General features: G+C 35.3%; 6 protein-coding genes across 10 annotated transcripts; 3 read left to right on the top strand and 3 right to left on the bottom strand.

Moving 5' to 3' along the window:
• Positions 1–5630: 5630 nt before the first annotated feature.
• LOC140956459 (THO complex subunit 1) lies at positions 5631–16418 on the bottom strand. Of its 2 annotated transcripts, none has more exons than XM_073413187.1 (21): positions 16277–16418; positions 16103–16186; positions 15642–15716; positions 15224–15317; positions 14479–14624; positions 14312–14383; positions 13022–13094; positions 12791–12856; positions 12632–12678; positions 11427–11498; positions 11209–11334; positions 11040–11105; positions 10688–10729; positions 10373–10489; positions 10156–10238; positions 9499–9565; positions 8757–8828; positions 8585–8635; positions 6824–6883; positions 6588–6737; positions 5631–6183 (listed from the first exon to the last, which is right to left on the bottom strand). In XM_073413187.1, exons 1-21 carry the CDS (start codon positions 16292–16294, stop codon positions 5920–5922), a joined length of 1845 nt encoding a protein of 614 aa, XP_073269288.1. In that variant the 5' UTR covers positions 16295–16418; the 3' UTR covers positions 5631–5919. The 2 variants fall into 2 exon arrangements, with proteins under 2 accessions (XP_073269288.1, XP_073269289.1); XM_073413188.1 differs by lacking the exon at positions 5631–6183 and adding an exon at positions 6220–6476 and having other exon boundaries at positions 6519–6737.
• Positions 16419–34505: 18087 nt separating this feature from the next.
• Positions 34506–37698, top strand: LOC140957562 (uncharacterized). Its single transcript, XM_073414874.1, has 6 exons — positions 34506–34542; positions 34683–34773; positions 34857–34888; positions 35317–35558; positions 37110–37346; positions 37435–37698. Exons 2-6 carry the CDS (start codon positions 34721–34723, stop codon positions 37441–37443), a joined length of 573 nt encoding a protein of 190 aa, XP_073270975.1. The 5' UTR covers positions 34506–34542; positions 34683–34720; the 3' UTR covers positions 37444–37698.
• Positions 37699–38361: 663 nt separating this feature from the next.
• LOC140956492 (uncharacterized) lies at positions 38362–46645 on the bottom strand. Its single transcript, XM_073413248.1, has 9 exons — positions 46460–46645; positions 44395–46047; positions 43999–44225; positions 43584–43916; positions 41042–41288; positions 39899–40027; positions 39588–39803; positions 39148–39271; positions 38362–38961 (listed from the first exon to the last, which is right to left on the bottom strand). The coding sequence occupies exons 2-9, from the start codon at positions 45943–45945 to the stop codon at positions 38729–38731; spliced, it is 3060 nt and encodes a 1019-aa protein (XP_073269349.1). The 5' UTR covers positions 45946–46047; positions 46460–46645; the 3' UTR covers positions 38362–38728.
• Positions 46646–57174: 10529 nt separating this feature from the next.
• On the top strand, positions 57175–99107 carry LOC140956639 (protein unc-13 homolog). 4 transcript variants are annotated; one of them, XM_073413471.1, is made up of 26 exons: positions 57176–57504; positions 57901–58076; positions 58201–58260; positions 58546–58869; positions 59203–59269; positions 59341–59494; positions 61449–61616; positions 61916–62026; positions 65562–65771; positions 66055–66156; positions 67938–68168; positions 71864–71938; positions 72355–72435; positions 73145–73330; positions 73405–73560; positions 74518–74610; positions 83187–83258; positions 90211–90328; positions 94345–94523; positions 95259–95337; positions 96796–96897; positions 96985–97091; positions 97996–98073; positions 98152–98247; positions 98488–98583; positions 98697–99107. In XM_073413471.1, the coding sequence occupies exons 1-26, from the start codon at positions 57497–57499 to the stop codon at positions 98868–98870; spliced, it is 3303 nt and encodes a 1100-aa protein (XP_073269572.1). In that variant the 5' UTR covers positions 57176–57496; the 3' UTR covers positions 98871–99107. The 4 variants fall into 4 exon arrangements, with proteins under 4 accessions (XP_073269575.1, XP_073269572.1, XP_073269574.1 ...); XM_073413473.1 differs by having other exon boundaries at positions 58536–58869; XM_073413470.1 differs by having other exon boundaries at positions 57177–57504; positions 58201–58265; positions 58536–58869.
• Positions 99108–100271: 1164 nt separating this feature from the next.
• Positions 100272–106920, bottom strand: LOC140957700 (peptidyl-prolyl cis-trans isomerase CYP22). The gene is made up of 7 exons (XM_073415050.1): positions 106679–106920; positions 105169–105192; positions 104534–104621; positions 103929–104021; positions 101761–101793; positions 101435–101491; positions 100272–101022 (listed from the first exon to the last, which is right to left on the bottom strand). The coding sequence occupies exons 1-7, from the start codon at positions 106849–106851 to the stop codon at positions 100912–100914; spliced, it is 579 nt and encodes a 192-aa protein (XP_073271151.1). The 5' UTR covers positions 106852–106920; the 3' UTR covers positions 100272–100911.
• Positions 106921–125459: 18539 nt separating this feature from the next.
• LOC140956605 (NADH dehydrogenase [ubiquinone] 1 alpha subcomplex subunit 6) lies at positions 125460–128595 on the top strand. Its single transcript, XM_073413416.1, has 2 exons — positions 125460–125724; positions 128233–128595. Exons 1-2 carry the CDS (start codon positions 125512–125514, stop codon positions 128413–128415), a joined length of 396 nt encoding a protein of 131 aa, XP_073269517.1. The 5' UTR covers positions 125460–125511; the 3' UTR covers positions 128416–128595.
• The last annotated feature ends 10796 nt before the right edge of the window (positions 128596–139391 follow it).

The raw sequence follows: 139391 nt of genomic DNA, 5'->3' as shown, positions 1-139391 counted from the left end.
TATAGATCGTTGTATAAGATACTTACTCAATGAACAATGTTAAGGCTTATTAATTGGGAAATTGATTTGAGGATGATTTGAAGGTGCAAATATTAAAATAAAAACGGTTTTAAAACTTAGATTTGCAACAATCTCCCACAGCCTAAAACTTCAAAATTATAGAGTCAAAATAAATCCATCAAATTCAACTTTAAATCAATTAATTAAATGTAAATCCAAAAAATATTAGTAGTAATTCAAGCCATAAAAACTTATCAAAACATGGTAAATGAAATAATAAAATTCATGTATTTCTTTGTGAAATTAAATTGACTGTTAATACTAATAGTAGATACAATTAAGTTTCAATAATTAATTTATCGATGGAATGTCTTAAACTTATATTTTCATTAATTATGTTTAACATTTTCAGTTGCTCAAATTTATTTCTTGATTTTGATATTTTGAGTTTCTTCTGTTATTTCAATATAGTTTCTAATTGCAAATTGTTTAAACAAATCAGTTATAATCATATTTTTCTTATTAGTATAAGTAAATATAATATATATTTATACATCTTTATCCTTTAATTAATTCAATAATATATATAAATATAAATCAAATCTAAATCTATATAATTATACATATAAATATAAATTCATGTCATTCTTTTCATTAAATTGAATAATAAAATAATATCATTTTGTTTTGTTTTGTTTGTATTTTTTTATTAATTAATTAATTAATTTTAATTATTCTCCATTAATTAATAGATTTTGATTATTAATTCAAGAATATAGAATTATAAATATAACTATAAATATAACTATAAATATAAATCTAATTTAAATCTAAATTTATATAAATATATCTATTATATATATAAAAGAGTTAATTGTTGGGTGTAATAATTGTCCCTGCTTAGTAGAAGATCGAACCGTGGTGCTTGAGCTACTATATGGTTTAAAAGATTTGAGTTGCACCATTACAACCAGCTATAGATTTTGGTAAAGCGACAACCGCTCAGTCCTACAATTGGTATCAGAGACAAGGTCACGGGTTCGATTCCCATTGATTGCAAGGAATGCAATTATTAAGAGGGAGATTGTTGGGTGCAATAATTATCCTTGCTTAGTAGAGCGATCGAACCGTGGTGCTTGAGCTGCTATGCGGTTTAAAGATTTGAGTTGCACCATTATCACAAGCTATAGTTCTTGGTAAAGCGACAAGCGCTCGGTCTTACATTAATGTTGGATAATTATGCATTATATTTTATGTCCTTCATTAATTAATGGATTTTAGTTAATTATTAATATTAATTCAAGAAGATATAATCTATTTATTTCTATTACTTATATATTAATGGATTTTAATTAATTCAATGATATATAAATATAAATATAATCTATATCTATATATCTTTATCTTTTAATTAATTCAATAATATATATTTATTTAGTTTGTATTTTTTCATTAATTAATAGACTTTAATTAATTCAAAAATATATAAATATAAATCAAATCTAAATCTATATAATTATACATATAAATATAAATTCATGTGATTCTTTTCATTAAATTAAATAATTAAATAATATCATTTTGTTTTGCTAAGTTTGTATTTTCTTTATTAATTAATTAATAGCTTTTAATTTATATGTATATCAGTATATGTATTATATGGAGTGGAGTAAACGACTGGTGATTAGTGATGTAAATGACAGTTAAGAGTCAATCAAATAATATTTAGTTCAGGTCATCGAATAAGAATATAATAGAATAATAAATTGTCTGTTCAAGTATTAGCTTTGGATGCTATTTGAATTAAATATGTTTTTCATTTTTTTCCTTCTAATTTCAGCTTATGGTTAGATTGTTCTCACCTCACTATTTTACACATGTATCCTAATGAGATATTTCTTTAAAAATATGAGTTGATTTATGTATTGTCAGAATTTTCCTTCCATCTATTAATTGTGTATTAGTTTTTCTAACTCTAATAACGCCTTGTGTATTGTTTTCTAACTAATATATTATATTATATATTATAGTAAATTTTACTTTATTGCATTCAATATTTTAATCATTACTTCATATAAGTTTTGCAAATAAATTTAAGAAAAATACATTCCAAACAATTGTATGCATGATTATTTTCTGAAATAATTTAATCAGTCATTTTAAATAATCAATTTAATAGCATTATTATTTTAAAAAATAACGACAAAAAAATTTGAATGAAGAAATCATTTTTATCTCCATGATTACACCAAGTGCTTTAATTTGCCACATATAAATATCTCTAATACTAAATAGATTATATAAAGATTTCACTATATCCAAATATTTATAAACAAATCAAATCTATTCAATTATCATCAGTTTTGTAACGATAATTAATTAAAAAAAACTATTAAATATTTAATATAAATAACATAGTTAGTCTGAGGAAGATAATAATTGGGGTAGATGAAGAGAAAGACAGCTAATATTAATGAAGTAAATGGAAATACCTTCAAAGCCAATAGTTAATGTCATTTATCATTATGGTTATTAACAATTATAAATCAGATTCAATCATACACGTCAGACCATACACCCACTTCACTAGCCAAAGAAAAGTTTTGCATCTCCGTAGTAAAGACATACTGACAATGGCAAACCTTGATGTGATGCTGCTTGATACGTTCTAACATAATCAAAAAAATGTAATGGTCAAAGTATTTATTATTCGACAATGATATCAAATTTCAACAAGACATGACTCAACAACTATTAGAAAGTTAACTTCATGGATGCACATGTGACTACTTTTCAAATGCTATATTTATTTAAGAACAAACAATAGCATGTTTTTCAGGCCATCAATTATTTACTAATAATATGAATGTGACATTGCAAGGAACTAGTGCATGACTTGATTTTTGCCAATGTTATTCAACAATTTGAGCAGTTTTTAAAGTAACATAAATTATCTTATATGAAATTCAATCGTAAAGTAAATAAATTTCAGTTATCCAAATGTAAACCTGAGTGTTGAGTTGATCATGGAAAAAGAAACTTTAGTCACTGAGTTGCAAGAAGCGCCAAATTTATGCAGACTTAACTTTCGCTTCAGATAATTTGATCATTTAACAAGTAATCCAAATGACACTAATAAATAAGTTTTCATTTTATTTATTGTGATATTTACATATATTTTTTAATCAAATAATATTATTATCCACATAAATCATTGGCATAATCAAGAAAGTTTGACCATTAAATAATTTCCAAAAACAAGATGACATCGTTGTTCACCGGAGGGAAATAGTTTTGTTCAATAGTTTGTAAGTTTATAAAAATAGTTATTATATATACATGTCATTTTGAAAATATATACTTCACTCGTGGATATTTGATACAGTTTGGAGATCATTACAATCCATTTATAAGATGATATAGCATTGAATGAAGGTCAACCACTTCAACATATTCAAGAACAAAAATCAGTTATTGTTTTTTACAATTTAAAAATTAATAAGTATCAATGTAATATTTTCAAATACACATGAATCATCTAATTTGGCAATAAATGTCTAATTGTGCCTCTTTTTTGTATTAATATTCAGGACTACAACTGAAGTCTACATCTAAGACAACGATATTGGTCAATGCACCATGTCATGGGACTGAAATATAAACTCATAGTACAAATATGACGTATATATATATATATTGTCTTTCCAAATTGAATTCTACAATCATTCATGTGCAACAACTTTGGTATGCAATTATCTATATAACCCATGACTTTGAATGTCATCACCTATCTTTGGTATAACTCTTCTTTGCGGTTTTATTATGTCTCATAATTGAAAATTTGAGTTTATTTTCCCAAAAAGTGTTGCTTAGTTTTCTTATTTGAATGTGAAATTTGTGTCATCTTATATGTATTCCTATTCTATGTCTTTTTTTTATTATCTCTTAGAGTTATGCTATTTTTTTTATTAACTTATTCTTCTATCCACTACCAACTTTTACAAGTTGAAGAGATCAAAGCAACTCAGCATACGACATTTGATGGCTGAAAAGAAAATTTGGGAGAGGTAACGGTGATGTCATGTTTCATGAATTATTGTTTTGAACCAAAGTATTTATCATTAAAGTTAACTATATTATATATTCTTTTATAGCTTTGAGATGACATAAGATGATATAACCGAAATTAAATTTGTTCACACTTATAATATTACATGTAGAACAAGTACTGCTACATTAAAGCAATCATTAAGAAAATTGAAAATAAATCAACCCTGTGGTACAAGGCATGTTGTCACTGTATCAAATCTATTGCCAAAACTACCAATGAGTTTGATTGTATCAATTGTGTGAAGCTGAATATCGAGATCATCTCAAGGTATTGCAACTATAATTAACTTTACTTACTTAAAAACATTTAATAATTGTGTATATTTTATCACAATTAATTTTTCAGATACCAGATAAAAATGCTGGTCCAAGATGAAAATGAAATGGCTAGGATGACGTTGTTCAAAGAGGTTGTTGAGACGTTTATTGGTTGCTCCATCAAAAAATAATTGACATGCATACTAATGTGAATTAAAAACATATATTTGAATAATATTATAATAATATAATACATATTGTCAATAATACAAAATTTATATTGGAAAAATTGGTGATGTGGAGCATGTAACAATACTTGATCAACTAAGCAAAGAATATCACAAATTTCTTTTTAAGTTAGACAAGTATGTCTCAACAAAAAATGGAATAAAATCAATAATTATGGATGGATTGGAGAAAACACAATAACTCAAGAGAAATGCTGATAAGAGAAGAAATAATCGAAATATCAAAAAAATACAAAGTGAAGACGAGAAAAGAACGAACGCAAATGACGCAAAGGAAATGGCAAAGCAAGTACAACATGCAGAAAATAAAACAAGCATTAAGGAAATGACAAAATCACAGAAAAAGAAACAAAGTTCATCATATTCCAATGAAGAAATCATACACATTCAAGATAATGAGAAATTGTTGATTTCAGTAAAAAGACGAGGAAACTTAAATAAAACCGTCACACAAAGATGACCCAAAAATTGAAAATTAAACAAGAAGAGATTTGATAATGCTTTTTTATATTATGAATTTTCAATAGACAATGAATCTTTCGATTTCACTCAATATAAGTGTTTTATGCTCACTTACTCCTTGAAAATTATGTTGTGCAACGTTTTTTCACCACGCGCAACACACGTGATATATAAAGATGTGTTTTAAATAATATATCATATGTAAAACATAACATCATATCATTTGATTAGTTTTTATAATTTATATAATATTTAATGAACATCGCACACTTTCGATGACATTTCCCATTATTTATATATTCCTATTAAAGATGTGTTTTTAAATGATAATCTATATGTTGAACATTACATCGTATCATTTGATCAGTTCTTATAAATTATATGATATTTTATAAGCATCCACGTGCATACAAGACACGTGTTTCTTACTAGTTTTATAAAATACAGGAAAGTAATCAACTTTTTTTCACTAGGATACTTGTCACATTCATAACAAATGTGGGTGAAAATCAGTTCACGCCATGTTTGTCTAGAAGAAAAAACCATAAGTCAGATATTCAATTTAATTTCGATCATACAATATGATTTGACAATAATTATTCCAGACTGGGAAATGTGATGTGTGGTATAAATGTATCTAGAAGTACAGAGAGTACTACTTGTGTTCTTAAACTATAAAACTTATAAAGAAGGAAGAAAATAATCAGCCTCCGTTCCAAATTAATTGTCCCTCCAAGTGTAACATATCACTCGGGAGGCGTGTGCACGCTCACTTCAATGTCCATGACTTCAGTATTAACCAGTCATGAGAAGAAACAGATGTGACTACACACATGGCTTGTCATGCCGTGACGTCTAAATCAACCTCAGCATCCATGTCACCATCAACCATTCCTGGCTCAACTTCGGTATCTGCTTCAATCTGGCCTAGTTCCTGACCACCATCAGTATCCCAGTTCTGCTTAGACATTTCGTCTGGCGTTGGAGTCCCACCCTGCGAAAGGTTCCCCGATGCTATGGTGGCATCTGCATCCACTAGGGTTACCGAGGCTTCAGGATCGTCTCTGGTTCCCTCAACATCAGTCTCGCTTGTGTGTGTTTCAATCTACAACAAATGGAGCCGATTCAGATTTTAAAAAAAAAATGTAACCACACAAGGAAAAAAGAAAGAAGAGATTGATGTAAAGAAAATAATGAATTGTTGATGTCTAAGCAGGAAAACAGAAACATTAAACATTGTGGTAAAAAGCTGAGACGAAACAATAGCTCAAAACAAGCAGAGTTCTGACAACCGCACCAAACTTTCTCCGCCATATTTTTGCACTGCACATGATAATATGCACGGGACAAATATTAAACCATCGAATTGAGTAGAGTGAACACGGTACTCTTAACGATCTAAAAGTAATTTAAACTTGTTTAAATCACCCAGGTATGCACAAGGAAATATATGTGTAGCATAAGATCCAGAATGATGGGATATTGAGTTTTGAGAATGTTTTCATGAACCTGAGTGCTCTCTGTTTGCTGCAAGGAGTTTTTTGCTTCTTCCTTCTTGGCTCGCTTGGATCGATCACCTGGTTTAGCTTGATATTTGGACCGCACCTCTGGCGTCAGAAGTTCCAAAGGCACAACACCCTCCACGCCATGTTCTGTGAACTGCAGAGAAAATAATTTTAGCAAGTTCCAGATGCTGCTTCTATGCAGTTATAGAAACCAGTAACTTAGTCGTAAAAAGGTCATACTTTAGAAAATCCCTCCAAATCTTGCCGAGCCGAAAACCTTAAACCTTTCCAGCAATAGACCTGAACCAGGAAATGTAACAGTTAGCATTGGTGCACCACTCACAGCTACAGCCAGGTGAAGCTTGGAAGTTAGATTAGTCAGTTAATATTTTGTTGAGAGAGTCTTAACAATTGCATTTTGGTATAAAAGGAAATGTACAGAGCTTAAAGACACTAATGAATACAGATCATATTTTTGACATTCAATAAAATATCTTCTTCTCCTTTTCTTCGAAGGTGAATCCGAGTTCATTCATGGCTGCCAGCCTGCCACTTTAATCTTCGATCCTTATGGATTCTTAACAGTAACAGTGGAAAGAAGATAGAATGGAAGCGTTAAATGCATGAGCAAGAGAAATAAATCGAATCAGAAACTTAAAAAACAGTCTGTTGGAGATGTGATAATTATTTTAAATCTCGAGTTCAAATCAAAAATAAAATCTGGAGTTTTTTATCATATACACTACACGATAATGTATTTAGTTCGAATAACAATGCTTAAAAATAGGGATCCTATATTATTAGGTTATAGCTTTTCTTCTATATATATCCAGATAATTGAATACAAAAAAAACAATATATCTCATTTCCTGTAGGACCGAACGCTTGCTGTTTTAACAGAAGTTATAGCTTGTGATAACGGTGCAACTCAGATCTTTTAACAACAGCTTAAACACCACGTTTCGATTGCTCTACACAGCAGAGACAATTATTGCACCCCGACAATCACTCTCAATAATTGCACTTCTTGTAACCAATAGAAATCGGATTCGTGAGCTTGACTCTAATACCAATTGTAGGACCGAGCATTCGTCGCTTTACCAAAAGCTATAGTTAGTGATAACGACACAACTCAAATTTTTTAACCGTACAACAGATCAAGCACAACGTTTCGATTGCTCTATCCAACAGAGACAAATATTGCGCCCAACACTTACCTTGTTCAAACTCTATCACAATCAAATTCAGTAATATTTCACTAAACTTCTTCCTCATGGCAGTACGCAGAAAACAAAATCAATTCATCAAATACCCATTGTTGAAGTTTTTTGATATTCTCACTTCTTTGACATCTCCCGCTTTTCACATGTTTGGGATATAAATGAAATTAATTACGATAGAATTAAACATCAATAGCTTGGTCTATCTCACTTGGGAAGAACATTTGGAATTATCTGATCGTATTTTATTTTTTTACTTTCAAAAATTATTAGAAATTATTAAATTATTATATGATTCTTTTTTGCACTAGTCCACCAATCACAAGCACATTATTATGTTCTAGCCATCAATGTAATAGCGCCAAACATTGAAAATGAATCATATTGCAGAAATAAAAGGAATGGAAAATTTGAGAGGAAAATATTATTTCCTTCATTCCAGTTTATCGAATAACGATAAAGGATATACAACTTAAATAGGCAGATACATAAAAATCAGATCACGGTAAATCTGGAAAAAAATCAAGACTTACCAATTTTAATCCTAATCAAATCAAATAATCGAATCCTAATTAGATAAAAAAAATCAAAGCCTGTCAAATCTTATCAACACATATAGTTTTCTCAAAGTGTCATCCTTATCTATCATTTTTCGTTTAAGCTCAAATCAAGGAAGCCATTTTTTTGGGGTGGGCAATAAGCATGAGCACCAAAATATAATATATAAGAATCAAAATCAAGAAAGAATCCAGTGAAAAGAAAAGTAAAAAGTAAAACTGACTCGATTATTTTTGTGATGATATTCTGCTTCAATCCCCGCAGCATCATCCATCTGTCATTTCAAAAACAACAAAATTTTCTTTAGATAGCTAATTTCAACTATTAGATCTGTTATTGGCATATATAATAGTCAAGCCGATACAAAATCAAATAAAAAGGCTGCACAAGCTCACATCATCAGCCAACCCTTTCCAGTAATCCATGATGTCAGGAGTCCGAACTCGTAGAGGATCTGTCAAAGCATTCTGAAGAAACAAACAATGGGATTGTAACAGTAACCAATATCCTGATTCTAAAACATCAACTTCTACCTAAAAAAAAAATATTGAAGATAAAATAGGAATCTTCTATCAATAAATATAAAATTTTCATCCAATTACAGGTGGGAGAATTTTCCCGTCCTTTACTTTTGGATATGAAACACATTATCATATACTTAAGGTGTAAGAGAGATTTAAATGGAGCATCTGCAGTAACATAATAAATCTCCAAGTAATCATAGCACAGATCTCTTTAACCACAGCACTAGAAAAAACAATGTTTGCCCAAATAGTCCAGCGAATGTACAAGAATGTGATGAAAGAATATCAAAAAACATAAGTAACGGAGATCAAGAATTTAGATAGCAAATCAGTTAAGCTAAAAACAGATAATTGTCAACCATACTCTCAAGGAAACACATTTTTGTTAAAGTTAACGCAAAGACGATCTATGGTACTTTAAAATGAAGATTCATTAACGAACATCAGAGATGTAGTGTACAAGAAACTCAAACATCGTTCCAAACTGACTGGAACAACTACAATGTCCAAAATCTCAATCAACATAATAACATACTGCTTGGCTAACAAAGAAAAACAACTAAGAGAAACAGCAACTTTTCAAGAACTCAAATAGTAAGTATGAGAAACATACCGGATTTTGATCTGCCCATTTCCACAATTGAGAGAGTTCCTTATTTCCCAGTCTCCACCGAGGCCGACTGAGGATTAGAAAAAGAGGAGAGAAAACGGGTAAAAGGGAGCTCATAATTGGAAAGAGCAATTAATTTCCTTGTATTGACACAACAAACTGAATTTCATCATTTCAGCATCTGAAATTGCAAAAAGGTTGGTTTCTTTAATGCTTCAAGGCACAAAATCAGAAAAAGAAAAGTTTGCCACCAGAAGAATCTCATAAGAAAACATTAATCTGCAGCCTCATCACGGCCACTTGCATGGAGTTTAAAATTCTCTTTTGTAACTCATCTGAGACTCATCCATAACCTGATCATATAAATCCGTCGCTTTTCTACAAAAATTTTTCAGGATTCAAAATTTAGTTAATGAAAATCAAAAAGATTTGAAATAATCATGAAGGCAATGTCAATTGTAAAGCTCGCTGAGTACAATTCCTACGACACTGAAGCTCAAATAAATTGGTACCACAATACCTAACATAGATCATTTAAGTTTCAAAAAAAATGTATTGAAAGATCTCTTTGTCCTCAAATGATGATACTCCTAGTCTCCAACCAAAATGCATCCTTATGATTTCATTGCAACATAACAAAATAAGGCATTAATTAATCACCGCTTCTTGCCTCCATCTTGAGCTAGCTTTTTTTCTATCGGTTGTTTTTCAAACGGAGGGCAGCCATCACGCTTCCACCAGACCTATAAAGGCGAATAACTCAACATGAATACAATCAAGGATGTAAACTAAGAAATAAAAAGGAAGTAACGGAGACTGCAAGTGAATAAGCAACTTGCATCCCACGCAAAAGAGCAGATTCAACTTTAATGCTCACCCAATTTTTTTCACGTTCAAGAATATGCTCAATGCTATGAAGGAACTCTTTTCCTCTAGGAGGTGTCATTTCTAGAAGCTTCTTGACCCGCTCTTCACAAGTTTTCATCTCTTCCTTCTATATTAACATTGGGTAAGAAATATTTTAACTTCGTAGATCTAAACAGAAAATTTTATAATAAAGTTTGAAATTAAAAATTATAAAGGCTATAATGATTTGTCTAACGCATTGCTATTAAGAGAAAAGTTGAACACAATTAGCAAGATCATCGAACAAGTGGAATGGTTAAAAAGAAAATTGCAACAGAAAACTAACCATTGCATCAGATGGTAAGTCTTTGTCATTTTTCCCAGGAGCCTAAAAGTTACAAATATTTGTCAACATTTCATGCAAATCAGTAGTTACACCTAATGAGACAGGGGGTTCATGTTGAAACCCAGATTAAAGAATCACAAACTAATGAAGTAGATATTAATAACTCTAGCACACATTAAAACCATTAGAAATTCTTTCCAATTTTGGAATTAAATACCAACAGCTTATCCACAGAAAGAAGAAGACCTCCATCATTCCAATGTTCGTCAAAAGCTTTGTTAGCAAATCTATAGTAGTTCCCCATGCCATAGAACAACCCGCCCAAAGGAGAAAATACAAAACAGAAACATACCTTGAGGTAATCAAACAAAATAAGGCATTGAACCAGGATATGTCTACGAAAACTTGGGTCCTTCAACTGTAAGAAATAGTACAAGGTATGCAACATACTTAGAGTCGAAACTAAATCAAATATGTTGCTATACTGGAGAGAACTTCATACTTTCTATGTAGGAACATACCTCGAGGCCCATTAGCTTACTGCTAGTAAGATATTTTATACTGAAATTTGATGCCCCCTCATCAAGGTCAATAGAATTATCCTCTTCATCATTCAAAGGTTGAGCCTCAAATGTGTTCAGCACAACCTAAATATCCAAGTTGAAAGGAAAATGATAATAATGACACCAATCTGTAGTAGTGGAAGTTGGCATAATAACCAAATAAACAAAAAATTTACCGTCAAACTAGAAGCAAATTTATGCCACTTTGTAATAACAGGAGTAAGAGAAGCAGGATTGGAAAAGAAGTCCTGAACATCAAATAAAAAATGAGATCATTTGTAACACGGCAAAGATTACCTAGTAATTTTGATAAAATTGTTTTTACATTTTACTTAACCTTTATTAATAAAAAAATATTACTGCGTGACATAATTAAGTGGGAGAAAATAAGTTTGGAGTCAATAATTTATACAAAATAGAAATTCAAATAATATTAAAAAATTGAGATAACATTGGTAGAAGTCTTTTAACCATAGGCTTGGACTTCGTTATTTATTCCCCGCTTGATTATTTTTTTCATGCGTTAAATTTCTATAAACCTCCAACCCTTTCATACTTTGATTTTTTGGGTCTTGAACCATTAATTATATTTCTGTAATCCTTGTGACGATGTAAACATATGATCATTTTAATCAGTCAATCATTGAACAGGTTAATTGTTTCAAATGCACAACCTCCTTTCACCTCATGTTGGATTTGATTTCCGTTACTGGTTTTAGAACAGCACTTTCCAGTTCGTAAATCTGTATTCAGTTTCCTTTTGTATTTAGTTTTGAAAGATGACACCTGGTTACATATTGTGTCTCGTCTATATTCTGTTTAGCTACAGTAGTTCTGCGTTTAGCTTTGTCTCATTTCCTTTTTAAGTTACGCAGAAAATGTTTGCTACACGGTTTTGGTGGTGAATGAGAAATTCAGGTTTTGCCATCTCTTTCCACGACATAAGATAAGCAACCTGACAGCCATAGCTGATCATGGCTGGTGGGCTGCCACCTCAGTTCACAATTTCTGTGGGAGGAGCATCATGACACATGGGAAAAATTTTATGGTCTAAGATGAATAGTACACAACACTCTGTAGAACTCATCCTACCAAAATCTATATGATAATAGACATTGTAGGAAAGATGGACAGCAACTAGCCAAGGAAAATAGTCGCTTTAACTTGTTTAGGTTATAGTTTTTCATTTCTTATCGTTGAATACAAAGGAAGTGATTAGAGCTCAAAGATATTAAATTCATTAGCAAGAGGCACTATATGAATTTGCTTGTGAAATTTCTCTTCTATGTACTAACGTAAATAAAGTGGCAAAGCACACGTGTTCACAATTCCTGAAAATTAAATTGAGATGTAGGGCAAGGACTCAGCTCCTAGAACTGACCTGTAAACTCCAAAAGGTTTTGTAAAAGTTGAAATCGATAGAACTACCTGATAGCAAAGAAATTTGTAAACAAGGCTGAACAGAGACATTGATGGATCTAGGAACAGTGATGAAGAGTGAGGATGAAAAGAAAATGAAAATCAGACATAGTACAATCACCATCTGGAGCTTCTTTCTCATATTTTGTCTCATTTGATGTATTGAAAACTCCTTTAATATTGACAGCTGAAGAAGGTAGAGAAGTAGTTAATGTCCAGTAAAAACTAGAGAAGTAGTTAATATTGAAAACTTCTTTAGTATTGACAGCTGAAGAAGGTAGAGAAGTAGTTAATGCCCAGTAAAAACTAGAGATACAAACATGGCAGCACTTTATTGGAAGAACATAATTACCAGATCGTTCCGATAAAGGGAAAAAATGGGCAAGAAACATTATAATTCGTCCACAGAAGACAACATCATTTGCCTGCAATAAAAGATCGTTCGGTTGAGTATGTCAAGAATTTGATGGTTTTCCAATCAAAAATCTATTTCCTAGATAATATTTGACACACCAAATAAAACAACCAGGTAATACAGAGCCTCTACAAACAGTCGAAAAGAAAACAACACAGAGAGTAAAAGCTAACAAATATTAAGCAAGAAGAATTTATTCCTTCATAACTTAGACCCACGTTCCAGGTATGAATATTCAGCTTAAATTCGGCAGAGAAGAACCGGGAAGATCCTGGAGATGATGTTAATTTTCCACGATAAATTATGAGAAAGCTAAGGGTCTTGAGGAAAGAGAAGATACAAAAGTGCAGTAGCTCCAATAAAAGTTGACATGAAGAAAGACAAATTCAAGTGTCCTAGTGTTTCTGAACAAAAAGGAACAGAATTACCTCAGTAGAAAAGAATTCAGAACAAGAAAGTATCAAAGCTTTCATATTATTTGGTAATCTTATCACTCTGGCATGCTACAATGGGGAAAAAAAAAAAGAAGAGTCGATCTTCAAAAATTTTTATCCCCCTACCCCGAGAACAATTCATTTTTGTGTGGTCAAACACGAACTCAGACTTTAGTAGCAGCTACGCAACACAACTTGTGTAGCAGGCAATATTGTTTATCTTTCCCACATTCAGCCCGGAATTGTTTTCCTTCTTACTTCGTCGAGACTGCAAAGCACAATCCCCCTAAATGCTCCAATTACCTTATCATATCTATAGAACAGGGGCCTGGATGAAGAGATGAATATCTTCCCTATCAGCATCCACTACATCAATAGAGACTCCAATAGAGAAAAAAGAGTGTCTTATATGTGACTGATGAATATATCATAACTTTGAAATAAATAACCAGGAAAGATGTGAAATTAATTATCGTACTTCCTTGTCCCTGATTAACAAAATATTGGAAACAACGAGTGCATATCTATTCTTTGTCTTTTGAAGTGATAGTGGTTGTTCATGTCCTTTTACCATGGAGTAATAAACCATAAATTCTAGCAAGCCTTCAGAAGATTTTGAGCATGTTTCAGAGACAATGCTATGGAGGCTCACTATCATCTAGCACTTCAAGGAATATCGCATTCGGAGAACTATGAAGATTTTAGATACATGAGAATCCAATCGAGAGTACATAAGCATGATTTCCATAGCAAACAAAATAACCAGTCCAAACAGCATTCTGGAGAGTCAAACCTTCGATAATCGACGAAGGAGTTGATTGCACGTTCTCAGCATTACAAGCTTCCCTCTTGCAAAAAGCTCTGGCTACATACAACAAGAAATGGCCTAAACATTTCCCCATAAACAAATCCAAGGCAGAGATGCATTCCAATTCATGCATGCATTTTCATAGCACACACCTTCCCAAGAATGTCTTGTTTACTCTCTATATACCCAAATGTATCTTTACAGTTTCTCATTGTAGACATTTCTGTCAAATCTTCTAGGAGCTGAAATATCATGCCACCTTCGACGTGGTCTTTCTCACAAAGATACAAAACGATATCTGCAGAAAACATAGATAATTGCATGAGAGAGAGCGAGAAGCATCTGGCTGTGCTTTCCACTTAAAAGCCCAATAAATGCTTGTATTCTACCCATTTTCAGATTCTACATTCATCCATTTCCAAAATTACTTTTTCTGACTTTTACTGCATGATTTCGAAATAAATAACCACTCCACAACAAATTTTCAAATATCAAACATTGTAGGAAATTGGTTTGAATTTGACTGAATTTTGACCAATTATTCAAGTGGATTCCATTTAATGAACTTCGAAACCAATTCACTAAACAAAATCATGTCATGAGCAGAAAAGTTTAAAATATTTATTCCCTCGAAACTAATCTCTGGTGAATAAAAATGTAATTGATAAACTAAGACAATTAGAAACCCAGTTTGAAAAGTGAAAGATTGGTTATCCCAATTCAGCTATTACACTTGGATAGTGACCTCCATTTTATTGTCATTGTTGTTCACACAAAATATTTTCCTCTTGGGGTTATGGCAGAAATCAATAAGTGATAACGTAAGAACTCGATTCTATCCCAAAACACACTCCAAAAGGAAAATAAAAGGAAGCAAAATATATATGGAACACTAACCAAGAAGGCGGGGAATTTGACCCTGATTGCTATCCTCACAATCAATCAATTTTCCATATTGCATGATTTCCTCGCCTGACTGAACGGCGGCTGACTGCAACAAGATAAATCGTCACATGAAGATCAAATTTAACATGTGAAATGAAAGATCGCGATAGGCATATCTTAAATAGATGAAGGAAAACACTAGAGAGCTGAACGAAATAAAAAAAGTTTGTTTTAATTCATTGTAACATATCCACAATACAAGTCTTCCATGTTAAAAATTTCTCCTAAACAAAACAAGTAGAACAGAAGAATATACTTGAGAAAGTAGCATTGCATTACCACCAGCTCCTGAAGCGAAGACCGGAGGATATTTTCCAAAACAAAACAAGTATAACAGAATAATATACTTGAGAAAGAAGCATGGCATTACCACCAGCTCCTGAAGCAAAGACCGGAGGATATTTTCCAAAAGCTGATTTTCATCCTGAACCAGTTTCATTTGCTTCTGCAAAGACAGAAAAAAAAATAGATATATTAAAGAAAGCAGAGAGCCAACCCAACAAAGACCACCGTCTCAGAAAACGTGGTCTTTCAATAATTGCAGGTTCCTGAAGCCATCGACGCACAACCAAAGAACAGTAGTTAAATTTCCCAACAATATATCCAAAAAGCTGTGGAAGCTTAAAACTGGACGTAATCATATCACACAAACATCGGGAAAACAGAGGTTCCCATATCCGTAAATTCTTGATCAAATAACCACCCAGAAACGTAATTGACAAAAGTTCTAACTTTTATCACGCGATACCGCCAGAATTTATGAATCCTAAAGCCATACGCTCAGAATAATAATTGTGTATTTGCACAGATAGTAAAATATAACAACAAAACCTGGGGTTTTATAGCTTGTTGCACTGTCTGAAGAGCGAAATCCCGAGGCGGAGCCGGATTCAGTATTGCTTTCCTGAATAAATCCTGACGAAGAACACAAATGACCAAATTAAGCGAAGAATTTTTGCCACAAATTCCTTTAAACAAAAACCCATGATTAAAAATAAATATTACCGATGCAAACTTCTCCATTGTGAAATATAAGTGTGAGAATTACGAAGTATCGCACGCTGTTCTTCTTCCACACAAAACCTAGACTATCATTTTGGTTCATGAACCAGCTAAAGTTTGGCACACGCATCACCCAAAGGATAAAAATTTGTCATATAATATAATAATATTATGAAAATTTTGTGTAATTTATTAATAAATAAACGAAACCTTTCAATTTGAAAAAATTTAAAAATTGTGGACATGAGAAGTTACATTTAAATAAAAATTAAATATGTTTAGAAATAGATAAAATATCGGACAATAACATTATGCTAGTTTTTATATGACACTCAAGTTTAATTAAATAATAATAAAATAACAAATAAAAATAATTTGGTCTCCTTACTGGTGTCTAAAATCATGGAAAATGAGATAATTTAACAAATTATCATAGGTTATGTTCATCATATCCATATCTTCTCGACGAATTTGTTGCACTTGGACTCTAGCCCACCCCAAAAAAATTTATATATATTTAAATTTTTACTTAGCACACCCAAAACTCACCCCTTCGAGCCCAACTCACATCCTTAATTATCGTACCATCTGCCGGTCTTTTCTCGTTTTCCTTCATTCTTTTCCTTTTCAACAATTCAGCACGACTAGTAGAGAGAAAGGGACACACACAACGCACCAAACCGCAAAGGCGATTTGAAGTAGAGACCTCAAAGCATAAAGGTTATCTTTCTCTTCTCTGCTTTCTCTTAGATATTAATTTCACGAGACGTTGAAATTTTATTACTTTTCTTTTTTTTATTATTATTCGATATCTTTTAGATTTAAACAAATATAGGGGTGAACAAAACAGATTGAAGCTTGAAACATTTATTGTATTTATTACTGTTTTAGTTTTTGGATTTTGCTATATATATCTAATCAAAAATCGAAAAAAGAAAAAGTTAAACTTTTATGTGTGTTATTTGTGATTTTATCACAGACGATGTTGAAACATTTTATTTTTGGTGATTGGAACCAAACTGAATTCTAGAGGTAAACTGAAACTCGAAAATCTAATTAGTTAATAACCTAGCTGATAAATCCGTAAAAAAGATTTTGTGAGCCAAACTGATTATCGGTCGACTGATTTGGATCCATCGAATATCTATCAATAAGGATAAAATCTTTTTCAAATTTCTAGTAAATCAGTTCGATCATTTTTAAAAAATCAGAGTCAAATGTTTAAACTTTTCGTCTTTCACCGATCAATGATAAAGGTTCAGAGCTGCACCCAAAATTCTGAACATATCAAAAAAGACGACGACCTAGCTACAAGGATATCCACAGTCATAAACAGATATATTTGGACAGGTTACCATTGTCCATTGAATGTATAAATAGATCAGTTGACTTGTATCGAGACAAGATTTTTCGATACCTGGATATAAAAAACAAACTGATAATCTCTACAAAAGATACTAAAAACCCCAACTGAAAGTCAGCACACCCAGATAATTCATTATCATATCAGTTCAATGATCACATTGGTGCTTAGAAGTTTTCAGTACATTTTGCAATTGAAAGTAAGAAGTCTTACTTCTCAAAATTCTTTAAATCAGAGTTTTTACTGAGAGTTTCAGTCAAGCAGTATTTAAGTCCTGTTAAAGTGGGTGATTTCAAACTACTTGTCATTAACAAAATCTTTTAGTACAAGTCTTCCTTGAGGAAGAAGGGATGACGTAGGAATATTGAATTTTTCGAACATCTAGAAACAATTTTGCATTCAGTTTACTCCTGTTTGTTACTCAACTATCATCACTCTGTGTCATTAAGTCATTTGTTCAACTATTTTCAGTGTTGCTAACCTAGCTGAAATATTTTTGGCTAAATTTATTTACCACCCCTCTAAATCTTAGCTTCAATCCTAACAAGTTGTATAAGAGCGATTCATTTTTGACCCTGAACAAAATATTTCTATGTCGTCATTCAATAAGATTCCAATGTTCTCTAAAGAAGATTTTAATGCTTGGAAGATCAGGATGCAAGCTCATTTAGTTGTTCAAGACGATGATATGTGGTCTGTCATTGAAATGGACCAATGAAGTTACTGAAAGCAAATACAACTATAGTCATCACTAAAGATGATCCTCAAATTCTGGAAAAACCAAGGAGCGAATGGACGAATGACGATAAGAAGAAAGTAAATCTTAAAAACGTGGCTAAAGATATTTTGTACAAAACTCTTGACAAAAACACATTCAGCAAAATAAAAATGTGCAAAACTGCAAAAGAAATCTGAGAAAAGTTGTTTCAGCTGGCCATACAAAAGTTTGATAATATCAAGATGAAGCATGGAGAATCAATGTTTGATTTTGATGAACGAGTTAGTGGAATCGTAATAGAACTCGATGCACTTAGAAAAGTATACAGCAATCGAGAAGTGATTCTGAATGTGATGAGATGACTTCCAAAAGAATGGGACGTCAATATTATAATAATGCGTGAATCTAAAGATTGGAGCAAAATGGAGCTCTATGACTTACTTGCAGACTTAAAAGCTTATGAATTTTGAATTGCAAATAAGCGAAGATGTGCAGTCTACCTCTCAACTGACTAAGGCCCCTAACTACTGTGAAACTGAAACCATCAAATTCGAATAAAAAAATCAGCTGAAAAAATGAGAGCAATGAGAGAGTACATGACTGGGAACTGTCTAGTGAATTGTCAAGTCTGAAAGCAGAGATTGCTAAGTTGAAAATCGAGTTTGTTGTGTTGGGGATCGATATAGAGTTTAGAGGGGGGGTGAATAAACTCTTTCCTTTGTTGGACTTTTTGCAAAGGGTGCTAGAATCCTGTTAGAGATTATAACTATTCTTGTTTGAATGATTATCCAGCAAATCACAAAATAAGTGCGGAAACATTCTGATGGTATGGGGTGAAAACAATAAAAACAGTAGGCAGTAGACGATGGTTGTTTCTGGAAGTTCGAAGATAAATTCTTCTACGTCTCCCCTTCTTCTGTTTCCAGAAAGTATCACTAAAAGACTTTGGCTTTTACAGTACAACTCTTGTACACACCCACTTCAGCTGGACTTATCCTTTGCCTACTGAAACGCTTAGTTTCACAACACAACACAAGTAATACAGTAAAGTTTTGGAAAAGACTATTTTCCAAATTACAGACTCTTCTCAGTAAAGTATATTAAATTGAATAGCTTTGAAGAGAATAAGAAACAACAACACAAGTTGATCTCAGAAGATCAGATATATGATATGAAGCGTGTGCTGATTTTCTGTATGTTGAGCCTCTTGATAGATAGTAGTTGAGATAGTTCAAAAGACGTTTGGACAGATAGTGTATTCTCAATAATGATTCGTGTTTTGTTTCTATAAAGATTGATCCTTATGTAGAAACCTTGAATCCAACGTCTATAAGCAAAACGGCTTCTTTTGACTTCTGAGTAGAATCAACTTTATCACCTAAAAAGGGTCCTGCAGAAAGGCTTCGGAATTATCAGTCTTTGTTTCATACCACAAAATGTAAGGAGCGTTAAATGTATTTGTACAACATTAATGGTGCAATTAATACTAGTACTAGGTACAGTAACGGTTACATTTAAGATAGTAACGATCAAACAAAGACGTTAAGTTTTGCTTCTGTTTAAGCTAAGTTCTGCTTCTGCTTTATAAGCTGATAAGTACTCATAAATTACTGCTTCTGTTTTAAGCGATACGAAAGCTTCGGCTATATGTATTGTCTGCTGTTTTAGCTTAATACAGTCTACTTGTTTTGACTCTCATCACCACAATTAAATTAAATCTAACAATTTCTCCTTTTGCGGTGATGCCAAAACCTAGAAGTTAGTAAAAATGAATAACAGCAGTTATAAAAAAGATAACAATTATAACAAGATAATTGCAAAGTAAATAGACAGAAAGGGTCAAAAGAAAATTAATCGCCAGTTCCAATGTCCTTAAACATTGTTTTCTCATCCTGAGGATCTTGAATTTTGAAGGAAGATTCTGCATGATGTCCTTCAGTTCTGTCTTCTTCTGTCCTGCCTTCTGTTTCCCCCTTTTTGGCATCTTGAAAGCGAGTAAGTAGATCATCCATCCGACCAGAAAGGGTATGAATCCCTTCATTCAGCAACTCCAAGATAGGCGCTTGATTCGAAACTCTTTCAGTAAGATCAGCAAGAGATTGAGATTGAGACTCAATCTTAGTATCAATGAGTTCTAGTTTCGAGTCCATAGCCTCAACTTTGTTGGAAACTGAGCGAATGGTTGTATCATGATCAGATACAAGTTTAGAGACTTCAGCTTGATTAAGCAGGATATTACTCTGATTAGTGAAAACAGACTTTCTGAAAATGCTGGTTTCAACAAGGAGCTTAGCCAAAGATTCTGTCGTTTGGGTGACCTCTTTTGAGATGCGTTCATGGAAGAACTTGGTGGTACTGACTTCACCAGCATGCTCACGAGATAACTGTTTCACTACCTCCGAAAAATTATTCAGATCCCTTTTCAGAGTGTCTATCTCAAATTCAATATCAAAATGGTCTCCAGGGGATGGAGTCCTTTCAATCATTCGTTGTCTGATCTCGGCACGATGAGCTATATGAGCAGGAGAATCAGCAAGAGGGACAATTAAAGCAGTAGTCATGACATTTTCTGGTGGAGCATCAGATGGAACAAGGGACAGTTCTGCAGAAGTTCCTTCAGCAGCAGTAGTAGTAAGCTCAGGTGCTGCACTCTCTTCTGGTTGAGCAGCTTCAGTGGTTTCCATTGGCTCATCAGCTGGAATAGATTCATACTGAGTTTTCAAAAGAGCTTCCATTTATGCTTGGTGTTCAGCAAAAAAAATATCTCCAGATTTGGCAGTGATTGGATTTGAGCAGTATCTGATTCTTCAATTGGTTGATCTGCTGTTTGAGCTTCTGGTTGTACCACATCATCAGTTTGATCTGCTTCTGGTGCAGTAGAAGCAGCAAGAACGATGGATTGAATTACCTTATCAACTGAAGCCAATTCTCGGACAGAAATAAGAGATGATGATTGAGTAGGCAGCGTCGGTGATGCAGGAGTACTGTCCTTTCCTCAACTGGCTTAATTTGAAGAAAGTCTGGGACAAGGCCTACCTGGTACTGTAATGGCTCCGCAAAGGCTTGTTCTTGAGCAAGAAGTTGCTCATCCATTATTCTCAATCGATCGGACAAAATTTGAATTACATTCTTATCCTGGAAAGCAGTAGGATTCACTGGATCAAAATCCGTCTTTAAAGTCTTCAAGACCGAATCCAGCTTTGGACGCTTGAGATGATCAAGAATGTAATTCCTCCTGTTCATAGCCTCAATCGCATTTTTTGTCTTAGCAGATGCAAAGACCTGCTTTTAATTCTTCACCATTTTAACATAAGCACCTGGTGTTCTCAGATATGTGATTGGGTGGAAAACTCGAACCTTAAGCCAGTCATCAAAAAAGATAATGTCTTCACTTGCAGATTTGTCAATTTCATCCATATGAAGATCAATTGCAGTATGAACGAATGACTTGGCGCCATGAGTTTTTGGTTCTTCGACTAGTTTTCCTTTTCCTTTGCCTGATGAAGTCGGTAGTACAAATCTGAATGCAGAAGACCCTGCGATTGGTTCTCTAAAAGCAACTCCAGATGTGGGTCTGAGAGTTGGAGCAGAAGTTGACGTGGTTGCAGTAGAGGTGGCTGCTGGAATTGAAGAGGGGACAGATTCTGGTCTTGATGAGACAGCTTCTGGAAATACTTGTCTCAGTGGGACCGTATCAAGGTCCGTGATGGCTGCTGTTTTCTTGATGCGAATGGTGGTCTTTGGTTTCTTCTTGCTTGGAGTGGCTGGGAGAGAGGCCTTAGTTGGGGCAGCAGACTCTTCAGAAATGGTCTTATCTGAATCAGTCAAAGCGACCATTCTTTTTCTCTTTTCTTTCTTTCGAGGAGCCTGAGCCTCAGTTTGAGCATCCCCTATCTCTTTTTTCTGAGCAACAAATTCAGCCACGGATGGCTTTGGCCTTAAAGCAAGTACATTATCAGCATCGGCCATAGTCACAGAAGATCCGTCCTATTCAGAAGTTAAAGAAAAACCAGCATCCTTTAATATTGTGCTGATCTGAACAGCAAATCCAGTGCCCTTCCTCAAAATCATATCCTTCATGATTTTGAATAGAAAACTGCTCCAGTCCACTTTGATTCCAGAAGTGATGGCAAAAATCACTTGAACCTTTTCTTTGGTCAGCTTATCAAACGTACCAGCTTTGACCAAGAGTGCCTTTGCTACAATGTCTGTGAGTACCTAGTACTCCATTTTGAGAAGCTTCTTGAAGCAAGAAGGAGAGAGTTCCTCTCCAGAAACTGAAAAAGTAGTGAGGGCAGCAGACATTTCCTCTTTAGAAACAGCAGAGCATTCAAAGGCACCCGAGCAAGGAAGAAAGAAAGTTGACCTCAGAAGGACAGCATCAATGGCTATGGATGCATCTCCTTGTGAGTAAATGATCTTNAGTACTCCATTTTGAGAAGCTTCTTGAAGCAAGAAGGAGAGAGTTCCTCTCCAGAAACTGAAAAAGTAGTGAGGGCAGCAGACATTTCCTCTTTAGAAACAGCAGAGCATTCAAAGGTACCCGAGCAAGGAAGAAAGAAAGTTGACCTCAGAAGGACAGCACCAATGGCTATAGATGCATCTCCTTGTGAGTAAATGATCTTCCCATCCTTAACTGTCACTTTGGCGTAGAAGTCCAAGAGGGTGGTCTTGTAAATGATATCTGGTGCTTCCAGAAATCTTCTGAGACCATATATTTCAATAGCTTTGAACATTTTGACAAGGTTCTCATCTTTGATAGTGAGATCTGATGTGAAGTTAACCTGGTAAGCATTAAGAGTATAAGCTCCAGCCATTTCTGCAAATAAGATGAATTCGAGGTAGATACTGTAGAGTAGAAATGCGAGAGAAAGCAGTAGCTAGTATGCAGTAGTTCTGAAAGCGTAAATGTGAAATGAGAGATAAGAGGCAGTTAATATTCAAAATGTACAGCCGTCAGTGAAAACATAAGGACACGTGTCAATATGTTTACGGTTGAGTTTTGAAAGATGAACAGAGAGTGTCAGTGACACAATGATTTTAAAATTTTGAAAATCAATGAAAGGCAGGTTGTCCAAGACGGTTACTAAAAGAAATCAGAAGAGAACGTGTCATTTTATGATACTATCTATTGGAAGTGGTAAGGTACTGAAACGTATCCAGTACTTTTGACAAAATCCAGTAGACACATTGTTATATCGAAAAGACACTTTCTCCTTCTGTTTTATGACATGAAACGAAAGAAGCAGTCACAATTAAATCAAATTCCCCCTAAATTAATGCAAGTAAATAGTAAATGCGAAGATTAAGGGTCAGAGGAGATAATAAATGACTCATATATTTTTCTGATAGGGACACATGTACGGTAAATATTCAAGCGACTCTTCAGCTTCCCCAGTTGATAAATATAAGAACCTGTAAACACACAAGTTAGATCATTTTAGTCTTTCAACAAATGGAAAGTGCAAGTGTGCTATCAGAGTCTTCTCCGGAGTTGGAAGCAGCAGGGGAGTTCCCAAGGCAATTTCCGGCGTCTCGTAAGAGGATGTTTGAAGACATCGTTCTCCATAGAATGAATCCTTGGACCAAAATCCTGGATCTGTAACTTGAATAATCAGTTAGATTATTCTATATTACGGGAAAAGCTTGCGGAATCATCCCCCCCGTTCACAAACCACGATCATGCAAAGAGAGTAGTGGTGATTCCAGCAGTTCTTAGTTAGGTTATCTAGTTTGGGTTTCTTTCTAATGTAATCTCAGTACTGCTGATATCAACAAATGTAATAGATTAGCTATTATAACGCATCTGATTTTATGAATGAAATGTTCCAGTTTGACAAATTTTCTTGTTATCTACTGCTTTTTACTAAATGCACGAGTAAAATAATCAAAAGATAATAAACAGTAGTTATGATAAATCAATTAAACCGAGAACATTACGGAAATAAGAAAACTTATTCTCAGGCAGAGGTTTAGTAAAGATGTCTGCTGCTTGTTGATCAGTAGGAACATATTCCAGACGAATGTCCTTCTTGTGCACATGATCTCTAATAAAGTGATGTCTGATGTTAATGTGATTTGTTCTGGAATGAAGTACTAGATTGTGAGTAATAGCTATAGAATTGGTATTGTCACAGAATATAGGTGATTCAGAGGCTTGAACTCCATAGTCTTTAAGTTGTTGTTGCATCCAAAGCAATTGAGAGCAGCATCTTCCAGCAGCAAGATATTCTGTTTCTGCAGTAGACGTGGCTATGGAAGTCTGCTTTTTACTGAATCAGGAGATCAACCTATCACCAAGAAATTGACAGAAACCACTAGTGCTTTTTCTATCAAGTTTGCAACCTGCATAGTCAGCATCTGAATATCCAATAAGATTGAAAGAAGAATCATTGGGATACCATAGACCGACATTTTGAGTACCATTCAAATATTTCAGAATTCGTTTAGCAGCAATATATTGCGATTGCTTAGGGTTAGACTGAAATATTGCACAAATACAAACAACAAACATAATATCATGTCTACTGGCAGTAAGATATAACAAAGAACCAATAAGACCACGATACTGAGTTACCTCTACTGAAATTTCATCTTCATCTTTATCAAGTTTAGTAGATGAGCTCATTGGAGTGGAAGCAGCAGAGCATGTTTCCATTCCAAACTTTTTCAGTAGTTCTTTAATGTACTTAGCCTGATTATGAAGATTCCTGTATTGAGTTGCTTGATCTGCAGTCGTAGGAAGAATGTCAATTCTCTCATCATGCTCATTTCGAATTGTTCCTACATAATCTTAGCAAACTTTTCACACAATTTAGGGTTAGTTGACCCAAAGATAATGTCATCAACATAAATCTGGACTAATAGAATGTGCTTATTCTTAACTAAAGTAAAAAAGGTCTTGTCTACTGTGCCGATTGTAAAATCATGATCGACAAGAAAATGTGAGAGAGTGTCATACCAGGCTCTAGATGCCTGTTTCAGACCATACAAGACTTTGTGTAATTTAAATACATGATGCGACAAGAAATGATCAATAAAACCCGGAGGTTGTTCAACGTAAACTTCCTCTTACGGTAGACCATTTAGGAAAGCACTCTTCACATCCATCTGATAAACTTTGGAGTTCTTAAAAGTAGCAAAGGCTAAGAATATTCTGATAGCTTCAAGCCTTGCTACTGGTGCATAGGTTTCATCATAATCTATTCAATCTTCTTGTCTGAAACCTTAAGCCACCAGTCTTGCTTTATTTCTAACAACAGTGCCTTCTTCATTTAGCTTGTTTCTAAATACCCACCGAGTTCCAATAACTGCTTGATGAGTTGGTCTAGGTACAAGAAACCACAATTCATTTCTTTTAAATTGATTCAACTCTTCTTGCATAGCTTCAATCCAGCTGGGATCCAGAAGAGCTTTTTCAATCTTCTTAGGTTCATCCTAAGAAATAAAAGCAGCATGCATATATTCATTTAGCATTTGTATTCTGGTTCTCAGTGGAGCTGCAGGATTTCCAATAACTAAAGATGGAGGATGTGATTTTCTCCAAATAAAAGGGTTTAGAGGGAATTCTTCTTGATTTATTGGATTTGGATCAAGTTCTGGTAAAGCAGTAGTAGGTTCTGGAATGTCAGCTACTGGTTCTAGTACATCCTGCGTCTGAGCAATTGGTTCTACCAGAGGAATGTCTGGTTCTGGATTTTGTGCATCTTTAACACTTGGTTCAGCATCATCTTCACTATCCAGTTACAGGTGAATCATGTCTAATTTGTTACTCAAATTTGACATGTTAGAAACTTCAGGGGTACTGCTATCTTCATCAAAAACCACATGAACAGATTCTTCAACGTTAATTTTGAATCAAATGCAGACAGATAATTTTTACCATTATTATGCACGAAGCATTTGCAACCAAACACATGAAATTATGAAACTTTAGGCTTACTCCCTTTCCATATTTCATATGGAGTCTGATTATGCTTTTTGTTGATCATGGTTCTATTTTGTGTATAGCATGCTGTGTTGATTGATTCTGCCCAGAAGCGCTGAGAAATGTCTGCATCTGCAAGCATTGTTCTAGCAGCTTCTTTAAGAGTTCTGTTTCTTCTCTCAGCTCCTCCATTTTGTTGAGGCATTCTGGCAGCTGAATATTCTTGATGAATGCCATGTTCATCCAAATATAACTCAAGAATTTTGTTCGTAAACTCAGTGCCCCGATCACTTCTGATTTTAATGACAGAAACTGATTTTTCATTTTGAATCTTTTTCAGAAGCTTGATCAGGAGGCTACTGGTTTGATCTTTTCCAGTAAGAAATATTACCCAAGTAAATCTAAAAAAGTCATCAACAACAACAAGAGTGTATTTCATTCTCCCTAAGCTCGTGATAGGGATTGGACCAAACAAGTCCATATGCAATAATTCCAAACACCTTGAAGTTGATTTACTACCTTTATTCTTGAAGCTAGATCTTACATTTTTATCAAGTTGACATGCAGAACAAACATGATTCTTAACAAAACTTATATCAGGTAAGCCATCAACTAAATTCTGCTTCTTGAGATTATTGATCGACTTGAAGTTAAGGTGATTCAATCTCTCGTGCCATAGCCAATGTTTATCACTAAGGAAGGTAACTAAACATGTAGGAACATTAACATGATCTTTGTTCCATGATACTTTGTAAGTGTTGCCTTCTCTCATTCCGGTTAAGACTATAGTCTCATTGGCATCTTTAACTATGCAAGTGTGCTTCTGAAAAGCTACTGAGTAACCATTATCACATAGTTGACTGATACTGATCAAATTGTAGCAGAGATTTTCAACTAAGAGCACATCATTTATAGAGATATTACCATGGATAATCTTACTCTTACCCACAGTTTTACCTTTTGAGGTGTCCCCAAAAGTTATCTTTGATCCAGTACAAATCACAACTTCTGATAGTAGACCTTTTGTCTGGTCATATGTATGGAACATCCACTGTCCAGATACCATGTAGAGCTGCTTATCTTGGCTTTTCTCTTCTGTTCCTCTCCAGATGTCGAGGCTGATTCGGTGTTTGCCATGAGACATTTGACTTCATCTGCATCACTGTCACTGGAATTGTCACGCCCCGAGACCGAGGTTAGTCGACACCGGCGTTGCTCAACAATCACATAATCGTCAAACAACAAGCCTCGTAGTATAGTATATACCAAAACCAGTTTATTTCTCATAATCAACAAAAGAATCGTCTTTACAACTTAAATACCAAAATAAACTGATTAAAATGTTTTAATAGTGCGGAAGCGATAAACATAAACTAATCTTTAAAACTTCTAGAATAACTCGAGATCTTCTATCATCCCCAAAATTGCTCTTGCTCATCTTCATCCATTTGCTCGTCACTCTTATCTGGGTGGGGAGGAAGTAAGGGGTGAGTATTTTGGGAAATACTCATTAAATGGGGGCTGATCGTGCATAACAAATATCAAGGATATACATACGAATAAATTATCGAAATCTCAATATTAAGCATGTTGAATCAAATACTAACACAAATACGAATATAGCACTGAAAATCATCTCATTTTCTATGGTTTTACTGATCAGTCCCCTATATGTTACTCCTCCAAGGGGCGAGGCCAAAGGAACGGTTATTATAACCCACCGCATCAGGGCCTAAACAAAGCATATCAAAGTTCGGAATTTCCTTTACCATTTCTAAATCGAATCATTACAGTGAATTTCAAATAATTCAACATGCTTTCAAATATTATAACTGATATCGAACAACGAATAATTCAGGGGATTTCATACCAAATGGAAACGAATATATCATGCCGATCCAATTTTCAAAGTCACATTTAATTTATTTTCGAAATATATCATGCTCACTTAAAAAGAAAATAAGTGTGCCAAATATTTTATATAATAATACATATATTCAAAAGTCCACTTTAAAAATAATTAAATAAGTAAACCATATTTATTAAAAGAATATACATATCAAGAGCCACTTAAAATAAACATAAGTGCGCAATTTTATATAATAATATCAAAAACCCACTTACATGATTACATTTGGATTAAAACGCTAGAAAGACGTGCTAAAAGAACTCCGTTCGAACAAGGTCGCGGCAAAGCTTCGAACTCGGCTGCTGTAATGCTTCGAATTTGGCCTGTTTTCCAGCAGCTATATTTCGAATTTCTGTAGCTACGGGGAGGGATTTTGCAGTATGTGAGGTGGTATTACTATCACCTAGGTTCTTCTTATATAGGCTTGGATAGTCAGCTACAATGTAAGCTTTTATCACTCCTTTAATGTTGCTAATGGCTTAGTCAAAGGGATCATTACACTCTTCTCTCCCAAATGAACGTGCCCTATTCTTGATTCGAGATACACATCCGAGATTCACGCTATAATGGTGAGTGATTTTGGCTTCTTTAAGTGCAAATGGAGAGTGATTTTGGGCTGCATGAATCTCCTCCAAGATTGGTGCACTTCCATATTGCACGGTCTTCACATTCTCCCCTCCTTATTGTGAGTTTCGTCCTCGAAACTTGGGTTAACTCAATGTAGATATGAAATGATTGATAAATTCAAAGTTTAAATCCATGGTTCAAGTTCAATTGATTCGAGGAAAAATTTAAACTTGACTCCTATAATACGAATACGGTAGATTTCAGAACACAAGTAGTGAGATGTAAAAACAAAACAAAAAAAAATTATGGACGAGGATATCCTTATTTCAAAAGAAGCATGAGAGCTTAATCTAATCAGTAATGTTTCCGTCTCCTAACTCCTCGTTAGTCTCTTCTCCTTGTGCATTTTGTAGTTGTTGCATATGCTCGAGTGCAATTTGTTGGTTGGCGATTTCTGCACTCAAGTTTTGGTTGTTGAGCTCAAGTTGTTGCACATAATTTCCCATTTCATGACAATATGCATTGAACTCTTGTTGAAGTTGGTCACAAAACCATTTTGTGGCGTGATAGTGGTTGTACCAAGCTTCCGAGGTGGCAAACGTTTGTTGACCATACTTTTGTGACTCTTCCAACTCTTCTTTGTAATCTTTGATTTGCTTTTCCGCAAATTTCTTGTCGAAAGTGAGTTGTCTCACTTCTACTTGAAGGTGATCCCTAGCATCCTTCAACTCTTCTTTGTCACGAAGTAAACTCGTAATGGTACCCTTGAGTTGTTTTATTTCGAGCTCGAGTTCCTTAAAGGTCTTGGCTTGCGTCGTCATTTGCGAACACGAAATTGAGAATATTTTGGTTTGCTCGAGACTTGTTTGAAGGGGGGCACGAAAATATGAGAGGATTGCGATTTTTTTTTTGAACATGCCTATGTATATGGATAACAAATTTTCGGTCCAGAATCAATAAAAAAAAAGGTCATAATATTTTCATATGAATTAAAATAATTCATGAGGATCGAGGAACGATTGGCAGAATTGGATTTCGAGTTTCCTAAGCGGAGTTATAAGTTCTACGAAAATTTCCAAAAATGGCAAAAAAATGAGCATGGTTACAAAGGAAGTACGAAGCCATTTCCTGAAAAACAATGGAAAGCTTACAAAATGATAAGGTCGTGAATAAACATCAAATAGTAAATATCAGAGTCATCTCAATCGAGATTTGATTCAGAAAGGGTTTTTTTCTGAATATTTTCACAAATATGGAAAATTCGAGAATTGACGTATGGTTTGAAGATTATACGTCCAGAGTAGTTCAGAATAATTAATGGAATCGAATTCCTGAGTTTCCTATGGGAAGTCACAATTTTCAAATCTAAGATTAGGGTGGATATGAATGACTAAGTTTGTTCCAAAATTTAACTTCGTCAAATTTTGTCTATCGAAATCCCCAGCCAGATTATGAACCTGGATGCTCTGATACCACTTAAATGTCACGTCCTGAGACCGGAGTTAGTCGACACCAGCTTTGCTCAACAATCACATAATCGTCAAACAACAAGCCTCGTAGTAAAGTATATACCAAAACCAGTTTATTTCTCATAATCAACAAAAGAATCGTCTTTACAACTTAAATACCAAAATAAACTGATTAAAATATTTTAATAGTGCGGAAGCGATAAACATAAACTAAGCTTTAAAACTTATAAAATAACTCGAGATCTTCTACCATCCCCAAAATTGCTTTTGCTCATCTTCATCCATTTTCTCTTCATTCTTATCTGGGTGGGGAGGAAGTAAGGGGTGAGTATTTTGAGAAATACTCAGTAAATGGGGGCCGATCGTGCATAACAAATATCAAGGATATACATACGAATAAATTATCGAAATCTCAATATTAAGCATGTTGAATCAAATACTAACACAAATATGAATATAGCACTGAAAATCATCTCATTTTCTATGGTTTTACTGATCAGTTCCCTATATGTTACTCTTCTAAGGGGCGAGGCCAAAGGAACGGTTATTATAACCCACCACATCAGGGCCTAAACAAAGCATATTAAAGTTCGGAATTTCCTTTACCATTTCTAAATCGAATCATTACAGTGCATTTCAAATAATTCAACATGCTTTCAAATATTATAACTGATATCGAACAACGAATAATTCAGGGGATTTCATACCAAATAGAAACGAATATATCATGCCGATCCAATTTTCAAAGTCACATTTAATTTATTTTCGAAATATATCATGCTCACTTAAAAAGAAAATAAGTGTGCCAAATCTTTTATATAATAATATATATATTCAAAAGTCCACTTTAAAAATAATTAAATAAGTGAACCATATTTATTAAAAGAATATACATATCAAGAGCCACTTAAAATAAACATAAGTGCGCAATTTTATATAATAATATAAAAAACCCACTTACATGATTTCGTTTGGATTAAAACGCTAGAAGGACGTGCTAAAAGACCTCCGTTCGAACAAGGTCACGGCAAAGCTTCGAACTCGGCTGCTGTAATGCTTCGAATTTGGCCTGTTTTCTAGCAGCTATATTTCGAATTTCTTTAGCTACGGGGAGGGATTTTGCAGTATGTGAGGTGGGATTACTACCACCCAGGTTCTTCTTATATAGGCTTGGATAGTCAGCTACAAGGTAAGCTTTTATCACTCCTTTAATGTTGCTAATGGCTTAGTCAAAGGGATGATTACACTCTTCTCTCCCAAATGAACGTGGCCTCTTCTTGATTCGAGATACACATCCGAGATTCATGCTGCAATGGTGAGTGATTTTGGCTTCCTTAAGTGCAAATGGAGAGTGATTTTGGGCTGCATGAATCTCCTCCAAGATTGGTGCACTTCCATATTGCACGGTCTTCACAGGAATGGTTATCTGAGTCAGAAAACTCAGAGCTAGAGTCCGCACACTTTGATTTGCTTTCCTCAGCAATCATTGCCTTGCGATCTCTTCTGGACTTTTTATCATTACGCTTGTACTCTTTCTTCTTCTGGTCATCCTTTTTAGGCTTTGGACAGTCTGCAATGAAGTGCCCAATTTTTACACAATTGAAACATGTCATATCATCAGGTGGTGATTCCTTCTTAAAGTTCCGGTTAGGATTCTGATAAGCTCGGTGGTTCTTCTTCATGAATCTTGAGAATTTCTTCACAAATAAAGACATCGCATCATTGCTGATTTTTTCAGTAGTCTTGTCTGAAGTACTTTCAGTAGCAGCAGCAGGTGGTGCACTTGGAACAACTGCAGCAGTAGCAGTAGTAGTAGCTACAAGAGCCTTTGTACATGATGGGATCGTATATCTGGTGCTTTCTTGGCTGAATGAATTTTAGAGGTGGGACAAATTTTACTTTCTTGGACTTCTTTTTTGGATTGAATAGTCTCTTTAGATTCACAAACAGTGAGATTCTTAGTACAATACACAGATTTTCCCTCCAACAACAATGAATTAATATAAGACAATTGAGAATCTGTAAAAGAATATTCAATGAAAATATTTCTAATATAAGGAGCGATAGCTTCTTGATCTGTAGGTAACAAAATACTTCTAACAATCTATAATTAAACATATTTTAAATTAAAAATACACAAACTAAATTATATGCTAAATACACAAATATTTTTACCACTCTTTGATGCATCTAAAATGTCAATAAATCGAAGAGATCTTTTTTTGGTCATTTGTTTGAAATACATTGGCACATGCGTGGAAGATATATGTTGTCTCCTTCTTTTTGTTTCGCAAAACGTTCTCCAATACCACAAACACATTTCGTATGCAAGAATTTAAATTCAAAAATTATAAAAACACATATAATCAACCATAATCGAAACATATGGAAAATGCACAAATATTTAATTACTTATAGCAGATAGATGAACTCAACCATATCATAAGTTCTACTGTTCAAAGACTTAACGTTTTCTATATTTTCATTTAATACAACTTTTTTTCTTCAAATCACATTTTAAATCACAAACAACTCCTTTGAAAGTTATTTTACCCCAATGGTACTTATTAAAAACATCAAAATCATCAATCAAGCTAAATATTATTTTTTTTATCAACTTGAGTATTCTTAACTGACATTATAGGCCACAGTACACCATAGAAGAAGTACAAACAAGTCATCTTCACTCTCTCTATGCTCAACAACTCATCCACACTTATCAAATCATTCAACTTTATTTCAACTTCGTTCACAGATATTTTATTACTTCCTTGAAAATGTCTACCATAAAAGTCTGAAACCTCTAGTACTTCTTCAGGAAAATTATCAGAACAATCCAACCTTGTTATAAATGCATACTACATTCTAGAAAACTTAATTGGTCTATCATTCACAACAAACCACATCTCATCGTCATCATCTGTTACATACACTTGTCTCATTACCATAAACCATAAAATCTGACTAAATAAATTATAATATGCATCATACTTAATGAGAGTGTCAAATTGTGTTTTTTCATCCATGAAGTCCATGTCCTGCTCATTCAAGCAATCTAATATAACTTCACTTACTTTTTTATATTTGAAATGTACATTAAACTTGCAACTAAAATATTTCTCCTCTAATAGTTGATATTGAAGATTAACCTGAACAAAAAAATTTAATCAAGTCAACTAGTAATACCAATTAATTAAATATTCAGTTATGTTGAAATTCATGAAATATATATAGCAATATAAAAAAATATTTTTTATAACAAAATTGAACATACCCAAATCTTTTGTGCAACTATCTTTGATATTCTTTTTTTTTATCAAAAAGAAGTTTCAAATATAAGAAATCTTGATCGAAAAATAAAAAAATAATCAGCTTCAAAATTGGTGGATCACATAAAATATTTGATATTAAAAAATTGAGTTGAAGGGTTAGGAAATTCATCTCATGTGAGATTTTAATTCATCCATAAACAAACAAAATGAAAAATTGAATAATCATCTATTACCTATATATTACTAGTTTCGAAGATTCAAAGGCGAGACTTGAGAGCGGGGGTCGTTGAAAAGTCAAATATATGAAGGTGGAAGGCACGATTAATCAAAATCATCTAGTAAAGTACTGCAATATAAAATCAAAATAAATTAGTTAATAAAAACCCAGATAATCTATTTATCATCAAAGAATGGGTTGTACTACTTCTAATAATCAATTTACATGGTTTTCATATTTCTGACATCAGGTTTTTGCTCATCATTTTCTGCAGAATAATCAATTAATTAATCGCCAAAAATCTAAATCGTTAGCCAATACTACAATCTCCCAAAACCTATAAAGTGTTTCGAAGTTCAATCTTTTATCTATCACCACTGACGGATGCATTTAATTCCGAGCATTTTCTGAAGTATTATGATTGTGAGATAAAAATAAAGATAGCTATTTACCATAGTGAAATCATCGAGATTTTTACACCCAATCTTTCATACGATGATAATAAAATGATGGACTTCATGGATGAAAAAACACAGCAAATCACATCACATGATAGGATAATTGATTTAGAAATTGATAAAAGTATAGAGCAAAAAAGAGGAGAGAGAGAAGAAATTCTGATAGTGAGTTAATTAGTAGGAAAAACATAATAAAAGACCCGTTTAATTATATATTAGTTAAATTATTATTTAATTTTAAAAAAGATAAAATATGGTATTTACGAGATTTTCTTCCGCTTCCCACAAATCCGGCGCTCCAAACCCTAAATCTGCGTAGTGTAGAAAATTCTCCCAGCAAAGCACAGTCCCTACCAGCGCAAACCACACGTCCCAGCATCCATCGCCGTCCTGTTGCCGGAAGCGTGGCAAAAACCAGAAATTCTGGGTCGAAACAACGCAGCTGAGAAGGAGAAAATAGGCGCTTTGTTCTTTAGCATGAGTTGAGCAAATCGGACCTGTTTAATCACTTTAATTATTTCATTTTTTTCCAGAAGCAGCTGAACGAATGTTTAAAAACACCTTCCAGTCTGGTTTCTTGTCAATTCTCTACAGCCTGGGGTATGTTGTGTTTTTTAATTTTTTTTAGCTTGTATTGCTTTTTGATCGCTATGTTCTAATTTCTGGTTATTGTCACCCTTCAGAAGCAAGCCTTTACAGATTTGGGATAAAGAAGGTAGAGTTTTTTAAACATTTTGTTTTTTTTTCCAGTTGTATGTATGCAGTCGAGAAATTATGCCTTTTGCAAATTTCATACTTAAAGGGGTTCTTTTATGGTGACAGCAGTTTATTCTTCATCTACGGAATTCATATCTGTATTGATGTCTTCTCCTATGTTCTTTGTACTATGTTTAAATCAAATTACTTTAGGTGACGAACAGTAAAATATCTTGCTTTGAAAGGACGTTATTTTCATTTATATACAATTCCTATGTTTACATGAAAAATGCCTTTTTGTGAAAGACGTGCTACAGAGCCGGCCACATCATGCTTTGAAACATTTTCACCATGTACACTCAAATAGGTTTTCATGGTAGTGGAGTAATCATTTTGTAATTTTTTTTATGTTTAGCTATAGTTTAATGGGAAAAAATTATCTGTCAGTTACTAATGGCCAAATCAAGAGATTGCAAGATGATGACATACAATCTAATGTCCTCGAAATAGTTGGATCAAATGTCCAAACCGCATATATTACTTGTCCTGCTGATCCAACTGCAACACTTGGTATCAAGCTGCCGTTCTTAGTCATGATTGTGAAAAACATGAAGAAGTACTTCACATTTGAGATTCAGGTTCTGGATGATAAAAATGTTCGTCGAAGATTTCGGGCATCAAATTTCCAAGTCTGTGAGTTATTTTTATACATTTTAGGATTTAGGATTAATCACTTAGCATATCGCTTGTCCTTTTATCTCTGCTTTACTCATTTATTGCTATCTCTGCTTTACTCATTTATTGTTGACTTTCATTTGTGTGGTTGATGTAATTATGTAGCTCAAGTCAATCATAAGGTGATGTTCTTTTTGTTAGAAAATAACATTGATAGTGTATTTTTTAAATTTTTTTTCCTTGTTTATGTTTAATGGCATTGTATTTGTGCTAAGACCCTAGATATTTGAGCAGCATAGAAAGCATGGGTATCTTGTATTTGTTCCATCAAATCTTAGATGGTATAAATTACATCTTGTAAAACTCTGGGAATGAAGGTCTACTCTTATTGTCATGGGGTTCGATGAATTCACTCAAAACTTCCGAAATCTGTGGCAAATAGTTAGTGTGTGTGCATTTTAAGTAATATATCCTTGACGTTCTATCTTGTGCGTGTATTGTTTCTGATTGATGTACTTCTTTTTCATGAACTTCATACTTATGGTATTATTTGAAATCCCAAAATGAACGACGAATGTGTTTTGTATGTTTCCCATGCTAAATGACAACTTGAAAGAAAACAACAGTGACCTTAGAGTTCTATGCGTACTTTCCCCTTACACACATTTCAATGTGATAAAGGCTTGCTTTAGAATGGTAGCGAAGGATGTTAGACATATTTGCTAGACCATTGATACCATGCCTCTATCTGTATTGATAAGTTGGTTTGTGGCTTCATTATCTTTGTTGAAGTGTAATTTGCAATGTGTTTATTAAGATATTAATGAATACTACACTTGGACACCAATGCAGCGCATAATTCGGATACCGAATAAACTTATTTTCAAAGAACATGTTTTATGATATGTATGCTGTTGTATACTCTAATATTACACATATGCCACATGCTTTGACTTAGCATTTCCATATGTTTTCAATGCCACATGCTTTGACTTAGCATTTCCATATGTTTTCAATATAATTGCTTTTTGTCCATATGTTTTCAATGTTTGTGTATCGAAACTCGTAATTTCTCAACAAAGCAAAAACTATTACAAATGCATTTACTTGCCCCAAAAATATGTTATCCAATAAAATTAAATGTCAAGCATCTTGAACTTAGAAGACTTTAGAGCCCATTACAATTTTTTATGTTATTTGAGTAACTCATTGGTTGAGGAAAGATAGATAGAGGAAATCTATTTCCGTGTTTGTTCTCTATCAGATTTTGAAAAGAATGGAGAAAACTTGCAGAGATTATCAACCATCATATTTTGTTTATATAAAGCTTTGACATCGTGATTTTTGTGACAGGCAGTAATATTTTTCATAAACTTTTTTGATAAGTTAACTAAATTGTTCGCGTAGAGATTTCCAAGAGGCTGGTGAATGAACTATGTTTTGGTGATTTTAAAGTTAATGTACTCGCGTGTTTCCATATACTCGATGTTTCTCTCTCGGGTACTGCCATTTGTGGAGAAATATTTTTGTATTCTTAGATTGTGAAGTATTCACATCCACTGCAGGCTGTCACTAGAGTTAAGCCTTTTATTTGCACCATGCCATTGAAATTGGATGAGGGATGGAATCAAATCCAGCTTAACCTTTCAGATCTGACTCGACGAGCTTATGGAACCAACTACGTGGAGACACTGAGAGTTCAGGTTCACGCGAATTGCCGCCTGAGAAGAATATACTTCTCTGATCGCCTATATTCAGAGGAGGAACTCCCACCAGAGTTTAAACTGTACCTTCCCATGCAGGTAAGTTTTGTCATATGCTCTGCAATCATCGTGCATCTAATCAATGTTGGATTCTGAAACTCATTCTATTTTGCATTGCCTTTTGCAGAAAGCCTGAAAGATGTATGAAGTTTAAAGATCTTGGTTAGTAACTAATGTTTGGTGGGATACTTCCTTCGTGGTGAAGTGAAGTGAAGTTCAAGATTTTGGCCAGTTTAGTTTTTCTTGCTCCCTGCAAGAAATTCCAAGACTTGTTTACGATGGTTCTTGTGCAATGGTTTAATGTTATAAAATCCTGTTAGAATTTCCAGTTATGCGACAGTTAATGCAATATGAGCTTGATTGATGTGATATGATTACGATTTGTTATCAATTCTGTTGTCATTATTCTATTGAGATGATGTGGTGGGAGGAGAATTAGTAATTAATTAATAATATTATATTTGGTGCAGATGCCATAGTGCTGGGAATATCAGCATTAAGATTCTTTGTAGAGATTTTTAGTTGTGTTTCGGTGCTCAAGTTTACAGAAACTTTGGTTTCACAGCCCCCAAGTATTACTACCAAATCTGAAATATTTTTATACAAGATAGTGTATAGTACCTTATTACTCAGGCTACAAACAAGAATTTATGCAAATAAGACAAATATTTAGGTGACAAAGTCGAAGTTTCTAGTTTTATAAGAGAGTGATGGCGAGTGTTACATAAAGTCGAAGTTTATGGTTTTATAAGAAAGAACGATGGCGACTTTTATTACACTTCGTAACTTATTGCGTCATCTTATTTCGATTATGATCAATTACTTGGTTGGAATGGATTTCGATTTGGTCTGTCACAAAACGAGAATTCCAGTGGTTCAAAATTTGAGAGGTTGTTTACTTGCATTTCTACGAACCAAAGCCGAACAAATGAACAAACCGAATCAAATCATGAAAGCTGCAGAGTGGTTCCAGTTTAATCTGCCACTTGCACCAAGAAATCAATATTAACATGTGTTTACGAACGTCAATATCATTAAACAGAATCAACCATACTGCAAAAAGATCAACTTTTTATAGCCAATTCAAATTAGCCATATCAAGATTCCAAATCATGAACAAAAACATTCGATCACTTTGATAAACTCGAAAAAATCACCAGAACTCTTCTGCTTGTAAAATAGAAGATACGTGGCAATGAATACACATGATAACAAAAATGTCGAACTCTTTTACAAAATGCTGGCATAAAAGTAATATTTCATCAATGACTACATTGATTTCAGAGTCTCAGACAGTATCTTTATTCTCACAAAAATAACAATATGATCCTTTGAAGTTTGAAACAGCTGCCCATTTGAAATGTGAAAAAAGTCTCAAACACAGAAAAAGGCTTCACTGCAATCACTTGACCACTTAAATTTCAAGAATTGATTGGATCGGGCTGCATAGCTTTGTGGACTAATTCAGTTTGCTCTTTCACGTGAACTTGGTAAAAGCCGGTAGCTGTTGCGGCAGATGGAGCACGGCCAACATACTTAATGTCATCAACAGTACCTCTACTCAGTGCCTTCATTGCAGTGCCTAGACGAGGAGCAACATAGCTGTATGCACCCATGTTCATGGGCTCTTCCTGACACCAAACGATCTCAGCATCTAAAACAATAGTAAAAAATGAAACCAGAAGTTAGTAGAATATATAACAAACCGACACTTTTGGTATACCTCAATATAGTTTTTATGTAACTGATATAGTCTACACTTTATCAAGTAAAGACCATCCTAAATGCTCCAGTGTTTGGATAACATACTGATATGCTAGCAAACTTTTTAAAGTCATACTTGGATATCTCTTCAATTCACGTTGGATGAGGTCATAAGGGAATGGACAAAGTTGTTCCACCCTACAAATTGCAATATCCTTCCCACCAACTTTTTTCCTTTCTTCATCGAGCTCATAGTAGACCTGCAAATAAACAACAACAAAATTATATTCCATAAATTAATAAATTTACAACAAAAATATAAATTTCCTAGCCATACTGCGGTAACTTTGTAATTCTCTGAAGGGTACCGTATCCTTTCTTCAGAACCATTACCTGGACATCTTAATTAATCATCTTATGGCAAGATAAATCTAAATTATCATAAAACTTGGTGCATGCACACCCTACCATCAACCCACGAAAACAAAAAAAGTCAAAACAAAAAGTGAAATGGTGACAAGACAGTACTCAGTAGGAACTAGCAAGGAAAGTAGGAAAGACAAAAAAATATCTCACCTTTCCTGAGCAGAGAACTAGCCGTCTAATACCCTCTTCAAGATCCGAGTGATCATTCTGGTCTTTTATAAGCCGCTTAAATCTGGTTCCTTGCTTGTCAAAACCAGGGTGACCTTGAACGTCATCAAACTCAGACAAATTGGATTTGCAGTCCTTATGACGAAGCAAGTTCTTGGGTGACATAACAATAAGAGGTTTACGGAAATCCCTGTGTAACTGAAACATATATAAGAAAAGGTTAGAACTAAGAACATAAGGAATGTACGAGACTCGTATGAATAATACAGCTGTATCTATCCAAATTCACTTACTTGGCGCCGCAAAACATGGAAATAATTAGCAGGAGTAGTTACATTCACCACTTGAAAATTGCATTCTTGAATCTGTTTTCTAAGGGTTGAATCCATCTCAGGTATTACAAAAGGATTATCATCACTCATCTGCAATACAAAAAAAATAGTCAATTTATTATTCCTTGATAAAATACAAAAGAAAAGTGAGACTTCTTCGTCAAGGTAGATGGCAAATAAGCGATCACAGAAAATGTTATAAGCCATTATGCAAAGGAAACAACAAATTTATAGCATTGCACAAAATACCAATTTCCATCATGCACCACAATATTGCTGAATTCGCTTCAATTATGATAAAGATAAGATGCCCGAAGATTAAAAAAAAAAGTTGAAAAAAAAAGTGATTTCTACATCGAAACTTACTCAATAATTCAATGTTTAAAATGGAACAGTTTGACAATACCAAAAAAACGCATTAGAAGATAGGAAATATCATAAATTCCACCCCAACATGATACAAAGTCACTTGTTTAATTTGACATTAATGATCTCTTTTAGTTACATAACCCCAAAGCCCTTCAACATAAGATCCAAGTAACATATCATCTAGTCCGTACCCTCTCTCCTTCCCTAAATTTTTTAAAAAATTTAAAAATAAGAAAGGGGTATAACTGGTATAATATTTATTTACATTTCATCAGACAAATCTTCAGGCAAAAAGATGTGAGGACCTTCAGAGCCATCATCATAGAGTAGATCACTGAAATTGGACATCAATCGTCCACACGGGGACAGCCATACAAAGCATAGGAATCTATTTCAGAAACCTCCAACAATCTTTTGAATGGCTGCACTTTGTCCCATGTGCCAGGGAAAATAAGAGGGGCTCGACAAAACACCCAACGGTTTTAATGATCTTCTATTCTATTCTATCTCGAGGTCAATACACAAAGAGAATCCACTCAGTCACCAAATAAGGAAAAATAGAAACAACTTAATAATACAAGAAGACAGTCCCCAAATGAAGGAAATACGTGTACAAGAAAGGCTCCCTAGAGGAGACATTTTTTTTGTTACAAGTAGGTTTATAAAATAACAGTGTAAACAAAAAAAAAATTAAAATCGGGATAAGCAACAGGATGATGGAGATAATAACAATACCTGAAGGAAACGCTCCAAACGCGCACTTGAATGTTCAGGGCCTTGACCATCATATCCATGGGGTAGCAGCACAACCAATCCAGTTTGACGTAACCACTTGGACTCCCCACTGCTCACAAACTGGTCAAATATCACCTGAGCTCCATTGGCAAAATCACCAAACTGTGCTTCCCACAGCACTAGAGAATTGGGATTTTCCATCGAATAACCTAATTCAAATCCCAAAACTCCAAACTCTGAAAGAGAGCTGGAGAAAGCCCAGTAGTAATTAATAAATAATATTTTTCATGGTAGCCACAAAATTATTAAAGTTAATTTTAAAAAGCAATGAGGAATCAAAATATCATGTAAACCATGAGAACTAATTGTGTAAGGTGATGACTACAATATGACAATGAAAACAATCTCAAATTAGAAAATGAACCACATCAACAATGCAAAGGTTCAACCACTAGGTCAACCCACAGCAAAACATTGATAAAGCTCATGCAAATGAGCAGAAGATATCATCATTCAAGTATTTTACATTTCATTGTAGCAGTCCAAAGTGAAGCATGGTGATTTAACTTCAGTGCAGTGATGGAAACTTATAGTCTGTTGGATATTATATTATTCCAAATTAGTTAGATTTAACTAGAATTCCACTAATTAGGATAACATTTTGACATGGTTTGCTTTTTTAGAAAATTAGGTATCTCAGTCTTTGAACTTACTGAGAGAATAAAGGGTAAGGAATTACCCTTTGTAAATACTTGAAAGACAGTCTAGTTTTCTTTCCTTTTTTTTCCATTTGTTGCATAGATGAGATATGGGAAGCAATGTTACAACATGGGTCCATGACTTTGGTTTTTATCAAAATCAAAGTTCTCAAAGAGTCAAAAAGAATATGCTTGAGCACAGGGCCTCACAATGAACCATTTCATTTTTTCAAGCATTAGTGTGCAGTAAAGCACATGCTTCTTCGGTGCTCTAGAACCTCTTGAAATAGTATCGACAAATGAAAACATGTTTTCTCAAAGTTCCATTTTATTAAAAAAAAATTGCAATAAATTTCATAAAACAAAATTCTTTGCATGTAGCTATTGGAGTAAATACAGCTAACGGCATGCTAAAATTTGCTCCTTTTGTACCAAATTTTTTAGGGCACTAACTCTATCTGTCACTATAGCATGTCAATAAATTGATAAGGAGACAGAAGAGGCCAATGTCAACCTTAGAAGAGGAGGATCATGGGTTTACAGGTTCCATTATAAGCACAATAAAAGTGAGCAGAATTATGCTGATGAGGAAAACTAGCGTATGAGAATTTACTACTTACTGTATTTGTCACTTATTACTTATTAATTCAGTCACGTCACTTATTATTTCTGCTTTTAATCTGTTCTGCCTCACAAACTAGAGCTATATTTATATTCATTCTTTGATGCTTTAGGTTTGAAATCAACGCTGCAGAAAATGACAGCATGTAAACTAAACCTGATGTTAAAACTAAGTTGTCCATTTAACAATCATCAATTTTTTTATACTTATACTTAAGACTTGATGCATGCTAGGGCTTGATAAGATTCAGGACGGATACTTGTTTCATTGGGTAAGGCAGGTATTTCATCTAATCCCAAGAAGAATATTCCCTCCTAGCTATCTTGATACCACGGTAATTAGTCAAACCATTAGCCTGGTATCATAAAATAATCCAACTTGAATCCATGGGACTAAAAAAATTTTATGGAATGTTTTGGTTTGACTAAACTCAAGATTCCAACCATTTCTAGATGTATAAATAAAATCACCACCAATCATTTTCTTTTCCAAAAATTTTACCCCACCATTCATTTCCCATTTCAAATAAAAAACAAAAAGCATAATAGTCGCACAATCATTCTTTTTTCTACAAATCATTACACTCCAATTTTTTTCCGAATAAAATTACGATAAATCTCCCTTTGCACATAACATCAAAATCTATGCCCAGATACTATTTCAATATGTTTTTGCAAAACTTTATAATTGAATTGAAAGCTCAACCAAACACTACCTTAATCTTTGTTTGAAACAGGTATATTCAAATATATAAGTTTAACCAGCAGAAAGCATATGAATTCAAATAAATAAATCCAAGAAAAAACCAGAAGTATAAATATAACAGGTTATTTTGTTAGGATTTTCTGACAAGAGCAACCATACGACACACAAAAGGTTGAAAAACAAACAAATTCAATCAGATTTCTCGTCCTTTCAAAAGTATCTCTCCTTGACTCAGTACAATGAATTAGACATGTCTTGAAGTGATGTTCACTGCAATTCATTTATGCATAAACAAGAAGAATTTACAAAGCATTGTTAATGGTTACAAAGGAAAATAGAGTAATATCATTTAGAATGGTTTGAAGTTAAATTTTTATTACTTACAGTTACTACGATCAATACACTCCAAAATAATCCACCAAAAACAAAAAGGTCAACCAGAGCATGAAAAAGGAAACTAAGATCGATCGCATTCACATAACTTGAAATATAGAGCAGACATAGTACCAGAACATACCTGTTACTTACAGTAAACATCTCTTCATTTTGGTTTATCATGACATGGTCTAAAGGGCAGTATTGTTCCCCAGTTTCCTGATCATGTAGAACAGAGTGTCTATGGCTGAAAGTACCTCGCTCAACATCCTGTCCACTCAATCTAACATGATTTCCTTCTACAAGCAATGTCGCGAAGGCGAGTACTTCTCCCACCGCCCAGTCAATACCCTCCCCTGTCTCAATCATTTTGGCACGGTCCTCAAAAATTCTCTTCACTGCTCTATGAGGTTTAAAATTTTCAGGCAGAGTAGTGATAGCCTTGCCAACATTCTTCAAAATCTCAGGTTTGACTCTGAAAAATAGAACATGTAAATTACACAATAAGCATTAAGCAATAAAGAACTGCATAATATGAATAACGAATATAGCGTTACCCAGTGTTACGGATACGTGAAAGCTGTTCAGGAGACTTGAAACCAGTCCAGTAAGCTGAAAGCCAGTCCCTTCTCTGAGGGACATAGTCTTTGCTGGCAACAAATTCTTCATTGAGAATTTTTAGGACTTTGCTGCTTATCTTATCAATGTCTTCTTTGTTCACATGACCAGATTCTAGCAGTTTTTTTTGGTAAATCTCAAGTGCTGAAGGATGATTCCGTATAACCTATAAAAGGCATTGAAGTAAGAGATTAAGAAGCTTCAATAATCAACGCACGGCTGAATATCGGGCATCAGTAAGAATGAACTTTTAAAAAGAATCTCAGAAATAAAAGGTAAAGATACCAGTAAATCAACAAACGTTTGAACCATAAAAGGTAATATACAGAACTGACCTTGTACATTTTAGGTTGAGTGAAGGATGGCTCATCAATTTCATTGTGCCCAAATCGACGATAGCACACAATGTCAACCACAACATCAGTGTGGAATATCTGCCGCCACTCCGCAGCAAGTTCGCAGGCGTGAACAACTGCCTCTACATCATCACCATTGACATGGAAAATTGGTGCACTCAAAGCTTTGGCAACATCTGTGCAATACTGTGAAGATCTTCCTGCTTGAGGGTCGGTAGTGAATGCTACTTGATTGTTCACTACAATGTGAATGGTCCCGCCAGTGGTGTAATTTGGAAGAGCACTAAGATGCAAGGTTTCATAGACAACACCTTGTCCAGCAAAACTACCATCACCATGTATCAAGACACCCATGTTTTTTGTTCTGTCAACATCATTAGAGTAATATTGTTTGGCTCTAGTTTTCCCTACCACAACAGGGTCCACTGCCTCTAAGTGACTTGGATTAGCAACCAAAGACAAGTGAATTCTCTTACCACCCCGAGTTGGCCTATCGTAGGAAGTTCCCAAATGATATTTAACATCTCCTGTTCCAGTGTAAAGGCCGACCTCATCCACAGGTTTTGTACCTCCACTAAACTCGCTAAATATTTGTCGCAGTGGTTTCCTGACAACATTTCCCAGAACGTTCAGTCTTCCTCTGTGCGACATTCCAATAACTATGCTCTCTACCCCGAGATCAGCTGACCTATCAAACATCTCCTTCATGCCGGGAATCAATGTCTCACAACCTTCAAGCCCGAACCTCTTGGCTGCAGTCCATTTTGCTGCTAAGAAATTCTCAAATTGAGTACTCCAAATAAGCCGGTCAAGGATCACCTCTCGCCTCTGATGACTGTACTCCATCGGTATTGGAGTCTCAATTTTGTCTCTCAACCAGTTGCACTTTTCACGATCTGTAATATGCATGTATTCATAACCAATTTTTCCACAATAAGCCTGTTCTAATCTAGTCAATATAGCCCTTAAAGTTTGCACTGGACGATTCTCAGACAAGAACCCATGCATTCTCCAAACACCAATGAAGAATTCTCTATCAAGATCAGCTTCTGACAAACCATAAAGGGCTGGGTCTAGATCATCAGGAATGGGCCTCTGTTCCAAGCCCAGTGGATCCAATGTAGCTTTCATGTGACCAAAAACCTGGTAAGCTCTCACAAGCAACAAAAGCCGCATACTCTCTTGTATCGTTTGGCCAGAAATTCCAGGTGATGTACTCGCCTGACCTACAAAGTTCCTGAAGAAGTTGTCCCATGATTCATCAACGCTATTGGGATCTTGCTCCCATGCCCTCTGTAGCTCTTCAAGATAAACACTGCTGGTCCCATCCAGAAAGCTATCAGTCAACCTGGAGAGTGGAACAGGACGAGGAACAGGAGCTGATTGGGCCTTTGATTTAAAAACTGTGGAGTGAAAGTGTCGGTTATGCACAGGAGAGAGCCGAGTTCTTGCTAAGTATGAAGCACTTTGTGATATAGTTCGCCTCACAGCAAGCTTTGCCACCTGAGACCCAGCTCTAAACCAAGCCATCACAATTCACCAAATCTTACAAAGAAAGGATATATATCCAACCTTCCACACTTCTCTTGCTAAGGATAAGCACTTTGAACTGTCTTCCTACCCACAAACACCCTACTCAACGAAAGAAGAAGGACGTGAATTATCAATAAATACGAGTATTTTTAGCACAATTCTACCTGTAGAAGTACCAACTAACCAAAAATCAAAATAACAATCAATAAATTCAAATCTATTAGAACAAACATAAACAAGAACGAAAGATGTACAAAACAAATATATCCCTCGCAATTGCAACAGCGAGCAAAATAACTGAGGTTCCCGATGAAATGAACTAAAATTCAAACACTTTAATGAAGCCGAAGCGCAGAAAAACAAAGGGAACGTTAAATAAACACATTGGAACTTGGAAGGCAAATCGATCACACACAAAATTCCATCGGCAGCTCAATTCTTTTTATCATGGATTTGTGCGATAATATCAACAATAAATTGATCGGACGAAGGCTGGTAAGCAATATGATACCTGAGCAAATGATACAAAAAGTTGTCAGATTAAACCCTAAACCTCATCGCAGAAATGAACATTCAATTCAACGCCACATCCGATTATGAATAATAGATCTCGTCATTCTTTCGTTGCTCGCTTTTTCTGACTGAGGTTTCCTCTTCCAGAACTTTGTCCAAAATAATTTTAGTCAATGAATCGAGGAGTTATAATTATTTAATTTTTTTTATGAAACATATTATATTTTATAATTATTATTACAGAATTATTTCGAAATCTAAAATGTATAAAATTAGCATAATATAAATATTGTTATATGTATGTTTATTAAGATGATAACTCCCGGTTGTTTTATTCACTAGGAACGGACCGATAGGTACACTTAATCGGGTAGTTCGAATAAAAAAACTGAACCCGACTAATTTAAATCCAGTCGGGTTTCATATAGATCATGACTGACGATTTCGATTGGTAAAACTAGTAAGTGTACTAAGTCAAATAATAATATAGTTGGATGAAGTCCAAGTCATTCCAACATATACTGTTATTGAATTAGTATGATATAAATTATTTAATTTAATCTAGGTTAAATAAAAAAGTGATTTTTGTAAATAATTAAATTAATTAAAATAAATTAAATTATTCTAAAGCAAATAACATAATTCAATTAAATAACGGATTAAGTTTAAGAGAAATTCAAATTAAAATATAATAATCGGAACGCATGACATTACCAAACATCAATTATTGTCATATATTAGATTTGATCAAAAAATAATTATTCTAAAGTCACAATGAAATTCTCTATCTATTTATAGAATTAATAATCTTATTTTTATTTAACAATCTAATTATTTTTAATTGAATTTAATTTAATTAAATAAAAATACATAAGATGACTCCTCCATAAAATCAAAACTACAATCAATCCAATATGCAAATAAAGTTCACAAGTTTGGTACTATTGTGATCTCATTCATAAGACGACTACTCGATAAAATCAAAACTAGACAAAAATATAATGTTTGAATTCATTAAATTAAAGAGATAAAAATAAAAAGAAGAAATCTCAGCGATGACGCCTGAATTTTGCTCGTCCATTGCATCTTCTCCTTCTTGTTCTTCACGTCCAGATCGTGAAAAACCCAAGTGGTTCTTCTCATCTCGATGATGAAAAATCGTTTGAAATTGTAGTATTTTATGTATATATAGGAGAGAGAAGATATAGTAAAAAATAAATTACAAAAATAAATCTCCTCCTACTATGATAGGACAGAGTATCAATAAGGAAGATTGAGTTTTTATGTAATATAATAAAAACTGTATCAAATCTTGTCTTATCTCAACTCTAAAAGTTTTTCTCTCTAAATAATATTCTATAAATCAAACATCATAATTAAAATTTTTAAAATATGGTATTTTTATCATTAATTTTGAGCTCTTTCATGCAGTTACAAGATAAAAGTGAAACAGACAAAAAGCGTGGCCCCATCTTGTTCTAGGATCTCTTCTGTTTTTCTCCTTCTTCCAAAACTCCATCTTGACAACTTCAAATATGATAAAAATCATTTTTCTAACCCAAATTTATTACAAGATCATAAAACTTCCTCAATCTTATCATAAATATTCTTGAAACATATGAAAAACTATTCATCAATTATTTTTTTCATTATCGAGAATCTTTCGTACTTGACATTAAATTTCTTAACCTTATCTCCAAAATTAAACGTTCTACACTTTTTGGTCAAACCTACCCACAATAAAAATATGGCTATTTAAGCGTAAAATTCTGAATAAAAATTCCAGATAAGCACGGATATGACAAAATAAAGTTTTAAAAGAGTTATGTGATTCATTCTTATCAATCGACTACTCGATTTTTTTAATATTTTTATCCTATCTAACCATTTCACTTAATTTAATAGCAACATAGTCGCAGTTGCAGAGCCATTTGGCCAAGGAGGAGATCGCTAAGGCTCAACAGAAATGGAAGAGTCTGAAAAGATATTTAAAAAAAAGAAAAATAGATAGCTGTCGATTTCTCGTCGGCGTTGAAGAAAATTAAGAGATTTTAATTTCAAATGATAAAAGAATAGGGATGACTTATTGGGCATGAGAAAAATTACCTAATTGGGCCCCACAAACAATAAAATAAGTCCTATTTTTTCATTAAATTAATTCTTTAAAAAAAACATAAAAATTATATTAAAAAAATCACATATAATATTCTAAAAATGTATAATAATATTACAAAATATTACACAAAGACAGAAAAAATACCAGAATAAATAGACTCATCCGCTTATTGAATTTTATGTATTTCTTTTGCATTTATACATTCATTATATTGTCTTAAATAAATATACAATAAAATGTATATAAAGCTATAAGTAGAATTTAATACTTATTAAAAAAATACACATTTTGTGTATGTGTAAAAAAAAATACAATAATTTTTTAAAAAATAATTATTGGTGATATTTATTAAAAAAAATAACAGTTGCATATTATTGATTTGTTGAATTAGTATTTTAGAGAAATATAAAATTGGCTGTTCAGAATTTAAAATTTATGATTTTTTTTTGTTTTAAAAACTAAAGGTATCATCTCTTGTCCATTCCTAGCCTAAATAGAAGAAAAGCCCGTCAAGGGTCCATGTATTCTCCTATAAATATCAGGTTTGAGTGTTTAATATATTCATTCACTATATTATTTTTCAGCAGCATCCTTAGCTGCTCTCCACTTATATCCCCAGTCTCTTACTTGAGCGTCGGAGGGGCTACGCCAGGACACCCTCTTGGCCCCCTTCTAACGATCTTATTCGTGATTTCAGGCTCAGGATAATTTTGAAACCTGCGTCTGGACTAGTGACACTTGCTGGAATCGGACCCTAAATTTCCCGTAAGTATCAAAATATATACACAATTTTTTTTTGTGTAATTCTAAAATGCAATTTTTTTTACTTTAAATTATATATTGAATTAAACATGTACCTCCATCACCTCATAAATTCGATTAATGTATCACTGCCTTTAATTTGTTTTAGGCTTTTAGCTAATAATAATAATAATAATTAGCTTTACTCTAGTTCTGTCTGCCTTGGAGAAAAGTTTTCATTAAACTTCATTGCTACAATACAAGAAAGTTGGGACTGAGACCTGCTGTCAAGTACCCACTCATATCCTATAAGGAGATGGTACCTTTCAAAAAATGCTAAACACGAAAGATTTAGACATTGATGAATGGTTCGACTCCATTTAGTCGCTTGTTGACAAACGAATTTTATTTGGCAAAAGCGACGCAAGGAAAAATTGTGTAAACAGCAACTAATAAGATCTTTTAAATAAGATCTTTATTAAACATGTTCACCTGTAGCGAATGAAGGCAATTCCAAAACAACATCTGAGGCATCATTTAGAACTCGTCTATGAAGAAATTGAATAGAGTTTACAATACATCTTTGAATCATGTGTTTGATCTATCATGATGAACTTGATTTTTCATGAGGTGTAGTGCACTTTGACCATCACAATGCACCACCATGTCTTCTTGAATGATACAAAGTTCTTTTATGATGTCCTGTAACCAAATTTCCTCTTTTATAGCTTCTGTCATAGCTATATATTATGCCTCTGTAGTTGTGAGCGCCACGATCTTTTGTAAGCTATCTCTCCAACTTATGGCTCCACCATATGCTGTAAAGATATACACCATAATAGGCTTCCAGGAATGTAGATAACCTGCATAAACTGACTCAACAAAATCTTCTGCGACTTTTGTTGTAGTGTGTACTCCTCTATAACACAAGCCAACATCCCTTGATCCAAAGAGTATTAAAACACTTTGATCTGATCGAGGTGGAGAGTACTGAAGTACCGAATTTTAAGACTACCTTAAGGAGAATGAGATTCTCTCACAGTGGACATCACTTGTCACACCCCATTTGAATTGTATATCAGAACTTCATAATCGGACATTGATGAACATGGTTCGATCTATGATGAGATTCAATGGACTGACGCCATTCCTTAAGGGATTTGCGCTTGAAAATTGTGGCAATGTTGTTGAACCAAGTCTATTTAAAGGTAGTAAATAAAACTCCATATGAGATATGGATGTGAAAGCCTCCCAAATATTATTTCTTTAGAATATGAGGATGTTCTACTTATGTAAAACATGCAATGAGAGACAAATTAGATAGTAGAGCCAATTTGGGCTACTTTGTGGGATATCCAAAGAATTTTATTGGATTTATTTCTATGATTCCCAATGAAACAAATATGTTTGTTTCAAAGAAAATGTCATATTTTTAGTGAACGAGTTTCTATTGGATAGAAAATGTGGAATGATAGAACTCAAAGAGATTTGAGAACTACCCACTTGTAAAATCATAGCACCCACACCCCAACAGCTAGTTGAAGAAACGCAAGCTTCTAGGAGATCCGGAAGGGCCTTAAGGCCACCTAAGAGGATAAGTCTGCTTCTTGAATAAGGCCAAGATGAGCTCATTTTTCTCTATGGAGGAGTCTAAGAGAAGATATATCTCAATGTGTTATGATGTGACTTTATCTAAGTTTATGTGCCATAAGACTGAGGATGACATAGAAACCATGAGCCGCATTCCATATGCATATGCTATAAGCAGTATAATATATGGTATGATATCTAGTCGACCTGATATTGCATTTGCACTGAGTTTTGTAAGATGATATCAGTTAAATCCCGGTCCATTGCATTGGAAAGCTGTGAAGAATATTCTAAAGTACTTGAGAAGAACTAAGAATTTTTTCATGGTTTACGGGATGAGAGAATTAAAATTGGAAGGTTATACTGATTCTATTTTCCAATCAAATGGATGATTCGAAAAATCAATCTCTGGATTTGTATTTAAGGTCAATGATGGTGTTGTCTCTTGGAATAGTTCCAAGCAAGACACCACAGCAGATTCAAGTCGAATAAATAGCTGCATCAGCTGTAACAAATAAGACTGTTTGGATGAAGAATTTCGTTCAAGAGTTGGGTGTCATTTCTCAAGGAGTTGATCTAGTCTCGCTTTCCTGCGACAACACCAATGCCGTTGAAAAGGAACTGAGGTCTTATAAGCGATCCAAATATATAATGAGGAAGTCCCACAAAATCCGAGAGATTGTTGGAAGAGGAGACATATCAGTAGAGAGATTCACCTCTGTAGATAACATTATTGACCACTGACGAAGTCCCTGTAAGGACCTTTATTTGAGAAGCATCGTGAAGGGATGAGTTCGAAATCTATGGACAGTTGGCTATAGGAAAACTGTGAGATTGTTAGAGTAGGTGTCTAGCGAGCCAACTTGTGGCTTGAGCTTTATCGACTCTTATGTAAAAAAAATACTATTTGGCTCTGATACCAAATGTCACATCGCCAAACAACGGAAGAGATGCTGTGAATTTAAATGAGCGTGTAGCAACCCCTTGTGACGCGTTTTAAAGCCGTGAGGCTTCGGGCCAAAGCGGACAATATCACAAGTGGGCTGGGCCGTGACATTTGGTATCATAGCGAGGTTTGAGCCAGTGTGTGGGCTTCGCACGATGTGACGCGTTTTAAAGCCGTGAGATCTCTGGCCAAATCGGACAATATCACAAGTGGACTGAACCGTGACATTTGGTATCAGAGCGATTCCGCGTGAGTTTGGGATGGTGGGGGCAAACCTCAGCGAGAACGCTGAGTCCCGAAAGGGGGGTGAGAAGGCCCTTAGGCGAAATCTCACATCGCCAAACAACGGGAGAGATGCTAAGCATTTAAATGAGCGTGTAGCAACCCATTGTGACGCGTTTTAAAGCCGTGAAGGCTCGGGCCAAAGTGGACAATATCACAAGTGGGCTGTGCCGTGACAGATAATGTCCTTGAATATACTGTAGATACCATGAGGTCTGTCTCTCAATGCAAAATCATGAAACTCATTAGGAATTGTACTATATATTCTAAACATGTTCCTAATCGATTCACCTACCTAAAATAAGGATAAAAGTTACTTGAGCTTGAGACTAGCATCTATGATGTAAACGTCATGTTTCATTGATAAAAGCACGGAGATGTCTGTTCATAAAGATGAGTGATCATTTGATGATGTACTAAACAATCCTCCCTCAGACTGTCTAATTGGTTATCACTTATTGAGTGAAATAATCCACGGTTATAGTTGTACACCATTAGTCTAATTGGATTATGTGTTTCCGTTGAGATAGTCAAGTTCAAGGAGTTGAATTTGAAGACTGTAGTTTGATGGAGATCAAACAGATTGCTTATAAAAGAGTTCATAAGTTAATTTCATATAATGGAAGAAGTGAAGTTAGTTTAACTACTAATTAAGTGAGGAGAGTGGAACTGTCTGTTTTAGTGAAGGTGTTCACAAAACTGAGAGCTGCCAAAAGTGGATCAGTGGAAAATTTGTCATTCGAAATTTTCAGTTTTTATTATATGAACGAAATTTGTACCCTCTAGCTATCATTTTAATGTATTACATGTTTCGAGCTCGATGTCTTGAACTCAAGCTCTCTAGTTGAACTGAATATTCTCCTACCTATACATCCTATAGTCAAGCTGCATATCTCTATGTAAGATATATCTCTATGTAAGATCAAGCTGCGCCAAGCCTCAAATTGGATTGCTCAATGAAGATCAAGCTACATATTAGTCTTTATCTGGTATGCTTGTACATCAAATGATTCCGTACACATACCAGCTAGGCTTTTCACAAGATCTTTTGTCCAATCGATGCACATTAACCGACGCCTCTAGTTTATCAATAATATCTCCTAATAAGACAAAGATACCACGAGTTTTTCTCCTCTCATAAATAAACCTTTCAAATGCCATAATTTACCATTTTTGGATACATATCAAGAAACATTATCATCAAAGAAAATGAGACACAAGACATATTTTTTTTGTGTTGGCTGCCAGTAAGTTGAACATTGAAGCAAAAGCTAACTGTTGGAATCGGTTTGGGGGAAAATAGTTGAGCTACAATAGCTCGGTTCTTGAAATATTGAACACCGATGAATTAAATCGAGTTTGATATAAAATCAAGCGGAAAACACTCGAAATATTCCTTCGTAGAAACCGATTAAATATTTTGTAAAGTATTTAAAAATATATGCAAGTTGAATGAGTAAAAATATTTTAGTTGAAGCATTTTATCAAACACTTGGTATGCAATATTTTGGTATTTGAAGAACACATAAAATGCTTCAACAATGCATCTTTAAAAGCAATGAAAATGATAAGTAAATGCAATAAACAAATAGACACGAATTTGTTTATGTATGTTCGGAGACTTCAAATGCTCCTACGTCACCTCTTCTTCCCCTTGGGAAGGATTCACTAGAAGACTTTGAATTATACAACTACTTGTACAAACCCATTCAGCTAGGACTTACCCACTGCCTAAACGGAACTCCTAGCACTCAAGATTGTAGGCAGCACCTCACAATCAGCATATTGTTTAATGTCTCATATGCAAAGACTACATACACAAGTTTATTGTCTTTGTGCAAGACTCACTCAACTAATCTTTGAAGTTCAACTCTCTTGTATATGTGTGAGTGATTGTGTGTGAGGAATTTATCAGTTACAGTGCACATCTCAAATGTATCCTCACACAAGGGCTTGTGCTCTCAACTAGCTGATTTCTTCATGCTAACTACACATGCTTTGAATCTCCTTCAAAAGCTCTTGTTTGATCTTCAAGATGTTGTATTTATAAGCTCGAACAATGATATATACGTTAGATACAAGAATATGACCGTTTGGAAAGTTTTTGTACTGTTTCTGAAATTGCAACTGTCAAATTCGTCTTGCTGGAATTTTTCTCGACTGGTCAACTCTGGTCAACTCTGCTGGTCATTCAGTTCAACTGGTCGTTCAGTTCAGCTGGTCAGCAACTGGTTCAGTTCAGTTCAGTTCAGTTGGTCAGCTGCTGGTTCGGTTCAGTTCAGTTGATGTGTTGAAATCAGCCTAGCTGATTTCAGTTTGTGTAGAACCAGTAGTTTCATCGTCTTTTATCAGCATCTTAAGCTTCGATTCAGACTTTGACTTGTGAAGATGATTTGTAGGTCATTGTCTTATCTTTCCAACGCATACTGAATCGCTTCATTTCAATAACCGAGCTGATAGATATGACCAGAATACCGCAGCTGCTCAAACCCAACTGATTGCTGTTTTCGTGTGTTCAGTTCGGTAATTCAGCGATCAGTTAGACCATGATAACATCCGATTTAATCCAACTGACGTGAAATACGAGTTGTTCCAAATTGAGTTTTCTGATCAGTCCAGTTGGCGGATTGTCATTTGAATATCCAGCTGAGAGATATCATCAGAACACTGAAGCTCGCCAGAAATTCAGTTGGTGCAGAATTCAGTTTCAATTTGCTTCTTGTGTTAATAACTTCACACTTGAGTAAATATGTTAGAAACACAATAACAAATTTTGTTAACATCAAAATCAAGATTGCGAATATGAAATGTTCCAACACTAACATTGGAAGAGTTCAACTATATAAAGACATGATTCAAGATTGAAAAAGACTATTGAAATATTCACAATATGCCTTAATAAAGATCTCTAGTACTCTTAATCTTTATATCATCAAGTTGCTTTACTTAGCATACACATACTTTTCATATCTGATCATTAAAAATCATCTTGTGTTGCACATTCGCTTAAGTTGTTTAAGCTATCTATTTAGATTTTTGTGTATATCTGTTTAGACCTAAGATTCAATAGACATTTTTTTTTTTATGTATTAGTGTTGAAGAGGATATTAGAAGTTTCAGTGTAGGCAGTTTGATAAGTCATAATTGTAGTGGGTTTTTGAAAGTTGTAGTAACAACCAAAGTTTTCTACTGAATTCTTTTTTTTTTAATAGAAGAATAAGAGACGTAAGAAGATATTACTTTCGAACTTTTACATACCTTGTGTTATTTATTTTGAGGTACTTCTTATATAACTTCTTATATGTCTGCCTTAGCTATTCTATGTGTTTAACTTGTTAAAAAATCAATCAATTGAATATTTGTAACTCACTAGTACCAGCTAGACCTCTCTGTCCTTTTAAGTGGTCTCTAACAACTGTTAAAGACAACTCAATATTAGAAGAAAATTTAAAATATTTTATTCAACCTCTTTTTCTAAATTCTTTTTCGATCATAACAATATATTATATCGTGATATTATTTATTTTTTTTCATATAATAAAATATACATTGATCATGAGTACATTATTTAATAAGTATTGAACAATTTATTTATTAATACACTTGCACTATTTGAGTTATGGATGCGATGATAATATATTCATTATGATAAGATGATAAATCAATATATTTGGATAAAATAATATTTTATGACACTAATCGTTTGTAAAGCTTGAACCAAGCATTAGACAAAGCAAGATAAGTAATCAAGCAATATTTTATCCTCACACCAAGCGGTGAGACGCGTTTACTTTATATGGATCCAATCTCCCATCAATTATCACTTTTTTTGTTACATTTTGTGTACTAGTTATTTAATTCACACCAATCAAATCATTAATTATTTATATTACATTGATAAAATCATTTACTTAAAACTTACAACTTTATTCTTCAAGCAATTTTTTATTATTAATTATGAATTTTCATTAATTATTGAAATGACAAAACCAATATTTATTATATTATCTCAGATTTAATCAATCAAATCAAATATATATCATCCACATCATACTCAATATTTAAATAATTACAACATTATTTATCATATCTAATCTTATTAACCAAAGTAAATGCACCCTAAAATCGACAAAAGTATTGTAACTACAATAAATAATTATATTTTGATATCACCCCAGTTAGGGATGGCGACGAATAGATTTGACCAAATTTGAGACTCGACTTACACTGTCCCACCTCACTTTAGACCCATCTCGCCTTGTCCCAAAACTCGATGGGCCCAATTCGGGTTGGACCGCTAAAAGTTATATAATTTTTATACTTTAGTCATCATACAATAAAACGTTTAAAAATTAAGAAATATTACTTTTCTACTTTACATTAATAATATTTAGAAAAAATGTTTTATCAATTAAAAAATCTATGAAACATAAAAATTATAATTATATATGTTAATTTTAAATATATGTTAATTTTAAACACATCATTATAAAATACAATTATTTCAATCATAAAAATATAATGAACTAGAATTACGGATTAATGATACATTATTAAACAAATAAATTTATTTTTAATAGTACGAGTACATGTATATGTATAATTATATATACATATAATGGCGAAGCGGGTCTAGGATAGGTCCATCAAATCTCAGGACCTGTCTCGGATCAGCTTGACAGGGTCTAAACCCGCTTCATTGAGACATGTTTAATACGAGACCAGATTTAAATTCAATCGATTGCCATCTCTAGATTTGGTGATTTCTTCTAATTTAAATATTATAATTCTAAATCTAAGTAATAATTTAATTTGTTTAATGATAGATTTACCACATAAAAGAAAAGTGGATCAACATCTATATACACAACTTTGATTTATTATTTTGAGAACTAAACCATTAATTATGAAAACAAATAAAGATTTTATAAAAAGAAATGAAGTGAGTTTTTATTTTTTTTAAAATATAAATTACCTATTATTTAAAAAGATAAGGATAGATAAAGAGCCGCCGACCGGGTTGGCGGAAAAAGCGTTTGGCACTTCCCCACCTACTTAATTATAATTCGGAAACAGCTGTGGCACTTCCCCCACCCGCTTAATTATAATTAAACCACCTAATTCACTAAAATAATTCCAAGATTGCAGCATTTCGGATCAAATCCCGTTCGCAGACTTATCGGGGTTTTGCAGTTCAAATGCATTGCCTTTGACTTCGAAGAAATCCCAAAACCCAATTCAAATTAGGTGTTAACTTGCCCATCTTTTCGTAGAGCTTTCATTTTGGCGAAGAGTTGCTTGAATCTTGTTCAGGGAGCTGCGAGGAAGGTTCAATTAGCTAGGAATATACTCCAGCAGCAATGGATGAGTATGTGCATTCTTAAATCCTAATTTCTTGATTTAAATTTCTTGCCATTATGGATGTGATACTTTAAATTTCTCGATTTCTGAGTTTCCAGCAAGGGTAAGAGTGTTTATGTGTCTCGATGATCAGATAAAAACAGGGGGATGTTTCGTTTTTCACTGTCATTTACAGTTCTTTTATCTTTTTACTCTTCTGTATGCTTCGCCGTTAACATTTTCTAAACTGTCATTTATTAAAAATTGCATTTTCTTGGGAACCTCGATTTCAGATTCTTGGTTTCTAGAGTGATTATAAATATAATCTGAGTATTAGAGATAGATTTTTTATGATTATTAATAAGAATCTTAGAGGAGTGGCATTTCCTCGAGTAAATAAATGGTGCTTTTTCACTTAAAATAGTGAGAATGAAGTTGAAATTCTGCAAAGATATCGACGTGATCGGCGGGTACTCCTAGATTTTATACTCTCTGGCAGTCTGATAAAGAAGGTAGTAATGCCACCCGGTGCCGTCTCATTGGATGATGTGGATCTGGATCAAGTCAGTGTTGATTATGTTCTCAATTGTGCCAAGAAAGGTGATGATTGCAATTATAATTATTCGCCATTTATCTTTTCTCTCGACTTTACTTCTTAAGAGATGAAACAATAAGCTTATAAGCACGACATTTGTTGCCTTATGTTTTGGGTTGATAACTTTAGGTGGTATGCTTGAACTCTCAGAAGCTATTAGAGATTACCACGATGGCACTTTTTTCCCAAGTATGGTAAGTTTTGATCTATGAGCTTCTTTTTCATGTTGAACTATTTGCAGTGCATATTTCACTTATTCTCAATTGAATTTTTCCCATCCACATCACCCTTAGACCTTAATGTGATGTATCAATTGGCTGTATATCGTATCCAACATTTTGCTTTTAGAGGCAAACTCTTTCCATGTGTTTCTGTCATCGGTGGATCTAGTCTTTTAATTTATTTTGTTAATGAATTGAAGAATATATCTGTATCCTAAATAAATTTATTTATATTTGAAAAAGAGTAATGCAGGTTCTTCCGATGACTTCTTTCTAGCCACAGATCCCGAATCTTCAGGTCCTCCTCCTCGAAGACCACCCCCGTCTGCTCCCGTTGTGGTTCCTACACCAATTTTGTCCAACCTTGCAGTTTCGGAGCCTCTCGACAGTGAACAACTAGAAGAACTACCTAGCCTGTCAAAGTCCCAGTCTCTTAATTCCTCACACCTTAAAGAGTTAACAGTGGATGACATCGATGATTTCGAGGATGATGTTGAGGTTGAAAGCCATAGATATTCAAGACGAGTTCTAAATGATGCCTCAGATGTTGTTTTGGAATTGCCTTCATTTGCTACAGGTGAACATGTTTAATAAAGGTCTTATTTAAAAGTTCTTATTTAGTTGCTGTTTTCATAATTTTTTCTTGCATCGCTTTTGCCAAAGAAAATTTGTTTGTCAGCAAGCAACTAAATAGAGTCGAACCATTCATCAATGTCTAAATCTCTCGTGTTTAGCTTTGTTTTAAAGACCATCTCCTTACCCGATATGAGTGGGTTGACAGCAGGTCTCAGTCCCAACTTTCTTGTATTGTAGCAATGAAGTTTAATTAAACTTTTCTCCAAGGCAGACGGAACTAGAGTAAAATCAATCTTGTGTGGTTTAACAATTTTGTTTGTTTATTTCATCACAGGCATTGCAGATGATGACCTGCGTGAAACTGCTTATGAAATCCTCCTTGCTGCTGCTGGAGCTTCAGGGTATCGTACTTTCTGACTCCTGCCATATAAAAAATGGATAGTTTTGCATTATTGGTTTGGTCATGCAACAGGGGGCTTATTGTTCCGTCCAAGGAAAAAAAGAAAGACACAAAGTCTAGATTGATGAAGAAACTAGGACGTAGTAAGAGTGACCATGTTGTGTTGCAATCACAGAGTTCTTATGGCTTGGTTGGCCTGTTGGAGACTATGCGTGTTCAGATGGAGGTAAGTTAAAATGTTTTTTGTTCCACATTTTACCACATATTTTGGAGCCTGTTTATCTAGTTGTTATGGGAGAGAGATTTCATGTTCTTTTAGTCTCATTGGAACTTTGAAACCTTTATATGCAGAGGGCCTATGATCGATTGGATCAGAGAGTTCTTGGTTAGACAAGTTCTCATCTTCAGATTGTGGTTTCAAAGAAGTAGCTTTTTCGATGTAGTTTGTTTAGTGCTTGTATTAGTAGTTAAATTTAGTCCTCACTTCATTTTTGCGCTCTCACCTTTCAACTCTGTGAGCTTGGGTCAAGACTACGATAATTTTTGGTAGCGCCGTGAAATGTCAATCTATAATAATATCCTTGATATATTGTCATTTTCTTATTTATCTTTTGGTGGGGTCGAACTGTTGGGGAACTGTTTGGTTTGCTGTCAAGTGGAATAGAATTGACACATTTTCTTGTATTAGTTGCAAGTTTCAGCTTCCAGAATGATATCTTGCTGATTTTTGGTCTTGAGGTCCTAACCTTTAAATAAAAGATATTCATTTTTGCATTAAAATTTCAGGATCGTATATTTATTCAATGTTCTTTCACGAGCATTCTTTGGTTCAAAGCTTTGGGGGAAATGAGTTTGTATGGGTAGTTCCAAGATCATTGCCTGAGCTTTTTGAGGCAAATCTTAGACGCTATCTGGGTGAGGGGACAAGAACTTTTTGGACAATAATAGTGCACTTTATTTGCTGGTCATTATGGTTGGAGCGGAATAGACGAATTTTTTATGGTTTAGTCGACTCGGCTGAAGATGTTTAGGAAAAGATTAAGATTCGTGCATCTAGTTGGATAGAGAAGCATGCAGATTTCAAGAACTTATCGAATTTAGATTTAGCGAGAAGTTGGAGTTTTATTTGTGTTTGAGTTAACAAGGATTTTTCTTGTCTTTTTTCCTGCTGTGCGGATCTCTTGTCCGTCTTTTGTAATTTGTGTTTCTATTTAATGAATATATTATAGTTTCCTATTAAAAAAATTGGGAGCCAGAAATTTACCAATTAAGAGAACTGTGAAATTATGTTTAATCCGCTAAGTTTTTCATCACGTTCTTAAATTTCATCCCTTAGCAATATATAAGGAATAATGGTTCAAGTACTGGTCAAATTCAAAATTTTAAATTTGATTACCATTTATGTATGAACCTGAGAGGCTTATGAATGATTTTAAGGACTAAAGATAATTTTTTACCAGGAGTTTAGCAACACAAACAATTTTGTTTAAGGTGAACTAATGGCATAGTCTATTGTTTATAAAATGTTATACAGCTGTTGGAAGGAGAATGAGAAGAAGAGAAAAGAGTATTACCTGAGTTTTTTGATTGGTACTGACTAAATACATAGGCTCTCTTAGAAGGAAACAAATGCTATGTTATGATGAAAATAAGTGTTCTCATTTCTAACTCTGTCGTTTTACTATTGCAACTCCTCATTTTGAGACCACCTATATGCATACCCTGCATCTTATCTCTTGAGGGGTTTTGGTCCTTGTATGGAACCTGTTTCGAAAGAATGCCATGATATGTGAAAATAAAAAAATGGCTTCTGCTGGCTAAAAGCTTGAGCTTGACATCATATTCTAACTGAAAAAAACCCAATTTAAATTCTTATACTTTTTTAATTACTCTGATTAATATCAAATTAATATCTAAGATTCCTTTAAAATAAATGAGAACATTGTTTGAATTTTCAAGACAAGAAGCATGTGCCTGCTCATCCAGTTTCTGCTCTCATACTAAAAATGTATGTGGAATATAGACATGATATGGTTCTGACATTCAACAACCAAACTTTACTCTTGTATAATCTTTGTAAAACTGGTTACAGTAACATAAATTTTCATGCTTCTGAAGCCTAGTCTTTTTGTTTGCTGATGATGTATCTATATTTTGCCAATTCTGATGAGCACGTACAGATTTCTGTGGAAACTGACATTAGAACAAGACAGGCACTTCTCAGTGCCATGGTAGGAAAAGTTGGAAAAAGAATGGATACTCTGTTGATTCCATTGGAATTGCTTTGTTGCATGTCACGCACGGAACTTTCAGATAAAAAGTCTTACATAAAATGGCAAAAAAGACAAGTGAGAACTCTATCTCCCTGCTCTTTTTAGATGTTCCTCTCTCTCGTGCTCCCTTTCTCTATCTCACTCTCCCCCACCCCACATTTATCTTCTCTCTGTCCTTGCCTTTTTTTTCCTTGTGCTCTTTTAGAGTTTGTGGTTTTTAGGGGTTTGGGTTTACTTTTCCTATTTGGGGTGGAATTCTAAGTTGCTCGCTGCATCTTTTGAGTGACACTCAGTTACTATGAATTGTGCATTCTGTAACTATTCGATATAACTTGTGTTGCCATTTTGATAAGTTTTGATTCGTGTCAGTTCAGTTAAATATGTTGGAGGAGGGACTTGTTAATCACCCTGTTGTGGGATTTGGAGAATCTGGGAGAAAAGCAAGCGATTTAAGGGTTCTTCTGGCAAAGATTGAAGAATCTGAGGTGTGTTACTCTTCATTCCTAGACATTGACAATTATCTGCCATGTTTTGTAATTTTTCAATTTTATTTTCTGCATATGACATGTACTTCATTTAGGATGAACTTAATTTTCGACATAGTTCTCCTAGTGTAAGCGTGGACTATATGCCTCGCATATTTGCTGTTTCTTTTCACAACCGGACCTTTGTTCAAATTTGTCAGCTTCTGAATCCTTTCTTATCCTACCACTTACTATCTCTTCCGTATGATTTTCTTTCCAATCAACTGGAAGTAGCTTTAAATCCTAATTATCTCCTCGTGTGATTTTGTTAACCAGTATATGAAACGTCCACAACTCGTTTCTTAAAAAGTACTAGAATTTTTTTTTTTTTTAAACCTCTAATAGATCGGCCGAACCATACACAAAAATATATAAAATATTTTTGACATCATTTCAAAATAAATCAACCAACTAACATTTAAAAATCCAAAGGAAAATAGTTTAAATCGTAAAATCGTCAATCATATGCATATCCTATCTTAGAAAAATCGCTAAAACTAACAACCTCTCAAAAACCACTCAAAATCATAATAAATGTCGTAAAAATATCTTTAACATAACTTAAAAATCATAAATCATAACTAGTGCGGAAAAGTAGCACTGGTCCTCAGGTTATGTGCACCTTCAGTCCAGTCAGATCAACCATCAAGACCTCCATTGTCATTATTATCATAATCACCTGCATCAATCACACCTAATGAGTCTAAAGACTCAACACACCATAATCTTGATAACAAGTAATACATATACAGAACACATGCAACAATGAAAATACTTGTACGTAAAATAACATTTTCATAATGATGCTTAAACTTTAAACATAAACATTTTTCGTAAACATTTTCACGTTTTCATACACATTTTCATAAACGTTTTCATAAACATTTTCATAAACGTTTTCATATCATCATAACCATATTCATATTCATATTCATATTCATATTCATATTCGTTGAATTCAGATCGTTAATTGTGACTTCGTATTTGTATTCGTATTGAGCGATAGATCCATCTACATGTAACCACAGTACTGGGCGGTGGGGAAATCAGCGACACTCTCACCCGTCAACTGAGCCTTGGCCTGCATATTAACATATCATCGTATCACGTATTCGTATTAGTCACAATTACTTCACTTCCTTCAACATTTCGTATTTCCATCACTTTATAAAAGCATGCATATAAATATCGTTTTTTCTTTTAAACCAAACATGCAACATATCTTTTAAATGTCCATATTACATCATAAAAATTCATAAACATTTAAAATAAATATTTTAACATATAAAACAGCATTCAGAGCACTGCCATGACGTTTACTAATTTCTAGGTGTAAAATTACCGTTTTACCTCTAGACGTAAAATTTCACATTTTTGACATTTTCTTAATTCCGTTGACTCTAGACCATCCCAAATAAATATTTAAGCTTACATTAATTTTTCCTATATTTTTATTTAGCTTAAATTCTAGACTTTTCAATTATTCCTTAATTACTCATTTTTAACGCGTTTTTAATCCCGAATTAATTCAAACTTTACTATAAAATTCCCAAATTAAAACTTAGACTTTTTATATTATTTTAGTACTCGTGAACCACGACTCGACTCCCGTGAGCCATATTTCAATTTTTAGTTCATAAAAGCCTAATTCGAACCACCTAAGCTAACGCTCGAGCCAACTTCGTTTTTCACCGAGCCATGCTCGAACCATCTTGAGCCAACTTCGAACCAGTCCCTCTAGGAACCCTACTGGACCCTTAGAACTCTTAGGACTCGAACCCAAGCACTAACCGAAGCCACACAATCAGAAACGTGCCATGGCCGAGACTCCCTAATAGACTAGGACTCTTCGAACCGCACCTAGGACTCTAGCCACTGGACCAGCCCCTGAACCAGACCCTTGTCACCCTCTTAGGACCCTAATGACCTAACCTAGCCCTGCCCGAAGCCCCCTGGCCGAGCCCTTTTCCCTGCGCGCCGCAGCTGCACAAGCGCGACCCTCTCGATGGCTCTCGGGTGGAGTCCTAGTATGCTAGGACTCCTCCCTAGCCACTTGTCTCGAGTCCTAGTATGGCTAAGACTCCTTCCCTGACCCAAGCACGTCCCTAGCCCAGCCCTGGTCGCAACCGAGCCAAGACATGCACCATGGTCCCCTTAAACCGAGCCCTTGACACACAAGTACAACTTTGATCAATCGGTTCCAGCTTTTTCGATTCATGCTTGCAGTGTGTCTTGTGTATTCTAGGACTCCTTACGGCGTGTAAAAACATCCCATAACACTTCCTAATCATGGCAGCCCCTTCTTGCACATATACATCATGTTTTGGAACATAAAATCATGAGTTTAGCACATGTATATGCATAATTACGAAAATATTAATGAAGAAATCATGCTTTCCATACAAACGTAATTTAAAACCATAATACGATGTGATAGACGAGAAAAAAGAGATGTATGGCGTGCCTTTACGTGTATAACGCACGAATCGAAGAACGACGACGAGGGGACATTGGCTGAATTTTCCTTGACAATTTTGAAACTTCCCTTGCTTGCTATGGTGTGTGCCGTGTTTTTTTGGTGGGGAAAATGAGTCCTTGAGAATGTTTTAGGGGAAGGGGCGTGTGTTGTGGTTTGGTTATGAGAGGGTTTTGTATTTTAAATAGTAAATAAAATACTAATGGTAGCTTAGGCCCATTAACTAGGTTAATTAGGCCCATTAAGCCCATTAGTGCATATTTAAAATATTTCGTGTAGGAAAGTTTGTGAAATTATTAGCCGGGTTGTCGAAACGTTCGTATTTTTGTTGAAAATCCAACACCGATAAAAATTACTTCCCGGCGTATAAAATCACCTCAAAACTCCTTATTTCAAAAATAAGAAAAAACATCACCCTTATTTTAAATACTTAAAAATAATTAACTAATAAAAATATTTTCTATTTTTTTCAGCCCTCGGTCTCCGTTCCTCGATTGCAACTCGAGTAACCCTAAAAAATACATTTTAATGCAACCATGTAGAAAAATATATTTTAAATATGTCAACATGTTCAACATAATTAATTTATGCAATTAAAACAATTAATTGAAATACGCAAGGAATTTAATAACTTGCATGCATGTGGTTCGCGTGGACTTTCAAATTTTCGGGGCGTTACAGTATAGATTTTTTATCGTTTCTTTTTCCCATTTCTCTTATTTTGATATTAACTTTACATCCTGTTCTTTCCATTTTTCTGTTTCTTCTTCAGCTTTGATTTTCATGTGATGCCATAAGGAGCCTTCTGATAACTTTGATCAGTTATTTAATTACTCCTAAGGCTGTTAAGGGCAAATGTTTGCACCATCAGTCCAATGGTTTTACAGCTTCAAATGAGTTATGATTCTTAACCACATGTCCTGTATGCTAGATATTAAGGTTTTGGGGGTTCTGCACTAAGCATTCACCTTATTGTTTTGGTATCTACGCTTATATAGTCCTATATTTTTTTTGTCTCAGTCTCTTCCATCAGCTACAGGCGACCTTCAGCGTATAGAATGTTTAAAATCCCTGAGGAATATTGCTATTCCACTAGCAGAGAGGCCTGCAAGAGGCGACTTAACTGGTGAAATATGTCACTGGGCAGACGGTTACCACCTGAATGTCAAATTGTATGAGAAACTGCTGGTCAGTGTTTTTGATGTTTTGGATGAGGGAAAACTTGCAGAGGTGAGTGAAGTTTTTTGGAGGTTACTTGTCATATCTATCTTTGCAACTATTTTGAAAATTAAGTTGTAGGGTTTTAGGCGAGCAGGTAAACTATATTGTTCCCAGAGGCATTCTTTAAAGCATCAAAACGGCAGTCCCCGGGAAAGTTATCTCAACCTGGCCAAAAAAAAAAACACTTTCGACTCATCAAGATTATATCTACTTGTATGCTTATTAGGGGAAAATCTACTTACTCTAAATGCATCTGTATTTTTCTTGGAAAAACATAAATTCTTTGGGACAGGAAGTGGAAGAAATGTTGGAGCTTTTCAAGTCAACCTGGCGTATTTTAGGAATTACTGAAACCATTCACTATACTTGCTATGCATGGGTGTTGTTTCGGCAGGTATCAGAATTAAAGTTTTGTTCACTGAAATCAGTACTATGCGATTATATTTGTCTCAATGCATGACTTTCAAAGCTGTGCTGTTGAATGATGATGGCATATTGTCTCCCCCCCTTCCAATCTTTTCCATTTCTGTGTGATTTCTTTCTTTACTCTAGTTTGATTTGTTCTCATGCTCTTTTGTTTGTTTTCTATTTACTCCTCTTGCGTTTCTTGTAGTCCTGTATTGGCTATGATCACATATTGCTCTTATTCCAGCAATTGAACATGAAATAACTACCCTTGACACACAGGATGAGAACAAAGAGTTAGTTATCCACCTGTGAGGATGTTTAGGCTAAAGAAAGTTTGCTGGGTTCTTTGTGGATGTTTAGGCTTTAATTCATTGGGTGATCTTGTGGGCATTTCAAAATGGAGTTGGGCGGTAACAAAATTCTGAAGCACAAGGATTTTTTTGGCTAATCTATATGATTGTTGGGTTGGATTTATCTATTTTTCACAAATTAGGTGATAGAATTACCAGGCAATGATGGAAACTGGTTGAGTTTGTGACTCGTTTTGGTTTGTGGATTGTTAAAAATGCCCTTGTGCCACAGGGAATTCCATTTTGTGACTAGCTTCCAGGGAAGGTGAACATGAGGAGAAGTGGGGGAACACTAAAATAGCAGTATGGTTTTACAGGGTTAGCTGTGTTGTTCTGAACTCTGAACCGAGTGGTAAAATCCAGTAATCTCCGTAGTGGAAAGTATGGGTGTAATTTATGAAATTTTCATAGATAAATAGGAGTTGAAATTTTTGGAGACTGTCTGAAGGACTCCCAAAGTCGGGCTATTTATCGCTGTGTCAGACTACTTATGAACCTGCTGCATGGCATTAGATGAAAAGTCAATCAGAATTCATCTTGGAATTTAGTTTCAGACACCTGCTGTCATTTTAGCATATTAATAGTTCTAGTCATAGCTAAGTACAACTGACTTCATTTCGCAAATGAGTCTGTAGGTCATAGGATCCATCATATGAGAAATTTGCTTTTCTTCTGAAGTAGAAAACGTTCACACCAACAAAAACATTAGTCAGTTATGATGATATATATAAATACTAAAGTACCAACTATTTTTAGAAGCATCGCAGTTCCATCAATACAGAAGATGTTCGAAATGTTATTTATGGCAAGTATTTGATACTTCTCACCGAATATCGAACTCCTTCTTTCTGGCTTCTATAACATATTATTTGTCCATGAAAGTTTGAACTTCCTTCGGATACCGAGATGAGCATTTGTTCCACACATATGGGATGGGGAAAAACATGTGTGGAACCCGTTCTATATGTACTCCTATGAAACAAATAATAATCTGTGTTCCTAATTCGTAATATCATAAATTAGATTTTTTATTCACTTGCTCACCAAAACTCTAGATTGTAGTCAATAAAAAAGCTGATTACACTGCTATGTAGTCCTAAGATTTTTTTGTATTTTTGCTGAGGTCAATTAATTTGTTAAAGACGATTACTCATTATGAAACAGAGAACTAGACAATGTCATATTTTAATTTTTGGTATCTGTAAGTGGCATCTTCATTTCTGTTGAACTCCTTATACATTCTGTGTGTTCTTTATGAACTTTTGGTTTTTCTGATGCCATACTCCTAGTATGGTTTTGTTGCATGCTGCACCCTGACAAGGCATGTTCCACACCTTTAATTTGTTTTTCGCACGGTTATATCCTGTGGAATACTTTTTTGATACCTGATCAATTCAGTCTCCTATGCATACTGCAGTTTCTCATTACCGGAGAGCTAGGTATCCTGCGGCACGCCATTGAACAGTTGAAGAAAATTCCTTTGAAAGATCAACGGGGCCCACAGGAAAGGTTGCACTTGAGAAGCTTGAGCTGCAAAGTTGAGAGCGAGAAAAGGTTTCAGGAGTTGACTTTCTTGCAGTCATTCCTTCTACCTATTCAAAAATGGGCTGATACTAGGCTGGCTGATTACCATCTTCACTTTGCTGAGGTCATTCAGAAAAAAACATATGTTTTTAAGTTGATTTGTTTTTACATGACTTATGTGATCAAAGTTTATGCATTCTTTGTTGCTAACATATAGTTCTCTTCCTAATATCTCACATTCGCATTTTTGCCAATTGCGGTGCGCAGTTGCACCAATCACAGATTTTTATAAAAACATCTATAAAAAATTCAAAATTTTCTTGCTTCCGTGTGTTTTTGTTTGGTTTTTCTAGGCTGGGATGTCTTTCAAGGTTAAAAAATGCTGAGAAACTCTTTTGAGAATAACTTGTAAACCTTAGTGAAATACCTCAATAATGAATGTTCTACTTATTTGAGGACTAGAAGTGAATATTAATGATTTGCAGTACATTTGCTCGTGTTGTCTTGGGACTGAGTACATCGTAGAACAATAAGATTTTGAGTTGTAGGGTTATCACCAGTTATAGGCCTACTGATGTAACTGAAGAAATATAAACTTTTTCTTCTTATTCCCATAACAATATGCAGTCCAAATATAGATTTGATGTGATTCCATCAACTAAGGAAACAAAATAGCACAAAATAAGGAAACAGAATAACCAAAATCAAATCTAAATCTAATCAAATCAAATCTAAATCTTAATCAAATCTAAATCTTAAATAGAATATTCTTCTACACTTCCCCTCAAGGTGAGTTGTATATATTATGCAAACTACGCTTGGAGTTTAATTCATCGAAAGCAGCTCTTGGAAGTGCTTTGGTGAGAACATCAGCAATCTACTGTCATATTGGAACATAACTTGAGTTGAACAATTCCTTTGTTCACCTTCTGTGATATGAAATGTCTATCGATCTCAATATGTTTAGTTCTGTCACGATGAACGGGATTCTTGGCTATGCTGATAGTAGCATGACTGTCACTAAACATCTTTACTTTGTCTTGTGTCTGAACCTTGAGGTCTTTTGATAGCCTTTGAAGCCACATTCCTTCACAAATTCCTAATGCCAAGGCACGGTACTTTGATTCAGCACTTACGAGAAATAATTGCTTGCTTTTTGCTTCTCCACGTCACAAGGTTACCCCAAACATATGAACAATAACCAGTGATTGATCTTCTATCTGTTAGTTCTCCTGCCCAACTAGCATCAATGTAGATTTCTACATCCCGATTTTTAGACTTTCTGAACAGAAGACCGTGCCCCAGAGTCATCTTCAGGTATTTCAAAATTTCGAATCACTGCTTCCATATGATCCTCATTTGGATCATTTATGTGTTGACTGACTACACTAACAGAGTATGCAATGTCATGTCTAGTATGAGATAGATAGATGAGCTTACCAACTAGTCTCTGATACCTTCCTTTATCCACGAGGCTGCTGTCCCCACTTCTGATCATCTTCTTATTAGGATCTATATGCGTGTCCACAGGTTTGCATCCAAGTAAACCTGTTTTACTTAACAAATCTAGTATATATTTTCTCTGAGATATGATAATTCATTCTTTGGACCGAGCCACTTCCATTCTTAGAAAATACTTTATGTTCCCAAGGTCCTTGATTTCAAACTCCGTAGCCAATATATTTTTGAGACTGATAATTTCCTCTGAATCATCTTCTGTCAGTATGATATCATCAACATATACTATGAGAGTGGCAATTTTCCCGCCTGGTTTGCTTTTTACGAACATTGTATGATCTGCCTGACAGTGGTGGTACTCATTAGCGATCACAGCCTTAGCAAACTTATCAAACCAAGCTTGTGGTGACTGCTTCAGGCCATACAGGGACTTCTTAAGTTTACATACTAACCTGTTGTTTGGCTTGGTTTCCATTCTTGGAGTGATAGTCATATAACCTTTCTTCTAACTCGCCATTCAGGAAGGCATTTTTTACATCAAGTTGGTGAAGATACCCATCTAGATTCACTGCAAGATAGAGTAAAACTCGAACTGTGTTGAGTTTGACAACTAAAACAAATGTCTCCTGCTAATCAATCTCATATGACTGCGTGAAACCTTTGGCCACAAGTCTAGCCTTGAATCTTTCAACACTGCCATCTGCCTTGTATTTTACTGTGAATACCCACTTACAACCAACTGGGTTTTTGCCATGTGGTAGCTCTACAAGAGTCCATGTATTGTTCATTTCTAAAGCTTGAAACTCCTCTTCAACTGCCTTCTTCCATGCTGGAATCCTTAGAGCTTCTTGTACAGAATTAGGCACTTGTATGCTGTCAAAGGTTGAAATAAATGTTCTGTATGTCGGCAGCAACTTCCCATAGGCTACATGCTTCTCAATAGGATGATTAGTGCACCCTCTAACACTTTTCCGATGGGCAATTGGATGATCCAAATCATCAATCATATAATCATCATGGGCAGGAGAGTCTGGTGTTGATGATTGAGAGTTCTGAGTTGTAATGATGTCCTGTATATGCTCGATGGGTTTTCTCCTTCTATAGACACGTAGTTCGGAGTTGTGAGTGTGACTTGTGGTTGTTTAAATCAAGTGGAGTTGTTTCAGTAGTAGGAGTAGCCAAGGTGGGAACTATTTCAGGCCTGGGGATAGACACAGAAGTAGATATCTGTTGGGCTGGTGTTGGAAATATTTCAGGCTCGAGAAGGTACACAGGAACGGGTATTTGTTGGGCTGGTACATCATTGGTATCTGGGAAAGGATCTGAGGTCCGGTTTTCCCCCTGAAAGTCGGATTTGGAGAAGTAGGGCTGATGTTCAAAGAATGTTACATTCATGGTGTTGTATACTCTTCGAGTGATTGGAGAGTAGCACTTGTAACCTTTTTGGTTGGATGAGTATCCAATAAATATACACTTTAGAGATCTTGGATCGAATTTAGTGCGATGATGTTGGTGAATATGAACAAAAGAAGAACATCCAAAAACTTTGAGTGGTAGATCTGAAGAAAAGGACTGAATGTGAGCATAGACATTGAGAAGTGTCTTACAGGGGGGTTTGAAATTTTAAGACTCGGCTTGGCATCCTATTGATGAGGTATGTTGCAGTAAGAATGGCCTCTCCCCATAAATACTTAGGGACATTGTTGGTGAACATGATAGCACGGGCAACTTCGAGTAAGTGTCTATTTTTCATTTCTGCCACTCTATTTTGTTGTGGGGTATCCACACAAGAACTTATGTGAATGATACCGTGTTTGGAAAAATAAGATCCAAGGACAGAGTTGAAGTAATCCTTAGCATTATCTGTCTTAAGGATTTTGATCTTGCTCTGGAATTGGGTGGATATCATGGAGTGAAAGGTTTGGAAGATCATGGATGTTTTTGATTTTTCCTTCATGAGAAAGGTCCGAGTAATTCTTGAGATATTTAGCACAATTCATATAGGAAATGTCGAATTTATTGATGCACTAGCACACACGTTCTGTACTTGGCAGTTCTCTACTTCAATCAAAACATATAGAACTACAAGAAGAAGAAAGAGTTTTTAAGAAACTACGACATATTGTCCTCATAGGCTGTAGAGAGCTAAATCTGGGCACCAGTATTTGGAATGATTGCCTCGTGTATGTTTTACAAAGAAACCTGGATAACGAAGGGTGACATGCTGGAATCTTACTTGTTTACCGATTGCATAAATTTCAATGAAATTTGAGAACTTCTGTCTCTTGTATTTGCTTATTCTCTTTGGTATTATTATGACGATAAAATATTTACTCATGTCACTTCTCTGATCTCTTCTAGGGATCAAAATTGTTTGAAGATGCAGTTGCTGTTTCCATGATTGTTCGGAGGCTTCTTCTTGAAGAACCTGAGTTGGTACTACTTATTTGTTTGTTAATTTCCTATTTTATTTTTATTTGGGGAGTCCTAATGTCTATATTTTCAGCACATGGGATTTTCCAATAATTTAGCATTTGTCATTTGACATCATGTTAGAATGCCAAAGTTTTATGCATGACTCTATAACCATGTCATTGAATAGTAATACATCTATTTGTTCTAATTGAATTCAAAGTTTTAAACATTATACAAAGATCTCTTCAAGAAAATTTGTATGTGTGTTTAGTGGAAATGTAGGATAAAAGAGAGACTTTTAATTGAAGCAAATCTCTCTATATGTAAAAAAATGGTGAATTAAAAAAATGAGACATTTGAATGAGTAAGTGTCACTTATTCATGCATGTCATTGAGTTATTTGTTATAGTGTTGAACTATTCTCAACTTTCTTATAGGCAGCACAGTCAGCACCTCTCACAGATGTAGAGCAGATAGAGTTATACGTGACCTCGTCAATAAAAAATGCATTCGCTAGAGTAAGTTGTATACATATATTTGTACTTTATTTTTTATTATGGGGAAGTTTTGGTCAAGGATGTTGCGGAAATAATGCCTGGTACTAGAATTTTTGTTTCTGATTTTTCTTTGACATTTAGTATATTAACCTAGTTTAATTTTTGAACAGAAAACTGATGTTTCCAATAATCTACATCGTCTTGCATGAAAACCACCTTGATGGATACCATAAATATGTATGGCTTCGACAAATTAAAACTATGTGTGGCAACAATTTTGGGATTTATCTGCTTAATCTTCAGTAAATTCCATAACCGATTCAATTATGGATAACTTCCCTAACTTTTGACTTATAGCTCTATTTGCAGCTTCTACATTTGGCTTTATAATTTGATAATGCTTCTTCTTCTCTAGTTATCCCTTGATTAGCACCACACGACAATAGTTTCCCAGAACCTATTGCTACAGTTTGCTGTCAATTTCCAATATTACATGGAGAACGTAAAGAACTATAGTTGAGAGAAGAAAATTGGATGCCTTGCCTGCGTAGTGCAAATTTGTTCAGTGGCACTGCCATTGATATTCATCAATGCTAGTGAGGTTTCGTGTTTGATTTCCACTATTGCTGGGGTTGTTCAAATCTCATTGGATGAACAGCTAAAATAGTTGGTTTTCCCTGAAATTAAATGAGAGGAGTTTCTTTGTTGCATCTGATTTTGTGTTCTTCAGGTTGTCCAGGATGTTGAAACATTTTCTGATACAACAAATGAACATCCCTTAGCATTACTTGCTGAGCAGACAGAGAAGCTTCTGAAAAAAGATACAACCGTTTATACACCCATCTTAATCCAGCGACATCGCAATGCTAATGCTGTTTCAGCATCTCTAGTTCACAAGCTTTATGGCATCAAACTGGTGAACTCATTTGAATGTTTATATTTGTCATACATTCAAGTAGTCTGGACGTCTAACTATAATGATTTCTTCAGAAACCATTCCTCGATAGTGCTGAGCACCTTACTGAGGATGCTGTTTCTGTGCTTCCCGCAGCTGATAGTCTTGAGCAAAATTTGATGATAATTATCAAGTTTACCTGTGAAGGTGGAAATGCAGATACTTACCTCAAGAAACTAAACTTGTACAAGGTGAGGTTTGTTTTCAACAAGTTGTTTACTGTTTTTACTATGTATGTCTTTTTCTACATTACAGCTGATGTAATTTCTACAGACGGTAAGAGTAGAGAGTTGTGACGTAAAATTAACATTGATGCAGATTAAATGTTGTTAATTGATGCTGTTGGATTGTTAGAAATCCAGGGCTTTTAGTTTTAGGCTAATCTACTCAGTCCATTTAACATCAGAACTTGTCACTCCTGGCTCCTTAGTGTGTCGAGTCTTTGAATTTTATTTGGAGGGATTGGATGGACCGACTGAAAATGCAGATAGATGCTTTTCAAATATTTGATATTTTAAAGGAATTTTTCTATTAGATTCTGGCCTCAGATGACTGAGAATATGAATGGAACTCTGTCATTCTCGTGTGAAGAAATCCTTAAAAAAGTAAGAATAAGAGAGAGAATGAACAATGTAAACAATTACCTAGATACATGATAATAATAAAGCAAGAGTCCTTGGACAAGTTTTAAGATGAATTGAAGGCCAACTTCAAATTGTGACTTGGCTAGCTATCTGTAGGTGTATAAGAAAGTGTATGGACTAGCACTAGCTGAAGTAAATATTCTGCTTAAAACTTTGGTTCTAGTAGATGGCAGGATTAGGAATTATTGCTTTGCCTTTGTGATGGGATGAATCAAGTACCGAACATTGGATAATAATTTTATCATTCAGTGAACTAATTTAACTGCATAAGTGTTGGACCAGGATAACTTTTTATTTATAAATTAATCATTTGACTTGTGTATATTGTTAGTAGGGTTTAGGTAAATTCCTTGAGAAACCAAGCTAAATTGTTAGTGATTGCGCCTCTCTGAATTAGACAAGGCATAAAGCAACCAACTTTATCGGCTTCTGTTATTTTATAATTTTCTCTCGACTAAAGAGCCTTTGGAGATGAGATTTACTATATTTCACTTTTTTATTCAGATTGAGACCATATCTGGCACACTGGTACTGCGCTGGGTTAATTCACAGCTTGCGAGAATTTTAAATTGGGTCGAGCGAGCTTTTCAGCAGGAGGTAATAACATACATTAATGTTTGACTGTTACGGACCTGGGCTTTATGGAGGGGGGGGGGTGCTTGAGATGGTCAAGCATTATGTTATTTTCTTTGTTGGCTGGTTTTACTTGCCAAGGCTATGGAAAGTGCATAAAAGATAGATCTGTGAGAAAATTTATCTCATTATATGAATGTAATCTGAATTACTCTATTTTTTGGTTTATCAATTTTTTGTTACTTGATTTATAATTGTGGTTGCAACGATTGGTCCAGCCTGGAAGATGGCAACCACACAGTTTGATGTGAGGGTTGAAGCATTGGAAGATAAGGTGCTCAATTGTTGCGAGCACAATAATAAATCAAGTAACAAAGGAATTGATAAAAAAAAATAGAATAATTCAGACTATATTTATATAAAGAGTTAATTGTTTTCTATGAGATATATCTATGTTCATTCTTTTCCTAGTCTTGGTTGGTAAAATCACTCAACAATAAAAAATATATTGTCAAGTTGATACCTTTTCTCAGGAATGTTGCTTAGAGAATGAATTGTGTCAATGATATTGATGTTTTTTCAAGAGCGCTAGTGTCTTTTGAGGTTCAAATTTTTTCACCTGGAAAAATTATTGTCATGAATTTTTTTTTTTGATAGGAAACTAAACTTTATTATTAAAATAACAATTTTACAATAGTAGCGGATGAGTAATCCGCAAAAAGAGCGCTATTGCAATCGAGAAAACACTACCACACTATCGTCATGGCCATAAAAATTTCCAATCCCTAACCAAGTCTGAAATAGATAAATGATTAAACTCTGTCAGCTTAGTCGTCCAACTCACAAATCTGATTTGATCTTCTCCCAGACGTCATCAACGGTCTCCGACAAGTCTGCGAGTATTCTGTTATTTCTCTCCAGCCAAATTGACCAAAAAGTGTATTGTATTACCAAGTACCAGAACCTGTTAAATCTTCTGTCGGTTGGACGTCCCGGTTCCATAACGAACATGTCTTGTGCCCTTCTCGGAAAAGCCCAATCAAATCCCAACTCTTGCAACACTTTTGTCCAAATACCTCTAGAAAAAGAGCAATGCACCAATAAATGATCCTGATTTTCTTCTTGCTTCTGACATAAAGTGCACCATTGCGGGCATAACACACAGACATGCCACCTTCTTTGCACCGAGTCACAAGTGGGGAGTTTCTCCAAAGCCACAATCCACGAGAAAACTTGAACATTTTGTGGGATAAGTACTTTCCAGATATTATCATAATAAGGGAATGAAGGAAAGGTAGAAGTTGGAAAGAAAGAATCGTAAAAAGATCGAATAGAAAACAGACCTGAAGAGTCTCCCAACCAAACTCTTAAATCCCCCGAGCCCAACTCTAACCTAACCGTGTCTAAGACCCCTAAAAGATCAGCGAACTCACCTAGTTCGACCTCATTTAAATCTCTTCTAAAACGCACGTCCCATTGAAAGATAGAATTGACTCCACTAAAGACCATATATATAAAGTTACAGATCGGTTTATTAATTGAGGTGCATGTCCGAAACAAAGATGGAAATCGTTCTTCAAGCGATTGAAAACCCCCCTCCCTCCCAAAAAAAAAAAAAAAATTGTCTTCCCAAAAACGAATGATATTACCCTCTTTTAGCACCGTCCCAACCAAATTTCCAAGGGCTTCTGAATGTCGAATTCCTGGCTAACCTCACGTTTGATGTGTTAGGACAAGTCAACAAATCACATTTTTTATTGCACTTTGGTTTAGGACCTATAAAAAAATTATCTTTCATTTTTTGATTGTATTTTTATTTTAAATTAAAAGACCAATTTTTTTCTTAAAAAACAAAAAATAAATAAAAATAAAGGCCCTAACCTCCTAGGGCCGCCTAGAACAGCCTAGATGGCCTTGCCGACTAGAACTTTTTCTAGGCGGCGGCTAGTCGCTAGAACAATGTCCATTAGCCTAGTGAGAACAATTGATGTGTCATACTAGACCCAAAGCCAATGTAGCTTGGCTAACCTAAATAAGTTAGGATTTTTAAAAACCCTAGAGAGAGAAATATTTGAAAATGCTCCTTCCCCCTTTCATCATTCGAGCAACCGGTTTCTTCCTAGGTTCAATCATCTCCTCCACATACTGAGTTTTGTCGATCGTCATTTACCTCAGTCACCGGCGCCGGCCGTCGGCCGTCGTCGACACTCATTCTTTTCCATTTTCATTCAGTTTCGCGTTTTGTTCTTGCTGAGAATGCTTCGGCCCATGCTCGTTTCCTTTGCTGGAAGCCTTTTCTTCTTATTTTGTCAGCTTCATTAGCATCGTCACAGAATATCATCGACATCGCCGGAAATTTTGTCAGAGCCTTCGATTTCTTGTACTTTACCTTCGACGGGGTTTTTGCTGTCTTAGAAACAATGTATGCATCAAACAGACGGAACTTGGTCTCTGGGCTGGCAGCAAGGGATGAGGTGATAAAGCTTGAACATAAGGTGTTTACATTGAGGCTGGGGAATGGGGGCAGCTCTGTTTGGTGGGCTGAAAGAACTAGGAGATCCAACTACATGATGGATTTTGATCGTGAGGAGGCAAGATGGTTAAGTTCTAGACTCAAGGATTTCATCAACAATACCTATTCAAGCGTGGATTTTCATCGATATAGGGGAAAGAAGGCGTTATTCACAGCACAGAGAATTAACAACAAACGTGGAAGCTTTGTTGAAGTGAACAAATTCGACTCGAGGGGCCGAAAGCAAATTACAATAGTGCCGAGCGGTTTCAAATCAATGGGATGGAAGAGTATTTCGGAGGCTTTGGGAAGGTTGCTGTCAGGGAGCTATTCAAGAAGGGACCATCAGCCTTTTGTTCAACATGAACACAACACCTATAGAAGAATTACAAAGGAACATGAAGATAGAACAGTACGAAGGAATGCTAATCAAGGACCACTGGCAGATAAGGAAGGCATTGACAGGGAAAAAATAGACTTGAAGTGGCATGAGGCACTCATTGTTACAAAAAATAGGGCGAATATTGCTTGGGATTTGATTCGAATAGTCCTTGGAAAACCTTCAAACAAAGTAGTTGAATTATTGCCATTTCAAGCAAACAAAGCAGTTTGGTGGCCATCAAATGCAGATGAATATTCATATTTTTTAAAGCTCAAAAGAGGATTCTTCGACGGGGGGGTGTCTTTGATTTTCGACGAATGGAGGCCGGATATTAACACTACAGATTCGGTAGACAGATGCTGTAACAATTGGCTTAGTATATATGGGTTACCGTGGAATTTATGGTCGAGGGACACTTTCTCAGTTATTGGGAATCAATGCGGGGGCTTGTTGGACATGAGCAAGAATACATTGCAATTTTGTGACCTAGAAGCAGCCAAGATAAAGGTGAAGGGCACTGCCGGAGGATTCATTAATAACAGGATGAAGATCCAGATGGGAGAAGGGAGCTTAGATATCAGAATTCGGGTAGACTCCTTTGACTCAAAAGCTTATGAGCAGTACGAGCGTCAAACTTATGCTCAAGTACTGGTGAATGGCAAGAAAACAGTGGCGGGTTGGGGAAACACAAATATTCAAAGACAGATGATGAGGAATGAGGCGCAAACAAATTGTGCTACTGCAGGAAAGAAATTTGCACAGAAACTTAAGGAAAAAACTGGTAATGACGATGACACTGGAATAACTATGCATTGCACGCAAGGGACTCCTTTGGTAAGTGAACAAAAGCAACGACTTGCAACAATTAATGAGACAACGGGTACAAACTTGGGAGGAAAAGTATCGAAGATAATGGGGAAGTGGTACCAAAAGATGTACAGCAATTCAATCAGTCACCGATCCATTCTATGAGTGAAGAGGAGGCCGTGGACAAAAACGATTCAGGGGGCTGTAGAGACAAGTGCTTAAGGGTGCCTACTTATGGGAAGGTTTATAGCAGAAGACCCAAGGATACTGAGGGAATACTCGACGATGTAAAAGTTGATGAAGAATTCCTTGGTAGTGAAGATGGGCGAGGGTTGGGGATTCATGAATTAGAAGACAATGTAGAATCAGAATTTGATGATTCCAGCGACGATTTATTGCAGAATGAGCTTGATGTTTCAGATTCGGATAGTCAAGTTTCCTTCCCATCAGAGGAATCAATTAATATTGTAGAGGATGATGCGGTTTTGAAGGGGCTGTTCTCACCGTCGAAGGAGACTACGCCTATCATTGAGCCAATTACACGAGTTAACGAGGAACCTAATGTGGGAAAGGTACTAACCGGTAATCATTCATCTTTTCTTAATCATTCTTTTTCTCTCCATTCTATATTACCTTCGTCCTTCACAGTGTTGGGGTTGTCTAGTGGTTTCATAGGAGGGGTGGCAGTGAAGGTAGCTGATTCGCCGGGTAACGAGAGAGAGATTTCCAAACACGCTATCATGGATAAAAATTCTTGTACTGTTGATCAAAGTGGGGGAATGGATACAGATGGAAATTGTTGGGATGAGGTGAAGAAGTCAACCGGAATTTTAAGAAGAGAATTAAGCAGGTTGAAGTGGGGAATCAATTATGAGAGAGGCTCAACCTCGAAGGGCTCCTTATCTTTGTTGTGAAAATATGCTCTTGGAATATAAGGGGAGGAGGGGCGACAAAAAGGAGGGAGCTTGTTCGTACTGTCATTCGTAAGGAAGCTCCGGATTTAGTGGTTATTTTTGAAACTAAGCAAGAATTGGTTGATAAAATATTTGTGTCCAGTTTGTGGAAATCCAGATTTGTGGATTGGGTTTATTTGCCTTCGGTTGGGAGTTCGGGGGGATACTCGTTATGTGGGATCCGAGGGTGGTGGTGGTGAGCAACAATTTGATAGGGAATTATTCGGTGTCCGTTGAGATTTGTGAGAGTGAGGAGATCAAGTGGTGGTTTTCTGCCATCTATGGACCAGTGAAACCAAGAGAAAGAGAAATGTTATGGGATGAACTAGCGGGATTGAGCTCTATTTGTGGTGCAAATTGGTGCCTGGGAGGGGAGACTTCAACGTGGTCAGAAATGCAGGAGAAAAACTGAATAGCAATTCCATTACTACGAGCATGTTGTGTTTTAACAGATTGATACAGGATTTGGAACTTCATGACCCTCCACTTTTGAATGCTAAGTATACATGGTCAAATTTAAGGGGTGATCCGATTTGTTGTCGACTAGACAGATATCTATTCTCCGGGGGTTGGAGGGATTTGTTTCCCAATTTTAGACAGACAGTGCTACCCAGAATTACTTCTGACCATTGTCCAGTGATACTTGACACCGCTAAGTTGTTGTGGGGTCCTTCTCCGTTTAGATTCGAGAATGCTTGGCTTTCGCACCATAAATTTAAAGAATTGGTTGGGATGTGGTGGAATAATGTGGGTGGTCAGGGGTGGGAAGGGTATAAGTTTATGATCAAACTGAAAGGAATTAAAGTGGAGGCTTCAAAATGGAGTCGAGAGGTTTTTGGAGATGTGGGTGTTAGGTACAAGGAATTGACTTCAATGATAAAGAGGCTGGATGTGTTAGAGTCGGAAGGAGGGTGGTCGGAAGCTTTACATGAGGAAAGAAGAACGGTAAGGTGCGAATTGGAAACATTGTCACTCTCAAGATTTCGAATGGAAAAACAGAGATCGAAAATTAAATGGTTAAAGGAAGGGGGACCAGAATTCGAGATTCTTTCATTCCCTCTTGACAAACAGAAGGAACAAAGCAACGATAGAAAAACTGCAGGTGGAGGACGGGACTATGATTATGGAGGAGAGACAGATTGAGGAGCATATAATCAATTTTTATAGGAATCTGTACAGAAAATCGGACGGGGTTGGGGTAGGTGGGTTCGATGGAGTGGAATGGTGTCCTTTAAATTTGGTGGAGGCGGAGGAGTTGGAGATTGCTTTTTCAGAGGAAGAGATTAGAAAAGCGGTGTTTGATTGTGATGGTGATAAAGCGCCAGGGCCGGATGAATTTACATCGGCTTTCTTTCAGCATAATTGGGATACGGTTAAAGCAGACCTGATGAAAGTGTTTGATGAATTTATTGAGGGAGGGGTGGTTAATGGCATTACAAACGAAACATATATTTGTCTAATCCCAAAGAAACACAAGGCAATTAAGGTAAAGGATTTCAGACCGATTAGTTTGACGACGAGTTTGTACAAGATATTGGCCAAAGTGTTGACTAGTAGACTTAAGAAAGTATTGGATAGAACTGTCAAGGAGAACCAGTGTGCCTTTATTAAGGGGAGACAGACTCTGGATTGTTGCCTAATTGCGAATGAGGTGGTTGAGGACTACTGAAGGAAACAAAAGAAAGGCTGGATCCTTAAAGTAGATTTGGAAAAAGCATATGACAATGTCGATTGGCGATTTCTGGATTATGTCTTGCATATGAAAGGGTTTGGGGAAAGATGGAGGAGGTGGATTATGGGATGTGTTTCGAGTGTGTCTTTTTCGATTTTCATTAATGGAAGGCCGAGTGGAAAATTCAAGGGGGAGCGAGGACTTCGACAGGAGGATCCATTATCCCTTTTCCTTTTTAATTTAGTAGTTGATGTTTTGGGAAGATTGGTAGATAAGGCTAGGGGATTAAACGAAATAAAAGGACTCGAAATAGGGAGGGGGAAATTGGAGATCTCGCACATTCAGTTTGCGGATGACACTTTGTTTTTGGTTCAGTCGAAGAGGCATGTCATTGCATTAGTGGATATACTTAACTGCTTCGGGAATCAATCGGGATTGAAAATAAATTTGGAAAAAAATGTTGTGTTGGGAATTAATTTTCCGGAAGATGAAGTTGATGCTTTGGCACAGGACATTGGATGTAAAAAAGATATTTGGCCAATAAAGTACCTCGGGGTTCCATTGGGAGGTAATCCGACAAAATTTATCTTTTGGGAACCGGTCTTACCAAAAATGGCAAGAAAATTAGCTTCATGGAAAAAAGCCTTCCTTTCAAGGGGGGACGGTTAGTTTTGATACAGTCAGTGTTGAGCGCTTTGCCATCTTATTTCATGTCTCTATTTAGAGTGCCAAGAAGGGTGAAGAAGTTGATGGAAAAGTTGATGAGGGATTTTTTGTGGGATGGGGCAGACGGGAACACGCATTGTCATGTTGTGGATTGGAAACAGGTTACTAAATCGAAGGACAGAGGCGGATTGGGTGTGGGGAATATTTGTTTAAGAAATAGAACATTGTTGGGGAAATGATGGTGGAGAGGGTCGGTGGAAAGAGAGCCGTTGTGGAAAAAAGTTATAACAAGCATTTATGGTCTCCAAGATAATGGGTGGGATGCGGGGTTTTCAAGGAACACAACATTTAGAAGCCCGTGGAAATTTATCTCTCGGTCTTACCCGACTTTTCTTCTACCCGACTTTTCTTCTATTGGTTGGGGCGTTGTTAAGAGAGAGTAATGTCATTCGGTTTTGGGAAGATGTTTGGAAGGGGGGAGTCGTTTAGAGAGCGTTTTCCTTCTATTTTTAGGATTTGCTCCACTACTAATAAACCAATCAATAACTTTTTGGTATCGCATTCTAGTGGACTCAATCATACCTTTCATTGGGATATCCGTTTTAGAAGACAATTAAATGAGGTCGAAGTGGGTGAGTTCACTAACCTTTTAGGGGTTCTAGACTCGGTTAGATTAAAGAGGGGAGTGGTGATTTTAGAGTCTGGTTGGGAGACCATTCGGGTCAGTTTACTGTTCTATCCTTTTATAATTCTTTCTTTCCTTTCTCAGCTTTCTCTTATTTTCCTTACTTCGAAAAAATCTGGAAAGTACCGATCCCTCATAAAGTATAGGTTTTCGCGTGGATTGTGGCTCTGGGAAAACTACCCACTTGTGATTAGATTCAAAGAAGGTGGCCTCTATGTATGTTATGTTCTCATTGGTGCACTTTATGTAAGAAGTAAGAAGAAAATCAGGATCACTTGTTGGTGCATTGCTCTTTCTCAAAAGATATTTGGACAAAAGTTTTGCGTGAGTTGGGTTTTCAATGGGTACTTCCGAGGAAGGCGGCCGATATGATCAACATGGAGCCGGGAGGAGTTCCAAGCAGAAAATTTTTGAACTTCTGGCACGTTGTCATACACTGTACGCTTTGGTCTATATGGATGGAGAGAAATAAAAGAATATTTCAAGAGGATACGGAGACAGCAGAGGAAGTCTGGGAGAAGATCAAGTTCAGGGTTGCGAGTTGGACAATAAATATTAAAGACTTTCAACATCTGTCTATTTCTGATTTAATTAGGGATTGGAATTATGTATGAGCATGAAGTTAGTAGGCTAGTACTTTTTAAGTTGTGATAATTTTCCTACTGCGGATTACTCATCCACTTGTATTGTAAAACTTTATTTATTAATAATATCTAGTTTCCTTCCAAAAAAAAAAAAGCCAATGTTGCTTGTGGACACATCGATCTGCTGGAGCGCTCAGTTTTTTTTCTCAATTATCAGTTTACTGAATGATTGGAATGTTTTGCTATTTTTAATTGTAATTTTGTTTTTATTCAGACTGACTATCATAGTTCTGAAACTTTGGTTCTGTTTGAAAACTAATGTTTATTTCTCTATTCCAGCATTGGACCCCAGTCTCGACTCAGCAAAGGCATGGAAGTTCAATTGTTGAAGTCTACAGGATTGTCGAGGAGGTTCGCATGCTATCATGCTCTTATTTCTCTGCCATGTTTATTTTCTGATTGGTGGTTAGGATCAATTTTTATTTCAAAGATTAATTCTTAATGATGAAATTATGTTGTACCACATGTTCTTTTGAATTTTTTTCCTGTATGCTGCAATGGCGAATGAAAAAAGTATTGAGGCCATCTTTATGGGGTGGTTTGAGATGATAGATTTTAAGCCTTTGTGATGCTTTCTGTTTGTTGGTATTAACCATAGGAGAACTCTAGGGAGTTTCGATTGGTAATTGGGTTTAGAATATTAACAACACTCGGTAACTTTTAGAGCTTCGTGAGCATTGTTAGGAATGACTACACTCGACATGTGGGAAATAAAAGCAAAATATGACGGAGATAAATTTTTATATGATACAAAATTGGATAAAAGGATGTTTTATACATGACCTGACATATTTTCTAAGGGCAATAGGAAGATCAAGATCATCAATTGGTTTTGACTTATAGATATCAAGATTACCTGGTGAAGTTGGATCATTGGGGGTCTTATCTTGAATTTCTTTATTCAACCTCTGAGTAGATGTTTGGTCATGCTTTTGGAGACGGTCTTCTCGTTTTTTGTCATGTGCTGCTTTGAGTAGACAAGGCCTTTGGACCTTTTTGCAGCTATTTTTGTTTCATTCGTGATTTGTGGGGTTGGCACAACATCAAGTTCAATTGAAAAATCAGAGGTGTGTGGGTGGTTCCCATCTTGATCATGGTGATCCCCCAAAAGATGGGAATCCGTGTAATAGGAGGATCCTTCGAAAAAGGTAACATCCATGGACACAAAATATTTTTTGGAGAGGGTCGAAGCATTTATACCCTTTCTGATTGTTGGGGTACCCTGCAAAGATACATTTCCATGCACGGGGTTCCAATTTGGAACGTGACGGATCGGTATCATGAACAAAGGTCAGACTCCCAAAGATTTTTAAAGGAATATCCATCATAAGTCTGGACTTGGGAAAGTACGCAGTGAAACACTTTAGAGGTGTCTGAAAATTCAAAATACGAGTTGGAATCCGATTAATTAAAAAAGTGGCAGTCGGAAGTGCATCTCCCCAATGATAGTTAGGGACTTTAGTAGTAAATAATAAAGCCCGAACAATTTTAAGAAGATGTTTATTTTTTTCCTCAGCCACCCCATTTTGCTGAGGAGTGTGAGTGCAAGAACTTTGGTGAATAATCCTTTTGTCAGCAAAAAAATTCCGCAACACATTAACAAAGTATTCTTTCCCATTGTCACTGCAAAAAAATTTAATGGATCTGTGAAAAGAAATTGATTTTGAATCATTTGAGAGAAGTTAGTGAAAATAGTGGCAACATCACTTTCTTCTTTTAACAAAAACACCCAAGTAAGACGAGTATTGTCATCAATAAATGAGATGAACCACCGTTCGCTAGAGATAGTGGGTACTCTCGCAGGACCCAGACATCGTTGTGGATTAAAGTGAAGGTTTGGGACGGTTTGTAAGGTCGGGATGGGAAGACAACACAACGATGCTTAAAAAATTGACAAAATTCACATTGAAAATCAGAAGGAATTTTATTAAAAAATAACTGGGGAAACAAAGTCTTTAAATAAGTAAAATTAACATGGCCTAATATGTAATGCCAAAGAAAAATATCACGAGCACCAAAAACAGAAATAGAGCTGAAGCAGGTTGTCCTAGCTTGCCTGTCCAAGTCGGATCCATAATGCAACAGATAAAGATCATTGTCCTCTTTAGCCGTCCCAATCATCTTCCCCGAGGTTAATCCTGAAATTGACAATGAGAAGAATGAAAGGTAGCCTTACAATTAAAATCCTTCGTGATTTTATTTATGGATAACAAATTATAAGACAAAGAAGGAACATGCAAATCATTATTCAGAGTCAAGGACTGGGAAACAGGAATAATCCCTTTTCCCGCGACGGAAGCAAAAGAACCATTCGCAATTCTAACTTTTTTATGGCCTGCACATGGAGAATATGTTGAGATAAATCGTGAAGGGTCATATGATCGGTCGCACTAGAATCTAATATCCAGTAGCTGCTAGAATCGGTGCAAGAGAAGGCAGCAAAATATTTAAACCTGACTGGGCAATAGAACAAGAGAAATCATTAGGGCCCAATGAATTGAACATATTATTCAGAAGCTCTAACTGTACGTTTGGACCAGATCCACTAGTTTGGAGAGCATGGGCATCTGCACTTGCACTTGCACTTGCACTGGGCTTGTATCACGAGTAGTATGTGAATCGCCACCAGACTTCACATCTCGCCCATTTCTCTTCTAGTTCGGCGGCTTCCCATGAATCTTCCAACACAAATCAAGGTTATGACTTGGCCGGAGACAAATTTCACGCCAAAGGGCTGGCCAATGTCCACCTGTATCACTGTCAAAGTTGTGCGCAGTGGCAGACGAGTCGCCAGGGAACGTGCTGTCAGCCAGTGGTTTCACGGAGAACCTCATAGAACACTTCATGGAGGCGAGGCAGTGGCGTGCGACCTAGGAGACACCCACGTACATCATCCAGGTCAGGATTTAAGCCAGCCAGGAAAACAAAAAAACCCTAGTGCATTCAATCTTTTGTTGGTAACGGACCGCATCACTTGGGCTGTCCCAATTTTCTTCTTCAAAAACATTGAGTTCTTGTCTGACCACTAATAAATCATTATAGCAAGCGGTGACAGATCGAGGTCCTTGTTGCATCTTCCACATCTTGGTGGTTAGTGCATACATCTGAGAATGGTTGTCAAGATCAGAATAGATCTCCCGGATGGATTCCAAACATCTTTGGCTGTTAGTAAGAAAAGAAATGGCTTTCCCGTTGTTGGATCTGTGGAGTTTATTACCATTGAATTTTCTTAACGCCACGAACTATAATGTGGGTCATTGAGACGCGGTGGTTTTTTGTCACCTATCAAGTGACTAAGTTATTACCAAACAAACAGAGTGTAACCATTCGAGTTAATTGGTTCCATTCAATTAATGGATTGTAATATGTAGGGATTGGTCATGGAGAGAAACAGTGGGAGATGAAGTCTCCTTGATGGAGGAGCTGCTGCTGTTGGTGGTGGAAGAGGCCCCACTGGTAATGGAGGCAGAGCCTTCCATGGCGGCTTTCAAATTCATGATCGAACCCTAGTGATACCATGTAAGCAATGAAAATGAGAGAAAATATGTTATCTATTTTTTTATTCTATCCATTGAATACTCCTTTTTTTTAAAGAGGAGAAAGAAACATAAAAGGAAATAGCGTACAATCAATATGAGAAAAGGAAAAAATCCATAACCCTTATATAATGGGATTTAATTGATCAATCCCCTAAATTATTGAATAAAATTTTCAATCAACAGAAGGATATCTCCATTAGCATGAGGTCTTTTGTGTAAAGTTCAAAAGCAAATCCATGAGGGTTTATGCCCAAAATGAACAATATCATATCATTATGGAGAAATGTGAGGTCTTTTGTGTAAAGTTCAAAAGCAAATCCATGAGGGTTTATGCCCAAAATGGATAATATCATATCATTATGGAGAAATGTGACTTCTAGTGTACAACAAGTGGTATCAGATCCATGATCGAGATCGAGCCATGTGGGAGGAATCTTTGGATATTTAAACGAAGGAGGTGAGAGCTCCCTGTAAATCAGTGATGAAATTGAGGTAGCTGGTACTCCAAATATTTCATGTAAGACGTGCGCTTCCAACATTGGCCTCGAGGGTGGATGGATTGACTTGAAGGGAGACCCGGACTATGAGAACAACGGTGGTCCTTCGTTTGAGGGGAAAATTGTTGGAAATTCAAACAAAGTTTCATATTGAAAATATATGAGGAAGATCATGAGTTAATAAGATGAAAGAATATTTCCATTGATATTAGACCTTTTGGGTAAAGCCCAAAAACAAATCCACGAGGGTTTAGACCCAAAGTAGACAATATCATTCCATTGTGGAGATATGTGAGGGAGATGTGAGTTTCATCGTACAAGTTAAATATTGTATATTCTCGGTAAAATATGCAAAAGATGGGTATCCTCATGGCAAAAGTTTTCTCCAGTGTTTTTCCTTCCAGCAATAGCATTTTTCTCCCAATGTTTGGAATCATTGGAGTCAAATTATGTTCCGCTATTCAGTAAGAAGTCACCTGAAATTATTCTCTGACAAAAAAGGTGCTTGCAACTAGCATTACTGCATAGTGTTTGTTGGATACCTTCTGTTGGACTTACCTGAATGTTATAGAAACTGCAAGGCTATTCGATAAGGAAAAGAATTTGACTTCTAATGCTTTTCAATTGGCTATCTAAATGCAAGTCTACCTGTATGTGGTCTGAGAGAAATGAATGAAACACAATCTTCATTTTGTCTTTTTGGTTTTGTATTTTGGAAAGCTTGACGAATCATTATAATTGTTGCTCAAAAAATACAAGTAGTCAAGTATTAGAGAGAAGCTTCATTGCTATCGTCTCTTTTATAGTGTTGGCTTTTTGGTCTTCACGGACAGTTAATTATTACTTTCAGTCATAAACCTATGGGATTGATGGTGCAGAAGTCACTTTTATGGATGTTAAAGTAACGATAGAACAGTGAGAGAAATCCTAATTTTTTGCCATGAAATTGTCTTAATTAAATTGTAGTACAAAGGCTCAACTAAATAAGAGAACTACATAAAATAATCCCAACAAAATTAGAGATAAATCATATCTTACCAAATCCTATCTAATATCTTATTTAAAGTAAACCAAACTTATCGACACTGCCCCTCAAGTTGGTGCGAACATATCAATCATGCCCAACTTGCTGACTTGGTCTTCAAAGAGTTGTCTTGAGAGCCTTTTGGTGAAGACATCTGCTACTTGTAACGTGGTTGTAACAAATGGAGTGTAAATCACTCGTTCTTCAAGCTTCTCTTTTATGAAATGCTTGTCGATTTCAATCTGCTTGGTTCTTTCATGCAAAACGGGATTATGAACAATGTTGATAGAAGCCTTATTGTCACGGCATAACTTCATTGGAAGTTTTACTATTCTTTTCAAATAATCCATAACTTTTTTTAGCCAAAGAACCTCGCACACACCTTGAGCCATAGATTTGAACTCAGCCTCTGCACTACTTCTAGCTACAATGCTTTGTTTCTTGCTTCTCCAAGTTACTAGATTCCCCCATAAAAAAGTGAAATATCCCGATGTTGATCTTCTGTATGTAATTGAACATGCCCATTCTGGATCTATGTGTACCCTTTAAATATCCAAGAGGTCTTAGACATTGAATTAGCAACATTTGCTAAGGGAGATATACCTGTTTGGGCAATAGAGCAAGAGGGATTGGAACTTCCTAGGCGAGATTTGAACATTTTCGACAGGCGCTTGAGTTGATCCTTAGTGAAAGCAACCAATTCTGAAAGAGAAGATTGTTGCTCGGAGTCCTCACTACTTGTTTTGAAGAGCACGACCAGTCCTATTGGAGCCTCCAGATTTCTTCTTAAGATGAGCAGGTCTACTATGAATTCCCAACAAGTTTCCACTGTATGCCACGGCTTGTTACACTTCTCACACCATATTTTTGGTTTACCTCCATTGCGGTCAACATTCGAGCCACTGCCTTTACCGACAAGGGCCGAACCATCATTTTCTACCCTCAAGTCATCCAATTGCGGCAGCATCACATGGCGATGTGCTTCCTCGCGCCGAATTTCAGAAAAGGCCTCATGAATGCTGGGGAGAGATTTTCTTCCAAGGATGCGACATCGAACTTCATTGAGATCCTTGTTTAAACCTGCGAGGAAGACAAACATCCGATTTCTTTCAACTCTTTTTTTAAAATGAGCACTATCTTTAACACTCTTCCACTCTTCAGCATCAAGGAAATCTAACTCTTGCCAAATCAACATCATCTGATTATAACATGTGGTGAGATGACAATTGCTTTGGTGTATATGCCACATGTGAGTAGTCAATTCATATAACTGTGAATAATTTTCCATGTCGGAGTATGTATCACAGACGGCCTCCCAAACATCACGAGCGGTAGGAAGACACATAAATGGTTTGCCAATGAAAGGATCCATGGAGTTAATTAGCCATGCAGTGACCAAAGAGTTCTCCGATCTCCATTGTTTATAGTTGGGAATGGTGGATGCCGGTGGCTGTATTTCACCATTTAAATAGCCTAATTTCCCTTTGCTATCGATCACAAGGCGCACAGATTGAGGCCATTCAAAATAATTTTTGCCATTGAGTTTATGAATTGTAATTTGAAGGGAATTATCGGCTAGGGCAAGATTTGAAGGAGATTGAGAGATTCCATCTGAAACAGCAGCTCCTGAACTGCTGGAAATGCTGCTGCCACCGCTTGGACCTCCACCGCCCGTCGGTCCTGAGCCAGAGCTCACCATCACAGCCCTGTTGGGTTGGCTCTTGATACCATAAAGTAACGATAGAACAGTGAGAGAAGCCCTAATTTTTATGATTAAATTTTCTTATTAAATTGTAGTACAAAGGCTCATCTAAACATGAGAGAAATATAGAAAATAATCCAAACAAATCATATCTTACCAAATTTAATTCTACCAAAAACCTATTTAATATCTAATTTAAAATAAACCAAAATTATCGACAGATGTTCATGGGATCCCTTTTCCACTTTTCTCTTTATTGAATGATGTTTACTTTTACGTAAATGACTTAATTAATATTAGTGTGAGTCATTCCTTTTTTCTTTGTCAATCCAAAGACAATTAGACCTAGTCTTCCAAGTCATTTATTGACTCTTTCTGGCCCTCATCAATTTTAGAAAGTATTGAATAGTGTCCTTATTTGTGTGTTAATTATCAGAAAGAAAGTAGGATATATCCTGTAGTTCTAGTTGTTGACACATTTATTCTTTCAAGAAATGTATGGACAACTCAAGTTGAAACCAATTCTATATTTCCTTCACAGACGGTTGATCAATTCTTTGCTCTTAAAGTTCCAATGAGGTCAGGGGAGCTGAGTTGCCTTTTTCGTGGCATCGACAATGCATTCCAAGTCTACACAAAAAATGTTCTCGACAGCCTAGGTAATTCAGTGCTCATATACATGATATCAAATGTTTGATTGTTTGCTACTGGAATTGGTTTCTTTAGCAATTGTTTTGTGAAGAAGACCATAACTATGCAATTATTTTGTTTAAACTACATAGTGAATACGACTTTTACATTCTTATCAAATTGGTGTTGTCAGTTTACTATTGAAATATGTTCTTTTCTACTTAAATCATTTTGTTTTTCCTTCTACTTAAACCATGGGTTGTTACACAAAACAAGGTTTTTGTGGCATATATCTGTATAAATGATTTCTTGAGTTAATTTATTCATGAGTTAAATTGCTCTGATGGTGGTCCAAGAATTTTATTTTCCACCTATTCTCATTGGTTGAGACTTGGGGAATTTATTTACCAGGTTGTCTTTTAGTTTTGTTTGTTCGTTCAATGTGATTTTTTATCCAGTTATTGAGAGTTTCATCTGAACCAACTTTTGAAGTACTGAAATTATATCATGCCATCCTTATCACTCATTTATTAACTTTTTTGTCCAATCATATTCACTGGTATATTGATTGTAAATGTCAGCATTGGTTAGGCCAGTTTACTGGGGGGTTTGAATGAACTCTCTATATTATTTTAAATGATTCTCCAAAATATTTTGGTTACCTTAATAACCAAAATTAAGTTTCTCAATCTTGATTGAATAAGAAAGTAACTTTTGTGATGAATAAATGCAGAGACAACTTATTTAATCAGGTGATTCATTTTAGTGAGCAGTGTGTGTACGCTATTCGGCCAGGACAATAAAATAAAAATAAATAAATACAGGAAATAAATGCACGAGTATACAAGATTTTTTTTATAAAAGTTCAAATGCTAAATTCTTCTCTTTCTTTCTTCTTTGAATGGTGGAAGGGGCTCCACATAGAAGACTTTGGTTTCCACTTCAATGTAGCATTCACTTCAGCTGATCTCCTCTCAACCGAAACTCTTAGGTTATCAGCTTATAGATACTCGTCTGTAATAACTTTTGTTTGGCATACCTCACTCAACCTAAGAATTAACTCTCTTTTGATAACGTGTCTCAAGTACAAAAGATACCAATGGAGTTTGATTAAGACATAATCTCCCAATCATTTTAGGCAACTGTGACCCTCAAAATGGTCTGATTTGGAAGTATCTGAGTGTCTTTAATTCTCTAAATAGCAAATGTAGATGTTTGTGGATTTTATTAATGTTCGGGGTTTAGGGTTTAGGGCATTCGACAAGGTATCCCCTTTCCTCTTTAACTTAGTGATCGATGGATTGGGGCGGTTGGTCGATAGGGCCAAGACAGTGAATGAAATAAGAGGATTGGAAGTAGGGAGAGATAATTGAAATTTCACATATCCAATTCGCAGATGATAAATTGTTTTTTGTCTAGTCTAAAAGGCATCTAATGGCCCTGGTGGAAATTCTCAACTCCTTCAGTCTTAAATTGGGATTGAAAATCAATTTGGATAAAAGCGTGGTTTGGGATTAAATGTTTTGGAAGTGGAAGTTGCTGGTTTGGCATTAGCAATTGGGTGCAAAAGAGAGAATTGGCCGATCAAGTATCTCGGGGCTCCTTTGGGAGGCGATCCTAAGATTGTTGACTTTTGGGAACCCGTGGTATCCAAAATGTCCAAGAAATTATCAAGTTGGAAGAAGTCTTTTCTCTCAAGGGGAGGTCGACTTATGTTGAGTGTGATGCCGGCCTATTACATGTCTCTCTTCAAAGTGCCAATTAGGGTGGCGAAAAGGATGGAAAAATTGATGAGGGATTTCTTGTGGGACAGAGCCGATGGGGAGACGCATTGCCATGTCGTTGGGTGGGATCAAGTTTGTAAACCAAATGATAGGGCAGGACTGGGGTTGGGGAATATCTGCTTGACGAACAAGGCGCTTCTTGGGAAATGGTGGTGGAGATGCTCAGTGGAAAAGGAATCTTTGTGGAGAAGAGTAATCAAGAGCATTTATGGTCTACAAGAGAACGGGTGGGACGTGAGGTTGGCTAAGAACGCAACATTTAAAAGCCCCTGGAAATTTATCTCTCATTCTTACTCGACTTTTCATCATTTGATTAGAGCGGTGTTAAAAGGGGGGAATATCATTCGTTTTTGGGAAGACATTTGGGGGGGGGGAGGGGTCTTGTCGTTCAAAGAGCGCTTTCCATCTCTGTTTCACATTTCCACCTCGACTAGTAAACCGATCAGCTCTTTTTTAGATGTCACCGATCCTCGAGTCAATTCTTTCATTGGGATGTGCGTTTCAGGAAAGCTTTAAATGAGGTAGAATTAGATGAATTCAGTAATCTTTTAGGGGTATTAGACACGGTTAGGTTGGAGCAGGGCACGGATGATTTTAAAGTTTGGATGGGGGACTCTTTCGGGTCTTTTTCTGTTCAGTCCTTCTACGATTCTTTCTTCCCGGGTTCAATTTTCCTTTTATTCCCGTATTACTATAATATTTGGAAGATACCGGTCTCGCACAAGGTTCAAGTCTTCTCGTGGATAGTGGCTTTGGGGAAACTGCCCACTTGCGATTCGTTGCAAAAAAAGTGGTCTAGCTGTGCTTTATGCCCTCAATGGTGTAGTTTATGCCGGAAACATGAGGAGAATCAGGACCATCTTTTGTTGCATTGTTCTTTCTTGCGTGGAATTTGGACAAAAGTACTACGAGAGCTGGGTTTCGACTGGACCTTTCCAAGAAAAGCCCGGGACTAGTTTCTTATGGAGACAGTATTCCCCACCGAGAGAAGGAATAAGAGCTTTTGGTATTCGGTAGTTCACGGCATTTTTTGGTCGATATGGTTGGAGAGGAACAATAGAATATTCATAGATTCAGCGGAGTCTTTGGACGACGTATGGGCGAAGATCAAATTCAGGGTTGCGACTTGGACCACGAAATTGCCGGAGTTTAACCACTTATTTATTTCTGATTTGGTTAGAGATTGGAAGGTTGTATGCTGCTGATATTAGTTTAGAACTGTTTTTTGAAATATGTAAACATGTATTGTGGATTACTCTCCTTTGTAATCCGGCCTACTATTTTAATAAAGTTTAGTTTCATATAAAAAAAAATGCATGAAGTTCCCAATCTCTGTAAAATTTCTTTAATAGACATCAACGGCTTGTCAATGATATTGAGATGTTGACTAACCGTTCTTGTTTCAGAGACTAGTCTTTATCACTATTTTTTGTCTTAACTGAAAAAGTTTAGTTTGGGTCTGATCTTTGATTATCTTCGGTCAAGATAGATCCTTAGTTGATTCCAAGTACTCATTTATCTTAGTTGGTTTCTCCTATTGACCGAACTTAGATAGCAGTTATCTTCTGAAGTACTTACGCTGAGATGACTTTTCTGTGTATCGGCTTAGATTCTTTTCGGTTTAGATTAACTCCCTGCAAATATTCAGCTCGGTCATATGTTTTGTCTTCACCGAAGCCTCATATTCCAACAGTAAATTTCCTGGTATTGTGGCTGATTGACACGTCTCTTATGATACAATGTTGAATTCAAAAACAGAGAAATCATTACAACACTGGAGTTAAGTTGTTCCATTGTAAAGACCTACAACCATGATAAAATGCTCAACTGGCTATGATAAATATGATGGTTAATCTTTTCTATGATTAGTAACTAATTGTCTAATTAACAATCAAATCATGTTGAAAAACTCATTGTAATCTTAATAATATTAAATTTAGTTATGAAATATATTCTTTAATTTCTATTTAGAGTATCAAGCATCATGAAGAAGAGCATATCTGATTTGACAGAACTTCCAAAATCATTCATTTTATTGCAAATTTAATAGAAGGGTTAATAGTAGTGGAAATGATTGGGAATCACTTACATGTTATTAATCAAATCCTTATGCTTCTCCTTGTTTTCCTACAATACCTATTTGGAGCTGTTATGCTTTCATGCTCAACTTTGTTCATTTCTTGATTTTGTAGATATATTTATTAACTCTGATAAAAGTTTTTGTTCTGCTGTAATATAGCTCTGTTTATTTCGTCTTACAGCTGATATGGAAGATATAATTCCAACCGTGCCCGCTCTTACACGGTACAGCAAAGAAACTGGAATTAAAGCTTTTGTCAAGAAAGAGCTAGCAGATCAAAGGGTGCCTGATGTTAAACAGCCTAGAGAAATCAACATTTTGACAACGTCAACACTTTGTGTTCAATTAAATACCCTTTTTGTGAGTTTCAAGCTAAAATTTTCTACCTTTGTATTGAAGTCTTTGTTTCTATAGCTGGTTGTGAAAAGAAATGAATGGGAAAAACAACCATATTTTCCTTGCTCTCGATTTTCTTTAAATTTGTAATCTTTCTATTTGCTAGAGAAACTAGCTGCTTGTTTTACCTGTCATCTTAGAAGATTCAATTCTTGTTCTAGTCAAAAGAAAAGGTAGACACTTGCATATGTAGCTGCCCAACATCGTAATGGGAAACATATAGATTCAAATGAGCAGTTTCCTGTTTGAAAAGCTTAAACTGACTAATTGTGTACACATCTTCTTGAAGTTAATCTTGAAGATGCATGGTAAATGAGTAACCTGAGCTAAAAGTTGTCTTTAGTTTGTAGTAGCTTTGTATGAATATAATGATAGGAGTTACCGACCTAGGATGCTTGACTATATGACGTGATTGTTTTCGACATGTTTTCTCCTGACTTCTGATTTAAATTTTGAACCTGTGTAAATTTGACCAAGAATTTTTTGAAGTAGTAACTTATAAGCATCACTGCTTGTGAATCTGATTTTATTTCTGATTATTCTGAACCTTCTAATAACTTCTAATAGAACTAATTCAAAGTGTTCCATGTCTATGGCATTAAGTTGTTTGATCTCATATGCTTTATTGAGTATATCACTCTTGGTATATTTTGTCATGTCATGTCTCATTAATTGTGATGCAAACTTCTGAACCCATAGTATGCAATAAGCCAACTGAGTAAATTGGAAGATAGCATCTGGGAGCGATGGACAAGGAAAAGGCAACACGACGGCCAAAGTAAGTGATGCACACTGTTCCGTGCTTTTGGTCAATGTGAATAGAGCTAAAACATGTTTGTAATTTATTGTTTTCTTGAAAAAATTTCAAAGGTGTACTGTTGAAAATGAGCTCTAAAGTACATATCTTACCACCTTTAGCTTTGGTTGTTTGATGCTAGCATAGTAGCATGTTTCGATGCTGATGAAGGGAACAAAGCTCTTCCAGTGTTGCAATAGAAGTTCCTTACCAATATTAGCATTAGCAATTCAGCATTTGTGAATTTATTGTCGAGTTATTGATAGCTTTGAAAAATTATTTCACCTATCCAAATGCTATTTCATGCTTCTACATTCTTTGAATTTTTAGTTGTCGTTATGTTGTTGTCGTATGCCATTTATAATTATGCATCTAATTGATCCTTGAACAACTTAGAGCGCTTTAATTATATTTACGTGATTCTAAACTGGTGTATTTTTTTTATTAAAAAACGATGTATCAGAAGATTAAAATTTAATAGTTACAAAAAGCGGAGAAGAGATCCGCTAGGGGAATAAGAAAGTCAAATCAATAATCATATCAACATCAAATATAACTCAAGTCCATCTCTAAATCTGAAATCGAGAAATTTTTAAACTCTGAATGATTCCCAAATATAATTACAGTCTTTCGCTAATCTGAAATCGAGAAATTCTTAACTCTGAATGCTTCCCAATCCAGCCAGATGTCCGAAACCTAATCTTTTCCCTACATTCTTGAGTTGACTCTTTTGTGTTGTCAAAAATCTTTCTATTTTGTTTCATCCAGATTGACCAACAAATACAATGAATTGCCACTGTCTAAAAAATTCTAACCCCCCTGCCAAGATCGCGTCAAAGATCTGAAGCAAACAAGTCATGTGAAGATCTTGGAACTACCCAAGCCAGACCCAACTCCTTCAAAGCTCTGTACCAAAGACAGCTCGTGAAAGGGCAATGCCTAAGTATGTGATGATGAGTCTCCACCTCTTTCCGACAGAGTAGTGTTTTGGTCTTCGCATGCAGCTGATTTGTGATTGTCTAGAAAATTGTGTTCAATTATACAAGATTGTGCTTTGGATGGAGAGATTTGATTTGTGTTAGAGATTGCAATAATAGATCAAACGGCTATATTTCTAGTGGATTTGAATTCCATTTGAATGCTTGATAGTTGAGACACATGCATAAAACGGTGGAGAAGAATTTAAACTCATGGACTTAAATACTATCCAAAAGAGCACAATGGATTATAATGATTTGAAATCATTTGACTTTAATGTTTCAAATCCAAAAAAAAAAACCTAAAATCCCTGAGCTTTCTGAACTAAGTATTACCATTGAGAAAATTGAAATTTTGATTTTGGTGAAACACTCGTTACCAATTATGATGGAATTTAACAAAACTGAGAATGTTACCCAAGTTTTATGTGTAGAGGTCTTTACTTCACTTTTTCATTTGCAGAAAGGCACACGGAATCAGAATTGAGAAATTCCACCAAGGACACATTTGATGGAAGTAGAAAAGACATTAATGTAGCCATCGATCAAATTTGTGAATTTACTGGTAAATCTCTTTCAGTTCTGATCTTCTCAAATCTCAAGGTTTCTAATCAATTCATTGGAAGCTTGTAATTTATCCTTCCATTTGCAGGAACCAAAACTATTTTTTGGGATTTGAGAGAACGGTTCATTGATGGTTTGTATAAGCCCAGCGTTACTCAATCCCGGTTGGAAACTCTGATAGAACCTCTTGATATGGTATGATTTGTCATCATTCAAAGCCAAATTTTGTGTTTACAGTCACCTGCGAAATCAACTTTCATAATTGTCATTCAAAGTGATAAAATATTTATTTGCTGTACTTTTATGATTTCTGGCCGCTTGAAATGTCTCTTCTATTTTTTTCATTATTTTTATTTGTAGACTCTAGTCACACTACCACTACCAAGTTGATAAGTGTTTTTCAGCAAAAACTTAAAACTGCAGCATCTACGGTAAACACAACTCTCTATTTTGGGCTGTAGTTTATCCTAGTAGAGTAATAACTCAACCATAGTTAAACATGGACAATGTAGAGGCAGTTTCAGCCAATTTCCAGAATGCTTGACCTGCGGCAGTTTCACTTGTTTAATCTTATCGGTTTAGTAAGGCTATGTATGGAGTTCCTTGTTAATAAGATGCTAGCTTTAGGGTATTACCCCTAAGGTTGCATTCAATGGTCTATCCATTCTCACATGTGGGTCCATAGAGAAAATCATGCTCCCCATGTAATAATACTTGTGGATTATTGGAAACACAATTGGGACAATATCCTAAGGGTAAGCTGAACTCAACCGAATTTCATGGAGAAAACTTTGGGAACATTTTTATATGATTCGTGATTCGGTAAAATGTGATTGAATTTTTTGTAAAATGTGTTTTTTAGTATATCTCGCTTATCATACTTCCATTTACTCTTTTCAACCATACAATTTGAAACTGAGTTATGATTTTGCTGCAAATGAAATTGCAAGGGAAATCAGTTTCTACTTTTTTGGCTATTTTCTTGTCTCTGTCTTTGTCCTCGTCCAAATCATGTATCCAAACATATTATAATATTATAGACAATAAGAAACTGTTTGTCTATGACCATGCATGTAAGGTTGCTTGATTATTGCTTTAGGTACTCAATCAGTTGTGCGATATAATCATTGAGCCACTTCGGGATCGTGTTGTAACAGGACTCCTCCAGGCATCACTGGTTTGTCATTTGCATTTCAATCTTTGTTGCAAGAGTTGTTAGTAACACTATCATTTGACATCATCTTTTATTTACCAGGATGGCCTACTTCGAGTTATATTAGATGGAGGTCCACAGCGTATATTCACTTTAGTTGATGCTAAGCTACTGGAAGAAGATTTGGAGGTTTTAAAGGTATATCCTAGAAGTTGTTACTTTCACTATTTGTGCCTTTCGAGATTTCTTGTTTTTTTTTTCCTTTATAATATTTGATTCCATCTGGCCTTTGTAAAAGTTTTACTGCTTTACTTCAGGTTTTAATTACTAGTTTTTCACCAGTTAATGAGAATGACTATAAACTCGCTTTCATTATATTAATTTTTGTAGCTGCATGATATTCAAACTCATCTTACATCCAACGTTGTGTATATGCAGGAGTTCTTTATCTCCGGGGGAGATGGACTTCCTCGTGGAGTTGTGGAAAATCAAGTAGCACGTGTTCGCCAAGTTATAAAGCTACATGGCTACGAGGTCAGTCTCTTGGTAGGGTGGAAGTGAAATCATGTAGCACGTGTTCGCCACCTCCTCAGAATTCCTGGGTTCCTCCCTCTTATTATTTAGCTGACGTTCAATTTTATTTTCAGACACGGGAATTGATCGAGGACTTGAGATCTACCGGTGAGATAGAACTGCTGGGTGGCAGGGGTAAACTTGGTGCTGATACAAAGACCCTTATAAGGATACTGTGCCACAGGAAGGATTCAGAGGCTTCTCAGTTCCTCAAGAAACAGTATAAAATCCCAAAGTCTACGGCTTAGTCTTGTGTGTGACGAGATTTTTTTCTTCGGTCGGCAAAAGCGTAGGCATTTATGTTTTTCCATATGTCACAGAATCGGATTCAGCACGGTGGTTTTCCATGTTTCTGCTTTCTTCAAATATATAGGCTCAGATTCAGAGGAATTTTACAGGACTTGAAATATTTTTTTGTTCTTTCATTGTAAATTTGTAAATCGTGTGTTGGTTCTTTGGTTTCAGTGCAAACTTCTTGGAATGAATCGAGTTTTGGAGGATGTTCTATATTAAGTTTTAATATTTCATACGTCGAACGAGTGCAAAATTTCGATCTCGATTAATTACTGTTGAAGTTTAATATCAATAAAAAAAATTTCTGAGTTTGTATCAGATTAGACTACAAAAAAAATTTGATTGATTAATCACGAGTCGCCTGAATATTTATGAACCACGCAAGATTTACAAGATTCAATTGTATTACATGTACCAGCAAAAGCAAAACAAATATGGCAAAAGGAATCATTTACCAATATCAAAACAATATCAACAAAATTTCTAACGTGTGAAAAATATATATAAAAAATAAACATAACCTTGATTTATTATAGGAGAAATTGTTTTTTGTTCGGATATGTTTGTTTTTTTATGATTTTGATCTTCTGTGTTGTTAAATACTAATCTTAGTCTATTATCATTCTTTTGTGTAATTATAGTTCTTTTTCCGACGTGATGTTGATGTTGATGTTGCATCATTGCAGAGCTAATTTGAGGCTGACGTGTGTAGTATCACATCATATAAAAAATTACTAAAATTGTCAAAAATCGAAAGATATATAATTACGATTGAAATTTGAAAATATAAGCAACCAAACTCACAAAGTGACAACTATATAATACCAAAAATGAAATTTTCTTTTAATTATATAATAATTTCTCTTACATTTTCCTTTTAGATAAAATTTGATACATTAGAATAAAATATAAGTTGTCTGGTTGAAATTTGGACCAAGGAAGAAAAATAAAATTTGGCTTGTTTTAGTCGAACCCTAGCCATCTCCATCTTTCAGCCTCTAGTTTCCTACTCTACGTCTGAAAAAACAGATGTGGACGTTTCCTATAGAAAGAAGCCACTAAGTGACTATTTTCGAGGCTTTCTTTCCAATAAATCCGATCAATCCGATTATGGTGTTTGGTCTCAAATATACAGAGATGCGTAATCATAAATTATGGGAAGGAAGGTTGCAACAGCAGAGAACGTCCCAAGCAATGATGAATTGAGACACACATTGGCCAAGTCTTGGCCGACGGTTTGCAGAATATCCTAAGATGTTTGGCGTTCAGTCGAAATTAAATGAGATATGATAATGTCTTCTATTATTCTCTAATCAATGAACCAATGAAGAAATCATGTCAGTGAAGTCATCCTCTTAGAAAATATTACATGTTGAAATCCAGATTTTTTGAAGTTGTCTACATCTAAAGGATAATAAGAAATTGAGGTAACAAACTAATGAGAATCAGGTCTATATACTCTGCAGGATTTTGATCATGTTCTGGATTAAGTTAGTGGTCAGATTTTGGCTACCTCTCTCTTACCAAGTTCAGAGGAAGCTTAAACTGACCACCCAAGTCTATCAAGAAAGAATATTCCAACCTATAAACATTTTGTTTAATGTTGTCAGTGTGGTGATCCTAAGTTGAAACAGGCAATTCGTTTCATCACATCTATCCATGAAATGCAAATAGATTATGGACTAATTGAACTTTAGAACAAACATCATCTGATATTCGCTACAAGAAGAAGACAATCAACATGGATAACTCGATTCTTTACATTGAATCGGTTTTTAAACTTGGAAACAGTAGCTGGTGCACAAGTAGGAGTCGCCATCATGAATTGATTTTAAATTCCTAATTGATCAATCTCATGTCACAAGCAATTAAGAAGCAATTGCTGATGTGTATGCCAAAAGAAGCGAATAAAATGCTATTACACGACTAAAATATCAACACCTGTGTTAGTGAATAATTTACTATCAGAGTCTATTGTTGGTTCCATGTCGCATACTACATCTCTCCACTCTCAGCAATAACACAGGCGAGTTTGGGTCGGTTGTTGGCTCCAGTTGCTACATTCTCTATCTTTCTTACAGTCAAAAGTCCGTCTCCAAGCACGCGCTGCGTAAAAAACTGATATCTCAGAACACAGTTTTCTTTGGCTTCTCAAATGCAGACACCTAATTTACTCAAGGAAGAGGGATACAAACGAGTAGAAATAGGGACGAGATTATTGATCTTAACAACTAGCAAAAAGCTATTGACAAGATCTTTCAAATTAAATTTCCATGAATTTCCTACCCCAAAAAAACAAAAAACACACCCAGCAGAACCTGTTGACGAAATTGTTGTCAGAATAAAATAAATGACCAAAAACAATAACTGAGAGAGGTAATTTTCTGTGGCTCTTGAGTTGAGAGCATGATAATTTACTGTTTCTCAAAACCATTATATCGAGGAACTATGTGCATTTCTAGGAAGCATATCTTTTTTTAATAAAGTTGAAGAACCAATGTAACATTATAATACATACCCCAAAGACAACGTGTTTGTTGTCGAGCCAGTCACATTTGGCACATGTGATGAAAAACTGCCATAGGAAAATATGCACAGTAAGAAACACCAAAAAATGTCACCAGACCCAAAAAAAAGTTAAAAGCGGTTATTCTCCTCCAATGAAAAATTGAAGGCTAGATATTTATCCATTCATTCAAAATACGTGCGTGAAGTAAGTTATCTCAAGTTCATTCTCACTGAAACCACAAGTTGTTTATACAGTTTAATTCGCTCAGTTACTAATAATATTTTGAAGTTTCTTCAGATCATAATTTGTACATCGAAAAAAAATTGATTTGTTACCTGACACCCATTAGAATTTGGTCCACTATTTGCCTGTCAAAATATTAACACAATATGGTTAGAAGCTAAATAACGCCATCACATTACAACAGATAACTCTCAACAAGAAATTCACTATTAAAAGACTTGACATGGGCAACAATAAAACTATTTGCATCCAGCAAGTTGGAATGAAAAGACCAGAGATCACGCATTTAAAAGCTATGGCCCATGAACGAGCATTGATCTAAATATTGTTAAGAGAGATATCTCAGTCTGACAAATCCAGTCCCTCTTAATGTTAAAATAATTCATTTGATGCCAAGTTCACAAATGGAAAATTATTAAGTAGAAAGAAGAGACAAGTGTCAAACATAATTTCGGCCCACCAACTTTCTAAAATCTCCTGTTGAAACCTAAATATCTTCGAATTCTGACAAGATATAAGGAAATGCATCAGGCAACCATAACAGAAAAAGGTTTAATAAATTGAGTGCTTTTCAGATGGAGAGCATGAACCTTACAAAGAGAATCAAATCAGAGCTGGTTGATTTCAATTGAATAACAAAATTTTTTGAAGATGCAATAGGAAATTTTAATCCAATATAAGTTCGAAGAACATGTAAGAACTCAAAATATCATTCTTGTTTAGTTTTGTAGTGGTTGTTCTGGGGAAATGATTTTGAAAAACTGTTCTGGGGTTGGTATTATTTTTGGAAAATAAAATAGTTAATGTGGATGTTAATTCATGTTAGAAACTGTCAGATAACAGTGTCATATTGTAATATTAACTTATTTCATTTTAAATATTGTATTTTGAGTTAGAATATAACAAATTAATAATCGATTTCAGGAAACAATGAAAAGTTAATAAAAAGTAATAACTCCTATAAAGATGTGAAAAGTAACAAAAATATGTTTTCAGAAAAGAGAATGAAAATGAAATGGAAATATTTGGTTTCATTTAAATACATGAAAATTAAATGGAAATATATTATACCACTAACAAAGCCATACATAATCGTAACAGGGGGCAGCTGTCAAAAACTTGTCAAAAGACAACTGATCAAAATAAAGCTTAAGTTTGCTCTAACATCCAATGGATTTGAGACTCTTGTGCCAAGTACATAAACGTAACCAAAACCTCCATGTTATAAGCAGGTGACTTATAAAAAAAATGCAAAATTTATGGGGAGAAAATCCTATTTTTTTATGGAGTATTGAGAAACCATGGGTTCAAAACTACAATGCTACAAAAAGCTTTCAATTTCACAGGTAAGAATTACAAAGTATTGTCATTCTTTTTCTTTCTCTAGTACTAATAGGATTGTGGCATGTAAACAGATGCAGTTTCACCCAAATTAAGACCTTATTAGTTTGGGCTCTCCAGTGCAGTTTTCACCACTCAATAGTTCAAACTACATTTGGATAGTCAATTGTGGAAGTCGTAACTATTTTTTCTTAAAAATTTTCAATAAACACAAGGCTTCACATCATAAAACAAATATTTGAATTACAATATTATATTATCACTCTTTTTTCTCTCAAATTTTATCATTTGATCATCATACAACTCCACTTTTGAAACAAACATCACAAACATCATCTGCATGACATCTACCCTCAACTTTCTTTCTTTTTTTTTTTTTTTTTTTTTTTTTTTATAAGAAACGATATTTTATTGAAATTATCTACCCTCAACTTTCAAAATCTACATTCAAATATTTAAAACATTTAGAGTTGTGATAAGTACAGGTCAATCAGACACCTACACCACAAAGTAAAAAAAATGTTGATACTTGTATGGCCATATGTGAAAGCATTAAACAGTCTGGGAGATCTCACAATTTTCAAAACGAGGGTTCTAAAACCAAAAAAAATCTCAAAAATCATCAAGCAGAAGCATGCAAATCACATGTTACCAAGAATCTAATCAGGTGTGCACAAACAGATTGCTTGGGTAAGAGCACGTTTATTCATCCAAAACTTGTATTTAACCCTGTGATAAAAGATGGAATAAATTGAAATCTTAAGCATTAAAAAACCAAGAACATGAATTTATAAAAAATTATGATTTTGCAAATTTCCAGTTAAACAATAAATCCTTCGAGGTTCGTTTAAATTATCTTGCAGCAGCAACCATAACTATGAAAAGACCATAAACTCCGTTGAACACCAAAACAGCATACCATTGATAGTAGGCCAGGTCCAGTGTGCTTTGCGATAAAATTTTCGTCATCAAGCTTACTTCCATAAATAGATATACATCCACTACCATCACCCTGCCAAGGAAGTTTATATAAGACAATAATATTGACTAAAAAATGCAGTTCATAATAGTGATATGATGATTCTAATGGCATACTAAATAAAGTCGGATATTTAAGACATTAACTGCCAACTCAAATAAATGATCTTCAGGTCACTAAAGTTGTCCAATCTAATGGATACGATGTGATGATTGAAATGAATTATTTGACTCGCCATTGATGAACAGGTAGAACCTAGAGTTCAGAAAGAGGATGCCTTGCATACCTGGGTCCCTTACGAACACATGAGATAGCAACTAATTTCAAGTCAAATAATTCCATTACAAACAACACGACAGACAGTTCTTAACATTCTAAGTATAGAAATTAAGAGAGAGTATGCTCCACACATGGGTTCCTCGGGACATCATACATTCTTCTAATAATTTTCTTTATAAATAAGCCCTTTATAATGCAGTAACTTCTTTCACCACAAAAGACAAACCCGATGAAATGAAGGAGAAAGAAGAGAAATGGTGAGAAACCTTCAAAAAATCACCAGCTTGTATCATAAAATCCTTAATCACTCTGTGGAACTGGCAACCCTTATAACCCACAGGTAGTCCAGCTTTCCTATAAGTTCAAAGCAAAAAAAGATATAAGCCAACAAGTTTTCAGCATCAAATAGATGATTGGTTTAGAATGATTTAACTATAGGCATGGTTTGTGTGCATGTGACCTCTAATTAATCACATGATCAATATATAGATCAACATGTCAAAACTTTATGTACCGATCACAAAGCAGTTCCATCACATGGGGGGACCTAAGTGCGTTTAATACTTGAATCCATATACTTTACACTTGCGTAAAGAAAACTGATGGTTTACATACTGAAGACCTATTCTAGATATGGGAGCCTCCTGATAGCTCTTATATAAGAGTTACATATATCGATAACTTTCAACTTTTAACCATGTGCTCGGACATGAATTAGTTCCTGGTAGAGCAATAATACAGTTCTTAGAGATGTGATACGTTAAATGCAATGGCAAACAACATTCCACAAGGACAAGCAACATAAATAATAAAGAACATAAATAATAAAGGAAGATAAAATCCAGATAAAAAGAGCTATAAACACACAAAAATAAGAATATGGAATTAGAGAATTATAAACCTGTACTCTCCTGTGCAGAACTGCCTGGAAAAAAAAAAGAACAAAAACACAGTTGTCAGAAAGTAGAAGTACACCATTTAAGGAGACAACAATAGCAAGGGGCAAAAAGAAAACAAGAATTTTAGTCCACGTCAGGAAATTAGTCAAACAGATTTAAGCCAACTATCTAGCAAAAAAATGATAGGATCAATTGAGATTTTATCTCAAGGAAAACTACAAATTTTTTAGGGATAAAACTATGAGGTTGGATCAAAAAAGTTACGTGATGCGGAAATAGGTGATACAACCGCGTCAATACATTAAAAATCAACAAAATATCAATATCATATTCATAATTGAATTTCAATTCCAAGTGAATAAAAATATGACGTGGCAACACAAATATGTTCAAGTAGTTTGAACTCTTTTTCCCTCTAATTTCATTAAGCATATCCAATATCATATTTATAAAAAGTTGCAATTGACAGGCCTTTTGACTCCCTAAGTGTGACAATCAACGCCAAGGAGGCCCTCAGGACTCAGGGTGGGGCCACCCATGAGCCCTCCTCTTTCACACACTCTCTCAAGCACTGTTCCCTAACATTAGCAGTAAATACAGAAACTGTTGCATATAAGCTCATTTTATTTGATTCAATGCTATATTCTTCCCAAATTCCAAGTTGCCTGTATGAGAAACTAATTAGGTGGGCGTGGGTTGGAACTTGAAACAGAGAGATTCAACAGCAAAAAGGAGGAAACAAACCCATTATACAATTTCCAACTTTTGTCAAATATAAATAGAACTTTGCTTATTAAAATCTGCATATTATTTCAGAGATAAAAAATTAGAAAAGGGAGTGGTCAGCAAAACTTCAAACAGAAAACTAAATGTTTCATATTTATTTGAATAAACTCGTAAACTTGAGAAAGTTAGTTCACTAAATCAATATTTTTTATTTAGTCGCATCCTAAACAAACTTGTTAGCCATACATTTCAAAATACACACATATGAATCAATATCTTTTGTAGTCCACTCTGGAATTTCTTAAACCTCGGAATTAATAAAATAAAAGTTATCCAAAAGACGATAATATGAAATTTATAAATCAGTAATTATAGGGATTTGAATTCATGTTTTTCGAGAGCATTAAGGGAATCATTTCGATCATCATTGAATTCGAAGTTTTGTCCTTGTCCTACTACTAAACAAATTATACTACTAATTTGAGCTACATAATTTAAAACTTAAAAAAAAAATTATGAAACTTCCCTTATTTTTCCAATCACTAACGACATTAAAATAAATTTAAGAATATGGTCTACCCAGCTACCAATAAGCATTTATAAATAAAAAAACAACAAAAAATTTCATTCATAGAATCCTCCAGAACAGATCGAAGCACAGTGCAGAACATATTTTCGGCGTCACGAGTAATGAAATCTTCTGGAAGTTGTAATTTCCTAGAGTTATCTATATTTTTAGCCTAAAGTAAGTACACTAGAATTTTATTGGGGGTATGATGATTCTACCGGAAATTTTCTGCTGTTTTGGGGACGATATCAGCAAAGAGCTCCATCTTGATTCGGCCAGCTGGGATGTTTCCGATGGTGACGTCGAAGAAGACTACGGGGTTTTTAGGGTTTGGCGGCCTCTGATGCCACTCCACCGCCGCTCCTCCTCCGCCGATCGCTCCGGACGCCATCTTCGTGGTTCAAAATTTTACCATCAAAGGGCTCAAATTCACATGTTGAGAGATTCCCAGTATTATTTACCTTTGTCCTTTGCAAGGGACATAATTTTTTATTTATTTATTTTTAAAATAAATAAATAAATAGTTTTAAAAATATAAAATATTCTATTATTATAAGTTCCAAAATCATGAATATTTGGAATATTGTGAATACTCAATTTTCTACTAAAATATTTAAAATATAAATAAATAATTTATTAAAAATCAACCTTCTTTTGTATACTTGGATTGGATGAAGAACATAAATAAATTAGAAAAATCGATTGGATAAATAAATAAATAAATATAAAACTATTAAGATGCATTTGATTGAGTCGATAGGATTATGTAAGTAATAAATATTGTGTTTGTTAAGATATTTAAATAGGATGTAGAATATTATTGATTGATTAAACTTGATAAATATATTTTTAGTTTTTTCAATAATTGATTAATATAAATATTAATTCAATTATTTGATTGATGTAGAATAAATAATAATAATAATAATAATATGTTTGGTTTGTATGGGTATGAATAATAATATACTATGTAATGTGTTTGGTGTAGTCGATGAGGGAATGACTGTATTTGTAACTTAACTCGAATACCTAAAATAACCTTAAATAAGATATATAAATTATAATTACAATTGACAACACCTATTTTTCCATGTTTGGAGCTTATTCAATGAAAATATATTGTCAAACTTGATGTGAATAGTATCCAACAACCTAGTCACCATTATGACTGCACAATTTGTTTTTAAATTCATGACATCGCAAGATTTTACTGGTTATTGGTTCAATTATTTGTTTAGAGTGTTTTTTAAGCCAAGTCGTATGCACTCGTACAAGAGTTGTTTGAGAAGAGAAACTGAAACCTTGTGGAAAATTGTGTTTGGAGTTTATGTATTTGTATCATACTACATGATCACGCAATCATCCTCGACTTTTGAAAATAACACGATCATGGGCCATTAGACTGAACCAACATGGGCATCGTCCCATACCCATGCACCACTACTGATCATAGGTTGTTAGGATGATCCAGCATGAGCCCTAGCCCATGTCCATGAACCGTCACTCATAGAATATCCCACCTCTGGAAAGTGGTTTCTTTCGCCGCCCCCAACACTTGAACATAGGACCTACAGGCTTAAGTACCTAGATTCTTAAAGTGTTGGTACCAAATCACCCTCTGTTATTTCGAATCATGCGACTTATAGGTTGGTTTTTTGGAAACGTCTTCAACATAGATTTGTAGCACTCTATGTTACATTCGATTCGATAGCAAACTCGTAATTTTCTGATAAGAAACGAGGGAGATATGATTTTATCGTAAAACCGCAAAAGCTGTGAAATTTATGTGTCACAAAACTCGTCACCCTCTGTTATTTCGAATTCTGCGACTTATAGGTTGGTTTTCTGGAAACAGGTTCAACATATGATTTGTAGCACTCTGTGCTACCTTTGATTCGGTAGAAAATTCGTAATTTTCTGATAAGAAATGATGGAGATATGATTTTTATCGTAAAACCGCACAAGCTGTGAAATTTTTGTGTCACAAAACCCATCATCCTCTGTTATTTCGAATTCTGCGATTTATAGGTTGGTTTTCTCGTAACGTGTTCAACATATGATTTGTATCGCTCTGTGTTACCTTTGATTATATAGCAAATTCGTAATTTTCTGATAAGAAACGAGGGAGATATGATTTTTATCGTAAAATCGCACAAGCTGTAAAATTTCTGTGTCACAAAACCTACCACCCTCTGTTATTTCGAATTTGGCGTCTTATAGGTTGGTTTCCTGGAAACGTTTTCAACATCTGATTTGTATCACTCTGTGTTACCTTCGATTTGATAGCAAATTCGAAATTTTCTGATAAGAATTGAGAGAGATATGATTTTTATCGTAAAACCGCTCAAGCTGTGAAAATTTGTGCATGTTCTTTATGTTTTCTCTAGTTTTTGGTTGCAGGCTTCGTTGGGATCTCCAGGATCTTTGCTGCTGTGGTTGGGACAGCATGTCTAGAGCGTTCGAACGAAGCCCACGACGTTGTAAGTATGATTGACGTGCAAAAAAAATATTTTATTTTGGAGGTATGTGATTTGTCTTGTAACCACCCGGTAAAGCATGACTGAGGATTTATGATTATGGGATTGGAAAGAGGTAAAGCATGACCGGGGACCTCTCCAGCCGGTAAAGTATGACCGGGGATTTATGTATGTGGGAGTGGACATCCGGTCGAAAGGCTGTGGTGATCCCTGTTAACCCAGTACTGTGCTTTAGTCTGATCAGGAGATTTATGTTACGGGCCACTTGCTTTAAACATATTTCTACGCAAAATTAAGTATGATTATGTATGTTATGATGGAAGCACTTTTATGAAATATTTATGCAATTATGACACATCTATGTTTTTGTATGTTCAGCTGTTATTTCGTACACGTTATTTTCAAATGCATGTGATTTTATTAAGTACTATTTGCTATTCATGGTTTATGCGTGTTGAGTCTTTAGGCTCACTAAACTTGATCGATGCAGATGTTGATGCTTTTGAGCAGACAGGAGATGCTGATCAGTGAGCTTGCTCGGACTGTGTGCAGTGCAAACCCGAGGACCGCTATTGTTATGAAAGGATTTTATGCACGTTAAACTTTTTACTCTGATTTTTATTTATTCAAAAAATTTTTGGCAAACAAGTATTTTCAAATGCTCGTTTTGGATAATGCTTTTAAAGTAGTGCTAAATGATATTTTTTTTATGCCATGGAAATATTTTGTACTTGGATTATTTTCAAGAATTTAGTCGATCATTTTATTTAAATTCAGAAGGCGAGGGTTTACTATTTAAATAAGAAAATTTTTTATTTCTTATCCATTTTATGAATATGTACTCTTATTTCTTACGTGGGTGTACCAAATCTTGTGTTCAACCCAAAAATGTCAATATTTTTAAGGGTTGATCTCTCAAACCTGAAAGACTTGAAATTATGCTCAATTATGTAGATTATGTGATTTTAGATTTTGCTTGTGTCACATAAATGATTATCACACATATGGTACAAAGAACAAAGAACAGATTCAAGAACTTTGTTTTTTCAAAATTATTAATAATTATGTAATGTCATGTTTCCATCAACCACAAAAGCATAGCAATATGATACATATTAATCAAAGTTGTTTTTCATCAATCTCTTTTCATCACATGATATATCTGGAGCAATACGAGCACAATAAGTGTTCATCTTCACTATATTCTCATGTGTCTACATTTCATCTGAGTTACGGGCTAGACCCTAAGCTGAAGGAATCTGAAAGTGAATTTCACATTTTAAATATAATTTCTTTCGTGTGAAATACCAGCATAAGCTAATGTGACTTGTTATGAAATGAAAAAAACGAGGTATTTGCGTCTCTTAAATAAATTTTCATTAATTTTCTGCAAATTCAGTTGTGCGACAGATGATATTCTCGTTTATGTTAATCATGTATGAATTTCGAAAAATTGATCTAACGCAATCACAAAAGAAGCTTCTTTACAACAACTCCCTCCCGCACACAAGCATAACAAAGAGATATATTTACCAATTCTCACATTCATTACATCTATGCAGAATGATGAGAAACATGAACATATTTATTAATATTATGTCTAGCTTGCATATTCATATTGCTACAAGTTATTCGATAAACATGTGGTGTCATTGGAGTAGTTTCAGAGTTTTATAGCCAAATAAATTGAAAGACCAGAAAACTACTCCAGTAAAAATTGAGAAAAAATTCTTCAAACATAAGTTTTAAAAAGTCAAACCAACTATGACGCCCGAAAATCAATCCACGTAAATCGCATGCATGAAAATCATTTAAATTGCTTATTTATTTTATTCTATTAATTTTAAATTCTTAAATGATATATTTTATATGATAAAATGTTTAAATTGCATGGATTGGTATGATTTCATGAAATTAAGGATTTTGTCCAGATTTTCGATATTAGGCCGGGGATGACCAAGATGAAAATAATTTTCGATAAATGTTTTTAAGGCTCGATAATATGATTATATATTATTAAAATTTTCTAAAAAATGCTGAAGTCCGAATTATTTTACGAGTTGAGCTTTATTTTATCCAAGAAGCCAATTTTATTCAAACGAAGGACTTTTAATGGCCCGAAAGTTTTTATTTTTAAATGTTTCTTTAATAAACTTTTATTTTATAATTAAATGAGCCTTAATGGGCCTAATTTAACTAGGATTAATGGACCTAATTATTCTTAAACAAAAAATTAAAACCCTAACCTTTAAAACCAAATTTTTGAAAATTTACAAAACAAAAACCTAGGGTTCTAAGACTTTTAGTGGCTGCCGAAATACACACGCCAGACACACTAAAATTTTTGAGAATTTCAAGCAAAAATCAAAGGCTAGTCGCTTCCCGTTCGCTCCTCTTCGCAACTCACGCCAACGATTGAATATTCGAGCGTTTTTAACGCAAAGACACGCTTCTAAACTTTCTTTTTGCACTATTCAAATCATATGCATGATTTACGTTTTTAAGCATGAAAAATGTTTAGTTCAAATTATTTAACATTTAGACGTATTTTTCTCAAAGTTTTGACGTTTCTATGCATATATAATTTGTGTTATATGTTCTAAGGGACACGCTGCCAATACGAGAGGTTTATGAGTCGTAAAAAGAGTCGTTTAACGGAGGAACATAAGCTGGAAACGCGCATGGCCAAGGAAATAGGAACCTCGTGTTTTCAAAGGTTTTCTTGGGGGGCTTGGCTACGGTATGGGGCTGCTGCACCAGGGCTCGGCCAGCCATGGTCCTGGCCCTGTGCGTTGTGGGGTCCCGGGTCCGACATCTAATATTAATAATTATAAATGGAAAAAACCAAATGATTTAGTAAAACACATAATCTGTGGTTCACAAACCGACATAAACATCGTCAAAATAATTTAAAGATCTCAAATGTTTGAAATATAATTTTTAACATGTCAAAATAAACTAGTGAGCCAAAGAAATCCAAACATCATCAAGTAGCTCCTAAGACTCGAGAATCCAACTCTAACTCATATCTCCTCGCCTGGAGCTGGACTCTGGCATCCCAAGCCTCGCCTCACCTACCGTCAAGCACATGAAAACAAGAGGTAGTCGACGTGCCGGTGAGTATAAACTCAGTATGATACAATCAAAAACATATGAGAATTAAAATGACAAATAGTTCATATGAAATTCATAAAGATGCAATATAATGCAATGCATGATCAGAAGCTATGTGCTATCAATAAATCTCAAGATCAAGTGAATCATCAGGTCATAGGGTACCCAAAGGAAGAGAATCCCCAGCAACATCCGCCGACTCATCCGCTCGGGGTGGGGTGCTGTGTTCTACAATCCTAGAACTATGTTGCGCCTATAGAGAGTGTTCAGGCCATAGCAGCGACCTCCGCATACACTATGCCAACTCAACTATAGCTCCATACGTCCAACAAATCAATAAATCAAGGCGACCTCCGTCATATCAAATCTGAATCGAAAAGTGGCTCAATATGCAATGTAATGATGCAAATCAATATCATCATCTCAATATAACAATAAACTCATCTCAAGATCAATCTTCATCGATCCATAGAATTTTCAATTTAAAATAAAAATGATACTTTTACCTCGTATGTTACCGACCGTAACATACCTTTCAAATATTACCAAAAGAATATCGAAATGTGTAGTTGAGAAGTCTTGAACCTCTGAATTCTACTATAACTCAAGAACTTTGATAATTTATCAAAAAAGAGCAGTTTCTGTACAAAATTCATAATTAATTCAATACTGCTTCAAATCAAGATCCGTAAATTGGATATGCAAGAAACTCAAAGCCCAACAATTATTCTTCACAAAGTTTTGTCAAGCAAAGTCATTTACTCAGTCGTTCATAATCTGAAACATACAACATCATTCCCACGAATTCTACTTCAATGCATTTCTGGCACATTTTAGTATTTTGAGCATAACGTCCTCAATATCCAATGGAATCAAGCCAATTTGGTATCATTTCGAAGACAAGACAATGTTCTATAACTTTCATTTGAACACCAAATTCAGAATCCCAACCAATAAATCCCAGAATTCGAATAAACAAAAGGTATATACACAAATCTGCACTAACTCGGAATTTCAGATCAGTTTTAGTAAAAATCACGTATCTCTTTCAATTCTTCCTGGAATTGAGTGATTCAAGAACCAAATCGAACCTAACTCGATGATCTACAAGTTTTATGAAGAACATAACTCCAAAATCCAAACACAACTGTTCTATATACACGAAATACAGAAGGTGTAGAAATTGTTCTTTTCACATAAACAAGAAACCATTCTTATATCCCTTTTAAATTCAAACAAACTCAAATATAACATCTTTAACATCTTAATATCTCAAACATCAACTCAAATATCAATTCTAAACTTCAACTCATTTCCAAACTTGAATAAAAATGGGAAATACTTACATTCTCGTAAAGCCAGTGATGAGAGGATCACAAATCTACCTTCATTTCATTATTTTTTTAAGCAAATCTCCCTTAAATTGAAGAAGAAATGTAGAAATGGAAGGAGAGAAATGTTTCGATGGAGAAGGAGGAGAAAAGAAATGATGGAGAATGAATGGGGGAAGTCAAAGTGAGTTTACAAAATCAATTTTCGCATATGTAGCGCCGCATCGCCATTTTCTAGCACCTCAGCACCAAATTTGCGCAACTCTAGCGCCTAGGCGCTACTATTCTAGCGTCGCAGCGCTTGAATAGTAACCCGATGAACAATAACTTTTTTTTCCAAATTCGGGCATTACATGCGTGGCTTGGTTTAGAGGCTAGGAGGAGTCCATTGAAAGTTGTACTCGTGGCTCAGTGAGGATAGGCGATGCGCAAGCCCTAGGAAAAACATAAGGTGCGCGCACGGCTCGATCGAAAAATGGGAAAGGGCGCACGCTGTAGGACTGGTCTGGGTGGTTCAGGGTGGTCCTGGGCAGGGGATAGGGGTCTGGTCTGCACGGTTGGGTCCTGGCTGTGCGTGGCTAAGAGGGGCGTGTGCGCGCCGTGGGTTCTAGGAACGCGGGAAGCTACGATGGTCAGGCTAGGCTGGTCAGGGTGAGTCCAGGTTGGTCCAAGAGGGTAGGCTAGTGGCCTTGGCGTGGTCTGGTCCAAGGTGGCTCGAGGGTGGCTCGAGAGTTTTGGTGCGACGGCTTGATTTGGGTTTTAGGGTTCGAATAGGGGCTAGTGATAGGGATAAGCCTCGAACCGTGGTTCACGGTGGCTGGTTCGTGGTTCAAGAGAGTAGTTTAGGGATGAAAAGTTTATGTTTAAAATCTTGGAATAAAATATTAAGTTTTGAATTAATTCGGGTTCGAAACGCTTCACGGTTTAGCTATTAAGTCATTAAAATCAAAATGCTCGGGTTTACGTCTAAGAAAAATATTAGAAGTCAAACTTAAGCTTATATGATGGTTCGGGATGGATTCGAGTCGATAAAAGTAAGAAAAATTCAAAATTGGGAAGTTCGGGGTCCAGAGGTAAAATGGTCATTTTACATCCCGTGTAATCGAAAGGTCTGGCAGTGTCCCGAAAAATCATAATACATGTTAAATGATATTTTAAAATGTTTATGATATAAATATGATATTTTTATGATATATGCAAAGGCTGTACGATTTTCCCCGAAATGCTATTTTTACGATTTTTTAAAGACACGATATTTTATAATAAAATGAAAGGAAAAATATTTTGAAAGATGTGAATTGACTGTGACACAAAGAATATGTGGAAGATCCGTTTTAAAAAAGAACAGGGAACTTATAAACAGGAATATCGTGAGGGAAAAGGCCCAAAGGGAGCCCGTTTACGAGAGAATGCCCCAGAGGGAGCCCAACGATCGTATCTCCATATTTGACCATGGCTCAATGACGACAGTTGCTGATGCCCCGCCCCCAGGTACTTGGTGTATATAGACTGATCGGTCGACCAGAGGATGAATGATAAATGATAGTCACTTTCAAATATCAAACTTCACCCAAAATGATATACGATGATGAAAAGCTTTATGATTTAATGATTTATGATTTATTTACGCTTACAAATTTTATGCCGGCTTATTTTAAATAAAAGTATGATTTTTAAATACATATGCCTGTATAATGTATTATTTGGTACATATGATTAGAACGTCCTGAGTCATTAGACTCACTAGGTTTGAATGGTTGTAGGTGAGGATAATATTGAGGGAGACGCTGACGCTTGAGTGGATCGGATCCGACAGTACACTCTCGAGGGGCTTTTATTTTTGCAGTACTAAATTTAAGTTTAAAGTTTTTAAATAAAATTTGAGGATTTATGCTATAAAGATTTTATGCTATGAATTGAAGATTGGAGGTTGAGTTTTTTTTTTTTTAAATTGACGTACGATTTTATGGTTGACAATTTATGGATTTTTATTCATTTAAGATTTTTAAATATTAGTTTATTTATGATTGGATGGTTTTGAGGTTTAGAAGAAAATGTTTATAAAAAAAATTCCTAGTATTTATTTAAATTTTAAAGTTAAAAGTAAGAGACATTTCGTCAACTCTTACTACCAATGGAGAATTGCAGATAGAATCTACAAAGGACCAGACAATGGCAAACACCCATAACACAAAGACATATATCAAGATCAAGAACAAGAAAAAAATGAAAAGAATTAAAAGTAAAAGAGCATCAATGCATCGCTCAAGATTCCATGCAGCCTCAAAAAACTAGAAAATTTAGAAAACATAACCAAATAAAACAAAACAAAACAAAGAATATAAACAAGAAAAGTAGCAACATAATTGGCACCAAAACCCTAAAAATTTGGACAAACGAAACACAATGAGGATGTAAAAAACGGCGACAAAAAATCAACAACAAAACACTAAAACTCTCAGTTACTTGCAAAAAACACATTTTGGTCTATTTAAAAAATAGAATATAGATTTCAGGAAAAATTCAAATCTTTTTTGGATTTCTTTTCTCTACCTTCGTTGATTTCGAGTCCTTAGCAAAGTCTGCCACTTCCTTTACTCGGTAATATCTTCTTCGCCTCGTCGTTAGTGATAATGTATGTATTACTAAGCTTGTCGTCGGAGATCAATGTTTTCACTTGTACAAGTTGAAGTCGTTCAAATAAGGGAAAATAACTCCTTCACAATATCATTTATTATTGATTATTCAGATATTACAATAAGGGTATTGCCGGGTTTCAAAAAAAATGAGGGCGTTTTTATATTTTTGGCCAGAATCAAGGAGCTCAAACAAATGACATGCTTTTGTCTCGGAGTGAGAAGACATAAATTTGTTGTTGGGAATTTATTGCTCATTTGCCCTTGTTCCAATTATGTTGCATGAAGGTTAGATCTTCTTGAAAATGAGAGAATATACAAATCAGATTTTGAAGAAAATATTCGACAAACAAAATATTGTCAAAATTTTTTTTTTTTAAAAAACAAGGAAACAAAATATTTTGTTTTATCTAAATCAATTGTGAAAAGATCTTACCAAAACCAGTTGTTGGCCGATGATAACAAGATTTAAAACAAAGAATGTTTCAATTTATTGAAAAGAAGCATTATCATGACGGGTGACACAGTTGCTTTGGGCGATGATTGCTACTCTGTCGGCGCTTCTTCAAATTCCATTTTCTTCCTTTCATTGCACAGTCGGGAAAAAGCAAATTATGGCGCATCTTTTTTTTTTCCAAATAATGTCGTCTCTTCCCTTTTCACTATCGTCGGGTTTGCATCATGAAAATGGTATTTGTGTAAAAGTTCACTAAGAGTATTACTGTAATGCCCGGTTACTCGTACAAATGATAATAATACGTTTATGTCGTTTATTATGTAGTTATTTGCCTCATTATGTTTTACATGTTAATTGAGGTATCGATATTGAGATTGAGATTGAACATGATTTTTATATTGTCCAGGGTGTAGTGAGAATGAATATGTGTTAAAATAGTGATAGTAAGATGTGTCGGTAGAAGTAGGGTAAGGAAGTTGATAGGAAATGAGATGAAATTGTGGTAGTTTTTACGAGTTTTAGCATAATGATTTGAATATTGATCCAAATTGTGTGAGGCCATAACCATTAGAAAGCTAAGATATAATGCTACAACTTTCATGTTTTGAGTTTTGTTCAAATCATTAGGGAAGACGAGCCAAAAGTGACCCGAAGTGTGTCATGTGTGTCGTTGTTCTTGCACTGACACATGTTGGGAGAATGAGCATAACTTTTTACTCAGACCTTAAAATAACATGAGGTCAATTGGAGATGCAAGAAAACACATAGGTCATGTTGACCACTTTTGCTAATTCGGAAGTTAAAAATGAGTTTTCGGCAGAATGTGGCGCGCATATGCGCCAGAACTCGCGCATATGCGCCGGGTTGGCAGAACGGGCCGCGCATATGCGCCCAGAAAGTCGCACATATGCGCCCAACAATGTATAAAAAGATAAAGATCGACTTTTCTAAACAATTTTACCATTCTTACCTTCTTTCTCAGCAAGAACACGAAGCAAACCTAGAAAACTTCCTCCCAAAAGCTCCTTTTTTCATTCCTTTCATCATTTTGAAGTTAGAATTAAGTTCTCTATCACAAGAACTTCCTAAGGGTGTAATTTTTCTTCTCTTTTGCTTGTTATACATGTAGAGGACAATAAAAGAGTGATTTTCACCTAGTATATACATAGTGATTGGTTTATTGATGTATTTGACAGTATAGGAACGAGAAACATCCTCTCAAACCAGTATTCATACACTTGGACAATAAGTTGGCATGTTCTTGAAGTAATACATGAGTAATATTATGATTTCAAATACTTCCCATTGATTATTGCTATATGTACATTGTTAGTATTTTCTTGATGAAAACATAGCACCATATTCCATTGTTATGTATTAAATATGTAAGAAACTCATGAATATTGATGATGAGTACTATGTTATGAACATGAACATGAAAGGAAAAGGACTGATTTTTACATGATATAGAGCTTGTTGACATCATGGGTGGTTTTAAGTCCACCAAACCTATTGGCCAATATATGTTCATGGAGCGTGGGGTTGCCAAAGGTTGCTTCCTGACGTCCAACACAGTAGTAGCTATATAATAAAGCAAGCACGGTAGTACAGGTCAACTAATGAGGCTCAAGTACAAAAATGAACATGAATATATGCTATGATATGACATGGTTTAAAGATTCATTGTTGTCACGACTTGATATGTATGTTCCTTCGACGCATATTGATACGTACCAGTGCCAACTTATTGAGTTTTATAAACTCACGTAGCTCATGTATTACAGGATCAGGTAGTGAAGAGAAATAGGATGCCGGTTCGCCAATAGATGCTTGTGACGTGCCTCACCTCGACAAGAACCGGGACTTATTATCGTATAGCTTCCGCATATGTATTGTACTAAAATATGTCAGAGTTTGAGCAAGTTTTACGATGTTTATGATGATGCAAAGTATGCTTGTATATGAGAATATGTATTTGTATAACAATATGGTGCATGATCGTGCTTGAAAATATAGTTGATGTTGTTGTATATATGACATTGCTTGAGTTTTTGGTTTAAACAAAATGTAGGGACATCATGTCAAAATTTTTTATAAACCGTCAAATTGATGCATTTGTTTGAATTACTTCAAAATATAGGTATATCAATCAAACCCTATTTTTATTATGATAATTATGTTAAGTATAGTGTAAGGGTGTGACATTAAAGAGTGGTATCAGAGCCCACGGTTCTTCGACAGGGAAGACAATGCACTTCATCCATACATGGAGAACTCGGCAAGTAAGTATCTTTGTACCTCATAGTTTATGCTAAGTTATGTGTCTACGTGATCTATATGTAGGATCAAACACAATGCCACCTAAACGTAAAGTACAGGAAGGAGAGTCATCTAAGGGCAAGGCCCCAGCAGTCGAAGGTGAAAGTAGTGCACCACGACCTATAGATGATTTTGCTCAGCTGCTCCAACAACAAGCGAAAGTTCATGGGAAGCAGATACATCAATTACTTGAGATGCAACGGACTACTCATGAGCAGGCACACGTACAAGCCATGATACCCAGACAAGGGCCTGTTCAAACAGATGTATATGATCGCTTTCGACGTCTGAATCCTCATGAATTCATGGGAAGCACTAATCCAGCAGTAGCAGAAGAATGGATTAAGTCATTAGAGTCCATCTTCTCCTACCTTCATATGGAAGATGCAGACAAAGTAACTTGTGCCATCTTTTTATTAACAAAGCATGCAAGAATATGGTGGGAGAGTGCAAGGGTGGCATTACCCGCGAGACCATTGACATGGGAAACTTTCAAAATCGTGTTTTACAACAAATACTTCAGTAAAGATTTACGAGCCAAGAAAGCCAGTGAGTTCCTTAATTTGAAGCAAGGAACCATGTCAATGACAGAATATATACAACAATTCGAAGCTGGAGTCCAATATGTACCATATATTGCACAAGATGACACAAGCAAGGGCGAACATTTCATGCGGGGACTTCGCTCTGAAATTAAACGAGATGTACGAATGTCGAAAGTCGCTACATATGGGGAAATAGTGGAAAGAGCACTTATGGCAGAACAGGATGAACAAGACATTGACAGAGACAGGCAACAACGAAGAAAGCAGTACTTTCAAAGGAACCAAGGAACAGGACAAGGGAAGAAGACCGATAGTAAAGGTGCTCGACCAGAGGAATCCCGTGGCAAGGGTCCCCCTCCACATAAAGAACAGGACAGACCACCTTGTCCTAAATGTGGCAAACTTCATGGCGGTGAATGTATGCAAGGTTCCAATGTTTGTTATCGTTGCAAAAAGCCAGGGCATCTCGCCATGAATTGTCCAGGAAGTTCTGAGAAAGTACATGGACGCCTTTTCTCCATGACTAAAGAGGAAGTGGATGCGGATACATCAATGATCACTGGTATGTTCTTGATTTCTGGTATTACTGCAATTGTTTTACTAGATCCAGGAACTACGCATTCCTTTATTTCGGAATCGTTTGTAAGGAGACTGAGCATTACAGCAAGTATAACAGAGACACAACTCGCCATAGCCTTACCTTCCGGGCAAGAATGACAGACAGATCAGATTGTGAGAGGGTGTCCAATATATGTCCAAGGCCATCAGATGTATGCTTACTTGATAGTTCTGAGGATGACGGATTTTGATGGGATATTGGGAATGGATTGGCTCTCGAAGTACAGAGTTACTATTGACTGTGGTTTAAAGATGATCAAATTTGCACCAGTAGGAGCTGAACCATTCACAGTAGCAAGTGCAGGTATATCCTTACCTCTTCGGGTAATCTCTTGTATGAAGGCTTGTAAATTCTTACAGAAGGGGTGTCAAGGATATTTAGCATCTGTTTTAGTTATTAATCCACCGATTCGTGACCTAAAAGATACAGATGTTGTGTGTGAGTTTCCAGAAGTATTTCATGATGATGTAACAGGCTTACCTCCAGATAGAGAGATCGAATTTGTAATTGATGTTGTGGCAGGAACTCATTCGATCTCAAAAGCTCCTTATCGATTAGCTCCTACAGAAATGAAAGAATTGAAAGAACGGTTACAGGAGTTGCTTGATAAAAGGTTTATTAGACCGAGCTTTTCACCGTGGGGTGCACCTGTTTTATTTGTGAAGAAGAAAGACGGTACCCTCCGTCTATGTATTGATTATCGGGAGTTGAACAAAGTGACAATCAAAAATAAGTATCCACTCTCCAAAATTGATGATTTTTTTTGATCAATTACAAGGAGCTGCCATCTTTTCGAAGATTGATTTACGATCAGGCTATCATCAACTAAAAGTGAAATCAGATGATATCTCAAAGACTGCCTTCCGAACGAGGTATGGGCATTATGAATTTCCTGTAATGCCATTTGGACTAACGAATGCACCAGCTGCTTTTATGGATTTAATGAACAGAATTTTCAAGCCATTTTTATACAAGTTCGTGATTGTGTTTATAGATGATATTCTCATCTACTCACGAACTACAGAGGAGCATCGAGAACATCTGAAATTAGTTTTGCAAACTTTGAAAGATAGACAATTATATGCCAAATGGAAGAAATGCGAATTTTGACTTGCACAAGTATCATTCTTGGGTCATATCATTTCAAAAGAAGGCATATCACTGGATCCAAGTAAGATTGAAGCTATTAATAACTGGCTACGACCTACCACTGTTACCGAGGTACGTAGTTTTCTTGGGCTAGCTGGTTATTACCATCGGTTTATAGCGGAATTTTCTAAGATAGCATTGCCTTTGACTGCGTTAACACAAAATATGTGAAATTTGTATGGAATGAAGCATGTGATCATACTTTCAAAGATTTAAGGACAAAATTGACCTCAGCACCGGTCCTTGCTATTCCAGAAGGATCAGGAGATTTTGTAGTATACAGTGATGCTTCGAAACAAGGTTTAGGAGCAGTTTTAATACAGCACGGGAAGGTGATTGCTTATGCCTCAAGACAGTTGAAGGAATATGAAAAGAATTATCCCACACATGATTTAGAACTGGCAGCAGTGGTATTTGCATTGAAAATATGGCGCCATTATCTGTATGGTGAACGGTGTGAAATTTACACGGACCACAAGAGTTTGAAATATTTATTCACGCAAAAAGAACTGAATATGAGACAACGACGTTGGTTGGAATTGGTGAAGGATTACGATTGTGTTATTAATTATCATCCAGGTAAAGCCAATGTTGTTGCAGACGCTTTAAGTCGAAAATCCAGTCCTATTGCCACAATGAAAGTACAAGAACAAATTTTATGGGATTTACAGAACTTGAAGCTTGATGTTATTCCAAAGGGAGCTGCAATTCAGTTATCATCCCTTATGGTTCGACCAACGCTTGCAGACCGAATCAAGGCCGAACAAAATACAGATAATGAATTACAACAACTGAGGCAGCGAGATGAGGATAAAGGACATTCGAACTTTGAATTGAATGGAGAAGGAATATGGACATATCGAGGTAGATTGTGCGTGCCGAAACAAGGAACAATCAAGACCGACATTCTTATTGATGCACATGCGACACCCTACTCAATCCATCTAGGAGGCACCAAAATGTACAAAGATTTGAAACCATTATTTTGGTGGCAAGGTATGAAAAAGGACATTGCTCAATTTGTTGCACAATGTCTAACTTGTCAACAGGTCAAGACTGAACATCAAAGACCAGCAGGACTCCTGAAACCATTGCCTATTCCTGAATGGAAATGAGAGCATATTACAATGGATTTCATCATTGGTTTGCTAAGAACACAAAGAGGATTCAATGCTATATGGGTTATTGTGGATCGACTTACAAACTCAGCTCACTTTCTTCCAGTGAAAACCACATATACGATGTATCAATATGCTGAAGAATACATCAAATATATAGTGAGGCTTCATGGAATCCCAGTGTCCATTGTATCTGATAGAGATCCAAAATTTACGTCTGCATTTTGGAAGAGTTTACATCATGCTATGGGAACTCGATTGGCATTTAGTACAGCATTCCACCCTCAAACTGATGGACAATCAGAACGGGTGAATCAGATCTTAGAAGATATGTTGAGGGCCTGTAATATTGACTTCCCAGGAAGTTGGGACAGTAAACTACCATTGGCTGAGTTTACATATAACAATAGCTATCAGTCAAGTATTGGAATGGCACCATATACTGCATTATATGGTAGAAAATGTCGCTCTCTGGTACATTGAGATGAAGTAGGATAAAGAAAATTATTAGGCCCTGAATTGGTACAATAGACAGCCGAATTGGTAACCAAGATCAGAGAAAGAATGCATACTGCCCAGAGCCGACAGAAAAGCTATGCTGATGTGCGACGTCGTCGATTGGAATTTCAGGTTGGTGACCATGTATTTGTAAAGATATCACCATTGAAGGGCATTTTGCGTTTTGGTAAGAAGGGAAAATTGAGTCCAAGATATATCGGTCCATTTGACATCTTGGAAAGAATAGGAGACAGGGCCTACCGAGTTGCTTTACCACCGAACTTATCAAATGTTCATAATGTTTTTCACGTTTCCTTGCTACGAAAGTATTTGGCCAATCCTTCTCACGTTCTTCATTATGAACCATTGGAGCTTGCATCAAATCTCTCGTATGCAGAACGACCGGTCCAAATCCTTGATAGGAAATCAAAAGTACTACGAGGCAAGGAAATACCCTTGGTAAAACTATTATGGCGCAATCATGCAATTGAAGAAGCAACTTGGGAGCGAGAAGACGAGATCCATCAGAGATATCCTGAACTGTATGGTACGTCAACTTTCGAGGACGAAATAATTTTAAAGAATGGGAGAATTGTAATGCCCAGTTACTCGTACAAAAAATAATAATACGTTTATGTCGTTTATTATGTAGTTATTTGCCTCATTATGTTTTACATGTTGATTGAGGTATCGATATCGAGATTGAGATTGAACATGATTTTTATATTGTCCATGGTGTATTGAGAATGAATATGTGTTAAAATAGTGATAGTAAGATGTGTAGGTAGAAGTAGGGTAAGGAATGTGATAGGAGATGAGATGAAATTGTGGTAGTTTTTACGAGTTTTGGCATAATGATTTGAATATTGATCCAAATTGTGTAAGGCCATAACCATTAGAAAGCTAAGATATAATGCTACAGCTTTCATGTTTTGAGTTTTGTTCAAATCATTAGGGAAGACGAGCCAAAAGTGGCCCGAAGTGTGTCATGTGTATCGTTGTTCCTACACTGACATATGTTGGGAGAATGAGCATAACTTTTTACTCAGACCTTCAAATGACATGAGGCCAGTTGGAGATGTAAGAAAACACATAGGGCTACAACTTTCATGTTGACCACTTTTGCTAATTCGAAAGTTAAAAATGAGTTTTTGGCAGAATGTGGCACCCATATGCGCTAGAACTCGCGCATATGCCCCGGGTGGGCAGAACGGGCCGCGCATATGCGCCCAGAAATTCGCGCATATGCGCCCAGCAGTGTATAAAAAGATAAGGATCGACTTTTCTAAGCAATTTTACCATTCTTACCTTCTTCCTCCGCAAGAACACGAAGCAAACCTAGAAAACTTCCTCCCAAAAGCTCCCTTCTTCATTCCTTTCATCATTTTGAAGTTGGAATTAAGTTCTCTATCACAAGAACTTCCTAAGGGTGTAAGTTTTCTTCTCTTTTGCTTGTTATACATGTAGAGGACAATAAAAGAGTGATTTTCACCTAGTATATACATAGTGATTGGTTTATTGATGTATTTGACAGTATAGGAACGAGAAACATCCTCTCAAACCAGTATTCATACACTTGGACAATAAGTTGGCATGTTCTTGAAGTAATACATGAGTAATATTATGATTTCAAATACTTCCCATTGATTATTGCTATATGTACATTGTTAGTATTTTCTTGATGAAAACATAGTACCATATTCCATTGTTATGTATTAAATATGTAAGAAACTCATGAATATTGATGATGGGTGCTATGTTATGAACATGAACATGAACATGAAAGGAAAAGGACTGATTTTTACATGATATAGAGCTTGTTGACATCATGGGTGGTTTTAAGTCCACCAAACCTATTGGCCAATATATGTTCATGGGGCGTGGGGTTGCCAAAGGTTGCTCCCTGACGTCCAACATAGTAATAGATATATAATAAAGCAAGCACGATAGTACATGTCAACTAATGAGGCTCAAGTACAAAAATGAACATGAATATATACTATGATATGACAGGGTTTAAAGATTCATTGTTGTCACTACTTGATATGTATGTTCCTTCGACGCATATTGATACGTACCAGTGCCAACTTATTGAGTTTTATAAACTCACGTAGCTCATGTATTACAGGATCAGGTAGTGAAGAGAAATAGGATGCCGGTTCACCAATGGATGCTTGTGACGTGCCTCACCTCGACAAGAACCGGGACTTATTATCGTATAGCTTCCGCATATGTATTGTACTAAAATATGTCAGGGTTTGAACAACTTTTACGATGTTTATGATGATACAAAGTATGCTTGTATATGAGAATATGTATTTGTATAACAATATGGTGCATGATCGTGCTTGAAAATATAGTTGATGTTGTTGTATATATGACATTGCTTGAGTTTTTGGTTTAAACAAAATGTAGGGACATCATGTCAAAATTTTTATAAACCGTCAAATTGATGCCCTTGTTTGAATTACTTCATAATATAGGTATATCAATCAAACCCTATTTTTATTATGGTAATTATGTTAAGTATAGAGTAAGGGTGTGACATTTACTTTTTATTGTGAATATCGGTAGGGTTGACCCGTCTCACATATAAAAATTCGTGAGATCGTCTCACAAGAGACTTACTCGTAGAATTAAATAAGAAAATGGTGTCTGAATAAATCAAAAATATTTATTTGCCTTTATTTTGTTTGTAAAATCAATTGGGATGAATTGTGTGAAAAGGTTATATAAGCTATAAAGCTGCGTCGTTTTGAAAGAGAGAGGAAAAAAGAGGAGAAATTTGATGGTGTCATCGGTGAAGTTCGTGCGCGTGCCGCCGAACTCGGCGAGCTTGGCTGAGGCCCGGCAGCGGGTGTTCGAGTTTTTCAAGACAGCGTGCCGATCGATCCCTTCCATCATGGAAATATACAATCTCGACGACGTTGCTTCCCCCTCCCAGCTCCGTTCCAGCGTCGCCTCCCAGATCCGGAAAAACGCTCATATCACCAATCCTAAGGTCCGCTTCCTCCGTTTCTCTTATATGTAGATTCTATCAAGAAATTGATGCGTTATGATTATGATTTGAATGTTAAGATTTGTGAATCAATTTTACTCCATTCTATTAATCCCGCTGGTGACTGGAGACAATGCTTGTGAATCAGTATGCCCTTAGCTTGTACCTCAGCTTAAATAATTGAAACCAAAATCGTTCTTGTTTATGTTCCTGCTTTTGTTTTATACAAATAAAATTGGATATACATAGTGAAGATTTGTATGAGTACCGATAGAGAATGGTCCAGTTTTTGTCTCTGGCGTACAGGCTAAAAGTAGGAATGTGGATTTATAACAAATTTTTGAGAAACCTTATCTAGAGTACTAAAATTGAAGTCATATTATAGAAAATTATTCAAGGAGCGATTATAGTTTTTTGGAGATTTGTATGTGACAACTGCACAAAACTATTCATTCAATTGGACAAAATGAAAGTAAAAAATGTTTGTGTTTTGATGAATATTTGAGGCTTAGGAATGAGCATTCTTCTCGATGTATTTTCATGCTAACAACTAAGCAAAATGCAGTCATGCTTAACAAAAGATTCAGGTCAAAATCGTGCTGGATTTAGATGTTTAATATTTTTTATTAGACTGTTGAATTACCGAGAATCTGTTATGGTAAATACAACACATTTTCACCGTGCTACAATTTCCTGGCTACCCCCCTATTTATATGTTGCAAGTTTCATGAATATGGACGAGCGGTTTGGACATAAAGAGCAACAGACTAGAACCGATCAATTTGTGGCTATCTTTGTATTGTGAAGCGGCAAACATTTGAAAAGGGCATCTTGACAAGAATTATAATTTAATGTAATCAGATTGTTGGTAGGGTAAGATCAAACAAGTTCAGCTGCTTCCGTTTTCTTATTGATTGCACCCTGTCTTTATTTTAGACAAATCCTCGTGTCACAACTGGTCTAAAGCAATAAGAGACAGTGATTCCTTTCTCTTCGGGAAGGACTTAGCATCCAAAACTTTGCCGGGTGTTTCCTAACCAACCAAACAAGGGGGTGCTTGAAGAGAACACTTATGCAGGCACTTACTATTTATTACCAAATTCCTGAAAAACAAAATATAGCTAGTTAATTCACTTTATTCCTGAATATGACACGCTTTCATTTCATATGCTATTGTACATTAATCAATGATGCATAGGTAGGTTAAAACTTGAAAGGTCAGTCTGTGCATGCTTGGAAACCAAAATCTATGAACTTGAACTTTTTGTGTCGTGGCGTGGATTTATGCGAAACCCCACCAGTTTATCAAAAAACCGAAAGCGTGATATCTGAAAGAGTAATAGGACTAGACTTTTCAAAGAAAGCCATTACACAAATGTAGTGTATGTGTTTAAATCAATGTTGTAAATGGCGGGAGGTGATGGCGGGGCGGTCAGTGACCGCCTCAGCCGCCTAGGTTGAATTTATTTTAGCATTTTTTTTACAAGTAATTATATAAGATCATGCGATGTAATTACAAATAATCATCAGTTTTTAAGTAATACATGTAATTAAATAATGTTTATGTATAAAATAGCTTCGTACAATATAATACAATTTAGAAAAATGCAAAATATATAAATACAAAGTTACAAGTTAATTAAGATGGCGGCTGATGATGGCGGCGGTTTTAGGCAGGTGGTGGTCAATTGTGGAGGATATTTGAAACCAAAAATAAATACAAAAGAGAATGAGAGGCGTTTTTAAAATTGATTGACTTCGATTGGTTTTTAAAATTAGTTAACTTTGACTGTGATTTTAAAATCATTGACCGACTCAGCCGCCTCCGTTGCCTGCTTGCCTGTCTCGCCCGCCTGATAGTCTTGGACCGTCTATAGAGACCGCCTTAGACAAAGGCGGGGAGGTCAAGGGCCGCCTACCGCCTAGGAGGCCGCCTGGATTACCATTTACGCTGGTTTAAATACGAACACCCGATCCTAGCTAATTTACGTAAGGCATTTGATGTGATTGCCAGTCATCTGTCGTGTCACTAAATGGTACCATCTGCTCTCAAAATCTGAATTTGTTAATATATCAGAATAAAATATGCGTGTATGGAAATAGATTTCCTAGTAAAGTTTTGAAGGCATTGTATTCTCTAACTTGTGCTCATTGGAAAATACACCCATTGAGATTTCAAATACCAGTTCGAGGCCTTAGTTTGAAAACAAATGCCATAAGTGCAACAAATCTGTTATTAGAATTTGATTAGTTCCAAATCATTACTGGATTTTATTAATTACTATGTTTACAGGAGAAAAATAATCTAGAAATCCCAACATCATACTCTACAACTTTTTTGGTATTTGGTTGTATTTTAATTTATAAGCATACCTGGATGGTTAACATCTATTTTGACATAACAGTACTTTAGATGATCACAGACGATTTTTATGGTTCAAAGTATTTGCAATAAAATAAATATTATATTCTGCACTTTCGATTTTCTCATTACTCTAAGTGAATCTACAGGTCATTGATATGCTGCTCTTCAAGGGAACAGAAGAATTGAATAACATTGTGGAGCACTCAAAGCAGCGACACCACATTCTCGGCCAGTATGTTATAGGTCGTCATGGTTTAACCCATGATATAGAAATCAAGGATGGCACGTCTGATTTCCTGAAAAATTTCTACAAAGGCAATTACTTCTGAACCTTTTTTCTTTATGCATCTACCTTTTGATTGAAGGTGTAATAAGGAGAAATCTGCTTGCATATTGTTGTTCCTACTGTTGGATAAGTGTTCTATTCATTTTCCTAAGTTGCATGGGATTTGTGATAGAAAGTAGTTGTCCAATTTCAACTTAACAAAATTACAAATTGGTTTCGGTTATGAGTTGATTTATGGTTTGCATTCCCGCATGTCGCTGCACACACTTTTGTTCGCTCTCTCTCGCATACACGCACGAATATACATGTCCCAAGGGGAAGCTTGGATGATTATAAGTTTTATGAGGTTTGTGAAGGATATGAGCATTGAGTGAAACCTGTGAAACGAGTTTAACATTTTAAAATAGATATCAATTAAATTAAATTAAATATTGAGGAGATTATAGCCGATTGACTTGTGTTTTTTGTTTTTAATAATAGTCTTGTCCTATGTATTGAAATACAAAAGAGAGGACAATTTTTTTTAAGAAAGACACACTAGGGTCATTTAAAAGGTTGCCCCTCAAATATTAAGGGATGCATTTATTATTTGTTTTCGGCCACGCAACAGTCGGAGGGCATCAGGTTGTAGTCACCAAATTAATCGTTTTTGCTATGAACATTGTTTAAACCTTGATATTTTTTTCGTGACTATTAGTAAAATGGGTGATTTTTAGGCCCATTAATTATTGAAATTTAGTCGAATGTTATTCATCCAATAAAAATTGAAATTGACTTGAAAATTAAAATACATATTTCGAGTAGATAATTTTGGAATATTGATTTTCTCAAAACCGATTTCCGATCAATGAAAAATTAATTATTTAAAATGAGTAATTAAGTACATTAATATGGTCGTAAGGAAATGAAAGGAACTTGTCCTACATAGAGAAATCAATTCGGTGAGACTTTCCTTGTATACGATCATGTAATGCAGTTAATTATTTATGTTCAAGTCGGGTAATGCCAAAGTCAACTGAGGGTAAGGTAGGTGCAACGCGTCGATCGACCCCAGGTCTGCACACGCCAATGTACACATCATCACGAGGAGCATTGATAGTCCTTTAATTGTATGACCCGAAAATTAGGCTCGATGACGTGTGTGTGGTGATGTGACATTCGATCTAGTCAGCATACACGTGACAATGATTGGGTGATGCGGCGAGTGATTGTGTGCCGCTAAAATATCCGTTAGATCATGATCTGAAGGGTAACGATGAAGGGGGTGTGATGATTCAAGAGTGGGTGCATTCGGGATCGTTGGATGATGATCGATAGGCTGGACTGATCTAGATCAGGGGGATTAAATCTGGACCATTAAATCAAGACTGACGGTTGAGATATGCTGGATCTAAGGTTGTGATCATCCTGAATAGATGCGATCTAGATAGTCTGATTCAAATAGACGCACCAAATTTAATCTGATCAATAGATATGATCCAAGGGTTGTGACTCGCAATTAAGATATGTTGGATCATAATAAATCTCATCCTAGGGACACAACTAATCGCGAAAAGACCCTTCCAACCCTTGGAAAAATATAAATATAATCATACCTCATACTGAAATCAGGTTAGTTTATTATAAACTCGAAAAATATGTACATTTTCATCAACTGCATATTATTGCGTATCTTGGGAGACTATTGTCGTATTTTATAAGCATCGTGTGTTGGATAAATTCGTCTTAAAGAGATATAGTCTAACTGTAGCTTTGACTTACATTATGTATGTTCTTTGTTCCAACGTTTGTTGCAACAAACCCTACGACAATTTTCGGACAGTTTTAGATTTGCACCTCCTTCAACACCAACAATTTAAGACGAATTTAATGTGCTTTATGTAATAGCATCTTCATCATCAACCCCCGTTTCAACAACTGTTCTAGCAGCACATGGTGAACCCGAGAAGTTTGCAGGTATCGAATTCAAAATATGACAACAAAAGATGATGTTTTATCTCACCACTTTGAATTTGATAAGATTTTTACATGAGAAGGCTCCAGCGATATCCGAGAAGAAAACCGACAAAGACAAGGTAACAACTTTTGATGTATGGGAGAATGGGGATGTCGCAACTATATTCTTAACTATTTGGTCAACACATTATACGACATGTACGTATAGTCCAATAAGAACTGCAAGGAAACTATGGAGATCTTTGGAAAAAAAATATATATTGAAAATGCCGAAATGAAGAAATTCATTATAGGAAAATTTCTAGACTTCGAAATGGTGGACTTCAAACCCGTCATGGCTCAACTTCAAGAATTGCAGTTAATACTTCATGATTTGCATGTTGGGGGTATGCAAATAAGTGAACCCTTTCAAGTTGCTGAGGTGATTGAGAAACTTCTACCATCATAGAATGATTTAAAAAATTATCTGAAGTACGTACAAGCGAAAGAAAATGGAAGGGCTTGATTGTGAGATTGCGCACATTGAAGAGGATAATCGCAAGCAGTCTGAATAAAAAATGAAACTACATATGGATGCAAGAGAGAATTTTGTGGAACCAAATGCTAGCAAGAGGATAAGCAAAGACCAATGCATGATCAAAAGGTTTGAAGGGAATTGATACAACTGTAGCAAACTAAATCACATGGCCAAGGATTGCCGACATCCAAAGAAAACCAAACAAAATCAAGTTAACATGTCTGTCGCAAATTCTGTTGCAACAAACTATGTTAGACTTGGAAATGGACTTCACTGCTGATGATTTTGAAGACAATTTGGTGGATCATTAAGTAGAATAGTTTATCAATAACATTCAACGTGTTGTGTATATTATCACAAGTTATTGTACTCTATTATTTGATTCTAGTTGAATTTATAAGATTTGTACACTTAAAACTCCAATTTGCAAGATATTACATCTTGAATAATTTTTATAATTTTTGTACGCTTAAGATTCAAATTGTGAATTAAATCAAGAGTCCAAAATTTGAATTTCGTAAGCAAATACGCTTGAATCTAAATTTGTAAGATAAAATCTTGAATTTAGTTTTCTAAGTTACAATGCTTAAAATTTGGAAATTTTTAAAGTTTGAACACAAATTTAACTGCAATTAAAATGATAGAGTTGAAGAATACAACATTGTTGATTTTGAGAATAATGTATAAGCTCAAAATTCTTTAAGCAAGCATGCTTAAATCCAAACTTTGCAAGATATACATACTGGATTTGAATTTCTAAGTTCATAACGCTTAGAATCATGAAAACAAATCTTGAATTCTTTAAGCAAGCATGCTTAAATCCAAACTTGAAAAGATATAAAATCTTGGATTTGGATTCTAAGTTCATAACTCTTATAATTCGATAAAGCTTTGAATTCTTTAAGCAATCCCGCTTCAATCCAAACTTGGAAAGATATAAAATATTGGATTTAGATTTGGATTTCTAAGTTGACAAAGCTTATAATTTTAGATTCTATGATTACCTGGAATTGTAAAGGTAAGCCACTTATCAACAATTTATATTCTCAACAAAGTATCACAATCAAGAAATGACTGAAATCCATATGCATTGTGAAAAAACCTTAAATATTTTGAATATATCAAAGTGTGGGGGTGTTTGACAAATATTGAGGTGTCTAAGCAAAAACAAATGATAACTGAACCAAAAAAGGAATAATTTCATTTTATTTTTTCTACCAATAATAGTAGTGATTATTGGTTATGGTGCAAAAATCAAACATTGCAAAGAAAGGTAAGAAGAAGTATGTCGTGACAATCATGACAACAAGATTTTGAGTCAGCATTTTATGTCAACGAAATTGATGACAAATGTGATACCAATTCATCTATGGGAAACAGAGACAAAACTGAAGTTTTCTATAGTAAAAATAACTACAAATTTCCAGCAGAATAAAGTTGTCTCAATGGTTGTCACAACAAAAGCTAGTGTCTTCCATGATTGATACATTATAATAATCAATCAAAAATTGGAAGAACACAAATTATAATGGCAAGTCCCCACATATTTTTCATAGTCATACCAATAGGAAATTAATCTCTAGTAAAATTATCTCATTTGACTATGTGAAATTTAAAGATAACTTGACGGATCCGTTAACAAAAGTTTGATTAGAAATCAATGTACTGCACATCAAGAAGAATCGGATTAAAAATCCACAAATAAAAATATAATGTAGTAACCCAAACTAATTGAATGGAGATCCCTAGATTTTGGTTTAATGGGACAACTAAGTAATGAAAGTTGTTGCAACAACACTTGAGACAAACTTTGTAACGAAGTTTTCTCTCCAATTTCTAGGATGAAAATGCGATGCCTACCACATCTAGTGAGGTTACATTTAAACTTTAATGATTCTTATACTTGAAAATTTCGAGTATGATATGATACTCGTTATAGGAGGTCATCAATGTAAGTGTGAAGTGGGGCCGCTTCAGTGAAACACATATCAATCCAATATTGTGTCCATGACCAAAACGGACACAACCGTGAGGAATATAAAGATGTGAGAATTATTATCATGTGGGTATCATTGTCTTGGTGTACACAAATGGGTTCAAGAAATTGTGTTCACTAAGCAACTAGAAAATCCGATGGTATTCTACTATAGAAGATGCAAAGCCACATGCTGCCTCTCCCGATGCACTAATATTTCGATTGAACTTTATAAAGTGTATGCATTGCATACATGAATTAATTTCCATTCATATGGGGAATTGTTGGAAAAATGTATTTTTAGGCCCATTAAACTTCGAAATTTAATCAAATGTTATTCGTCCTATAAAAGTTGAAATTGACTTGAAAATTGAAGTCTTCATTTCTAGTAGATAATTTTGGAATATTGATTTTTCCCAAAACCGATTTCGGGTGAATACAAAATTAGTAATTTAAAATGATTAATTAAGTCCATTAATGTTGTAGTAAGGAATGAAGGGAACTTGTCCCATATCGAAAAAATACAATGAAACCTTCATTATATACAATTATTTAATGTAGGGAATTACTTATATTCAAGTCAAGCCATGCCAAAGTCGAGGGTGAAGGAGGTGCGATGCACCGACCGAACCAAAGTTCGCGCATTCGCATTGATGGCGCACTTTGGGCATACACATCTTTGCTAAGAACATCAAGAGGCCTTTAATCATATGACTCGGAAATTAGGCTCGACGACATGATGTGTGGTGACATGGCATTCATTCTAGTCAAGCATCCACATGGTAGTGATGGGGTGATATGGCGAGTGATTGTGTGCCACTGGGACCAGTAAGATGACAATGATTATGAAATGCCTGGTCATTCATATAATTGAATTAACTGTTAATTATCTTGTTATAACTATCATTATGAGTTTAAAATGTTCATTATGATCTGTTTAGAATGTAAAATGTGATATGATATATGATAAATGTAGTATCGTTGTATGTATGAAATATATTTGCTCACTTTTATGACATAGTTTTGAAATTGAAAGGTGTAAACTTACTGTGATATTGATGGATATCCCATTGAGAATTTGGTTGACGGATACTGATGATCGTGGTAATGAATATTATGAACATATTTGAAGGGGTATCGATGGGGGGATTGATGAATATGATAGGAAAGAAAGGAAAATAAATGACATAGTAATGATTTGGAAAGCATAAAAGAGAGCAAAAGCATTAAAATTCGAAGCCTGTGAGCCCCAACGCCTAAAACCAGGCGCCCCAGCTCCATTCAAGGCAGGGGCACCCCAACGGCCAAAACCACCCGCTCCTGCAGAAATAAGGTACGTGCCCCAGCGGCCAAAACACCCCGCCCTGCGAAAAAATAAATATTGGGACTAAAAATGCGATGGTGCATATTTGTTGTCATTTTATTCATTTCCAAACATGAAGAGAGTGAGAGAAAACAAGGATTTTTCGAATTTCTTCATAAAATCAACCACAAACATCCATTTACGCCTTGAATTGAAGGCATAATCGAATTCTTTACAGAAATTGGAACTTAGTAGGTATGTAAGTTTTCATTCAATTCATGACCTCCTGATGGGTAGACCATGAAATCGAGATATTTTCGAATTATAGTTTTAAAATGATGATATTGATTGAGGTTGTTACATATTTGATAAATTAGGCTCAAGAAAAAATCGTCTCTACCATTGTTCTTAACTTTGATAGTAAGTTGAGCTTATTCTTTGAAGCTATACATGTATATAATATGTTTTATCATTATTTTAAAAGGATTCTTGTTAGATGGTGATATATGTAGATATATTATACATTTATTTTATGATTTCACAGTACAAGTATTGTTATTATTGTTAATTATAGATGAAGACGCATTTTGTCAAAATATTATTATATGGAAATGGATGGATACGATATGAACTATGCAAGTTATATGGCAGAAATGCGGAAAATGACCACGATGGTAGTTGTTCCACATTGACTACGGTGACAATTGTATCACAATGACTACGAATGAGTGGTTAATACCTGAAAGATGAAAACTCTACCAAAACTATGCTATTGGCCAATAATGGCTATAGATATGGATCATGTGATCACTTATGGTTTGCTTATGAACCTCATATAATTTGATTAATGATTTCACGATATAAAGATACCAGGTTTCAAATGATTCATTAGTTTGATCATTTATTGATTATTATGCCCTTTTCTATCCATATCGTTATGTATAAATCCCAACTTGCTGAGTTTATAAACTCATATAACTCATATATTACAATATCGTGAACTGAGGATAACTAGGATGTCGGTTCACCAATAGATGTTTGGCATGTGTCTTGTCTCGAAGAGGACCTAGGCATGATATAGATATAGCTTCTGCTAATATGTTGATATGGTTATATGCAAGGTTTAAAAGTTGGGGTGAGTACGATATTAATATTATGTTGAGTAATACATGTTGATTTTATACGTATTGTGATGTAAATATGTTTTTCTTGGATTGAGTAAGGTGGTCATCGCTTTTAAACTGTTGTTTGTGTGTTGGATAGTCCAAAATATGGATAAAATCTTTCGAGATTTTATAGATCTAAAAGTAAATTGTAATGGAATTTTCCTCTATATTAGTCATCATCGTCTATTTTAACTATAAAACAATGTAAAGTACAGTTACTACATAGGAGTAGACACAATTTACTAGGCACTAGCCGTGGGATCATAATCTAAAAGGTAACAATGAATGGGTGTGATGATTCAAGAGTAGGTGTGATCAGGACTTTTTAATTATATGGCCCGAAACTAGGCTATATGACGTGGAGTAGTGGTGTGGCATTCGGTCTAGTCAGTGTACACATGGAAATGATTTTGTGATGTGACGAGTGATTGTGTGCCACTAAGATGGTTGAGATGTGAGCGGTTGCTAGCTGTTGAATCATGATATGAAGGGTAACGATGAATGCGTGTGATGATTCAAGAGTGAATGCGATCAAAACTGTTGGATGATGAACTGATAAGCTGAATTGATCTAGATCAGAGGGATTAAATCTGGACCATTAGATCAACACTGGCGGTTGAGATTTGCTGGATGTAGGGTTGCATCCAAATGTTGTGATCATGCTGAAGAGATGCGAATTGGATCGTCCGATTCAAATGGACACACCAGATTGAATTTGATTAAGGGATGTGATCTAATGGTCGTGGCTCACCAAATTGAGTGCAATCTACACCATTATATGAATCTCATTCTAGGGAGACAACTAATTTCGAAAAAGCTCTTCTGACCCTTGGAAAATATAAATAGACCACTACCTCACAATTGAATTAGGTTAGACTATTAGAAACTTGAAAACGCGCACACATTTTGGTCTGCTACGTATTGTTGCATATTTTTTTCGTTCTTCATAAAGTTCAAAAGGCATCTTAGGAGTTCTTTAGGTTTTGTGATTTGGAGTGCTCCTATCACAAAACATGTGTCAATGTATCCTGGAGAAAATTGTGATGTTCCATGAGTACCATGTGTGTGGGAAAAATGTTGCACAATATATCGAATGATATAGTACAAAAAGGTTTTTATCAATAAAACCAGCGAGCAATATAGTGAAGAGAAAACAGTAGAGAAAATAAATGAAGTAAACCAAACCGAGGCCTGTACAAAGTACAATGTCCTTAAAACAGATTCGTCCCCTCCTGTATGTGCTTCGAGGATCGTCTTGGACGGCTGTTTCCCAAGATACAACGGAACAACCAGCAGTGACTTAGCACGAGACACTACTACGGCGAAATGAAAACGTACCTTTACTTTATCACCGAAATTTAACGGAGGCCAAATGAAAAGCTAACAATATGAAATGCAAGAGAATACTTGAAAGAGAAAATATTTTCATGTACATGAAATGAGGAAATGAACACACTATTTATAAGCCCCAAAATGCACACTAAGAGTCATGAAAGATTAATTAACTCAATTAATCTTCCCATTAACTCAAGAATATGAAGAGCCAAAAGTTTTCAATTAACTCAAGAATGTGGATAGTCAAAAGACATTTCTACAATTATGAGCCACAATTAACTCAAGAATGTGGAAAGCCAAAAGACACTCCCACATTCATGAGACATAATTTTTATTCAAACTCTAAATTTGATACAAATTTCCAACAATCCCCCACATGAATGAAAATTGATACAAATCTTGGTGACAAAGTTCTACAGTTGAATCCTGCATAGGATAGGTAGGTGTTACCCTTTGAACCTTCTCTTATGAAATATATTTGCTTTACTAGCTGACCAGTAGACATGTTGTCATTGAACTGTTCTGCCGTTTATGTAAATTAACATATACTTCACACAAGACTCTCCCTGATACTATTCAGTTCTCATGATCGTGTTCGTTTTGGCCATGAACACACGCCTGGTACGGCGAGAGGGTCTAGAATTGAGCCCTGCAATTCCTTCGAAGCGGCCCCACTTCTCTCTCACATAGGTGATTCTATATTGCTTCTCATTAGAATCATTAAAACCCGTAAGCTTATCCTCAATATTTACTGTTTTATAATATGAATGGACTAGGGATAACCCCCACAGTGATATACCAAATCAGTGCGATTAGGTTGTCCCATTGAACCTAGTTCTTGGGATCTCCAGTCAGTGTAGGTTGGGTTTTTCTTCACACCAATTTATTCTATAGGCTTGAGCCCCATTCCCCTAGACATTTACACAACTAATTCTCTGTTTAATCCCTTGGTTAGCGGATTCGCTATATTATCCTTTGACTTTACATAGTCAACAGAGATAACTCCAGTTGAGAGTAGTTGTCTAATTGTATTATGTCTACGACGTATATGCCTAGACTTACCATTGTACATATTATTTTGCGCCCTTCCAATCGCAGATTGGCTATCACAATGTATGCATATAGCCGACACTGGTTTTTCCCATCCTGGAACATCTTCTAAGAATTGACGCAGCCATTCAGTCTCTTCAGCACACTTGTCAAGAGCTATAAACTCAGATTCCATCGTGGATCTAGCTATTACAGTTTGTTTAGAAGATTTCCACGCAATGGCTGCACCTCCTAAAGTGAATACAAATCCACTTGTAGATTTTAATTTTTTAAATATCAGATATCCAATTTGCATCACTGTGTCCTTCAATAACAGCAGGATATCTAGTATAGTGCAGCCCATGATCACGAATGTACCTTAAGTATCTAAGCAATCTGATAATTGCTTTCCAGTGTTCAACTCCTGGATTACTCATGAATCTACTCAATGTGCTTACTGCATAGGCTATGTCTGGTCTTGTACAACTCATTAAGTACATCAGACTTCCAATGACTCAAGAGTATTCTAATTGAGACATACTCTCACCTCGATTCTTTGATAGATGCTGACTGGCATCTATCGGGGTTCTAGTCAATGCAGAGTCATCATTATTGAATTTCTCAAGTATTTTGTCAACATAATGTGACTGACTTAGGACTAGTCCTTCTGATGTTCTATGGATTTTAATTCCAAGGATTACATCGGCTAAGCCCAAATCTTTCATGTCAAATCTTGAGTTCAATAACTTCTTGGTGGATTTGATCATCTTATCATTACTACCAATGATAAGTATGTCATCTACGTAAAGACATAAAATGACATATCTATTTTCAGTGTTTTTTTATTTATACACATTTGTCACATTCACTGAATTTAAATCCACTTTCCATCATGGCTTTATCAAATTTTTCGTGACATTACTTTGATGCTTGTTTTAAGCCATATAGAGACTTCACCAATTTACAAACCTTGTTTTCTTGCCCAGTCGCAGAAAATCCTTCAGATTGTTCCATGTAAATTTCCTCTTCTAAATCTCCATTTAGAAAAGCTGTCTTTACATCCATTTGGTGTACTTCAAGATTTCACAAGGCGGCAATCGCAAGTATCACACGAATAGATGTTATTCTCAATACAGGAGAATATGTGTCAAAGTAATCAAACCCTTCATGTTGATGGTAACCTTTAATTACCAATCTGGCTTTATACTTATCTATGGTTCCATCTGATTTCATTTTCCTTTTGAAAACCCATTTACAGCCCAGTGGTTTGCTTCCCGGAGGAAGATTTACTAATTCTCACGTATGGTTTTGTAAAATCGATTCCATTTCAGAATTGATAGCCTCTTTCCATAGAGGTCCCTCATATAAACTCATTGCTTCCTTGAAGCTTTGAGGTTCACTTTCCATCATGAAAGTGATGAAATCCGGACCAAAGGATTTCTCAGTCCTAGCTCTCTAGCTACTTCTAGGTTCAATATCTTGATCAAGCTCTTGTTCTTTATCAATTGTCTCATATAATCTTTTGGATGAACTTCGTTCTTCCTTAGATTTACATGGAAACATGTGTTCAAAGAACGAAGCATTTCTTGATTCCATTATCGTATTCTTGTGAATATCAGGTATTTGAGATTCATGTACAAGAAAACGATACGCGGTACTGTTTTGAGCATATCCAATGAAAATGCAATCAACAGTTTTTGGTCCTATCTTTACTTTCTTTGGAATGGGTACTGCTACC

The sequence above is a fragment of the Primulina huaijiensis genome, chromosome 14 (genome assembly GCF_012295235.1).
Source record: "Primulina huaijiensis isolate GDHJ02 chromosome 14, ASM1229523v2, whole genome shotgun sequence".
Lineage (NCBI taxonomy): Eukaryota > Viridiplantae > Streptophyta > Magnoliopsida > Lamiales > Gesneriaceae > Primulina > Primulina huaijiensis.
The sequence above is the reverse complement of the archived record's forward strand: the minus strand, read 5'-3'. Positions and strand labels throughout refer to the sequence as shown.

Bases quoted from the DNA above. Each gene is read 5' to 3' on its own strand.
- LOC140956492 (XM_073413248.1), bottom strand. From the start codon at position 45,945: ATGGCTTGGTTTAGAGCTGGGTCTCAGGTGGCAAAGCTTGCTGTGAGG. The intron at 44,226-44,394 runs GTCAGTTCTGTA...TGCCTTTTATAG, and splicing joins CTCAACCTAAAATGTACAAG to GTTATACGGAATCATCCTTC. The intron at 43,917-43,998 runs GTAACGCTATAT...TCTATTTTTCAG, and splicing joins TCACGTATCCGTAACACTGG to AGTCAAACCTGAGATTTTGA.
- LOC140956605 (XM_073413416.1), top strand. From the start codon at position 125,512: ATGGTGTCATCGGTGAAGTTCGTGCGCGTGCCGCCGAACTCGGCGAGC. The intron at 125,725-128,232 runs GTCCGCTTCCTC...GTGAATCTACAG, and splicing joins CTCATATCACCAATCCTAAG to GTCATTGATATGCTGCTCTT.
- LOC140957562 (XM_073414874.1), top strand. From the start codon at position 34,721: ATGTTTAAAAACACCTTCCAGTCTGGTTTCTTGTCAATTCTCTACAGC. The intron at 34,774-34,856 runs GTATGTTGTGTT...GTCACCCTTCAG, and splicing joins TCAATTCTCTACAGCCTGGG to AAGCAAGCCTTTACAGATTT. The intron at 35,559-37,109 runs GTCTGTGAGTTA...CATCCACTGCAG, and splicing joins TTCGGGCATCAAATTTCCAA to GCTGTCACTAGAGTTAAGCC.
- LOC140957700 (XM_073415050.1), bottom strand. From the start codon at position 106,851: ATGGCGTCCGGAGCGATCGGCGGAGGAGGAGCGGCGGTGGAGTGGCAT. The intron at 104,622-105,168 runs GTTTATAATTCT...TTGAACTTATAG, and splicing joins TTCTGCACAGGAGAGTACAG to GAAAGCTGGACTACCTGTGG. The intron at 101,794-103,928 runs GTATGCTGTTTT...ATATTTTGACAG, and splicing joins GACCTGGCCTACTATCAATG to GCAAATAGTGGACCAAATTC.
- LOC140956639 (XM_073413470.1), top strand. The intron at 90,329-94,344 runs GTAATTCAGTGC...TTCGTCTTACAG, and splicing joins AAATGTTCTCGACAGCCTAG to CTGATATGGAAGATATAATT. The intron at 98,248-98,487 runs GTATATCCTAGA...GTGTATATGCAG, and splicing joins AAGATTTGGAGGTTTTAAAG to GAGTTCTTTATCTCCGGGGG.
- LOC140956459 (XM_073413187.1), bottom strand. The intron at 13,095-14,311 runs GTTTGACTCTCC...CTTTTATTGCAG, and splicing joins TCCTTCGTCGATTATCGAAG to GCAAATGATGTTGTCTTCTG. The intron at 12,679-12,790 runs GTGATTGTACTA...CTTTGCTATCAG, and splicing joins TGAGAAAGAAGCTCCAGATG to GTAGTTCTATCGATTTCAAC.